We start from the raw sequence: 144025 nt of genomic DNA on the forward strand, positions 1-144025 counted from the left end.
GCATGTACACTCAAGTTTAAATTAAAATACCCAGAAATTTGCATTGTGTTGGCCTTTTTCTTTATCTCCATAGTTCTTGGGTTACAGCAGTAATTGAACTTTGTGATTTCTATCTTTAATTAACTAAGGATCTCTGATACTTTATATTTCTGCATAGCCAGATTTTGTTATGGTTGAGAGAAATCACCACCACTTTTAGTGGAATAATCTAATCTTTCTTAAGGAAAATAAAGCATCAGTGAATGAAAAGGGCTTTTTTTAAAGTTCTCTATTTAATTCTTCAAAGATAGAAAATACATTAAAGCAGGAAAATATGTTAACTTTTGTCCCTAAATGTATAGTTTGTAAATTTTTATATCATCATTTTCAAATAATTGTCTTTTGGTTGTTATTGCATGTTAGATATGCCATTTATCTAAGGAAAGAAAATAATTGAGTGATCAAAAAATGCTTTCATGACTTCTAATACTTGTTTTCTTATGTTTTAAGGCAAAGGGTTCAAATAGTTTACCCCTGCTGAGATCTCTCTTGGATAAATTAAGCGCTAATCAACAGAATATTCTGAAATTCATTGCATGTAATGAAATATTCTTGATGCCTGCTACAGTTTTTATGCTTTTCAGGTAAGAATAAAGATACATTTGTTTTATTTAGGAGGCTGGTGTCTTAGTGAGTATAATAAATGTATCAACTCAAATGTTATGCTGCCTAAATCTGTTGAAGTCAGTCCTGCAGTGTAGAGCTGGGTGAACCTCAGCGGCCACCTTCTCACCTGATGGTCGAGAACTGCCACGCCCGTGCTGCTGCTGTAGCTGCCTGGAGTAAACCCAGGAGCTTGTCGTCGGTCTTGTTCCTTATGAGTTATTTAACATTTTGAAAATTATTTTCCAAGTAACTACTTTTGAAAGAGTCTTAGGCTAATTTAATCCACTGTAACATCACTGAGGTTATTTTTCCCACACTGGAGAAAAACCTGAAGAGTTAAGGTCTGGTATCGATAGTTGCCTGTTGCCCCCTCCTTATTTTGTCTGTTAGTTATGAGAATGCATAAGTAAGGAAAACCTTCATTTTTAAACTAGAACATTAAGATAGTATTGACCTCACTCTCTGTATTCCTGAATTTAAGTTATAAAACTACATTTCCCTCTTGAGGGCGAGGCTGATTTATGTTGTATGGCAGAAACTTAACGCAGCGTGGTTAAGCAGTTATGCTCCAATTAAAAACAAATTAAAAAAATGTAAAAATATGTAAAGGAAAATAGCTAAATAAAACTACATTTTTCCCAGATTATTGCTTTTTCAATATTCAGTTTCTCAGGTAATAGGACATGACAGATAAAAAACTAAAATTTCATTTGACTATGAATACTAGTTGTAATTCTGTCCTCTCCTCCTCAGAGCTAAGGAATTTGATCCGTGTACATACATGTAGTTATCTTAAAGTGCTTACACAGAGGGGGGGAAATGTATGTTGTTATTTGACGGGTGTATTTACGGGCTTTGCTTAGTTTTTTTTATACATCACAAGCGTCAGTCGTGTGCATCTTGCTTTGTTCACTTGTACAGTACGTTTTTGTGAGCTGTTTATTTTGACATTCACAGTTCTGGTTTGTTTTGTTTAATGGCTGTAGAGTATTCCATCATATTATTATGCTACATTTTATTACCCATTGCCCTGTTGATGGTCACTTGTTTTCAGATTTTTACTTTCCCAAATGTTGCTGCAGTAAACATTTTTTTACTTGTCTGCTTATACTTTTGTGTGAATCTATATATACTTGAGTCTAAGTTGGGTACATTTTATATTTAATAGACCATGTACCAAATTGCCCTCTAATAGATCGGTATTACCTGTTTTCCATAATCTCATTAGTTTGTAACAAACATTTTTGTCTATGAAATATTTCATTTTAATGTTCATTGCCTTGATTAACTAGTGAGGTTTTTATATACCAGCAGTTACTCCTTTCCTTAGCAGTGTTTCTTAAAGCTGGTAAGAGAATTTTCTAGATTTCCTCATAAATGCATCTGTACCATTGTAAATAATACTTTCCTCTGAAAATTCCAGGATCACCACATGTTGTTAAGCTGTGGGGTTCCAAACTAGATAATATAATCTAAATAGGCTCCTAGAATGGCACAATGGAAAAACTTCTTACTGAGTGTCAGGGAGCTGGATTCTGGTTGATTTGACCATTAACTAGGCCTTCTGGGCCTTGGTTTTCTACATTTGAAAAACTAATAGTAGTTGAAATTAGTAACTGCCAAAAATCCTTCCAATTGTAACATTCAATGAATGTTAAGTATGGAATTTGATGCAACTGTATTTGTCTATTATTCAACTCTGGAATTTTCACCCTAGAAGTTAGTACATCTTTTTTGTGATCCTCATCATACACTTAAACATTTTAATTGGTGAAGGGAACTTTTTGCCCTCTTACTTTCTTGCTCATTTTTCTGTGTTTTTGGGTCACCTGGTCTTGGGTGTCCCCAGGTTCTGTGATTTGTTTTATGTACCTGAGTGAAAGTTAAAATGTCGCTACCAAAACTAACTCTACTTGTGGAGATAATTGGTGTCTATTCAGGTTAATAAACAGAACAGTTTGTTCTCCTTTCAAGTAAGCTGAAGAGAGTTATTATGAAATGCTGAGATGCCAAGCTCACTTAAACAAAAAACGTCATTATTGGAACTGTAGATAATTTTTTGTTGGCATACCAAGTTTTTCCTATATTGGTATATTAAGTCAGTTGTGGTACTTAGTCCTTTATTTAAACACTTACAATGTACAAATTGATTTTAATTTTTAAGATTACTGTAAAGGAAATGAGAATTTACCAAAATATTTAAATAGAAGAATCATGTTGTTGTTTTAAAAAAGTAAAACTAAGTAATAAAGTATTATTCAATTTCCTAACAAGAGAAGCTATTAAGGGTTCAAGTATGTCACTTTAATATAACACATTATAAAATTAAACATTTCAAGTCATTATTCCTTAAATGCTACCTTTCATGGTAGAAGCACAGTCTTAATATTAGAAGGCCTTGTTATTAAGTTAAATTTGTAGCAATAGTGCATAAAACTGTGTATTTAGAAGTGAACAGTTCATGAGTTTATCCAACACATGTGGTCTGTGAGTTAGTTTATCTTACATAATACACACGCATGTGCAAAGACAGATAAAAGGATGATCATTTTGGGTTTGTTCATTAGTAGAGAGCTTGTTAGTACATGCATAAAATGGAATATTTCAGGTTGTAAACAGAATAAGATAATTTGTGTGTTGTGGTAGAGGATGGTCGCTAAGAAACAATAAATTTTAAATTGGTTGAGAACTGTAGGTAGGGTTTTCCCCATGGATCCTCTCCCCCCTGCCCCTGCCCCCGCCCCCGCGTCCCCGCCCCAGCCCTCCCGGTCCTCACCAGCGCTGAGCTGGGTCTCTGAGCTGAGCGGAGAGCTCCCGCCCGCCGTCTGTCTACACCTGCTGGTGTGCGTGTCAGCGCTGCACTCAGCTTGCTCCATCCTCTTCTCCCCGCCTGTGTTCACACGTCCATTCTCTGCCTTCTCCACTCCTGCCCTGCGAGCAGGTCCATCAGTCCCATTGTTCGAGATTCCGTATGTGTGCGTCAATATGTGATCCTTATTTTTCTCTTTCTGACTTATTCCCTCTGTATGACAGACTCTAGGTACATCCACAGGGTTCCTCATCTTTAAAATAGGAATGATAATATCACTTCCTTCCTAGAGTTAACTGGGTTCAGTGCATTACAGAGTAAGCACTGCGTGTTAGCCATTATATACACTTATTTATGTAAATTTCTTGAAGGATATATTAGAGACTCTGCTGTAATAACTTTGAGGACGGAACTAACTTGGAGATGGAAAATTTGTGTTTCATTGAATATTCTTTTCTCCTTAATGTGTTCTGTAATGCCTCTGTTTTTCAATTTACAGAGTTAAAGTTTTATCACATGATTTATTGGAGAAAGTAGATATATTTAGTTATAAATTTATAATCATGTAAATTTTTATTATGAAAGTAATACAGTTGGGGGGCAGGGAGGCTAAAAAGGAGGATTGCCTGGAGTCTGGTGGTTAGGACCCGGTGCTTCTACTGCAGGGGGCTGGGATTTGATCCCTGCTCAGGGAACTAAGATCCCCAAGCTATGTGGCTCTGCCAGGGGTGAGTGGGGAGGCTAAAAAAATTTAACCTAAAAATCAAACCACATTTAGCATCTTGATGCATTTGTTGTTCTCCAGATTTTTAAAATACAGTTGTAATAATATGTATAGCTTTATATCCTGCTTTCTTCAGAGTTCCTGTATAGTTTTCAGTAGTCAAGATTTTAAGTAATTGCATACTGAATCCATCAAATATACATATCATTTACTTAGCCCTGCTACCCAGCTGGGCTTCCCTGGTGGTCCAGATGGTGAAGAATCTGCCTGCAATGCAGGAGACCCAGGTTCAGTCCTTGGCTGGAGAAGAGCCCCTGGAGAAGGCTGCCCACTCCAGCATTCTTGCCTGGAGACCGTCAGTTTGTTGCCGTGTTTTATTTGTGGTTGTTCTAGTGAACGTCTTAAGATAGTTTTTCCTAGGAAAGGATTCCAGACTTAGAATTTCATGAACATGTATATGACTCTTGGGGTATTATGATTGTGATTTTAACCAAGAAAAATAAATAGTATAGGCTATGTTTAGCCTATACTCAAATTTACTAGTGAGCCTATATGGTTTTATTAATTTTCTTATTTGTTTATACCAAATAAACTACTTTTCATTTTAAATATTTTATAAAAAGTTTTAAAACTTGATTACCAATTGTTAGTGGCAGTTTTTGAAGCATTTATATAACATTCTCTGATTTATTTAGTAGCTTTAAAAAATTTAACAATACCTACATGAATAACTTGGACTTAGATATGATAGATATTATTATGATCATTTGATGAATGTAAACACATACATTGTCCAGTTAAGTTGCCTTTAAATTTTGAGTATACATATGAATCGATAATGTGTATTTATTTCCCTTGTATTTGTTTATTTCAGTGGTCAAGGAAGTTTGTTCCAGCCTTTTATATACTATAGATTCCTTACTCTGCGATACTCCTCTCGAAGAAATCCATATTGTCGGTAAGCTTGTGATTAGTTTAAATCTGTTTTATTTATTAATAGTATTGTGAAATATACCATTTGTAATTTTTAAGACTTGTTTAACTTTTATGTTAGAATTTAGAAGCAAGCAATGTTTTTGCGAATCTAAGTTCTAGGATTGATGAGGAGGTGCTTGCTTTTCAGCCATTAAGACCAAAGTTTTCTTGACCACATCTAAAGCAGTGCTAAAGCGTAAGGAATTTAAAACTGTGGGACAAAAGTCTCCCTCTCCTGGTGCTGTCCTAGTTGAGGAAATACATCGCAAATAAGAAAGGAAACAAGTGCAGATGTGGTATTCACACATTAACCTGTGATGAATTGTCATGGTTATTCTATCAGTACTGTAGTCCACAAGAGGGGAGAGATCCTTGAGCCAGAAGAGAGAAGAGCCCAGGAAAGTTTCACAAAGTATTTTAATTTGTTCTGGAAGGACTAAAGACTTCCAGTAGACAGTGAGAATAAGGAACAGCGATTTAGGTAGAAGAGTAGGAGCACGACTTCAGAGGCCGGAAGATGAAAACAGTTCAAGGGGCGCTTGTGTAGACTTGTCTGACCGCAAGGGGAATTCTGAGTGGTAAGTGGTTAGAGCAGAGATTTAAAAGGTGTATTGGAACCGTATCGTAAACTGCTTGAGCCTCAGGGTAAGAAGTTTGGAACTTAGTACTTTTTAGATGTAAGGAGTGATGGTGGGCTACCATCATGGGGTCACGGAGTCTGACACGACTCAGCAGCTGAATGACAGCAACATTTATAGAGCGTCTTCTGTGTTGCCTCCTTGGAACTTCACTGTGACTCCAGTAAGTACATATTCCCATCTTTCGGATGAGGAAAGCTCTCAGAGGCAGTATGTTCTTTTAAGGAAATGGTAGGAAGGATTGCTCATTATTTTAGATAACTTTCACATTCTTGCTCTCTTTTTTTAGACCTAGTTGAATTTGCCTAAGTCAGATGTGAAGATTATGTGACTCTACCATGAAGGAAATACAAATCATCCCTAATCTCAGTCCTTAGAGAGCCATTTATTAAATCATGAATATTTTCCCTAAAAAAGGACACAGGTGTTGATTTGGGGAGTTTTAATTCTGTATGTTGCCTGAAGTACATCTTGATTATTACTTCTTCAGATTCTTTAGTGGGAAAGTCCTTTATCAGCATTTACTCTTGAATCACATTGCTTTTTCATTGAGTTTCTGAAAGAAAAACTATTTTATGTTGCAGGACCTTGTTTAATGAACTGAGGATTGTTGTTGAACACCTTATAATGAAGCCTGCTTGCCCACTCTTTGTGAGAAGACTCTGTCTCCAGAGCATCGCCTTTATAAGCAGACTGGCACCAACAGTTGCATAGTGTGACGTCTAGCTAAGTTACATATAATACAAATAAGCATTGTTAGCTGCTGGTACTTCTGCTAGGGATGGTTAATTCCAGGTGTAAAACTGACCTCAGTGCAATTTACATAATTTACATAAATGCATCTCAAAAGTAATCATTTTCCTGGCATGTTAAATCAAGCCTTTCGAACACTTGCTGAGAAACTTTATTGTGATGTGTTGTTAATAGTTAAGGAAGTTTGGATCTTGTGATAAATGTATCAAGAATTCTTTAGATGCTCCTGTGCCTTTATCATGAAGTACATTTGTCTGGTAAAAATAGCTCTAAAAGTTCGTTTTCATCTAATTGGTAACCTGAATTTACATCTGGCATGAGTTCATTATGGTAATATTAACATGTAAATTCAGTATACTTTGAGACAGTATTCTTTTGCCATTCAGTAATTTTGGTTGATGGTTGTAGCAAAAACACGTCCCTGTTCCTGTGTTTAATTTCAAAGTGCTTTTATGTAGATTTTGTACTGCTTCATTAGGACACATTTATTTTGGATTTCTTTATGTATCTTATACTATGACCTTCCAAAATTTTATTTTCATATTTACTTCTACTTGGTGGTTTTTTTTTTTCTTAAAGGCCCAACTGAAAGGTCGTTAACCAGCTAGGTAAATACTTGGGGTCACCGGAGCCTTTTACATCAGGGAGCAGTAGTCATAAGTTTTCCTCTCAGAGACGGGTTGAGTAACATTTCTCAGATAATAAATCCTCCTTTCAGGATTGTGGGTGCAATTACTTAGATCAGATTCTTGACTGCCAGTTTTCTCCGTTTCTTAGGCTTGAATTTTCATAGACAGTTGCACCAGTTCAGGTGCCCTTTGAAAGGAATGTCAGTGAAGATTGAGCTATGACTGAACTTTGTATCTATTCTGAAATAATAATGAAGATCATACATACTTAGCCATCAAATTTCATTTAAAAGATTAAATAGGAAGGTTTATAGGTAAGGTTATTGATTGGGAATGGGGCCAGAGGAGTTGTGGGGGAAATAGTGTGCATTTCAGTCTTGTAATGCCTGGATAAATTTAGAGAAATTGGATGTATTATGCAACTGGGATTTGAGTTGTTTAACATGTGAAACACGTTTGTTGAGCTTCCATCAACTCCTTTTAAAATTCATTCTGACCTTTATTTATTATTGCATGATTGGAAATGTTTAAAACATTGCAAAATGTTAATGCAGAGTAATGTAATGGTTTTTGTAACCAGTTTTCTTCTATGTGCATGTAATTTGGATTTCTCAAATATGCTCAGTGACTTAGCAGTAACATCAGTTTTCTTTTTATGCAACTTTTTGATCTATAGAAATGTGATACCTACTTGATAGCTCAACTGTAACCAGCTATTTTTGTAATTTTGTAATATCTACAAAATTAGAGAAGCCTCATAATACACAGTCGATTGTTGGGGGGCACTCTCATTATCACTATGTATGTAATCTGATGGTTTTAAAAACTAAATTTTCTAGAGCAATAAAGTAACTTTAATGTTAAGTAAACAATATATTATTTCTAATGATGTTTTTAAAAATTTGAATTATATCAAGAAATTATGGCAGCTGAAGGCATATTTATATTTTAAGTTACTAAGTTTCTTTGTTTTCTACAATTTTTTTTTTATCTTGAGATAATTTTAGATTTGTAGAGAAGTTGTAAAAAATAGTAGTGTTTCTGTATATCCTTTACTCATCTTCCCCTTGTATTAACAGATTCCATAACTATACAAGATTTATCAGAACTAAGAAATTAACCCTGGGACAATACTATTAACTACTAAGATGTGGAACTTACATTTTACCAGTTTTTCCATTTATTGATTTTCTTTTTGTGTGTTCTCTTTTAACCATGATTGTTTCTTTTAATGATATGTTAAGTGTGCCTCTGTTTTTATTTTTTCTTCTTTATTTTGAAAATTATTATTGATCAAAAAGATTTTCCTAAAGGAAATAATTTAGGTGGGTTTTAACAAAAAGAATTTAACATTAATACTATTAAAATTTAAAACTCTGTGCTTCAGAAGTTGAGGCTTTTATCATATAATGGGATTATACTTCTGATATATTTTTTAAAGAAAAGTTTGGTTTATAAATAAGCTTCCCTGGTGTCTCAGAGGGTAATGAATCTGCCTGCAGTGCAGGAGACCCAAGTTCAATCCCTGGGTCTGGAAGATACCCTAGAGAAGGAAATGGCAACCCACTCCATTGTTCTTGCCTGGAATATTTCATGGACAGAAGGGCCTGGTGGGCTACAGTCCATGAGGCTGCAAAGAGTGGGACACAACTGAGCAACTAACACTTTCACTTTCCTTTCACTAAACTCATGGAAAAGTAAGTCCTACAATTTGAGCATTACCAGATGTTTAGTTTGTGTGAACTTGTAGTTAGGAATTTTGCAGTATGAATATGCACAGTCAGCTCATTTGACATCTGAAAGTACAGTGTAACTTTATCAGGTTAAAATTAAGGAAATACAGGAACTTCCTGGTTATCCAGTGGTTAAGACTCCACCTTTCCAATGCAGAGTGTGCGAGTTCAAGCCCCGGTCAGGGAACTATGACCTCACATGCCGCGAGGTCAAAAAAATAAAATTGTATGTCTTGGATGTCATTTACACAATGCAAAATGTTTAACAAAAAAGGAACTTATTATAATAGAGTATATAGAATGAGTGTACTAGGAAAAGTTACAGCTGCATAGCTGAATTTATTTTTATGTGTTTAAAAAAAGTTGGTTTAACATCTGGAACATCTGATTGTTAGGGGGTTGTATCGTGCTGCTGTCCTAGCCCTTTTAAATATTGAACCTTGGACAGGTGTAGGCCTCATACAGAATCTACTTTATTCTAACAAAGATTCTGTGTTCCTTTTGTATGCTTGATTCCTCATGAATTTTAAATATTTAACATCAGTCCAAAGAGAAATTTCTTAAATAAAGTTTTGAGATCAGAATGAATGAAACTTAATTTTGAGGGATGTGGTAAAGATCCTTATGTAATGCTAACGAATGTGTTTTAATTAACATAGGTCTGAAGCTCCTCGCCACCCACTACCCAAAGCCCTTTTTGATCTGCTAGCTTAATGCTGTCACCCAAATTGAGGCTGATTTTTATTCTGTGATGAAAACCTCAAGGGAGAAAGTAACCAGTTATGCTGATGAGCAGTAGGTGGCACTCTTTCTTCAAGTAGTCCCCAGCTGTTTCTCATGCCATGTTGGAAGGTTAAATGCCACTAAATCCTGAGTCAGCCATAAAACATTATAATAAGGACCTGAATTCCATGCTTCTCTTTAATATGTAATTATTCAGCATTCAGTAAATATTTAGTAGGCATTTACTCTTGAGTACATTTTTAAATACAAAAATGTTCAAAAGCTGGAATAAGCCCCCTGTTAATACCCGCTTCCCAGGTAAATAGCATAGGCCGCAGTTGGTGGTGTCGCTCAGATCATGGGCTCGCTGCTGTTTTTGTTTCCCTAAGTGCCTAAGTTACCTAAACACGTCAGTTATAAAGTTGTTCTTTCACCTTCATTTTCAGGTATATAGGAAATGGTACTTAATGTTTTTCACGGTCATTTCTTAGGTAAACAAGGTACACCCAGTTCCACCTCTTAAAATTAAGACTTCACAGTGATACAAAAGCATGTCAATAATTTTGGATATTAGGAATGCTGCCTAGATTTGTAAATTCAGTTTGAGTTACAGAGATAGCTAATTTCATTTAACACCTCACTGGAATTTCTCTAGAATTAAGAGAATTCTGAGAGGCTATACGATAGCATAGTTCAATGGATTTAGTGTATACCAAAGGCATATATGTTTTGTAAATCCAGGAGTTATTTCCAGAAATTATTTTAATGATCAGTCCTCTTCTAGTATTCTGGGTGGAAAGTTGTAATTGGATCTGGTATTAAGGATAGGAAAGAAGCTGCTCAATGTTTGGGAAGTTTCCTGGTGGTAGTTGTTCTGTGACGTGTATCTTCTAAGCTGGTATTCAGGAGGGTACTTAGAAGGAACACATCTCTGTGTGAGGGATTAATTCTAGAGTAGTCTTTCTGCTCTTAGGGAGTGCACATAGGAAAACCGACCTGCATTGAATATGTGTTGATGTGACCAGAGATAAAGTACAGTATTTTTTTGGTCTATAACAGTTTCTTTTTCTTAGAAAATGATAGAAAAAAAATTGTTGCTAGATATCTTTGCTGGAATCTAAAAATTAGCTTATATTCCAGGAGAAGGAAAGGCCCAAGAATCATTTTACTTTTTCCATCATAGTTTTCTGAAGCTACTTTTTTTAAATACATATATATGCTCAGTACATTTGAACTAACTTTTTTTTCCCTTGGTTCATAACAGTTTAAATTCCAAACTTTGACTATTTTCTTTTGTAATTTTAAGATAAACGCTTTTGACATGGATTTTTGCTTACGTTTTTATTTGTAAGTTGAGACCAAATGGTCAAAGTCTTAGGCAGGCAACATTTGTGATATGTATATATTGGAACAAATGTAAAAGGGCCACAAAGATTAGAGAGTCATAGAAAATTGCTTGATTATAATAAATGCATTGCTTCTGGTGCTCTATATAATGGGATATATTGAACTAAATTTGTATATACAGTATGTCAGCATTTCTTAGTAACTTCTCTTGAATCCATTTTTAATATATTATACAGGTTGGGGAGTTATATACTCTTCAGGCCAATACTATCCAGATTATATAAATTTATAAAATAAATTGAAAAATTCATCATTACTGTGTATTCAAGACCAAAGCACATAAATGCTAATGTAGGGCTCAGAGGGGAAATATACTGCTCCTGAATATTTGAGAAAATGTGAAGTCCTTTCAAGAAAATCTAATAAACATAATAATCATAGCCTGCTGACACTAAGGAAAAAGGACCTCATTCACTATTTTATGCAGTGATTTAGTGGTCCCTACTGATTTCCAAATTGGATCACTGTAGTAAATTATCTATGCTGGTACCTGTGAAAGTAAGCCCTGGGATCCATATTTGTTTTGTGTTCTGCTTAAATCAGCAAGAATGATAAATTTGATGGTGTGAAATTGGAAGTGTCAAGGGCTTTCTCTGGTGATTGAGCAAAATAATGTCTCCACTTATAATTTATTGTGACCCTTTTCCACTGTATGTGCTTTGTGTATCTCATATTTATTTCAATACAAATTAAATTGTTGTTCCTTCATCTGTATTGTTATATCTAAGATTTTATTGATGTAAAAATCAAATTGTGTAATAAAAAAATCTCTGGATTTAAGCTGATTTGATAATGTTATGTTGCAAAAAAACATTTACAATTAGAATTTAGTTTTCTATTGTGCTTCATGGCCTTGTTGTTAGAATAACATGAATGTGAACTCTTCTGTTTTCTTCAGCTCATCACAAATAAGAAGACTGGTATAATTTTGTGATCTAGTATGAAACTGAAAAAAAAATGTGGCCTAGGGTGAGACTGGAAAAAAAAGAAAAATTATATCTCTTAAGCTATTGGCTTGCTCGCTCCCCTGTACTTTTTTATCTAGTGAAATTTATAGGCTAATGGATGAGTTATTTGAGTTATTTGTAACCCTAAAATGATTCACAATTTACAATATATTCAGAGTCATAAGTCAACACAGGATAACATAGAAGAATATATTCAATATTTCCCTTTGAGGGAAGTATTTAGAGTTGGCAGATATTTTCTGTGGCAATTTTAATAACTTACCAGCAAAACTGCAAAGATGAGTTAAATCTTTGTCCACTTAGAGATTATAATCTAAGAGGCATAATGGAATCAGCTGTATAAAGGCAATTTTGATAGGTAAATAATTTTAGGAGAATTGATTTCCTCAAGATTTAGTGATACAAGGTCTCAGAAACTAAAACATTGTTAGTTCATGATGCCCTTTCCCTTAGTATATGGGAATATTTGAAACTGTTTAAGAATTTTGAGCTTTGGGAAGGGAAAGGTCATCTCATTCCTCAAGCTTGGTTGAATGAAGAGACTCCTCAAAGAAATGGTCATCCAAGATCCTTGAGAGTCACCGGTCTAAACAGATGATTTGTCAGCAAGATTTTGTCTTGTTTTTTTTTTAACCTTTTATGGTGCAGTGTTTTTTTGTTCATTCTGGGGAGAGTTTTGTTCTTGCTTCAAGATGCATGGGGATCTTACTTTCCCAACCAGGGATCAACCTGTGCCCCCTGGCAAGGAAGCTTGGAGCCTTAACCAGTGGACCACCAGGGAAGTAAATCCCTGGTGAGTTTTGGACACACATGAAATTAGAACAGTGTGATGAACTTCCATATGATCATCATCCAGCCCTCAGAATCCTCTACCATGGTCGTCCCTGCCTATTTTTACCTCTATTTACTTTTTCTTCTATTTTAAACAACTCACACTATTCTTTTCCACTTAGTAAAAATTGTGTTTCTAAAAGATAAGGATCCTTTTAAAGATCAGTATTAAGTTAACAATAGTTAAATTAACATAGGTCTTTTCCCCTGAGTGACTAGAAATGGTTGACTAACAGTAAGGCCTGGACATGAAAAAGGCTTAACCGTTTTATAACAATAAGCGTAACATGACGGGAAGGGAAAGTTCTAGTGTCTCTCTGTAAAAGGAAGACTTTTACCCCTGAATTGTCCTGAGAAAGACAGAAAGACCACCACGGTTAAGGGAAAGTGGTAAGGAAGATTCTGCTTTCCCACTCCACTTTCTCCCTCCTAAAGGAGACCGTGTATCCAAAGGTTTTTTCCTTGTGGGGCTTTGGTGGGCTTACTGGAAACGGGGGCTAGGTCAGTGCTTCAAGTGAAGAGAGTACTGTTAACATGGAGTTGGGATTAAATTCTTTCAATTTAGAATTCGAATCATTCCTAGACTTACAAGAGTAATAGGCCATTTCATTCAAGTAATAAACCCTGAAGACAAAGAAATGAAATGCATGCATGCTCATTTCTAGATCTCATTCTAGGAATCACATATATACATATGTACATACATAATATGTAATTATATAATTATGATTGTGTGTGTGCTCAGTAGCTCAGCTATGTTTGACTTTTTGCGACCCCGTGGACTGTAGCCCGCCAGGCTCCTCTGTCCATGGGATTTCCCAGGCAAGGATTCTGGAGTGCGTTGCCTTTTCCTTCTCCAGGGGATCTTCCCGACTCAGGGATCGAAACCGGGGATCGTCTCCTGCATCTCCTGCTTTGGCAGGCGGATTCTTTACCACTGAGCCACCTGGAAAGCCCCGAAACCTGTAGTGATCCAGTATAAAATGGTATCTTTTTTTGTCATTAAAAAAATATAGTTGTATTACAGTTGTATATGCAGGTTTCTCTGATCTGAAACAGTTGACCCTGATAGCTGAGAATTATCAAGTTCATGTTTTACAATTCAGTTTAGTAATATCCAAAGTATATAGTTCATCTTTTGAAGTGTTTAGAAATTACCCTTTTTACCACTTTATCTGAAAAACTAAAGTTCCTTTTAGGACTTAAGCGTATTATTGGGCCTATTTTGAACTGATGTTTATAATATGAACTTTATGTTTTCCTTTCTTGAGGACAGTCCTCAATTTAAAAACGAAAGCAGAACATTCCTTACAAAAATATTGGAATAGTTTTTAGAAAAATATTTTAATTTGGGCACTTGGAGGTAGTTTATAACTTTAGTTATACATTATATAATCTATAACTTTAGTTATATAGATATATTGCTGAGTAAAATATTCTTTCAAAGTGAGTAGTTAAACATTTACCCTTATAATTAGAACCCACCAGAGGACTTTCTTTGTTTCTTAACAGAAAAAATACTAACCTCTTAAAGATCTCTATGCTCCATCTCTGTCACAGACCTTGTTCTGGCTCAGATGCCTTTTGTGCAAGAAAATACCTAAGTTTTAACCCCACAGTGCTTCAGTTTTATTCATCCTCTCTTGCCAACAATGTTCAGTTTTTACCAGAGAGAGCAGAGGAAGGGAAAGGAAAGCAGGCATGTCTCAAGGAAAGGGAATCCTCAGGTCCCTGCGGCCTAAGGCTTAGCTGCGTGGTTGCCTGACAACCTTGCCCTCTGCTCTGAGGTGTTGAAAGGCAAGTCTCAAGGTTGACTTGAGAACCAGTCAGCATTAACAAGAGAAGGGTTCCCTTGGTGGTAGTTTCATTCTGAAAAATCTGAAGGACCCAGAGCCTCCATCCCAGACAGATGGGAACTAAAGGATCCTTTATTGCCAATTCAAGATAACAGGAGGCAGAAGACAGGGAAAGACTTGGGAGAAGGGATGAATAGAGGGAAAGAGATGGTGGGGAGGTGGAATCTCTGATACAATAGGATAAAAGACTCCGTGGGAGAAGTAAATAAATGTTTTGCTGTATACTCTGGGCTCTTTTTTATTCAGGATTTCTCTGGTTTTCTTTTTGGTGATGGATTCAGATGATATGCTAGCTCACGTTAAAACATGATCAAGGAGTTTTATACACATAACATCAGGAATCGTGTTAAAAAGTCCATAAACAGTAGTTCCAATCTTTATAGACATTCTTTTAATTTCCTTGGCCCCCAGTTTCCTCATTTGTAGAATGTGGCCAGTTGAGAATTATTTTGAAGATTGTTCAACATATTTGTACACTGTGAAATTTTGTACAGATAGCTACATTTTATATTATACTTCTCATTTTATTGTACCTTAGGAGATTCTGGGGCTCCTAGAAATAAAGAACTTCCTTCAAAATTCTACTTGATGGGTCAGTGATGGTTAAAACTTCTGTTACCATGTTTTAAGTCAACACCTTTCAGGACAAAAAAGATACTTGGGACCCTTTAAAAGAATGTTTTTCTTTTTCCCTTATTAAAGTACAAAGCCTTATGTATGTTGACAGGTGGATTTTATAATTCTTGTAATTCTAGGGACATAAAGGTGCTATTACTTGGCAAAATCAGATCAGCCACTCTAATTGCAAGAGCTCTCTCCAGAAGTACTTCTTCAAAATCAGTAAATGATTGAAAGTCCTCTCCAAAACATGCTCTAACTATCCCAAATGAATTCATAAGAAGGATGCAAAAATAGCCTAAGAAATGCTCAAAACTAAGTTTATCTGCAGTGTACAGAGAATGACACTCAGAATTAACAGTTCTCTCTTGAGGGAGTCTGGCAGAAATTGGGTATGACCTGAGACATGTAGGGAGTAACAGAGACAAGATCACTGGGGGCTTCCCTGATGGTTCAGCGATAAGGAACCCACCTGCTCATGCAGGAGACGTGAGCTCAGTCCCTGGGTTGGGAAGACCCCTGGAGAGGAAATGGCAACCCACTCTAATATTCTTGCCTGGGAAATCCCATGAACGTAGGAGCCTGGCAGGCTACAGTCCATGGGGCCACAAAGAGTCGGACGTGACTTAGCGACTAAACAACCCTAAATAAAGCTAAGCTCTGATTTATTTCCTATAACAACATCAACAAAAAATGTATATTAAAAATTTTTTAAAAGATCATTAGAAGGCAGTAGAACACAGCCAGGTTCTAGGACTCTGAAGTCTAACAGACCTGGCTTCAGTCACTTCTTAGCTGTGTGATCTCTGCTTCTCCCTGTAAAATGGGGATAATAATACCCTATCAATTGTGAAATGATAAAATGAGCTCAAACATATAGAGTATTTAGCATAGTGCTTCACATAAAGGGCTCAAAACATTTTGGCTGTCATCATCTTCATCATCTATAATTTAGAACAATTCTGTGGAGTGCTATATTGAATAAATTGAGTAGTTGTTAACTTAATTTATCAGGTATTTTTATCACAAATAGCCAGACAATAACTGTAATTATTTTTCAGGTACTCTTTAGTAATAATTGATGTTTGTAACAATGACCACCTCCCATTTTCTCCCCTACCCAGGTACTGTAAAATTTAGAATTGTCAAAGAAAGTTTAAATTCTGGAGATTACATGGTATTGTGATATAACAGAGAACAGAATAAGGATCAGAACCAGGTTTCAGTAGTAACTGCTTCATACAGATCTGTGGCCTTGGGTAACCGTTTAACCACTCCTCACATGTATTCCTGTTTTGAAGAATGAAGAGTAATATCGGATCCATGGGTCTTCCCTGGGGGTCCAATGATTAAGAATGTGCCTTCCAAAGCAGGGGATGTGGGTTCAGTCCCTGGTTGGGCAAGTAAGCCTGTGGAGCAACCAGAGAGCCTGTGCACCACAGCTAAAGACAGTCCGAGTGCTGCAAGGAAGGCCCAGCGCAGCCAAACTTTTTTAAGAAAAAGAGTAATTAATATAGGATCCAGATTGCTAATGTATGTATGATGGAATGGGGTTTTCTTCCCTACCACTTCTTCCCATTTTCTAGAATGATGCACTCTAAAAAGCTCCATTAATAGAAGGGTCAGGAGTTTTTTTGTTGTTTTCCTGAATAAAATTCACCATTTCTTCTTCTATAAAAGGGTGTGTTTAAAACAATATTACTTAATACAGTGAAGGAGAAAAAGTATCAGTGCAATGAGGAAAGATCTAATTGCATTAGATATTCTATCTGGGGGTCAGACTCCCATGAGGAGTTTCCCCCCACTGCCTCAAGCATACTCAAGTTTTGAAACCTGCTCACTATCAAAAGTAGAACCAGTCGGAGCAGAGCAAGACTGACAGCGTCCTTTGGAAGCAAGACCCAGGAAGAACAGGCTGAGACTTTCCGGGAAGGAAAGAGTGAGTGTATCAAAAGGATGAAGGGACTGCGTATGTCTATAGGGCAGCAATGTCCAACAGTAACATAATGTAAGGCACACGTCCGATCCACATACGTAATTTAAAATGTTCTGGTAGCTTATTTAAAACAGCAAAAAGAGGGACTTGCCTGTGGTCCAGTGCCTAAGACTCCAAGCTCCCAATGCAGGGGGCCCAGGTTCAATCCCCGGTCATATCCCACACGCCACAACTAAGAGCTCGCACTGTTGTTTAGTCGCTAAGTCGTGTCTGACTCTGCAAACTGTAGCCCGCCAGGCTCCTCTGTCCGTGGGATTCTCCAGGCAAGAATACTGGAATGGGCTGCTATTTCCTCCTCCAGGGGATTTTCCAGGCCCAGGGCTCAAACCCACATCTCCTGCATTGGCAGGCGGGTTCTATACTGCTGAGCTACAGGGAAGCCCCAAGAACCTGAAAGCTTCAAATAAAAAAAGATTCCATAGCCGCAACTAAAAAATCCTGCATCCCGCAAGAAAGACGGAAAATCCTGCGTGCCGCAATAAGATCCAGTGCAGCCAGGTGAATAAACAAATATTTTTTAAAAAGTAAAAAGCAACAGGTGAAGTTAATTTTGGTAACATGTTTTATGTAACCCACTATCAATGGTTATTAACTATTAATAATTTTACATTCTTTTTTATATCAAGCCTTCAGTATATATTTTATTCTTCCAGCACATCTCAGTTCAGACTTGCCATATATCAAATGCTCACTCTTCACATACGGTTAGTGGCTAATGTGTTGAACAACACAGATATGGAAGGTATGAAGGAGACTGTCTTGAGAGTCTCTGGTGACACTGGCATTATCATGCTGTTCCCCCGGAGTCTAGGACTAAGACTCCATGGCTGTGAATAGAGCTTAGAAGCAACTTGAATAGAATAAAATACTCTCCACTGGCTGGTGGACTTGTGGACTTTGTGTGGTTTGGATGACATGGCCTGAAAATGAAGCTGCAATTGAACATTCTTTGCAATTTTGTATGTATATTAAATTGTCTAACATTAAGACTGCTTTATTATGGAGTAAGGGCTTCTCAGGTGGCGCTAGTGGTAAAGAACCTGCCTGCAAATACAGGAGACTTAAGAGACACAGGTTCAATCCCTGGGTCGGGAAGATCCCCTGGAGAAGGAAATGACAACCCACTTCAGTATTCTTGCCTGGAGAATCCTATGGACCGAGGAGCCTGGTGGGCTACAGTCCATGGGGTCACAAAGAGTCGGACACGACTGAGATGACTTATTGCACGTGCTCACTGTATTATAAACCACCTTTCACTTCCATTATATGGTGTATTATTCCGCTCAGGTTGCCATAACAAAATATTGTAAACTGGGTAACTTAAACAACAGGAATTTTATTTTCTCACAGTTCTGGAGGTTGAGAATTCCAAGGTCAAGATGCCAGCAAAGTAGATTTCATTCTGAGGACTCTTGGCTTATAAGTAGTTGCCATCTCACTTTATGGTCAGGTGGCCTTTCTTTGACGTGTGTACCTGGAGAGAGAGAGAGTTCTCTCTTCCTCCTCTTATAAAGCCACCTATTGGCTAGGGCTCTACCCTATGACTTCATGTAACCTTAATTATCTCCCTGTCTCCGCAGTCACAGTAGGGGTAGGACTTTAATATAAAAATTTGAACACAATCCAGTCTAGTTAATTAAGCAGACAAGGACTTGGCTAACAACCATTAGCCTGGCTCAGAACACTTTTCAAAAGGTGGGAACGTTCTGGCGTGGGGGCTCTGGGACGGAGATTGGAGCAGCCTCCTGCTGTCACTCCCGCTGGGACACTCTCCTGGACTCTTGTCCCCCTGCCTCTGAGCTGGTGTATCTAGGCACCACATCTCTTCCCTCGTCAAAATATGTCCCACGAGACGCCTTGCTGTTCCCATTATTTTCTTGCACATTGAGGCCTTTCACGGATTTCTGATGGTTGATTGGAGCTTCTGTCGCATCTATGGGCCCTCACTGGAAAAGAGCCTGAGAAATCAAGAAGGGTCAGTCTTCTACCCTGGGGAGATAAACCCACAAGGTGGGAGATTCTCCAGACACTGGAAGTATTCAAAATATGCCGGGCGGCCCCAAAATACAAATGTCCTTCTCTGGCAGTGAGTTCTACTACTGTTTGAAAAAAAAAATCCAGTTCAGGAGGCATAAATTTAGCTCAAAAACAACTTTGTTTAATCTAGAATTTGTTTCCAAAAGCAACTGTTAAACAGTCTGTCTGCTTTCAAATTTACTTTTCTTTATACCTTACCTTGCATCTAACCTTTTCAGTTGCATCATATTTTTACATCCTGGTAAATAATAGCCAAGATCTACTGGCTGGAGTATGGTTGTGTCAGGGACTTGTAGTCCCTTGGCTGGGAGGTGGAGTGAGTGAACAATGATGCTTCACTTATGGAAAAGGAATAAGGAATAAGTGTGAGCCCATTATCGAAAAAACAGCACGGGTGTAAAATATTAGGCCACCTCGGGGCTTCTCACCTATTCTTTGTGCGCACAGAACTTTCACATACTGTTGTCAGGAGTGTGTATTAGTACAACTACTACTTTGGGAAACTTCTAGCAACAGCTAAAGCTGGAAGTTTGCATGTCCTATAACCAAGTACTTTCAATCCTAGGAATATATCTATCAGAAATGCATACACATGTCCACATAATTTGTAATAGTCCCTAGCTGGAACCCAAGTATTATTCAGCAGTGGAATGCATAAACTATGGATACTCACAGCAGTGGGATACTATATAGTGACAGGAATGAACACAGCAACATGGATGAATCCCACAAACATAATGTTGAGATAAAGAAGCCAGACTCTTGCATACATACCATGAAAAAATCCGTCATATACAATCCATGCATACAGAGTCCCCAAACAGTCAAAATTAACCTATGTTGTAATAAGGCAGGATTACACTTGATAACTTGATTACACTTGATCACACTTGATGGTTGGGAGGATCCTGATGAGAAGAGAGGTCTTCTGGGAAGCCGGTCATGCTGGGTACTGGTTACCGTTTTGCTCACTGCTTAGAATTCTTAGAGCTGTGCCCTCAAGACTGGGGCTGTTTTCTGTGTACTATACTTCCATAGAAAGTTAAATTTTGAAAAACTTAAGGAGAATTTCCTTTGGTATCACCACTTGTGGCTTTGGGGAAGAAATGAACTCTTCATAAAGGCTGCTCTCCCCCAGAACATCTACAGTCCACACGCTTTCGGTCCACGGCTTATTTCTCTCAAGGATACAAGTTAACCACACATTTCATTCTCTTTTGCCCTCCGGAGTATTTGGTTGCTTGACTTTCCCTACGGTAATAACGGTAATCCCAATCTTGTTCACTGACCTCTCAGGAGAGGAGGTGGCGCGGTGGAATGTGTACCCGCCAATTCCACATTTCATTTCCTTCACTTCGGCAGGATGGTTTTGCCAGGACACCCAATACGTCTGTGCTCACCCACACTGCTTCTGACGTTGTTTGTTTGGCAGGTAACGACACCCGTGGTGTGGCCCTTTTCTTTTAGAAGTGCTCAGGCAGGCAAGCTCTCTCCTTCTCTAATCCCACAGAGGAAAAACAACCTAATGCCAACAAATATTGTGATCAAAATTAAATTTGTGTTTTTGGTAAGATAAAACCACCGACTATCCCATAAAAGATTATCTAAGTTAGTTTTCCAAATAAGTAGCCAAGTTTGTCTCATGATCAGAATTACTATTTTCCCAAAGCTAAAGACAGGATGAAACTGAAGAACAGTCAGTTCAACTACAGAGGCAAATTTCTGCAAGATGTGGAACTTCTTCAGAGTTACTGGAAAATGTGGCAGGAGTTGTGGTTAATGGTAATAATCACGACACTTCACCCATTACCTACTTCTATTTCTATCTGTTTGACTTAATATTCCCTGTGTGCGCTTAGTCACTCAGTCATGTCAGACTCTTTGTGACCCCATGGACTGTAGCCTGCCAGGATCGTCTGTCCATGGGGATTCTCCAGGCATGAATACTGGAGTGGGTTGCCATTCCCTTCTCCAGGGGATCTTCCCAACCCAGGGATCGAACCCAAGTCTCCCACATTGCAGGCAGATTCTTTACCATTTGAGCCATAGGAGAAGCCCTAATATTCCCTTTATTTGGGCATTTATTTATATAAAAAATTTTTGAGAATTTCTGGTGGTCCAGTGGTTAAGATTCCATGTTTTCAATCCAAGGGGAGTGGGTTCAATCCCTGGTCAGGGAACTAAAATCCCACAGGCTGAGCAGTGCAGCAAAAAAAAAAAAAAAAAAAAAAATCTCATGAAACAGACAAATTAATATCATGTCGCTCACACAAAATAGTGGGATATAAAATCTGGGGAAATGATCTCTTGACTTACATTTCAGAAAACAGTGGGAAGAAAAGAAAAAAATGAGATAATGATTTTTTAAAAAAGAAAGAAAACAGTGAAAGACCTTATATTTTCTTCCAAAGGACAAAACCCACTGGCTTAGAAAGTGCTTTAGTGGTTGAGATATATCTGTGCCTCAGTTTCTTCATCTATAACTTGCTAAGGTATTATGAATGACATAATGCGCATAGACGCCATGACAATTAGTGTAGATAATCAGTATTATGACTACAACTATCATCATTTGAAATTATATGTGTTTATTTTTGAATTTTCTGTCTCCTCCAATAAAAAATAAGCTCCATGATGCTGGAATCTTACCTGTTTAATACACACAGGCATCTGCTGAATGTGTCTCAGTTTGAGCCATAAAGTAAAGGAAGGGTGAGATTTCTCAGAGAATTTAAGGTCAATGGAATTTTCCCCTAAGAAACTCTAAAACTGACGTTGTGACCCCAAAACCGCGTTTGCTTCTTGGTGAGTGTCCACCCAAGAGATACAACCAAGCCAAAGAGGATGAGAGAGAAGGATTTTTTACCTGCAGCAAGTAAGGAGAACACCAGGGATCATTTCCAAAGCAATGTCTCCCTGAACAGCAAAATTGGGGAATTTTTTTAGCTAATGGCACATGCATATTGGTGAAGGGGCTTGAGCGGAGGAGAATTCAGCATCGAATTGGGGCAAAGGTCCACAGAGTCCAGACTTTAGGTGATTGAAGTTATGAGGGTCAGGAAAGTTCAACATCTTCATTCCATCCTACATCTGGGTGGGGGCCTTTGAGCATGGAGAACTCAGATATGTATTAGGTTGCTATGTATCTCCCTTGAGGGGGAACTAGAATTCTGTTTTATCACTCAACTATTGTTTTTTGATTACTTTTGTTTTGTTTCTGCATTTCTTCAAGATCATTAATTACAGAGACCTGTTCAAGTGAAAGAGGAGAGTAAAAAAGTTGGCTTAAAGCTTAACATTCAAAAAACTAAAATCATGGCATCCGGTCTCATCACTTCATGGGAAATAGATGGGGTGACAGTGAAAACAGTGTCAGACTTTATTTTTTTGGGCTCCAAAATCACTGCAGATGGTGACTGCAGCCATGAAATTAAGAGACGCTTACTCCTTGGAAGCAAAGTTATGACCAACCTAGACAGCATATTAAAAAGCAGAGACATTACTTCGCCAACAAAGGTCCGTCTGGTCAAGGCTTTGGTTTTTCCAGTGATCATGTATGGATGTGAGAGTTGGACAGTGAAGAAAGTTGAGTGCCAAAAATTTGATGGTTCTGAACTATGGTGTTGGAGAAGACTCTTGAGAGTCCCCTGGACTGCAAGGAGATCCAACCAGTCCATCCTAAAGGAGATCAGTCCTGGGTGTTCATTGGAAGGACTGATGTTGAAGCTGAAACTCCAATACTTTGGCCACCTCATGTGAAGAGCTGACTCATTGGAAAAGACCCTGATGCTGGGAGGGATTGGGGGCAGGAGGAGAAGGAGATGACAGAGGATGAGATGGCTGGATGGCATCACCGACTCGGTAGACATGAGTTTGAGTAAACTCTGGGAGTTGGTGATTGGACAGGGAGGCCTGGTGTGCTGCGATTCATGGGGTTGCAAAGAGTCAGACATGACTGAGCGACTGAACTGAACTGAACTGTTCAAGGGCATGCATTGTGGCCAGACTTAGAGCACAAGATGGCTTTAGGCTAAAAATAGCTTATCTTATATCAAGAAAGCCATGCCTGGCTCACTTTCTCTGAGGTGGGGGGTCTACCCTATGTGCTTACAACATTGCTTCAATTTTCAGCACTTGGGGAAATTTTGGAGCACATCCACCCACCAGGACAAATATATGATGACAATATAGGTATAAACACCAAGACAACTGCAGAAGTATTTTAACCCAAGTCCATGGAGAACTTATTATGTGACACAGCATTGTGAGGGTTAAAAAAGACAAAACAGCATGATTTATCTTATTTAAATTTTAGGCAAGTCAAGGCTTTTGTAGGCTTATTAAAATTAATACAGTGTCTAAGTCAATTTATACAGTGCTATGAAGTTTTGACTTTTTAAAAAATTTAATGATGGAAACTTTTTATTTTTTAAAAGAATATTTATTTTTATTTATTTTTGGCTGCGTTGGATGTAAGCATAAGCCATGGCATATGGGATCTTTGTTACAGTGTTTGGGTTCCAGAGCAAATCGGATCTTAGTTACCTGACCAGGGATCTAACACATATCCCTTGCACTTGAAGGCAGGTTCTTAACCACTGGACTTTGACCAGTCTTGATTAAAATGATAGTTGAAACTAGGGGTCAACTTTAAGAATCCAAAGCATTTAAGTTAGCAATATAATAAAGATTCATGAGTATTTACATATAGTTACCAGAAAAATTAGAGTTAAATCTTTAGGTGTTTTAGATCATAAAACTGGATTACTGCTAAAATCTATTTACATGGAAAGGATAAAAAAAACTTTACAGTAATATTCAGATTTCTGAGTAATCTTGAGGTTGTAAATATTTATGGAGCAGCATTTTTTAATGTTCAACCACTTAATGTTTTAATCTATATTTGCCCATAGGAATTTAAATTTGCTTACTATTCTTGTGATAATTTAATCACTATGACCTCACTAATTTGGTTGTACTTTCTCAATTAGCATAAAAGACTGTGTTGATTCTCTTAAAATTGGTAACATACTAATTTATTCCCCCTTGAATTAGTTATGTTGTAGTGAAACTGAGAACACTGTTGGGCCCTTCAGTATTCCCCTTTCTCATTTGTAGGAAAAAGGCTGCAGTGGGCTTAGTCACTCAGTCGTGTCTGTTCTTTGCAACCCCATGGACTGCAGCCCACCAGGCTCCTCTGTCCATGGGGATTCTCCAGGCAAGAATACTGGGTTGGGTTGCCATGCCCTCTCCAAGGGATCTTCCCAACTCAGGAATCGAACACAGTCTCCCACACTGCATGCAGATTCTTTACATTCTGAGCCACCAGAGAAGCCCGGGAAAAAGGCTACAGCCTCTAAAACCTTCCCTGTCCATGGGATTCTCCAGGCAAGATTACTAGAGTGGATTGCCATGGAATGGTTGTCATGCCCTCCTCCAGGGGACCTTCCTCACCCAGGGACTGAACCCGTGTCTCTTATTGTCCTGCATTAACAGGTGGGTTATTTACCAATGGCATCGCCCTGGAAGCCTCAGGATATACATAACAATGTATCTCTTCAGATACAAACGTAACAATAGAGCTCTTTGTTCTTTTACAGGAACTAAGGCCTCCACCAGGTGAAGGACGGTAACTGCAGGCTGGGCACAAGCTTGTGAACCCCGGACTGGTTGGAACTAAAAGGCTGATGATAGAGCTTCAGGGAACATCACACTGTTTCCATCAACCAGTCAGAGAAAGGTCACAACCCTGTAGACTTTTCTCCAAATCTTGCCCATAAAAACTCTTCCTTGAAACCCTCCCGAGAGTTTGAGCTTACTGATCATGAACCACCTGTTGCCCTTGTTTGGCCCGGCAATAAATCTGCTCTGAACGCTAATGTTTTGGTTTGTTAGGACTCACAATGCATCAGGCACATGAACTTGGATTAACAACAGTGGTGACCTCTGAGAGGCAGCGGTGATCAGTGACATGAAGCAAGATCTTAATTCCCTGCCCAGGAATTGAACCTGGGTAGCCTGGATGAAAACACAGGAATCCTAGCCACCAGACCATTAAGGGCTAGAGACTAGAAGCTGTTTTTCACCGGCTCTTACCCCCAGTGAAAAATTCATTTCTCACAGAGGCAAAAACCGTAAATGCAGGTACAAAGTTTATTATTAGACATAGCGTTACAACAAGAGGGAGCGCACACAAACAGACAGTTTGTTTAGTTAAGATAGGAGCACGGCAGAGATGCACACTTGGAAAGAAAGGGTGTGGGCATCCCCCTGAGTGAGGAGGAGGGCAGTAAAGAGGCAGATAAGTCATTTACATAGGATAGTTCTTCTTTGTTTACCTTTGGCTAATTGTCTGGTTTCTTTTTCCACACCTGACATGCCCTAGGACCCTCCCCAACATGCGTGTGCAACTTTCCAAGATGGGTTTCCACCCAGAGGCCTGTGGAATCACATATCCTGGGGCGGTGCCCTCCTTTCTATCCCCCAGGAGGGGAAATACGTGCCCTCTTGATCCTTTACTCAAACGTTTAGCCCCTCTCTGCTCCTGGCATGACTGTTATCCAAAGGTGTCCACAGGAGAAAAAGACTGACTGTTTACCCTGTTTCAGTTGTTACTTCCATTTTGGAGAGCAAACAGGAGGCTGGTTGTAAATATCTAAGCTGGAGCTCACCTATCCCTGCCTCAGAGCACTACAGTCAAATGACTCATTCATTTTAAAACAAACCATCATGTATTCCATTCAACTAATTTGTGTCAGGCACTGTTTTACCCCTGGGAACCAGCAATGGGCAAGACACAAGGACTCCAGCATCATGATTCTTATGTTTCATTCTGAGAGACAGAAAATTATAAAAAATGCATACATAATCTCAAGTATATACAAACATTTTGAAGAAAACCATACACGGCAAAGGGGGTAAAGAATAAACAGGCCTATTATAGCATCAGGGAGGAAGAAATTTTCCTCTACTCTTTGAGAAATAGAATATTTCCTGCCATACCAGTAAACAAAGGATATCACAGACATCAGCGATTGCAGTCACCATCAGTGGTGAGCTGGTGAGCCCTGAGGAATCTCAGCATTCCTCAGGACATACAGGACAGTGTATGAAAATATAGGACACTGGCCCCAGATAGCTGAGGCACATATTGAAGGAATAATTTCAGTGATCACAGACTCTTGCATCTTCCCATACATAGACAGGCGCTAAATGAGGTATCTGGTATCCCTTTAATTGACAATAATCTTCTGATGTTCAAACTACCTGCTCTTTGTCGCAAAACTATATAACCTGATTCCCCCTCACCTCCTCGGAGCAGTTCTCTTCGGGTTACTTGAGATGCTGCTTCCCTGGCTTGAAGTCCTAAAAATTCCTGCCGAATAAAATGTAACTCTCAATATTTTTTAAGTCTACACCTTCTAAGTTCTAGCTGGTCTAAGAGTTAAACTTACATCAGACGGATGAACAGGATAAAATCAAACAAAAGTTCAACAACATGTATACATAGGAAAGATCCAGGAAAACTGAGTAACTCTCCAAAATGACCAACTTGAATACCATCTTCAGTTAAAGAAAAAAAGAAGATGTTAGGGGTGGTAGTTTGCGACTTCCAAGGGGAGGAACGCAACTGAAAAGGAGATAGAACAGCAGATGTTTGGTAAACAGATGTTTGATGGGTGAGCAAACACAATGGGACACAGAGGGGAGTTTTAGCAGACTTTGCTAGGTTCCTCTGCGTCTACACATCTAGTTTGTACTATGGTTATCTATGGTGGTATCATCCTTGGCAGAACACGTCCTCCACATTCTTTTAAGCAGGCAGGGGAAAGGTCAAAGGTAATGAGTCTTTGACCTTAAAAAAAATCAGCCTAAACTAATCCACATGCCAAACAAACTCACTTTGGGTGGCAAATCTTGCTCCCCTACAATAGTTAGGGTGGTCATGGCAGGCGTCGCTTGTTTGAGCTAAGACCTGAGAACATGTCAGATAAACATCACAGCTAATGCTTGGTGAACATTGTTCTGATTGCCTTCTCCCTGGGACCACACTGACTCCTATTTACTTGTCTGCACACCTGCTCTACCCAGATAAACCCTGAGCGTGTAAGTCTTATATTATAGACAGGAGTCTGAGGTTCAGAGCTTAGTAAGGCAAGTTCTGATTCTGTGGGTACTTGCCTTCATGGTCATGGCTACACAGGTGTGTTGTGACATACTGGGGTACAGGATCTGAGAGCACTGAGGACAAATTAGCCTAGTCTTGGGCTTATCCAGTAAGGCTCAGCAGAAGAAGAGGCTCAGAAGGCCACTGTCCTTCCTTCCCACCTTCCATCCTGTTCCAACAGAATGGCCCAGGATCGGAGCCCAGAAAAAAGGAGAGTAGGCAGAGCCCCCCAAAGCTGTCACTTCTCCCAAAGTTTTCACGGGCTGTTAAGAAGCAAATAATTCACGTGTGGACATCCAAGCAAAGTGCCACAATAGAAGTGAGGAAGACAGCCAGTTCAGTTCAGTTGCTCAGTCCTGTCTGACTCTTTGTGACGCCATGGACTGCAGCACACCAGGCCTCCCTGTCCATCACCAACTCTCGGAGCTTACTCAAACTCATGTCCATCAAGTCAGGACACAATTTAAGTGACTGAACCACCACAACCATATTAGTCAGGGATGTTTTCACCCAGAAGTGTAGGCAAAATGTGGCTTCTTGGTTTGAAAGACTTACATAATTAAAAAACATGAGATAATTCAGTCTATTAATGATTCCAGTTCAGTTCAATTGCTCAGAAGTGTCCAACTCTTTGAGACCCCATGGACTGCAGCATGCCAGGCTTCCCTGTTCATCACCAACTCCCAGAGCTTGCTGAAACTCATGTCCAACAAGCTGGTGATGCCATCCAACCATCTCATCCTCTGTCGTCCCCCTCTCCTCCTTCTTGCCTTCAATCTTTCCCAGCATCAGGGTCTTTTCAAATTAGTTCTTCAAATCAGGTGGCCAAAGTGTTAGGGGAAGCACACTGATTGAAACCGCTCACCCTGGCCAGGCACCATAGTAACCATTTGCATGAGTTGTTTTATGACAGGAGATCCTGATAAGCAATACGGAACTAATAAGCCACCACCCGCCAGAAGAGTTCGGGAAAGGCCGAGAGGAGACACTGCCTGTCTGTCCACTTCCCAGAATCCCTCTCGCTAGCATCCATCTTGGCTGAGCCATGCGTGCGCCACCAGGAAAGACTCTGAATTAGAATGATTGGCCAAAGACCACTCGGAAACTAATCCCATCACCATAAAACCCAAGACTGCGAGCCACAGGCAGAGCAGTTCTCCTGGGTTCCCTTACCCTCCTGCTCTCCACCTGGGTGCCCTTTCCCAATAAAATCTCTTGCTTTGTCTGCATGTGTCTCCTCGGACAATTCCTTTCCAAGTGTTAGACAAGAGCCCAGTTTCAGGCCCTGGAAGGGGTCCCCCTTTCTGCAACAAAAGTATTAGAGCTTCAGCTTCAGCATCAGTCCTTCCAAAGAATATTCAGGACTGATTTCCTTTAGGATTGAACGGTTTCATCTGCTTGCATTCCAAGGGACTCTCAAGAGTCTTCGCCAACACCACAGTTCAAAAGCATCAATTTTTCAGCGCTCATCTTTCTTTACAGTCCAACTCTCACATCCATACGTGACTGTTGAAAACACTATAGCTTTGACTAGATGGACCTTTGTTGTCAAAATAATGTCTCTGCTTTTTAATATGCTGTCTAGGTTGCTCATGGTTTTTCCTCCAAGGAGTAAGCGTCTTTTAATTTCATGGCTGTAGTCACCATCTGCAGTGACTTTGGAGCTCCCAAAAATAGTCTATCACTCTTTCCACTGTTTCCCCATCTATTTGCCAGGACATGATGGGACCAGATGTCATGATCTTAGTTTCCTGAATGTTGAGCTTTAAGCCAGCTTTTTCACTCTCCTCTCTCACTTTCATCAAGAGGCTCTTTAGCTAGTCTTCGCTTTCTGCCATGAGTGTGGTGTCATCTGCATATCTGAGGTTATTGATATTTCTCCCGGCAATCTTGATTGCAGCTTGATTCCAGACATCCAAACAGAGCGCCAGGGTAGAAGCGCGGAAGACGGAAGACGCCAAACGTCCTGCGCAGCCACGCCCTCCCCAGCTGGTTAGGGTCTGGCAAGGTCTCGCGATTGGTCCTGCTTGCGCACGCCACTTCCGCTGCCTCCGCAGCCAGGTCTCTAAATGATGTTACCATTTCCGGGTTCGCTGAAGCCGCCTGAGGCGGCGCAGGCGTCGGTGTTCGGTAGTGTCCAGTCTATGGAGTCAGTTGGTGGCGGCGGCGGCGCGGAGGCAGCAGGCGGTGTCCGAGTGGGGGCCTTTGCCCCGCCAGGATGTTACCGGGCTTGGCCGCCGCCGCTGCGGCCCACAGATGTAGCTGGTCTTCCCTGTGCCGGCTCCGTCTGCGCTGCAGGGCGGCGGCCCGCGGCTCCAGCGACCGCCAGGGTGAGTGTCCCGCGCCGACCACTGACTCCGCGGAAGCCGGACTTGAAGACAAGGCCGGGCTCGGAGCCGGGTGCCTCGCCTCGGGCAGTACGCCGCCTGGCCCTTCCCCAACCAAAGAACCTTCTTTTCGGGCCTCCGACTTTGCAGTTCAGGCTACCCACCCAGCGGGGGCCCCTACAGGCCTCCTTGATCTGGTCTCGCGTACAGTTCTAGCACGGCCCCCGCGGGAACTTGGGGCCATTTCGCGGTCCCGGTGGCATCCGTGAACCCGACTGCTTCGTTTCGTGAGCATCTTGGTGCCTGGCGGTGACCGCCCGCCGCCTCCCCCAGTCAGTAGGAAATTGCTGACTCCAGATTCCAGGGTCTTTTCAGCTCACCGCCTTACCTTTATTGAGCACTTGTGACTCAGTAGATTTTCCTACCGTGCAGCTTTTCTCATGCCTAGCTTGTTTTATTAAATTTTCTGAGAGGAAGTTGGGAGTTACTGCTTAACATTTACGAATAATTATTTAATGAGAGACTCTGACAGTCCTGCAATTAATGGATGAACTCAGTTCGGTTGAAAACACTTTTTGGTGAAGAAATGTTTACTGTTTTACTGTTTTCATAATTCTTTTCCAACAATCTTTTCTGACTCAAATTTCAGTTGGCAGTTTACAAAATATCATTGAACTTGCAAGTCTAAGTCAGGCTTACCTCCTTTTTTGCCATACCAATAGTCACTTGCAGACCGAGAGGAACAATGAGGGAGAGACAGAATCAAATCCACCCCTAACCTAATCCCCCAGATTCTTGTGGGTGAAAAGAGAATTTAAAGAAACATTTCCCCAAAGTTTATGTTTGAAAAATCTTGTAGCATGTTTGTGACTTTGCAATAAAAGTTGGAAGTTGAAGTTGTTCAAGTTTATAAGTAACACAAGCTTTAGAAACCCTTTACTGTGCAGTTATTTTAGAATATGGTCCTATTTTTGATTTGTAATAAATGTAGAAACTGGCTCATAAAATTTCAGAAGGGTTCATTTTAACAGAGCTGTTTTGGGAGACTTTTTGGTAGTGATAAAAACGTGTAGCTGTGGAGTTCTCCTGTAATGGGAAATACACCTGATTCTCTTGTAAACAAAATGAATCATCTGGTTGTACCGTACTCCAAAATCCTCAGCTAAGCTTTCTATCATGGTTGCTTCTATTGACCAAGTAGTTTCAGCCTTTTACACTTAAATTAGGTGGAGTGGCTGTTTGTTGTTGTTTGGTTGCTAAGTCATGTCCCACTCTGCAACCCAGTGGACTGTAGCCTAAATTTAGTCTAAACTGCCTTTAAGTTGGTAAAAGGAGGTGAAATAATGTAATTTGCAATTTATTCTCTGTTGAGATTTATGTGCTCTTGTCTTAACCCTCTGTGATAAGAATTGCCTGTCTCACCAGTCAGAATGACTGCAAAGTTGTTTACAGTATTACCAAAAAATTAAAATGTGTTCTCATACTTAAAAATAGTAGATTGAAAAATAAGCTTGTTGGTGAAAATTTAGTTTCAATAATGCCTAAACAGTTTTAAAAAGGGCAACAATAATTGTTATAAAACTTCAAAAGGATTGTTTAGAAAAAGTACTAATTAAGTTGGATTTCTTTCTTAAGAAAGAAATATTGGAAGAACTTTTGGGGAGAAATTTCTAGGAATAAATGTTTTTACTTTGTCAAGAAATAAAGTTTAGTGTGTGCTTCTAAAACTCCTGTGTAAATTTAAAAAGAGTAATAGAGGAAGAATCTTAAGGGAAACAACTGCTGCTTGCTGCTGTTGCTAAGTTGCTTCAGTTGTGACTCTGTGCGACCCCATGGACGGCAGCCCACCAGGCTCCTCTGTCCTTGGGATTCTCCAGGCAAGAACACTGGAGTGGGTTGCCATTTCCTTCTCCAAACTGCTGCTTATGCATGCTCAAAGATGAGAAATGCTGGTGGGTCAAATTAACACTGTAAACATTTAAAGGCAACGAGGAAAACAATATTCGAGGGCAGTGCTGTCTGAAAGAAAGATAATGTGTATCATGTATGTAATTTTGACTTGTCTGATAGCCGTGTTTTAAAAAGTAAAAACAGATGAAATTGATTTTGTTAATATAGTTTACCCAGTATATTCAAAGTATTTCAATATTATGACCAATATAAAAATTACTGAGCTATTTTACTTTATCTTTTTGAACTGTTTCTGGAGTCCAGTGTGTATTTTACACTTACAGCACATGTTCAGACTATCCACATTGAAGGTGCTCAGTGAACAGTGACTACTGTGCTGGACAGTGCAGTCATAGAGTTAGTATTCCTAATTTATAAAAAATTTTTACAAGCCAAAGTACATTCCAGTAGAATAATGGGCAAAGGAAATGAATGCATTCATAAGGGCATTTGAGTGACCAATCAAATGCAAAAATATTCCATACTTACTAATAAGTATAGAAATATAAATCTAAAGGATTAACTGCTAATTGCTTTCATATTAACTTAAGTTTTTCATAGTGATACTCCATATTGAGGGTGCAGGGAAGCAGAAACTCTTACTATTGACTGGGATATATAGATAGTTCGTCAGTGTTTTGAAGGTCAGTTATTCCTTGTACTAAAATGAACCTTTAAGGTCTATGCCTTCTCACCTAGCAGTTCTACTTAAAGGGATGTGCTTTCAAGAAATAACCAGCTACATACTAAAGTGTGCACACAAGTTTATTATTAATAGTAATAAATAGGTAACATTTACAGTTATGAAGAGTATATTACAGTTATGAAAAGTATATGGTATAATATACCATATTATGGTATATTTATTAAGGGCTGGTGATAGATGCAGCCGTTAAAAAAATACAGTTTAGAAGAATATTTAGTGACTTGGGAAAATGTTCTTGATGTATATGTCTCACTTATTTTTCATGTATTTGTGCCTTGCCTCGTTGACAAGGATTTGAGGTGGGGGGATACTCCCTTAAAGACTACAAATCAACAGATACAGGCTTTTGCTGAAATCCAAGATTAATAAAAGTATAGTTTTTACATAAAAAGATAGAAATTAACCTTTGTATTTTTAAATTTCAGTCTGTAACGTGCTGGTACTACTATATGAAAAGTAGAGTGGGGGGTTAATCCCTTAAATAACTAACAGAGACATTGACAGTTGTAAAAGGACCATTTTGGCAGAGTGACAGCAGGATTCTGTGTAGTTCAGGTTAGTGATGAGGTTACCTGTAAAGTGAGGTTAACCACAGTATATGTTTCACGTAAAGGGTTGTTGTGAGTGAGGGTCATTCAGGAAGAGGTATCAGGCATTGTAGTTGCTGATTGCATTGTACTGAACAAGACAGAATTTCCACCTCTTTTGGAAATGAGGAATGAGAAAACATACCTACAGTGGTAGCCTAGAAGCCTGCAGGGGCCATTTTATTAGTTATGCTGGCCTGGGACTCCAGCTTTTGTAAGGAGGTGGTGACTGAGGCAAGTCATGACAGATGAAAATGAGCAAGCCAGGTGAAGATCTGGGGCAAAGAGCAATCCACGCAGAGCAAATAGAAACCCTGAGGACGAGACTTGCCGTATTCAGGAGCAGAAACATGCTGTGGCTGGAGTATGGTTGGAAGGAGACGCATGTGTGAAGTGAAATTTGAGAGGTATTGAGGAGACCCTGGTTTGATTCCTGAGTCAGGAAGATCCGCTGGGGAAGGGATCGGCTACCTACTCCAGTATTCTTGGGCGTCCCTGATGGCTCAGCTGGTAAAAGAATCTGCCTGCAATGCTGGAGACCTGGGTTCAATGCCTGGGTTGGGAAGATCCCCTGGAGAAGGGAAAGGCTACCCACTCCAGTATTCTGGCCTGGAGAATCCCATGGACTATAATCCATGGGGTCTCAAGAGTTGGACACGACTGAGCAACTTTCACTTACATAGCCTTTTGGGCCGTAGGTTTCAGGGGCCAAAAAAGGAAATGTTTTAAAAATATCATTCTGACTACTGTGTAGAGAATGGATTGGAAAGGGGAAAGTGTAAATAAGGAGATCAGTAGGGGGCTGTTAGAGTTAGTCACACAAAGAAGGTTGTAGCTGGGCCGTGGTCCTTAGCAGTGGAGATCAGTTCAGTTCAGTCGCTCAGTTGTGTCTGACTCTTTGCGACCCCATGGCCTGCAGCATGCCAGGCTTTCCTGTTCATCACCAGCTCCTGGGGCTTGCTTAAACTCATGTTCATCAAGTCGGTGATGCTGTCCAACCGTCTTCTTCCTCTGTCGTCCTCTTCTCCTTCCGCCTTCAGTCTTTCCCAGCATCAGGGTCTTTTCCAGTGAGTCAGCTCTTCACATTAGGTGGCCACAGTATTGGAGTTTTAGCTTCAGCATCAGTCCTTCCAGTGAATATCCTGAGAGTCCCATGAGCAGTGTGAAAAGGGACTGGAGATGGAGAGGTGCAGATGATTTGGAGGCGTGCTTTGGGATATAAATTATAGTGTGATAATACAGGTAGAGCATTTAGAACAGTGGCACTTGGTGAATCCTTAATATAGTAAATATTTCTCCCCCCTTTTCTAAGAAAATATTAAGAATTAAGTAAGGAAGTAGAGTTGTATGCCAAGATGCAGTGCAGAAAGTTGCATATTCCTTACATACTCAAAAAAAAAAAAAAAAGATTCCTTGTTGCTTAGTCTGTTCTGGTGAAAAATCACATCAACAGTAGTCCTGAAGGTTGAGCTGCCTGGTGTAAGTCACCAGGCAATCCTTTTGCTTGCCTGATGATTAGGCCTGAAAGGGATTTTCTTGCATTTTTTTTTGCTTGCTGAAAGTATAAAAGTAAGCTAGAGACAGTCAGTGTGCTCCTATTAGCAGAAATAATGTTAGAAGTAATTTAACAGTGGATATATTTTTAATTTAAAATTTTAGGCATTGGGGAAAATACAGAAAAGTATTAAGATACAGAGTAAAAATTACACATAATCCAGATCTGTTACCAGAGTCACCTTTAATAGTTGAAATCAACCTGTACTTTGCTCTTTTTAAAAAATGCAACATCATGGTTTAGTTATACACACGCACATATATTATCAGATTCTTTTCCATTGTATGTTATTACAAGTTATTAAATATAGTTCCCTGTCCTATACGGTAGGTCCTTGTTTATCTATTTTATGTATAAAAAGTTAGTTGCTCAGTCGTGTCCGACTGTTTGTGACCCCATGGACTGTGGCCCACCAGGCTTCTCTGTCTGTGGGAATCTCCATGCAGGATTACTGGAGTGGGTTGTCATTTCCAGGGGATCTTCCTGACCCAGGGATCGAACCTGGGTGGGTCACCTGCTTTGCAGGCAGATTCTTTACTGTCTGAGCCACCAGGTGTGTATGTTAATCCCGAGGTCCTAATTTACCTCTCCTTTGGTAACTAGAGCTTCCCTTGTGGCTCAGCTGGTAAAGAATCCGTCTGCAGTGCGGGAGACCTGGGTTCGATCCCTGGGTTGGGAAGATCCCCTGGAGAAGGGAAAGGATACCCACTCCAGTATTCTGGCCTGGAGAATTCCATGGACTGTATAGCCCATGGGGTCACAAAGAGTCGGATACGACTGAGCGGCTTTCACTTCATTTTGGTAACTACAGGTTTGTTTTCTACATCTGTGAGTCTGTTTCTGCTTTGTAAGTAAGTTTATTTTTGTCATCTTTTTAGATTCCAAACGTAAGTAATATGATATTTGTCTTTTTCTGTTTGACTTCACCCAGTATGATAATGTCTAGGTCCATCCATCTGCAGTGGTCTCAAGTAGAGAGACTGATCTCTGAGAGACTTAGGTACGTGTTTATCTCTTGTCCTTAAACTAGCCTAAAGTGAAACATTTCAAACCATTAAGAAATCTTTTTGTTTGTTTTTTAGTTATTGTTATTGCAGAAGCAACATACATAGTAGACAGAATTGTCAGTTTGCCTGGCAGAGAGTTTTTTGTATTGTTGTAGTCTGAAAAAAAAAGGCCAAATTTCCTCTAAAAGCCAGAGTAAGTGGTAGGTGACAAACCAGATTGAAGAGGACAAGGGGCGATCAGCAGCAATGTCATTAGGAGCTGCAGAGACAGAAACAGTAAAATAAAAGCAGAGAAGAGTGATTGTTGGGTTAGACTGATAAGATACCTAGCTCTGCAGTCCTGATGAAAAAGCAGCCCTTGTGTACACAGCAATGAGCAGTTCCTTGTTCAAGTCCCTAGAGTGGTGAGCACCAAACTAAAGACTCATCTGTAGCTTAACATAGCTTATTTTAGAAGTCACCTTGAAGAGAGGGTATAAATGATGGGTAATATTTTTTTTACTATCTTTTTGCCTCCCAGAATTAATTAACAAATTAAGTAATTTATTCAACAAACAGTTGAGTTTCTACTGCTGTGTTTTAGGTATTCTGTGTATTTTATTGAGTCAAATGTTGTCCTGTATATTCTGCAATTGCCTTGAAGTTTCGGTCTTGTATTCATGCCAAATATGTACTTTCAAAGTTGCTGATATCTGAAATTCCTCTAAAGTTAAAATTTAATAACTTTTTGAAACAGTGAGCAAGGAAGCTAACAAGATTACTAGGGTAGTATCACAAGGACACAGGTGTTGGGAATTCCCTGGTGGTCCAGAGGCTAGGATTATTCACTTTAACTATCGAGAGTGAGGGTCTGATCCCTGGTGAAACTAAGATCCCCATACCTTGGAGCAAGTAAGCCGGTGAGCTCTGGAGCCCGTGTGCCCAACTAGAGAGCCCACGTGTGGCAGTGAAAGACCCTGTGTGATGCAGCCAAGGCCCAACACGGCCAAATAAATAATTAAAACCTCGGTTATGGTTCATTTCGCTCGCTCAGTCTTGTCCGACTCTGCGACCCATGGATTGCAGCATGCCAGGCCCCCCTGTCCATCACCAACTTCCAGAGTTTACCCAAACTCATGTCCAATTAGTCGGTGATGCCATCCAACCGTCTCATCCTCTGTCGTCCCTTCTCTTCCTGCCCCCATCTTTCCCAGCATCAGGGTCTTTTACAGCGAGTCAACTCTTCGCATGAGGTGGCCAAAGTACTGGAGTTTCAGCTTCGGCATCAGTCCTTCCAATGAACACCTAGGACTGATCTCCTTTAGGATGGACTGGTTGGATCTCCTTGCAGTCCAAGGGACTCTCAAGAGTCTTCTCCAACACCACAGTTCAAAAGCATCAATTCTTCAGTGCTCAGCTTTCTTTATAGTCCAACTGTCACATCCATACATGACCACTGGAAAAACCATAGCCTTGACTAGACGGACCTTTGTTGGCATGGTAGTCTCTGCTTTTTAATGTGCTATCTAGGTTGGTCATAACTTTGCTTCCAAGGAGTAAGCATCTTTTAATTTCATGGCTGCAATCACCATCTGCAGTGATTTTGGAGCCCAAAAAAATAAAGTCTGACACTATTTCCACTGTTCCCCGTCTATTTCCCATGAAGTGATGGGACCAGATGCCATGATCTTAGTTTTCTGAATGTTAGGGTTTAAGCAACTTTTTCACTCTCCTCTTTCACTTTCATCAAGAGGCTTTTTAGTTCCTCTTCACTTTCTGCCATAAGGGTGGTGTCATCTGCATATCTGAAGTTATTGATATTTCTCCTGGCAATCTTGATTCCAGCTTGTGCTTCCTCCAGCCCAGTGTTTCTCATGATGTACTCTGCATATAAGTTAAATAAGCAGGGTGACAATATACAGCCTTGACGTACTCCTTTTCCTATTTGTAACCAGTCTGTTGTTCCGTGTCTAGTTCTAACTGTTGCTTCCTGACCTGCATACAGGTTTCTCAGGAGGCAGGTCAGGTGGTCTGTTATTCCCATCTCTTGAAGAATTTTCCACAGTTTATTGTGATCCACACAGTCAAAGGCTTTGGCATATTCAATAAAGCAGAAATAGATGTTTTTCTCGAACTCTCTTGCTTTTTCAGTGATCCAGCGTTAGCTGTGTTTTAAAATGTTCTTATCTTTTAGAATGCATACTGAAATTTTTATGAATGAAATTATTTTATGTCTGAGATTTGCATCAAATTAATATGTAGATGAGATACTGGTGAGGTAGAGATACAACAGAGTTGTCCACAAATTGATAATTGTTGAAGCTAGGTAATAAGTACATGTATGTTTATTGTACTGTTTTTTCTACGTTTGTATATATTTAAAATTTTCTGTAATAAAATATTTTTAAAGTTAAGGAGAACTTTGAACAAGATCAAGGATCAAGTTACGAATATATTGTCATCTTCTGAGGCAAGACTTTTAGACAGTAGTAATCCCTCTTTAAACACAAAACACAATCTCTATAGAAGTGTTTCATCAGTGGGTTAAAAAAATGTTGGTGGTATATTGCTTTTGTTTGGTAATAGTCACAAAAGATACTTTGAGCAGGGCTGACAAGCAAGAACACCAGTGGTGGTGGAGAAGAAGATGCTTTCCTGGAGGGTGGTTTTCCAGGGAGAGTTTGCTTTAGCCTTTGTGTCACTAGTTTTGCTAGTGATGTATTTATTTTCATATGCAAGAAGATACGTTGTTATATTTGCTTTACTCAGCCTTTAATAAGTAGCGGCAAATGACCAAAAATAAAAACCATTCGGAGCCTTCAACAAATATTTGCCAAATGAAAGATTTAAGTTGGCGTCATGAAGTTTTTCAAGAAAACAAGTTTTAAGCCTGAAATTTGAGTGACTACTTAAGGCTGCCTTATGTCTCTCATGCATTTCAGACTACTTTCGGTATTCACAGTAATTGATGTTCCTGATGAATTCTCTGAGTCATTAAAGAAATATTTATTTTCTTTGATTTCAGAAGGCAATCTACACATGCAAATACATGAATTAACGTTTTAGGAAGATCATTATTAAGCAGTTAGAGAAGTTTCAACTGTTAAATGCTTAACTTGACTGTTTCTAATGGTATAATTTCACTGTTTTACCTACATTTTAGAAAATGTATAAATTGCACCTAAACAACGTTTTCAAGTTTCAGTCCTCAGCATAAAAATAACAGGGAGACAGGGTCACACAAGAGTAGAGACAGATTTACTTTTCTACCACTTCGATGCAAATGTGGACTACAGTTTTCTATTTCAGCCCTCCAAAGCCCACAGTCAACCCAGATGCAGCAGCTAAGGTGCTTTGTAGTTAGACTTCTATTCTTCCCTCAATTAGAATTCCCATATACTGAGGAATCTCACCGAATGTTGATTTATTTATCTGATTTTAAGAAATCAGTGACAGTATGAATGACTAATTAATATAATTCACATATCGATTGTGAAATGGAAGAGGACCGAGTTTCAGCTAGCAGAAGGAAGACGCAATGTAATTTTGAGTAGAAAGCCCTCATGACCTTTCTCCTTTCAGAGTTCTTATTCTGACAGGTATATTATGCCATTTTCTTTTAGCATGCAACCAACATACAAAATAGAGAGTACCTTTTATATGCCACAGACCTTTCAGAATAGCTGAATAATATAAATGTTTTATTTGACTTTATGTAACTTAAAAATTTTCTATATAAATTTGCAAATGAGAAAAGAAGGAATATTATCTTTATGTTTCCTTCACAGAATATAGACGCTGTATACCTAAGGGCCGATGAAACACCTGTACGGAAAGGGTGGCTTAACATTGTGCATTTGGGTGTTTATCAGAGTGCAAATTTTACTGTTACTTTGTTCTCTTTCTAATCATAGGTAGGCTTTATTGGGTATAAAAATCCTCATTACTAGTTTGTTTGAAATTTAAATTTTTTTCTTTTAGAATGGCGGAATTTAGTGACTTTTGGAAGCTTTTCAAACAGCGTTCCATGCTGTACACTGAATCAAGTGAAGCTGTATTCCACAAACGCTCAGAAAGAAGGACAGGGGTCACAGACTCAGAAAACGGAGAAAGTGCTTTCGTTAGATGACGCAGGTGTGTATAAATCTTTTAAAATAGTTGGTTTTTTCCCCCCTGTATACGGGAATAGTTTGCATGAGATTGTTCCTTGAATGTTTGATAGAACTTATAAGTAAAACCATCTGAGCTAGTGTGTTTTTCATGAGGAGCTAACTTAATTTCTTTTAATTTTTCTATTTCTTTTTGACTCAATTTTGGTAAGTTCCATTTTTTTTCCCGGGAATTTATCCACTTCAGTTAAACTTAATATATTGATATAAAGTTCATGGTATTCTCTGTGTACATTTTTAAATAGCATATGTACTCTTTTTTTCATTCCTAGTGGTGTTTGTTTACTTCATTAATTTTGCCTGAGCTTTGTCAGTTTTATTATTTTTACTAAGTGATGATTTTTTTACTTTCAATCTTTATGTTGTATTTTTGTTTCCTATTTCATTAATTTCTACTCTTAGCTAATTATATTCTCCTTTCTGCTTCCTTTGTATTTATTGTTATTCATTTTTTAAAAACAGTATTTATTTGGCTGGGCTGGGTCTTGGTTGTGGCATGCCAGATTGCTAGTTGCAGCACGTGTCTTAGTTGTTGCGTGCAGGCTCTTAGTTTGACCTGGGATCAAACCTGGGCCCCTGCATTGGAGCTTGGAGTCTTAGCCACTGACCACCAGGGAAGTCCCCCGTTAATCATTTTTCAATGACCAGTTAGCTGTTTTGCTCATTAATCTTTAATTTTTTAATTGTTTTAGATCCTCATTAGTTATCTAATGTAGTATTATATGTAATACTATATAGTAATCTATATATGTCAATTCCAGTCTTCCAGTTTTCCTGTCCTTTGACTTTAAGTTTTTTTGTCCTAGTTTGATAATTTTTGTCTTTTAATGGAAAGTTTAGCCTGATTACATTTACTACAATCATTGATATATTTGGACATATTTCTGCCATTATATCAGGTGCTTCCCTGTGTGTGTGTGTGTGTGTGTGTGTGTAAGTGTTTAATTACTTTTTTTTGCCTCCTAATAATATCTTATTTTTCTTATTCCCTTATCCCCGTTCCCTCATATACACAAACATACACACACTTGCTTGGGAGGTATATGCTTTATGTATGTGTTAAGTCTAAGGGTAATTGAAAAGTTTACTTTCCTTCTGAAAAGTAGAGTTCAGAATGTTCACTCTGGCCACCCACTCTGAACTTACATGTTATTTGTTGGCTAGTATCTTGTATCTGTTCTACTCTCTTTTCCTTCTCTAAAATTTATATCATTATTTAAATTTTTAATCTAAAATCTTTGTTAACCATCTTTTCTTATGTCTCTGCTTTTCTGTCTGATGTGTCGATACATCCTATAGAAATTTGTTTAGGTGAGACTTTATAACAGTGAAGGCACATTTAATACATAGCTTATTCCATTGTCTTTTGGCCGACACTGTTACTGCTCAGAAGTCAGATATCATGCCTTTGTTTTCATGTCTTTTCTGTTTGCTTTTAAAATTTAACTTTATTTTGAAAGTCTTTTTCTTTGGTGTAAAATTTAGTTTTACCATGAAATGAGTAAAATGAGTACTTTGCCTGAGATTTGTTGGGCTTCCTGGATCTGAGAATTGTCATTTTTCTACAATTCTGGAATTCTGCAGTTCTCTATCACTGCCCCTGGGCTTCCCCAGTGGCTCAGCAGGAAAGAATCTGCCTGCACATTACAAGAGCCGCAGGAGACCTGGGTTCCATTCCTGTGTCAGGACGATCCCCTGGAGGAGGGCGTGGCCGCCCACTCCAGTATTCTTTCCTGGAGAATACTATGGACAGGAGCCTGGCGGGCTACAGTCCTAGGGTTGCAAACAGCCTGACACAGAAGAACTGACTTAGCATGCATCCCTTGAAGTGTGTATTACCACTTCTCAATTCTCTGTTCTCCTTTGGAACTCTGTTCAGAAATCTGAAATATTCACTGCATCATTTTCCATGTCTCTAAACTCTCTGACATGCTTTGTCTTTCTTTATCTTTCTGGCCTGACTTCTGGACTATTTTCTTAGGTCTGTGTAGTTTACTAATTCTCTCTTAGTAGTTGCCTCTAATCTGCTGGTTGGTACCTTGTTGGGTTTTTAGTTTTAATGATTATATTTTTCATTTCTAGAAATTGTGTATTTTTATTTTTCAGCTTGCTTGGTTGGTCTCTTGTGTGTTTTCAAACTTCTCTTTTATTAGACATTAAACATAGCTATTATATATTCTGTGACTGAAAATTCTGCTATCTGAAATCTTTTGGTTTTTGCTGTATTACCTTTTTCTTCCATTTCCTGCTTTCATTCATGACGATCTGCTTTTAAACTGAGAATTGTTCATTTTCCCTTAGTTTAGCATCTTTGAACTGTTTGCTGTCTCTGACTGAGGATGTGCTCCTGCACAGAGTCTGTGTCTGCCTCTCTCCTGCTGGGAGACAGCTGGGCCACATTAGCGGCACGAGTTCAGCCTGGAGATTTGTGAGAGCTGCCTCATCCCTCGGATTTTCAGGGGGGTGTTTTCTTCTCCACCACTTAACACAAAAGTCGGGGCAGGCTTGCTTCTTTGCTGACTCCTTTTCTGTGTGTTTTCTTGTTGATGTGTAATTGCTTAGTTGTGTCTGATTCTTCGCCACCCCGTGGAATGTAGCCTGCCAGCCTCCTCTGTTCATGGGATTTTCCAGGCAAGAACACTGGAGTGGGTTGCCATTTCCTTCTCCAGGGGATCTTCCCAACCAGGGGATCAACCAAACCCTGGGCATCTCCTACTTTGGCAGGCAGATTCTTTACCACTGAGCCGTCAGGGAAGCCCCATGTGTTTTCTCTAGGTCACAGTTATGCCGTGTCTACCTTTGTTTCTGGGTATCTCCTGTTACCAGAATTCTAGAGAATTCTGCTAGAGATGTAGAGCCTAACAGGAGATACCCAGAAACAAAGCTAGACACTTGGCATAACTGTAGAAATAGAACCTCAAAGAGTGTAAGCTTCAACAGAAATCATCAGGGAAACAACTGACCTTGGTGTGCTCTCATTCTGTAGAGGTCCTGCTTTCCCTTCATATTTGCCCCCTTCAGATCACTTTGCTAGCTTAGCAATGCATTTGAAAAGATATTTTTTCAGGATATCTAGTCCACCGTGCAGCATTAAAAAGAAGTCTTTTTATTTATTCATTAATTTATTGAAGTATTTATTGAGCACTTTTTATATGGCAGCACATGAGAATGAGTTTATATTTTTTATTACTGAAACAGAAAATTAAGCAAAAAAAAGTATAGTAAGTACTATGGTGGAAGAAATACTGTGTGCTGGAGGGACACCCGGGTCTTGAGTGGTTGGGGGAGGTTTCCATAAGGAAATGCTATCCAATTAGTGACCTGAAAGTAGGTATTGGTGTGATGAATGGTGGAAAAAAAAGATAATGCTGCAGGTAATTCACTGTGACCAGACTAGTGAGCAGAGCGCCTCATGGTGGGGTTGGTAGTTTTGAAAGGGGTAAAACTCAAGAGATAAACAGTAGTCAGATCAGGGTTTTGTTCAGGAGTTTGGACTGTTTTGTAGGCAGTGGGAATCTGTTGGAATATTTGAGTAGAGGAAGTGCTTAATCATATTTAAGATGTTAGAAAGATAACTCGATGCAGACTGGAAAACAGATTGCAAAGGAAGGAGACTGCAAACTGATGATGAGGCTCTGGACTCGGTTAATGGCAGCGACTTCCTTAAGGGAGTAGGTGAGTGTGAGAAATTTAGGAGCTGAATAACTGACTTCATTGAATTTGGTGGACTGAAGAGAGAGTCAGTAAAGGACAGTGCGTGGTTATTGGATTTGACTGGGCTGTTGTGTTGGTGATGTCATTGACTTCTGAAAGTAGAAATACCAAAGCTGGAATGTATATTACTGAGAAGTTGAGGGTTCAGCCTTGGACATCTGAGTTGTAGGGGCCTCTGGGGCGTTCTAATAGATGACTACTAGTAGGCAGTTGGCTATGCTACTTTTCTGCCGTGAGACATTATCTCTTTGGCTGGATTGCTTCCACTCTCACTTTCTCATCGTATTTCAGCCAAACCATTTTCCTTTTGGTTCTTAGAAAATAAGAAAATGCCAAGCTTGTTCTTGTTATAGGGTGTTTGTTCTAGTTGCTTTAACTTTCCAAGATGCTCTTCTTTATCTGGCTGACCCCTTTTGGTAATTTACATCTTACATGACATGTCAGCTCTGCACACCCAGGCAGTCCTTGATATTACTCTAATTTTAATTCTCTGTGTGGACATCACTTATTACTAACTGATATTTTTAGTGTGTTTTATTTATTTTTTCCCCTTGTATCCGTACCTCATCATAGCAGGAACTTCAGTGCTTAGAGCAGAGGTTTGCATATAGCAGGGGCTTAATAAATTTTGTAAATGAGTTCTAACCTGGGGATAAAGATGTCGGAGTTTTTAGCTGTACCCAGGTAGCACTGAAGTCATGAGTGTGTTTGAGACAGTACAGGGGGAGGGTTTAGATTGGGGAGGTGAGAGCTAGTCCGAAATCCCCAGCGAGTGAGGGGTGGAAGAGGAGAAGCTTGCAAAGAATAGCTGAGGAGCAGCAGCCTGGAGAGGAAGGAGAAGAGCCAAGGAGAGGGTGGTGTTAGGAGAGTGTTAGAAGAATAATAAACATTTCAAGACCATCTTTCCTTTAGTTGGATGTCTTTCACAGGAAAGATTTTACAGATTCCTTGAGAAACCTGTGTTTATGTTTATCTAGGGAAAGAGCAAATTAGCTATGATGGCGGTGGTCAGGCTCTCTTGCCCCCACACCCTCTGGCTCTTGCCCCACGTTTTGTAAATAATGATTATATAACAGCTGAGATCGCTTATACCACTGTGCATGCAGGAGACAAGGTAACCACTTGGCCACGGGCTGCCATGCTCTTGGTTTGTGCGCATGTATATATAAGCTCCACCTGAAAAAGCCCGTGGGGCTGCGTGACGGTTGCATTATGGTGGTGAGGCTGTGTTACAGCGTGTCCGCTGGGTCAGCCACGAGAGGAGAGAATACAGCATGCGTGCTGCTGCTAGGCTGCTGCGCCAGCCCGGGGAGAATACACGTGTCCGCGGTTCCTGCGGCTCTTCTCTTTCCTGCCCCCCTCTTAGCTCGCCCCCCACCTGCCCTGGGCTCAGGGGTCACTGCACAGTGAGAGACTGCAGACAGCTTATCATGCCTGCTTTTCATCCTTTTCCCGAGGCCGCACCCTCTCTTTGCGCTTATTATCCAGTTTTAGTGAGTCTCTTCTCTTTTCCTTGTGGTGATGGAGAACTGCTGGGGTAAATATTGAGAGTTTGATATTAGAGGATGAAGGAATGGACAGTACCATGAGTCCCTAAGTTCCAGAAATAGGCATATTTATTTAGAATGTTGAGATGGGAGAAGAAACAGATCGTAGAATAATGTAAAGGTAAAACATTTATATTGTAATGCTATTGTGAGGTGAACATTGACTCAGGCAAAGATATTTAATGTTGGTTCTACTTTACAGAATGCTTGAAATTGAAATCTGTGACTCAGTTTCTTTTTTCTCTGCTGACTTGTGAAATTAAAATATTAGTATATTCTATTCTATTAGAACTACATTGTTTACTGATGGTTTTATTTTGGGCTCAATTTTTCAGAATTTTCTTAGGCCAAATTACACTTTGTCAGCCATCAGATTGGAGAAGGAAATGGCAACCCAGTCCAGTATTCTTACCTAGAGAATCCCATGGACACAGAAGCCTGGCAGGCTACAGTCCATGGGGTTGCAAGAGTCGGACAGAACTTTGCGACTAAACCACCAGCCATCAGATAGACAGCAAGTAATTGCGTGATTGAAAGATAATTTGTATATTTAAGAGTTTGAGATTGACTTTTGAATAATTCAAATCACATGGTAAAGTCAGAAACAGCTCATTAAGAGGCAGAGACTTGCTAAGGAATCGTTAAGTTTTTAAGGAGCATTCAGATGTTTTAAATTTTAGTAAAATCAGTTTTAATTTTGCTAATGACAGCAGATGTGTGGCAAACAGCCAGGGCTTGAGCTTAAAACAAAATGTCTGGAGATATTCAGGATAGAATGTCTGGTTGCTTATTGAAATCATCAAGATTCTACTCCAGTGATCCAGTGTAAATTTATTAAGATGGTGGTATGTAAAAAAAGTATTCCTACATGTGTTTGAGCCTTTTACTAGCATTTCTTGTTTGTGAGTCTTAACACTATATATTTAGTAATATCTAGACAATTTGTGGTAAGAATATCCAAAAATGTCAGTATTAGAGCACCTCATTTTATGTGATTTGTTTGAATGACTTTGATCATTGTAGAAAGAAGGGCTGTCTGTGAAAATTTAGATAGTACATTTCAGTTCACAAACAAAATGAGTGTTCAGAGCTTAATATTCTACCATCCCATGCCTTCACTTTTGTCTGCGCAGGGCTCTATTCCCCAAAACAAAATTTTAAAGTAATTGATACATAGATTCTATAGATAAAGATGCTTCAGAATTTGTTTGCTGTATAGCCAGACAGAAATAAAACATCAGTCATTTAACTGATCGTGTCAAATGTTGGAAGCCATAGTTGCTAATTAAATAGAAGTGTTTTTAGGCCTCTTTTTTGTTTGTTTTTAACCAGTGTGTCATCATAACTTACTTAGAATCTGATGAAGAGTGAAAATAAAGCATTTTTGGATGTTCTGTACATGTTTTAGTTATGGAAACATACCATGTTAAGTCATTTCCCCAGTGGCTTTCCCCGAAAAATTAATTGAGAAATATACTAAATATTACAGGTAAGATTTTTTTGCTTGTATTTTGAAGAGAGTTTTGTTTTTGTTACTGTGCCTATTCTGTTGATATTTAATTTATACACAAGAGCGTTAAAAGAAGGTAAATCAACGGATTGGCAGAGATTTGGATCAGATAGCAATAACCTTGTTGAAGGAATGCTCTGAGGTAACCATTCAACTTCTCAGTCACTGGTGTGATAGACTGAATATACAAAGTGAAAACTGAGTCCAGAAGTAACTGGACTCAAAAAAGGATGTGTCCAAGAATTGAAACAGAAGATCCTGGCCTCTGGGCTTGTAAGCGGGCACTGGCATCCAGGAGTTTGGCTCATTTGGGGTAATGGGCCTGTCAGTGCCATACATAGCCAGACTCATTGTGTGAATTTACCCATCCACTCTCCCGTAGGAGGCTGAGCTGGCCTCTTCCGTTTGTTATCTGGGGCTCTGTGTTACAGGAGGCTGTCGGGTAGGTGGAGGCAGCAGAAAGAGCAGGAACCTCAACCTTTCTGCTGGCTGGCAGACTAAACTGGAGCGTAGTCATTTCAAACTGGCAGTGTGAGATCTGGTTCAGGACAGAAGGGTTGGATTGAGTTCTGGGCAATAGATCAATGAAGAGGAGAGTGAAACAATATATCCTATCAGAATAAGACTGCAAATTCCAAAGTTTAGAAGTACATGAAGGATCATATTGTAATATATAAATTAATCAAATCAATATATTATACACCTTAACCTTGTCAATTATATCTCAGTAAAAAATACACAAAGAATTCTAGCACAAGAAAGTCAACAAAATCAACAGTCAAATATGAATTAATGCCAGATAATTTTAAACTAACAGCCCAGGAGAGGGAGGTGGGAGGAGGGTTCAGGATGAGGAACACATGTAAATCCATGGCTGATTCATATCAGTGTATGGCAAAAACCACTACAGTATTGTAAAGTAATTAGCCTACAACTAATATAAATAAATGAAAAAAAAAAAAACAGCCCAAATTGCTTTGAATAAGTTTAATATCCTCAAAAGAATAAAGTACTCATAGTTTGAAATACAAACTGGCAGAAATAAAAGCATAACAAGTAGATCTAGAAGAGCCAGTGAGAATGCCTAGAAATGAAAGTTTGATCATTAAAATAAGAATATAATATATTGAGTAGCCATAGTCAAATAGAGAATTAGTAAATTGAAATTCATTCTGGATGTGCATAAGAAAGTAAAAAGATTTTCCAAAAAAAAAGCTTTTGAAAGGCATGAAGCTTTAGCCTATATTTAACAGGCATTTCAGGAGAGAGGATGGAGAAATTATATATAAAGAGATAATGGATGAGAATTTTTCAGAATTTGAGAAAATCAATCTTCAGATCAAAAGTACACTTTTAGTACTAAACAGGATAAATGAAATCCATAGATTTCAAAACTGAGAAAGAAACAACCCAACTTAGCTTCCAAAAAGTCAGGCGGCTGTTAGTGCAATTGTTATTACTCTTTTGAAGTAGACTTTTCATCTGCAACAATATGCAGAAAATAAAGGAGGAATGATTTGAAGTACTGTCTATGAAATGGTCAGAGGAAAAATAAGTGTTCCCTAGAATTTTACATGGTCTAAATACTCATTGGGGTTTTAAAAGGATTATATCACGTAATAAGTACAGTCTCATGAGCTCTTGGGCTCCCCAGGTAGCACTGGGGGTAAAGAATTGGCCTGCCAGTGCAGGAGATGAAGGTTCAGTCCCTGGGTGGGGAAGATCCCCTGGGGAAGGAAACGGCTACCCATTCCAGTACTCTTGCCTGGGGAATTCCACAGATGGAAAAGCCTGGCGCACTGCAGTCCACGGGGTCGCAAAGAGTCGAATGCACCTGAGCACGCAAGTAATCATTTCAGGGGAAAGGCAAAATAACATTTCACATGTAAAAATGACTTATCATTGACTACTAAACTACCCATATTCAAAACAACTGCTCAAATACCTGTTTCTGTAAGATGCAGAGTAAATTCAGGGAAAGAAGAGTTGGGACAGTGAAGAGCAAGAAAGAGTTTAAATGTGTTAGTAAAGTTATTAATGGTAAAAGTAAACTTTAGTAAGAGAAGTTTCAGTGGTTAAAGATATTTTTCTTGTTCAGAGGAAGGTAGAGATGGTGAATAACCTTACAGATGATTAGAAAGATTTAGAGGAAAGCATGTATGTTAAATTTCTAAATGGAATCATGAAAACATTAGAACTTGAATCTTGTAAATTAAAAAACCAGCATGGAGGTGGGGTGAGAGGAGAATATAGAAAATTTTATCACTTTTAACTGATGGCCAGAAAGGCAAAAGGAAGAAGAAAAAAGGATAGTAAACCAAAGACAGACAGTAAGGTGGCAGAAGTCTAAATCAGGTAACCAGGTTAGGTTTCATGGTGTTGCCTATCATATATAGATGCATATTCTAAATATGTAGAAATGATTATTTTCCCTATTTGATTACTTCCTCCTCCATAAAAATAAGATCATCACTCTATTTCTGATCGTGATCCCTTGGCTCCATCCTCTTCTTACTGAGAGCCCAGGCACTGCTTCACCGTCTCGTCTCCTTTCCTCACCTCCGCCTGCTGCTCCCACCACTGCTGTCTGCCGGAACTGCTGTCGTCCAAAGGCTGCCAGTGACCTCCACACTGCTGATCCAGTTTTCACTTCTGTCCTCTTTTCCTGAAAACATACAAGTATCAACTTATAAACCAGTGTTATTTTAAATACAGAGGCATTGTAGGAAAGTTGTTGAAAGAGTAGACTGATAAAATGCCTCGGGTTTTAATCCTGACTGTACTTCCATGTTTAAAATACTAGCTATGTGACCTTGAGGGACGTTCCAAATAAGATGAATAAGATGAAGATAATAATAGTACTTACCTCAGAGCAGCTTTGTGAGGATTAAATGAAATAATGCATATAAAGGACATAGTACTGTATGTGGCACATGGTAAATAGTAAATGTAAGCTATTATTAATAGACTCAAAATGTTATTTTATTATTATTTTTTAAAAGATTTAAGAAATATATTGAATATTTGATACATAAAGAGATAAAAAACATTACCACAATAAGTGCATAATTTCAACAACTTAGTTCAGTTCAGTTATTATTGCATGAGGATATAATAAGGGAAGATATTTTAAGGATGAGGTTTTTATTACAAAATACTTAATACATGTATAAGAATATATGTAATCAACACCTATAATTTACCACCTAACCTTGTAATTTACCACCTAACCTAACCTTGCAATCTTGATCACATTTTTGTTATCCTTAATAACTTCTTTTCATAGTTCCTTTCACCCTTTGTATCCATGTGACTGTCCTGAATTTTGTGTTTCAATCTCTTGAGTAAAAAAAAAAAGGGATAGGTTTAGACAATTGTGTATGTCCTTAATTGTTTAGCTTATTTTTCTACTTTATTGTGATAGTTTATTGCATGTATGCTTTTTTTTTTTTTTTGGGGGTTTTGTCATGCATTGATATGAATCAGCCATAGATTTACACGTATTCCCCATCCCGATCCCCCCTCCCACTTCCCTCTCCACCGGATGTATGTATGCTTCTGTGATTTACTTTTTCATTAAAATTTTTGCCATGATTTATCTTAATTGTATATGTGTCTAGTTCATTAATTTTCATTGAGATAGTTACAGCATGTACTTTTGGGGGCTGTTGTGTGAATTAAATAAGTTGATGCACATTAAGTGCTTAAATAGTGCTTGCAGTTACCTTAATAGTAAAGGTGCAAAGAAAAATAGCCATTATGATGTTCTTTCTTCTTTACTGATGTACAGAATGCTGCTGCATGAATGTAACATGGCTTCTTTGTTCTCATGCCTGTGGACATTCGGGTTGTTTGCAGTTTGAAACAACAGAATGCAGTACTGCTTCGAATGTTCATCTTTTTATACCCTTGTACAAGTTTCTATGTGCCAAGTATGTTGACCTAGAAGTAGAATTGCTAAGTTGTAGGTTACACGCGTGTTCAGCTACATTAGATAATGCTAGTTTGTTTATCAAGATTATTGTGCCTGTTTGTATTTCAGCCAGTAGTGTATGCGTTACCATTGCTCCATACCCTTGCCACCCCTAGGTGTTATCATGTCTCATGCTTCATAATCCCATGGTTGCTAAATGGCATCTTGTGATTTCATTTGGATTCTGTTAATAACGAGGCTGTCATCTCTTCATATGTTTATTGGTTATTTGTATTTCCTTTCCTGTGCAAGTCTGTTCTTGTATTTTGCCCTTTTCTGTTTTTCTAACGGGTTGTCTTTTTCTTAACACATTTGGAGGAATTCTTATATATTCTTCATACTTATCCTTTGTTGATTGTATTTGTTGGAAATACAGTCGCCCAGTTTGAAGCTTTCTTTTCTGTATATTGTTGCCTATTAATCTTGCGTGAGTGCTAAGTTACCTCAGTTGTGTCCTACTCTTTGCAACCCTGTGGACTGTAGCCCACCAGGCTCTTCTGTCCATGGGATTTCCCAGGCAAGAATACTGGAGTGGGTTGCCATTTCCTCCTCCAGGGGATCTTCCCAACCCAGAAATTGAACCTTCATCCCTTGTGTCTCCAGCATTGGCAGTTGGGTTCTTTACCACTAGTGCCAATGAATCACATAAATGCCTTAGTCTTTAATCATTCATTTTCCTGTAATTGATTGTTTATGGTATGGGTAGATTACAGTTTCATTTTATTAAACATTTTTTGAAGTGGGGGAGAGTTGTATCATTTTCCAATAACCATTTAATAGTCATCCTTCATTGAATAGCATCTCTAGAACAGTTTGGGGGTTGAAAAATCAACATGTGTTTGGTTCCTTGTTTTAAACTATGGTATTTGCTACAGGTTTGCTTTACCCTGTAAGGTATTAAAAGGAATTCCTTTTGTCCTAATTTTTCTTAAAAAGGTTTGAAACTTGCATGGTGCTGAATTTTATTAAGTGCTTTTTGGTTAGCTCCTGAAATGATCCTATAGTTATTTTCCTTCAGTCTGTTAATAAGAGGAATTAATAGATTTTCTAATGTTTAACTGGGCTTCCCTGGGAGCTCAGTGGTTAAGAACCCTCCCTGCTAATGCAGGAGATGCAGGTTCAATCCCTGGGTCAGGAAGACCCTCAGGCGAAGGAAATGGCAATCTGCTCCAGAATTCTTGCCTGGGAGATCCCATGGACAGAGGAGCCTGGCGGGCTACAGTCCATGGGGTTGCAGAAGAGTCGGACGTGACTTAGCAACTAAACAACAACAACAATGTTTAACTACTCTTTCATCCTGAGGTACATCCTAGGATTTGTCTTGGTCTGTGATATATTATCTTTCTTTTACATTGCCAGATTGTTTTAGCAAATGTTCATTAAGTTTATAGGGTTTATATGAAAACAACTACTTAAAATAACTTTTAATCTTCACAGCAGAAAATATGGGTGCAGAACTGAAAGCTCCAATTATTAAGCAAGAACCTCTCCAAGTAAGAGGTAAATATATTTTATTCTATTTTTTATTATAATGGTGTTTTGAATTAAATATATAAAATTAGTTTGTATAGATATCTTTATAGTTATAAAGGTATATTCATTTTTACTTTTTAAAAAATATATTGACCATAAGGATTTATTCTATTTATAACTAATTTTCTACTGAAATTTGCATTCTGGTCATAAATTTTATGGTAATTGTTATTTCAAAAGCCCAAAGAAAGGAATAAAGGCAAATAAAAATTGTTTTATCATTTTTAGAAAAGTAATTCTGTACATTTTAGAAAAGTAAAGAACTAGAAGCTAATACCATATTGAAATCAAGATAGTTTGGACATTCTTGATTTCCATTTCTAGGAGTGATTAAGTAATGGAGGAATTCTTGTTTGCACTTCTCGTCTTTATAATTGGGCTATGGGCTCCCATGTCCAAAGTAGCATATTTCATGGAGGTATTAATTCTGTGAGTAGGATCACCATGGCTTTGGCATCAGACAAAAGTAAATTCAGTTTGTAGCTTTAGCATGTGCCAGCTTTATGGCTTTGGGCAGTTTCCTTGATTTTTCTGAGTCATAGTTTTCTCCTCTCTGGTGGTGCTGAGAATGGGACTTCTTTGTAGGGTAACTGTGGAGATGATACATACTGTACAGTCACAGTTAAGATTACTTAATGTTGTGTTACCATCAGTAATCTGGGCCGGGATAGACCAACAGGGATTTCTAGAGACTTAGATGAAATTATTAAAAAGTAATTTAAAAAAACTAATCTTTTTGAAGAGAGATGTATTTCTCCTCTCTGAGAAGCTTATTTGAATTTAATATTTTAGGATTATTTAAAATAAGGTAGTTTACAGACTTAAACTTATGCAAAAGGAAACCTGAACTTCCTTATATTCTTTTTTCAAATAAAGTTTTGATTTTTACATTGAACTTTATTTTTGAAATGTTCTTATTAACTGTGATTTGTGAATTTTGACTTTCACAGTTTATGTTTTAAGAGTCTTTTTACCTTCTTCAGTGGTGAATAATTTAGTCTTAATTTATTCTTTCAATCTGCAAGTACAACAGAAGACTTAGTGGTTACTAGAAAGGAGAATAGAATGTGCAGTAACTTGGCAACAATTTGAAACAGAACACATGAGTTCCTGCTGTTTTTCTCCTGCTTTTCCAAGATATGCCTATGTTATTCATCTATATCATGTGACTGAAAGTCTAACTTTATAAAAATGAACAAACCAGTGTTGGCTGTAATTTTTAATCCACAGAGTGTAACTGATGCCAAGTTGGTATTTTGTTATTGATGTCTAATTTTTTATGAATAGTTTGATACTTGATAATAGGGGAATAATTTAATAGAAGGCAGTGTTTTGCCTATAATCTGTAATTAACTTCCTATAACTTTTAACTGATAAAAATGTCCCTTATATTTATTTCAACTTTGTTACTTTATGTGAAATCGTTCAGTGAATTTCAGACTTTTTTGACTGCAACCCACATAGGAAGTACTAATGATTTAGTATATATATAGATTATTATATGTAACTGAAACAAGTCTTCACAAAAAGTGCTGATTCTTCGTTATATGCAATACTCTCTGATTACTTTCTGTTTTGTTTTTTTTTTTTAATGCTGGTTTCACCAGTGTTTGTAAAACACTGAACCAGCATGTAATTTTTTAAATGAAACTTCAGTTCATTTTCACTTAGACTTTCCAGGCAATTTAAATTGTACTAGTATGATTTAACAGACCAGCAATACCTTTGCAAGGTGTCCTTAGATAAAGAATTGATCTTTGACATCAGTCGGGAAGATCCCCTGGAGGAGAGCATGGCTACCCACTCTAGTGTTCTTGTCTGAAGAATCCCATGGACAGAGGAATCTGGTGGGCTACAGTTCATAGGGTCACAAAGAGTCGGACATGACTGAAGAGACTTAGCATGCAAGCATGCACTGATGACTCTGGAGTGAAAAGCTGGGTGGTTGCAAGTTTAATTCTGTCCTATCCTGTACTTGAAGTAGACTATATTTTCCCCGATGCCCTCCAGTGCATCAGGGGAAACCTGTTTTCTGTGGAACTCACTAGTGACCCCACTTAAAAATTAGCACATGTTCATCTTCAAATGTGACTTCCAGTGTGCATATTTAGTATGCTTTCCTTTTTTTTTTTTTTTGGTTTTAGTCAAAGCAGTTCTTAAAAAGAGGGAATATGGACCAAAGTATACTCAGAATAATTTCATCACTGGAGTCAGAGCAATGAATGAGTTCTGCCTCAAATCCAGGTACGGTAATTTTTTTTAAAATGTAGTGGTTTGTTCTATCTAATCTAAATAACCACTTACTTCCTAGAATTTGTTAACAGCTACCACCCATGTGGAAACTTTACTATGGTTCCTTCCTAAATTGAAGAAATATTTTTATTCAGTTAAGAATATTTTTTAAAAATGTTAAAATTGTTAGCTTATTAAACCGAAGACTGCTCCAGCTTGAGCAATTCAGTCTTTCTTGGCTCCTTTAACTCAAAAAAGCAGGTTCTTCAAAAATCTATGTGTCATATAAGAACCTTAGGAGTTCTGTTGTTAATATGTAGCAGATTAGCAATAAGAGTATTTGTATGTTAGTATAGCTTTAACGTTTGGGGGTTTTTGGTAGAGCAGTTTCATTATGTCTGTGTTCACATTTCAGCTGTGGTTTGTGTTGAGTGTAAATTATTTTGCTTCTTTCTGGTATCTTATTTTCTTCTAACTGAAGAGATTTATTGAGATATTTTTTACAGATTTAAATGTTTTCCCCACTTTTGTGTGTTTATCTAGGAAAGCTATATGTTTAAGGGGAAGATTTCTTGGCAGTTTAGACACAGATGATCTAGGCTCTCCCTCCACCACCCCCACCATGGCACACCTTCTAGAGTATAAAGTTAGAGTCCCTCAGTCGTGTCTGACTCTCTGCGATCCCACGGACTATACAGTCCATGGAATTCTCCAGGCCAGAATACTGGAGTGGGTAGCATATGGTATAATATCAATAAATAGGGTTCCTATAATCAGTTTTACATCTTCTGTAAGTATTGAAACAACAACCAATTATAATAATGATATAAAACTATACTTTGTTTCCCATACAAAAACTTCGTGAGTAAAGTAGGTTAGGTATAGCTATCTCCATATTATAGGCCAGGAAATATGGAAAGATGTTAGCAATGACCTGGTTTATTTAGTGAGTCAGTGACAGAGCCGGAACCAGAATACGTATCTTTTGCTACCTGATCTAGACTTTTATTTTTTTATTTTTTGGCTGCAGCACATGGCTTACAACATTTTAGTTCCCTGGCATTGATCCTAGGCCACAGCAAGAAAGCTGGGATCCTAACCACTAGGCCACTAGGGAATTCCTAAAATTTTTGTTCATAGGTCTTTTGTTGCTATTACAAAATTTCCTTAGGAAGACCAATGATCAAATTTAGAAAGACTTTAGCAGAGTGACTTGATGCATGTATCAACCTTTCAGAATTTAAGAGAAAGGAAAATAATTAAATAGCATGAAATTGACATATACTCTTTATAAATTGATACCTATGAATGATATTACCACTTAGTATTAGTCTGGACATGAGTTTGAGCAAACTCAGGGAGATAGTGAAGGACAGGGAAGCCTGGCATGCTGCAGTTCATGGGCTTGCAAAGAGTTGGATACGACTTAGTGGCTGAACAATGACAATTAATCTGGATGTAAACAAATGACTGTAAATATTAAGTTTACATTCTCAAATAGAGGAGTAATACTCTAATCTCTGTTCTTTCTACTTTTTTTTTCTTCATACATCAGATATTGCAGTGGTGTATCCATAGCAGATAAAGGACAAGCACTCATAAAGGATTTGACTCACTGCATACTATATTATGGTATCTATATTGAGTCAAGAGCAATTCTTAGTTTTTCAACTCTTTCTAAACCACTTTTATGTACAAAATGTCATCTTTAAATTGATTTTTACAGGCTGTCCAGCTTTAGCTATTAAAATAAGGCTTAGTTAGTGGTTTTTATCTGCCCTTAATAATCCTGAACTATATGAACCTTCTCTGAATAAATTCAACATATTTCTTTCTTCAGTGATCTGGAACAACTACGAAAAATCAGACGACGAAGTCCTCATGAAGATACCGAGTCCTTTACTGTATACTTGAGATCAGATGTGGAGGCAAAGTAAGAACATAGTTCTTTTAGGATAAAATATAAGCTGAATTTGGAATTAATAGAAACCCATCTAGACAGACTCAGAATTTTTAAAATGATATGTTTTAAAAGCAGAATATATACATATTTTTTAAAGTATTTACTTTTACTTATTTATTTGGCCGCACCAGGTCTTAATTGTGACACGTAGGATCTTTGATTTGCTTTGCGACATGCGGGATCTTTAGTTGTAGCATCCAGAATCTTTAGTTGCAGCATCCAGAATCTTTAGTTGCAGCATGCGAACTCTTTAGTTGTGGCATATGAGCTCTTTGTTGCAGCTTGAGGGATCTAGTTTCCCAACCAGGGGTCAAACCTAGGCCGCCTGCATTGGGAGCACACGGAGTCTTAGCTACTGGACCACCAGGAAAATCCAAAAGCAGAATATTTTTACATTTGCAGATTTGTTTGAGAGTTACTAGTATGTATTAATTAGCAAAGAAAATATCAGTTTTTTTTTAGAAAATTTGCTGTTGAATTTATTCTTATTGTGTAGATTTAATTTAGAAAAGTTTCTTAAGTGCTTTATATTTTTCCTAAAGGACCTATGGTTTGTTAAATTTTCATATAGTTTTAGTTATCTAGATTTAAATATGATTTTCATGAAGTCATTAATATTGTATTATTGAATGGTGGCCATGTGTGTGTATATAGATCTTTGGAAGTTTGGGGAAGCCCTGAAGCTCTTGCCAGAGAGAAAAAACTTCGTAAGGAAGCAGAAATAGAATATAGAGAAAGTAAGTATATTCAGTTTAAAGCTGAGTTAACTGAAAAGCAACTTGTAAATGAGATCTGTGTCTATAATAACGATATCCTCGCCTAGTGGTTGCCTATCTCTTGTGTTTGGCTTTGTTGGTTCTAGCAAATGCCAGTTTTCGTTTTGGGGTTTAATTATTTTATAAGAACGGTATCTATTTGTTTTCCTCTCTATAGCTTTTTAAAGATCGTGAGAGCAAGCAAAGCTAATTTGTCATTTCTGTAAGACATATGAATATTAAAACAGGGTCTGATTTGAAGGTTGTACCTGTTCTAAAAGTGAACCCTAGTTTCTAAGGGGTTTTGGCCTCTCAGAAGAAGCAAACAGCTGTTTAATATCTTTATATTCACAGATAAGCTAAAGAGACCTGCACTTAAATCTACAAGAATGAAATGTTTACTTTCTTTTTTTTTTTTATTTACTTTTTACTGAGGTCACATTGGTTTACATAACATTATATGTTCTATTTCTGTTTACCCTACAGCTTGATCACCACCAAAAATTTAGTTTCCGTCTGGTACCACACAGTTGATCCATTTCACTCATTTTTCCCTCAACCCTGCTCCTTCCCCTCCAGTAACCACTACCCTGCCCCAGATTAGTAATCAGCATTTATAGTAGGAGCCCCTTTTCCTCTTAACAGGAAATAAAATTTAGAGACCTGTGGGCATTAGGGGTACTCAATTTTTTTTAATAGGTTGATATATTTTTGAGGTATTTTCAGTGGACAGAGTTAGGAAATACTTTTTGTTTCTTAAGAGAAAATATGTAGGTTATTTTGATAAGCTTACTCCCCCCCCCCCCCCGCCTTTTTTCCTTTTGTATCTCTTACTCTGAAAATCTTATTTCTTAATTCATTAACATCATTAATTACATTTTTTATTTGTTCTTATATGTATGTACACACACTTATAGAGAGAATACAGTGTTGTCTCAAACTATCAGTCTCAGTATTCCTGCTAGTAAGGTGATTTAAGATTTCTGTTTTTCTTTTTGTCTTTACTGACTATCTCACTGGGGATATACAGTCAAATGCCTACGTTTTAAAGTCACTTGTAATTTCTCACTGTATGGATAAACCATCTACTAGATATAAAAATAGGTTCGTTTGTTTCGTTTTGCTTCTGATTTTAAGAAATTTGATTTATTTTTATTTTATAGTTTTGTAAAACATTTATATGGTTCCAAAGTCACCTCAAATACTTTAAACACAAAGTACTTTAGAGAAGTTTAGCTTCCATCCCTGTCTTCCCCACCCTTCTCCCTCCCTCTAGCATAGGTAATTGTTTAAAAAATTAGTTTGAGTGTTATTTTTACTAAAGTAGCATATATACTGGTAATTTAGACCCTCCTTTTCATAAATAAGGCATAGTCTATGTACTGTCTGTGCTTGTTTTTTTTAGCTTGATTATATGTCCCAGAGAACATTCCATAGCAGGAAATGGAGAGGTTTCTTCATTTCTTTTACAATACTCCATTTTGGTGGGTGCACCATAGTTTATTCAGTCATTTTCACCTAGGTCATTTCCAGTCTTTTACTGTTAAAATAATAATGCTGTGAATAGCCTTGTACATATATTAGAGGACATACTTAAAGTACAGAATTTGAGAAGGCACACTAATAAAATATTTTTTCCTTATTTTTAAACTTTGAGCTAAAGGTGGAGAGTTGGTTCTTTTATCAGGCTTAAATAACTCATCTTGCTGCCCTGAAACTGTACTTGTCGGACAGTTCTCCTGTCCCTCTAGCCCCTGGTAACTGCTCTTCTTTCTGTTTCTGTGAATCTACCTCCTGTAGATACCACATTTAAATGGAGTCATACAGTGTTTGTCTTTTTGACTGAGTTACCTCACTTAGCATAATGTCCTCAAGGTTCATCCGTGTGACAGGATTTCCATTGTATTTATATACCGCATTGTTCAGCATTTATTTGTCCATGGACGTTGTGGTTGCTTTCACTTGCCCATTGTGAATGGTGCTGCTATAAATTAGGGTGTGAAAATAACCTCTTTGAGACAGTGCCTTCATTTTTTTTTTGGATATATACCCAGAAGTGGTATTACTAAATCATATGATAGTTTTTAATTTTTTGAGGAACTTCTATATTATTTTCCATAGCATTTGCAATATTTTATAATCCTACCAGTATAGTCAAGATCTCCAATTTTTCTGCATTCCTTGCTTACACTTGTTATTTTCTTTTTCTCTTTGTTTTTGTTTTGTGGTAGTAGCCATTCTAATGGCTGTGAAGTGATACCTCATTGTGGTTTTGATTTGCATTTCTCTGATGATTAGTGATCTGAGCATCTTTTCATATGCTTATTGGCCAGCTGTATATCATCTTTGGAGAAAAGTCTATCCACGTCCTTAGCCCATTTTTTAATCAAGTTGCAAATTCAGATTTCTTACCATCACCTGATATTTTTGTTTGTATCTGGGAGAAGACTGTTTAACATAGTCTTAGAATAATTGTGTTAATCTAAAATGTGAAAGGATAAGAATATGTATGAGCTAAATGTATTGCATAATTCTTTTTTTATAGGGCTATTTAGAAACCAAAAAATACTGAGAGAATATAGAGACTTTCTGGGAAATACTAAGGTAAGAATATTTTTCTTTTAATGTTATGTTGAGTATGTGTTTCACAGAAAATCCTAGTATCTGTCCATGATGAAAATCTAGCATGTCTGTGATCCTATTCCAAGGTAGATCTAATCTGCTAAAAAAAATACCTTATCTTTGCATCACCAAATTTACTACCTTATCTTCAAGTGTGCCAGAATACTCTTATTTTCCTTCCTAACAGAAGGAAATTAATATTGGGATCAGTACAGGAAGCGTACCTTTACTGTCCACTTCTTATTTTCTCCTAAGTCCTTCATCGGACTTGGATTCCCAAGAGCTCTTATCAAAGCCACCGACACTTCCACGATGCCACGTAGTCATGTTCAGAGTCCGCCTTGCATTTAAATTGAGCTGGAGGTGTCTCCTGTCAAGAAGTGAGCACCATACCTGGAGAAAGGGCTAGCTTTGCAAATTGTCTCTTTTCTTCTGACTTAAATTTGAGTCTCTTGCTTCCTTCTTGGAAAATTTAGAAATTAGCAATGATGACAACTCTAGTCATATCTTATTTGATGTTCTTTTCTTTCCCAGTCATCTTATTCAAAGCCTCTTAATTTCCATTTCCCTTGTGAGCCCTGCGTTTCTGGCACCCTAGTGCTGCACTGAAGACCTGGATTCTCTTCAGTGGTAGGGCTTTTGTATGTCGTGTGAGTCACTTCTATGCCTTGACAGCCTCTGCCCTGCCTCTTGCTATGGAGTAATTTAGGCTGGTGAGGTCTGCCTCCTGGGAAGACTTCCTGCTAGCTTTACACCTTTTTTGCATGGAGGATCATCAGCACCGGATTTTTGAATAGCAGCTGTTGACTTCTGAAATCTGTGTCATGTAGAGCCCTTTTGAAGATTAATACTCATCAGCCTTGAAATGTTACAGATTTTGTATAAAATTTCTAAATTTCTATTATACCTTCTTTAAAAATAGTAATAGAATAAGACTTTAGTATTTAATTTCCTACTGTTTCCATATTCCTCCTAGGAACACTCACTGTCTCACTAAAGATGGCTGGTTTCCTTCTCTAAAACATAACGGGATTATTCGTGTCTCCTGGAGTAAAAATACCTTCTTTACTTTTTTTTTTTTGGTCTTTTTATTATTTATTTATGAGTATGATTGCTTCTCAATGTGTCAGCTTCTGCTGTACATCAGTGAATCAGCCATATGTATAAACGTGTCCCCTCCCTCTTGAACCTCCTTCTCACCCACCTACTTTGGATCCTTGTTTCTCTCTGATCCAGACACTTCTTTCTCCATTATATTCTTCATTTTATGGGAGCTCCAATAGTGAAATATATGAACTCACTATATTTTAGGTTTGGCACAAGCACTCTCTCAATGCTCAGTGTTCTAATTGATACCATTTCTTATCCCTTTAATACATTTTCCCTTTAATAATATTGCTACTTTTTTGTGCCTTTCCTTCTAATCCTAATTCTCTGAATTTCTTGGGATAGTCTTTCAGCATACTGGAGTGGGTGGCCACTTCCTATTCCAGGGGATCTTCCCGAGCTAGGGATCGAACCCAAGTTTCTTGCATCTCCTGCAAGGCAAGTGAACTCTTTACCACTTGTACCACCTGGGATTGAAATGATAGTGTCAGTTTGAAATCACCTGTAGCCCTTTGAATATTTTATGCTGATTTTCCTCCTAGTCCTCTGAAATCTATCCATCTGCCTACTATGGACCTGTTGCTTTTTGAGATTTTGCTTCTCTTGCTTATAGATTTCCTTGGACCTTGTCGCTATTTCTGACCTAATTTTACCAACAGATTTTCACCTTTTCTACAACTTTCTTTCTCTCTCTCTTTTTTTTTTTTTTTTGGCTGTGCCATGAGGCTTACATAATCTTAGTTCTCCAGGACTCCAGCAGTGGAAGAGCCCAGTCCTAACCATTGAACTGTCAGGGAATTCTATCTGCAACCTTCTTTCAGAGCAATTTGAGCTCAGTGAATCTCTTTTTCCTTGTTAAAACATTCTGTTATGGTTTAAAAATCGCATTTTCCTTCCCTGTCTGTCTTGTTTATTCCATAAATTTTCAAGACTTTCTTCTAAAGAAATCTTTCTCACCTTCTACCTTAAGTAGCATGTTTTCATATTCTACTGTTCCTATAACAATTTCATTTTTTTCTTTTTCCTGTACTAACCAAAGGATATGGTATATTCTCATTGTAGTAAAATGCACACACACTGGTTTTTGTTTATCAGTGAGTGGCATTACTCAGAAATCTGGAACCATGGTCAGACTTGATAGATGTATCACTTTAGAGCTTGCAGCTCCCTCTTTTGCTCTGCTGTCCACAGGAGCTTAGTAGGTGCTTTTTAAACCCTAACCTGCAGACCTGACTGCAAAGCATTATCAGAGTGCAAAATAAAAGGAAAAGCATTTTGCTCCCCTAATGCCACATCAGCCTTGTTTTTATCCTTTCTTCACACAAAACTGACTTCCCTCAGAATGTTTGAATGCGCTGTGTGCTCCGCCGAAAACTCTCCCCCAGATTTTCCCTGGCTGCTTCCTCCCATCGCGGAACTCCTTTCCCTAGTGCTGTAGCCAAGCAGCCCTCCCGTCTCGCCCCAGCGCTGCTCTCTCCGTCTCTTATTTTCTGGATGGTATCCACCACTCTCAGGTGTGACGGGTCTCTTCCCCCCTTGCTGTGCTAGACAGGGAGGTCTGAGGAGGCAGGGAGTGCTGCTTCCTCCGGTGCTCCAGCACCTAGAACTCTGCCAGGTACGTAGTGCGTGCACAGTAAATACTTCGTGAGTAAATTACGTAAGGCAGAATGCATGACTTGCTTTAGTGGAAAGGTGAACTACAACAGCAAGTGTGGAGCAGCGTGAGTATTCTCTGGGGATCAAGGAAGGCTTCACATAGAAGGGTAGCCCTCAGCCAGATGGGGAAGGAGATGGGTACAGCTTAGAGAGGTTACGGTGACATGTGATAGCATACGGGAGAGGAAAGAGCAGGAAAAGAAACAGGGAAAGTATAAATTCAAGGAGTAGCCAAAGGGTATTTAACCCGAAGGAAAATATTCTCCTGAATACTTCTCTCCCTGTTTGATTTCCCTTTGTTTTGTTCAATTCTGGAACTAAATAAACACAGTGTTACCATTTGAGGGCTTCAGTCTTTAGAGAATAGTCAGGAGTTAAATGAGGGTAACAGGCTTACTAGCTTTGGCTGTTCTTGTTTTAAAAGTTAAGTTACTCAACAAATGCAAAATTTTAGGTTATTTCAGTTCAGTATATTTTTATCACTATTTCTGTTTTTTAATGTAACCAACTCAGAATTTTTCTGGGAGTAGACAGTAAATGAATTACAAGGAAATAAATAAACAACAAGGAAATAAATAAACAACATTCTGGAAAAGGATCTACATGCACTTTCAATTTCCATCTTCACACAATTTAAAGAGGAAAGTCTAGAGAAAAAGAAATAAGTAAATCCAGTAGTGAAGAGGCATTGATAGAGAAGATATTTTCTGGTGTGTCAGAGTCGTATATATATCGTCATAGTGCCTTTTTGGGAAATGTTAAGAGTTTTTTTTCTTTTTGTTTGGTTTTTATAGCCACGTTCTAGAACGGCATCAATTTTTTTAAAGGGGCCAGGCAAAGTGGTGATGGTTGCCATTTGCATGTAAGTACTGAAAAATAAACCTTTAAAAATAGAATTTTTAAAAAATAATTAAATAATTAAAATTTAATTCTAAATTTTTAGAATTTAATTATGTTTTTAATGTATATATATGAATGTATACATTTATTACTTCGTATCTAGATAAAGGTGCTATCTGAAAATTTTTCTTCTATTTTCATTGGTGTTTATAGAAATCTTTTTAAAAACTTGAGTTGGCCAAAGTTACATTCAGAGTAAACCAGGCTGCACTGTGGCTACTGAAGAGCATCTGCCCTCTTTATTTTTCTCCCATTTAGCCCTGTTAGAGCATAACTGATGCCTTTGCCTCTTTTCTCCTCTGTCTTCTTGATCTCTATTATTTTGCCTACCTTTTAATCTATTGTACTGAGTAATCTATTTTAGGATGATTATTTAAGAGCATTAATTTGTAGTTCATTAGTTTGTGCTTTTATTTCTAAAATACACATACTACCTGTGTCTGGAATTTTGATGTAGTCTGGAAACATAAAGGTAAAATAGGTAATTCTCATCGTCAAGGACTGGAGGGGCCCTAGACTTAAAGTCGTTTATGATAATACAGCACAGATAGTGGTAATAGGGATGGAGAGACCTGGCTAGGTTCAGAAAGCATTGAGGAGCACTGGTCAGTGACGGCGCCCAGGCTTCTGACTTGGACGCTTGGGTAGATGCTGTACTGTCGCTGAGGAAAAAGGAGCACTGGGAGGAAGAGTCAGGGCGGGAGCGAAGAAAGTAACGGGTTCCTTTTTGAGTCTGAGGTATTTATAGGGCGCCCAAGTAGAGCTGGTCAACAGAAATAATTGTTTTTGTCTGTAAAGTGGGATTAGCAGCTAAAGCTTTTTATATTGGAGGAAAGTGATGTAGGGTATGTATACTGCTTAGCATCGTTTCTGTTACATAATATGCACTTGATGATTATTATTTTTAATATATATTGGTTTGAAGCTCAGGAAGATCTGAATTAGAGATAAAGAATAGAGAGTTATTAGTATATAGGTAATAATTAAAGCCATAGGAATACTTTGGATCACCTGGAGAATGTTTGTGTATATGCATTATAATGTATGAGGAAGGAAAAGCACTCCTGAATAAGCCTTGAAGAATGCTCACATTTAAGAAATTGGTAGAAGAAAAAAAAAAGCCTGCAAAAGAGACTGAGGAAGAGTAACGAGAAAGGTAGGAAGAAAACCAGGAGGCTGGTAGAAATCAAGAAGGACAGTGTTATAAGAAGATAGTGGCAAATGCTTCTGTAAGATTAAAGAAAATATTAAAAATGTTTTCAGGAATTTAATAGCAAGAAACAGTATATGGTTAAGAACAATCTTATGAGGTGTTGGTGGCAGAAGCCATTGTTTAGTGGATTGAAGACCAAATACAGAATGAGGAAAACTGAGACAGCAAGAGCAGATACAATTCTTTCAAGAAATTATATGAAGAGGAGAGGAGTAAAGGGTAGCTGGAAGGGGATGTATAGATCCTCATTTATTTTTATTTATTTACTTGAAAATTATTTATTTATTTATTTGGCTGCACTGGATCTTAGTTGCAGCTGTGGGACCTTTTAGTCGCAGCATGCAAACTCTTAGTTGCTGCATATAGGAGTCCCTGACCAGGGGTCAAAGCCAGGTCTCCTGCATTGGGAGTGCAGAGTCTCAGCCACTGGAGCACCGGGGAACCCCCTGCCCCCGTTTGCTCATTTATAAAATGAGGGTGTTATTACATATTAGTATTTGTATAATAGTTACAGTAAAACATAATAAGTGGCTTAGTGTCTGAGATAAATGATACTAGTTGTTATTGTTAGAATCTGAGCACAGCTAGCTTCCTCAGGAGATAGCCAGGTTTGTTTTCGCATGTGTGATCTTCCAGTATGACCCAGACTGCTTGGTCTGGCTTTGTTCTCACCTTTCGCATCTGCCTGATTAAATAACCTGACCTTCAGCAGCGTCGTGTCTTTGACAGTGACCTGCTGAACAACATCACGTGCGATCCTCTTTCACTTACCTAAGACACAGCTTCCTTTCTAAGTCCATTTTGTCCAAATGTAGAACACCCTCTTTTCTCATCAGTTCTTAAAATGTACTTAAGTAATTTGTTTGCACATATCATGCCCCTTTCATTTAAATATTTAGTGAAACCATAATCTATATTCTTCAAATTTATACTCTTGCCTAAAGCATAGTAAACTAGAAATCTGTTTTAATTTACTTTGAACAAAATCTTGTGTGTGTGTATGTATAAATAAGCTTTTGGTGGGAGTTTTTATCTAAACCTGTGCTAAATTATCTTTTCTTTCTCTCCTAGCAATGGATTAAACTGCTTCTTCAAATTTCTTGCTTGGATTTATACGGGTTCAGCAAGCATGTTTTCAGAAGCGATACACTCTTTATCTGATACTTGTAACCAGGTGAGGGGTAAAAGCTTTCTTATTAATTTAAAGTAATATTTTTTGAGATTTTAGTCTAAAAGTTGACATTTTAAAAACTGAATGATTCCTACAGTTGGGTTGTAAAAGAAAATGAAAGGTGTTTTACTTTTGAATGATGACATACAAAGAAGTATGATCATAGTCTTTGAAAACTGATTGTTATGCTTTAAAAGCTTTTAACAATGAAGTATAAGATCATCAGATACTAGATGTTTGGGCAGAGGCTTTTGCAAAAGTGATTCTTACATTAAATAGAAATTTGATTTAAGAATATGAGTTCTTATAAGAGCCAGTGGATATGTTTGAGTAAACATATAAAATAGTCACATGTGATTGATGAATTAAAATGATCTTCACAATAAACTAGTATTTTGATTTTTTTCCTTGAATTTACAAATGAAAAATAATTTTTATAAAATTAAAATAACTTCTTAGACTCCCTTTAATTCAAATTTTGAGTACTACAAATCTAAGCCTTTTTTTAAGAATACAACATTCCTACTTGTATATCATTTCACATTTTAAAAAATGTGGCCTGTTAAAACCTTTTTAGTTTTTATTTGTTTATCCTCCCGTTATATAAGAATGATTTGGGAGAACTTATAACAAAAGACACAGATACATACAGTAAGAATATTTAAGACAAAGTTGAAATTAATAATAAAATGGTAAGGAGCAGGGAGAGCAATTTTAATAGAAATTAAATCTGAGAACTCATGTAACTCACTGTCAGATAGATGAGAACCTTTTGTAAAAGTAAAGAAAAAATTAGGGACTTTCCTGGTGGTCCAGTAGCTAAGACTCCACACTCTCAATGCATGGGGCTCAGGTTCAATCCCTAGTCAGGAAAGCAGATCCCACTTGCCACAACTAAGAGTTATCACATTGCAGCTAAAGATCCCACATGCCGCAGAGAAGATCAAGGATCCCATGAGTGGCACCCAAGACCTGGTGCAGCCAAATAAATAAATATTTTAAAAAAATTTTTTTAACATAAGGAAAAAGTACAGACACTTGGTATTAGTACTAACAATCATTTTCTTAAATTTTTATACTCAGTAATTCATAACTACTATTTATATAATATTTTGCCTGTTGAGTGGGGGGGAGGTAGGTGAGAGAGAAATATATAACACACAGTACCTCTTTTGTTTTCAGTTTGTGTGAACATAAGAAAATTAAAATGTAAAAATGGTACATATTAACTTTAGTATTAGTTGCTACTTAAAACATTGAAGACAATTTTTAAGTGTCCATACTCTGAAATACTATTTAAGGGTTTAAAAGCATGTGGTAGGGGGACTTGCATTGCATTCCAGTGGTTAAAACTCCATGCTTTCACTGCAAGGGTCACGGATTTGATCCCTGGTTGGGGAACCAAGATCCCACATGCCAAGTGGCACAGCCAATGGATAAATAAAAGCATGTGGTAGATAGCTATGTATTGATCTGGAATAATAACCATATGACTGAAAAATCAAGTTGCAGAACATATGTACATAGCTTATGTTTCCAGCCATGAAGGACACATGGGGACTAGACTTAGTCTTTTGGTATAAACAGCTAAAAAACTATACAAAGTATATTTAACAATATTTTAAAACATTGGACATTCGCAGTGCAAGACTGTGATCCCTGAGGAAGGGGAACAGGTGAATTAAACTCTATGATCTCACTGATTTTTTGCTTGGAGGCACTTTTGGGATAATGGAGCAGGGTGGGTTACCCGTCATTGAGTTGAGAAGGTAGAAATTAGGGTTCAGTGAGTCTGAGGTGGCTAGAAATTACAAGGCAGATTACACAGATGAGGGAGCCATGCAGACAAAAAGCTGCAGGAGTCTACGTAGGGTTTTCCTTGAGTTGAATCTTGGCTGAGGTTTTGTTGCACGTGTATCAGGTAAAGCACCATGAGACTAGGCAAAGAGCCAGCAGGGAACATTAACCTGAGTAATCCCTAGAGTTCACAAAGGGCTTGGATTAAGTGCTGACATTCTAAGGTTGAAAGTTCTGACTGATTACCCAGGCCAACAGAAGGCTTAGACTTTGGTAGTAGGGCTAAATTATCTTAGTTGTAAAGTTTTAGAACCTTTCTGCCACCAAACCAGCTCTTCAACAAATGCTAAAGGATCTTCTCTAGATAGGAAATGCAGAAAGGTTGTATAAACGTGAACCCAAAACAACAAAGTAAATGGCAACGGGACCACACCTATCAATAATCACCTTAAATGTAAATGGGTTGAACGCCCCAACCAAAAGACAAAGATTGGCTGAATGGATAACAAAAACAAGACCCCTATATATGCTGTCTACAAGAGACCCACCTCAAAACAAGGGACACATACAGACTAAAAGTGAAGGGCTGGAAAAAAATATTTCACGCAAACAGAGACCAAAAGAAAGCAGGAGTCGCAATACTCATATCAGATAAAATAGACTTTCAAATAAAGGATGTGAAAAGAGACAAAGAAGGACACTACATAATGATCAAAGGATTAATGCAAGAAGAAGATATAACAATTATAAATATATATGCACCCAACATAGGAGCACTGCAATATGTACGGCAAACGCTAATGAGTATGAAAGAGGAAATTAATAGTAACACGATAGTAGTGGGAGACTTTAATACCCCACTCACAACTATGGATAGATCAACTAAACAGAAAATTAACAAGGAAACACAAACCTTGAATGACACAATGGACCAGCTAGACCTAATTGATATCTATAGGACATTTCACCCCAAAACAATCAACTTCACCTTTTTCTCAAGTGCACACGGAACCTTCTCCAGAATAGATCACATCCTGGGCCATAAATCTGGTCTTGGAAAATTCAGAAAAATTGAAATCATTCCAGTCATCTTTTCTGACCACAGTGCAGTAAGATTAGATCTCAATTACAGGAAAAAAATTGTTAAAAATTCAAACATATGGAGGCTAAATAACACGCTTCTGAATAACCAACAAATCATAGAAGAAATCAAAAAAGAAATCAAAATATGCATAGAAATGAATGAAAATGAAAACACAACAACCCAAAACCTATGGGACACTGTAAAAGCAGTGCTAAGGGGAAGGTTCATAGCATTACAGGCTTACATCAAGAAACAAGAAAAAAGCCAAATAAATAACCTAACTCTACACCTAAAGCAATTAGAGAAGGAAGAAATGAAGAACCCCAGGGTTAGCAGAAGGAAAGAAATCTTAAATATTAGGGCAGAAATAAATGCAAAAGAAACTAAAGAGACCATAGCAAAAATCAACAAAGCTAAAAGCTGGTTTTTTGAAAAAATAAACAAAATTGACAAACCGTTAGCAAGACTCATTAAGAAGCAAAGAGAGAAGAACCAAATTAACAAAATTAGAAATGAAAATGGAGAGGTCACAAGAGATAACACTGAAATACAAAGGATCATAAGAGACTACTGCCAGCAGCTCTATGCCAATAAAATGGACAACTTGGATGAAATGGACAAATTCTTAGAAAAGTATAACCTTCCAAAACTGAACCAGGAAGAAATAGAAGATCTTAACAGACCCATCACAAGCAAGGAAATCGAAACTGTAATCAGAAATCTTCCAGCAAACAACAGCCCAGGACCAGATGGCTTCACAGCTGAATTCTACCAAAAATTTAGAGAAGAGCTAACACCTATCTTACTCATACTCTTCCAGAAAATTGCAGAAGAAGGTAAACTTCCAAACTCATTCTATGAGGCCACCATCACCCTAATTCCAAAACCAGACAAAGATGCCACAAAAAAAGAAAACTACAGGCCAATATCACTGATGAACATAGATGCAAAACTCCTTAACAAAATTCTAGCAAACAGAATCCAACAACATATTAAAAAAATCATACACCACGACCAAGTGGGCTTTATCCCAGGAATGCAAGGATTCTTTAATATCCGCAAATCAATCAGTGTAATACACCACATTAACAAATTGAAAGATAAAAACCATATGATTATCTCAATAGATGCAGAGAAAGCCTTTGACAAAATTCAACACCCATTCATGATTAAAACTCTCCAGAAAGCAGGAATAGAAGGAACATACCTCAACATAATAAAAGCTATATATGACAAACCCACAGCAAGTATCACCCTCAATGGTGAAAAATTGAAAGCATTTCCCCTGAAATCAGGAACAAGACAAGGATGCCCACTCTCACCACTACTATTCAACATAGTGTTGGAAGTTTTGGCCACCGCAATCAGAGCTGAAAAAGAAGTAAAAGGAATCCAGATAGGAAAAGAAGAAGTGAAACTCTCGCTGTTTGCAGATGACATGATCCTCTACATAGAAAACCCTAAAGACTCTTCCAGAAAATTACTAGAGCTAATCAATGAATATAGTAAAGTTGCAGGATATAAAATTAACACACAAAAATCCCTTGCATTCCTATATACTGACAATGAAAAAACAGAAAGAGAAATTAAGGAAACAATACCATTCACCATTGCAACTAAAAGAATAAAATACTTAGGAGTATATCTACCTAAAGAAACAAAAGACCTATACATAGAAAACTATAAAACACTGATGAAAGAAATCAAAGAGGACACAAACAGATGGAGAAACATACCATGCTCATGGATTGGAAGAATCAATATTGTCAAAATGGCTATTCTACCCAAAGCAATCTATAGATTCAATGCAATCCCTATCAAGCTACCAACAGTATTTTTCACAGAACTAGAACAAATAATTTCACAATTTGTATGGAAATACAAAAAACCTGGAATAGCCAAAGTAATCTTGAGAAAGAAGAATGGAACTGGAGGAATCAACCTGCCTGACTTCAGACTCTACTACAAAGCCACAGTCATCAAGACAGTATGGTACTGGCACAAAGACAGAAATATAGATCAATGGAACAGAATAGAAAGCCCAGAGATAAATCCATGAACTTATGGACACCTTATCTTTGACAAAGGAGGCAAGGATATACAATGGAAAAAAGACAACCTCTTTAACAAGTGGTGCTGGGAAAGCTGGTCAACCACTTGTAAAAGAATGAAACTAGAACACTTTCTAACACCATACACAAAAATAAACTCAAAATGGATTAAAGATCTAAATGTAAGACCAGAAACTATAAAACTCCTAGAGGAGAACATAGGCAAAACACTCTCCGACATGAATCACAGCAGGATCCTCTATGACCCACCTCCCAGAATATTGGAAATAAAAGCAAAAATAAACAAATGGGACCTAATGAAACTTAAAATCTTTTGCACAACAAAGGAAACTATAAGTAAGGTGAAAAGACAGCCCTCAGATTGGGAGAAAATAATAGCAAATGAAGAAACAGACAAAGGATTAATCTCAAAAATATACAAGCAACTCTTGAAGCTCAATTCCAGAAAAATAAATGACCCAATCAAAAAATGGGCCAAAGAACTAAACAGACATTTCTCCAAAGAAGACATACAGATGGCTAACAAACACATGAAAAGATGCTCAACATCACTCATTATCAGAGAAATGCAAATCAAAACCACAATGAGGTACCATTACACACCAGTCAGGATGGCTGCTATCCAAAAGTCTACAAGCAATAAATGCTGGAGAGGGTGTGGAGAAAAGGGAACCCTCTTACACTGTTGGTGGAAATGCAAACTAGTACAGCCGCTATGGAGAACAGTGTGGAGATTTCTTAAAAAAACTGGAAATAGAACTGCCATATGACCCAGCAATCCCACTTCTGGGCATACACAGAGGAAACCAGATCTGAAAGAGACACGTGCACCCCAGTGTTCATCACAGCACTGTTTATAATAGCCAGGACGTGGAAGCAACCTAGATGCCCATCCGCAGACGAATGGATAAGGAAGCTGTGGTACATATACACCATGGAATATTACTCAGCCGTTAAAAAGAATTCATTTGAATCAGTCCTAATGAGATGGATGAAACTGGAGCCCATTATACAGAGTGAAGTAAGCCAGAAAGATAAGGAACATTACAGCATACTAACACATATATATGGAATTTAGAAAGATGGTAACGACAACCCTTTATGCAAAACAGAAAAAGAGACACAGAAGTACAGAACAGACTTTTGAACTCTGTGGGAGAAGGTGAGGGTGGGATATTGTGAAAGAACAGCATGTATATTATCTATGGTGAAACAGGTCACCAGCCCAGGTGGGATGCATGAGACAAGTGCTCGGGCCTGGTGCACTGGGAAGACGCAGAGGAATCGGGTGGAGAGGGAGGTGGGAGGGGGGATCGGGATGGGGAATACGTGTAAATCTATTGCTGATTCATGTCAATGTATGACAAAACCCACTGAAAAAATAATAAATAAATTTTAAAAAATAAAAATAAAAAATAAAGTTTTAGAACCTTTCTAACAAAGCTCTAGAGGATCATGCTGATTTGCAAGTAACTTAATTACCTGCCAGAACGAAGCCCTACACTTATTAAAAGGAAGACAACAAATTCCAGACATGCAGTATAATGTTCATGGTGTTCAGCACCTAATAAAAAAAATTTGTATTTGACAACCAGGAAGCAAAAAATTTGATATTCAACCAGGAGAAAAATTAGTCAATAGAAACAGACTCAATTGACATATGCTAGAATTAGCACACAAGGATAAATGGCTATTAAAGATACATTCATATTATGTATCAAAAAGAAAATATGAATATGGTAGATGCCCAATATGCTATGAGATGGCTGGATGGCATCACTGACTCGATGGACTTGGGTTTGAGTGAACTCCAGGAGTTGGTGATTGACAGCGAGGCCTGGTGTGCTGTGATTCATGGGATTGCAAAGAGTGGGACACGACTGAGCGACTGAACGGAACTGAATGGAAAGAGAAATGGAAGACAGAAAGAAGAACCAGATGGAAATTTTAGAGCTGAAAAATATATCTGATGTGAAAAATCCAATGCATAGAATTAAGAGCAGATTAGACTTTGTGGAAAGCATGACCAATAAACTCAAGTAAACATATGACTGTAGAAAGCATTCATACTAACACTAGCATGAAAAAAGACTTTAAAAAAAATGAAGGGAGCCTTAGACATGTGGGACGTTATCAAGAGAATTATATCAAACATGTAAGGAAGAAATAATAACCAGTAGTATACAGACTTTCAAATATAGAGGAGAAGGAAACACTTTTCATTCCCTCTAATAAGGCTAGCGTAACCCTGATTGTTGTTTAATTGCTAAGTTGTATCTGACTATCTTGCAACCCCAAGGACTGTGGCCTGCCAGGTTCCTCTGTCGTGGGATTTTCCAGGCAAGAATACTGGAATGGGTTGCCCTTTCCTTCTGTAGGAGATCTTCCTGACCCAGGGTCCAATCTCCTGCATTGGCAGGTGAATTCTTTACTACTAGGCCACTAGGGAAGACCACCTTAACCCTGATGTAAAACCTTAAAGATACTGCAAGAAAAAAATATGGACCCATATCTCTCATTAACATGGATGTAGATATCCTTTAGATATAATCAAATTGAATCTAGCAATATACAAAAATTATAATACATCATGATCAAGTGAGTAGTCTAGGAATGCAAAGTTAGTTTAATATTCAAAATCAGTAGAAGATTAATATACAAAAATCTATTGCATTTCTACTATCAGCAAACGGAGAAGGAGATTTTTAGTAAATTCCATTTATAATATTAAATACATAGGAGTAAATTTAGCAAAAGATGTGTAAGATTTTAACACTGAAAACTTAAAATATAACTGGAGGAAGTTAAGACCTAAGGAAATGGATAGAGATACTATGATCATGGATTGGGTTACTGCATTAACATGTCTGATTGCCCTAAATTAATTTACAGATTTAATATCCAGCAGACTTTTTTTTTTTTTGGTGGAAATTGACAAACTGATTAAATTCTAAAATTTATATGCAAATGTAAAGAACCTGGACTATTCAAAGCAATCTAAAAAAATTTTTGGAGGATTTTAAGACTTATTTCAGAGCACAATAATTAAGACAGTAGGGAATTCCCTGGTGGCTCAGACCGTAAGAATCTGCCTGCAGTCAGGAGAGAGAGGTTCCATCCCTAGGTCGAGAAGGTCCCCTGGAGAAGGAAATGGCTACCCACTCCAGAATTCTTGCCTGGAGAATTCCATGGGCAGAGGAGCCTGGCAGGCTACAGTCCATGGAATCACAGAGTTGGACACGACTGAAGAACTAACACTTTGAAAGTCTTGGCATGAGGACTGACAGATCAGGAGAACAGAGGAGAGGGTCCAGCAGTTACATCGTCAGTTGATTTTTGACAAAGGCACCAAAGCTGAAGAAAAGAAACTCTTCAACAAATGGTATATGGGGGAAATGGATATTCACATGGGTAAAAAACAGAGGACCTTGGCTTATACAATGCCTTCATGCTTTATACAAATTTAAGGTGGACCCAAAAGTACCAGCTAAAACTATGAAAGTACTAGAAGAAAACCTAGGAGAATATCTTCTAGACCTTTGGATAAGCAGAGATTTCTTAAACAGGACACAGAAGTAGAACCATAAGATAAGAAAAACTTCATCAGAGTTAAAAACTCTTACTAAGGACGCTCTTAAGACAATAAATAGGCAAGTTGCAGATAGGGAGAAAATACTGGTGAAGCTTATAATCTGACAGAAGACTGGCATCCAGGATAATTAAAGAACTTCTGTCTTGTTGTTCAGTTGCTAAGTCACATGTGACTTTGTGACCCCATGGACTGTAGCACACCAGGCTTCCCTGTCCTTCACCAGCTCCCGGAGTTGCTAACATTCACGTTCATTGAGTCAGTGATGCCATCCAACCATCTCATCCGCTGCTGCCCTCTTTTGCCTTTACTCTTTCCCAGCATCAGGGGCTTTTCCAATGAGTCAGCTCTTCACATCAGGTGACCAAAGTATTGGAGCTTCAGCTGTAAGTCAGTATTAAAAAGAGAATCTGATTTTTTTTAAAAGGCTGAAGATTTGAAAGGTACTTCACAAAGATACATGCATGTAGTTAATGGACACAAGGAGGTGTTCAGCGCCATTCATCATCAGGAAATGGATACTGACACCCAGACAGGACCTCTCTACACATCCACTGTAATGATTAAAATTTAAACGCCTGACAGTCACATGTTGGGTTAAGATGTAGAGCACCCAAACCTTTTAGATACTGCTAGTGGAGCGCAAAATGTTATACAGATACAAACCGCACAGTTGTGTCTGACTCTTTGTGACCCCGTGGACTGTAGCCCACCAGACTCCTCTTTGTGACCCCGTGGACTGTAGCCCACCAGACTCCTCCGTCCATGGGATTCTCCAGGCAAGAATACTGGAGTGGGGTGCCATTTCCTTCTCCAGGGGATCTTCCCAACCCAGGGATCGAACCCAGGTCTCCCACATTGCAGGCAGACGCTTTAACCTCTAAGCCACCAGGGAAGCCCGTAAAATGTTACAACCACTCTTAAATTAGTCAGATTCTTGTAAACATATGTCTGTTGTTGGACGCAGCAATTCCCCTCCTAAATATTTAACCAGGAGAAATGGGAACAAAGGTCCACAGAGACTTGTGTAAGAATGTTTATAGCACTGTAAAGGTGATGTAGTGGACAGAAAATTGGGATCAGCACGAATGTTCATCAACAGTGGAATAAACAAGTTGTGGTATACTCATACAATGGAATATTATCTAGCAATAAAAAGAGAAATGAAATTCTTATCTGTAACAGCATATATGCATCGCCAACAGTATGTTAAATAAAAGATGGCAAATACAAAAGAGTAGTAATTGCATGATTCCATTTACATTAAGTTCTAGAACTTTGACTTTAATTTTTGGAGAACAGGATTAGTGATATCTTATTTTTATAAGAATAAATATGGCCCATATTAAATTTATAGAACTTTTGATATCTCACAATTCATTGCACAGCCAACCTGAACATTAAGTGTTTTAAAAATGATTGAACACTCATTCTCTTTTGTAAACATTATAAACACGCACATATATAGTGTGAATTGATAATGAGTATTCAATTTTAGTATACCAGTTTTTAAATTATATATTCTTAATTTACTCTCATTTCTCTTAGTTTAATTTATTGAAAAGCCATCATCTGTTTTAAGTAGTTTAACCCTCTTTTCCTTTCAAATCAAGTAGAAAAAAAATTTGTAATATTCTTTGTTTTTAGGATAGAATTTCCAATATCAAAACTTAAATCTGGTATTTATTTGTTTTAGTCATTTTCAGGGTGGTAAAATCTCCATATATTTTACAAAAGAAAATGTTTCTATTAAATGCATGGTAACCTACAGAGAAACCTCAACTGTGAAGAATTTGGTTATCTTGAAAGTTTACCTGTTTAATACCATGCTGAAAAAATGAAAAACCCCCCAGCTTAGTCGAATAAAATTACATATTCACTCAGAGGCTTTGTATTTTTATTAGATAAATAATTTTAATAAGGTAATCTTCTTCAGATTTCTAAATTTACATCAGATTAATAGAAAAGATACTTAGTGCAAACATAATACTGAGCAGTTCCAGTGAATCAGTCTTTTTTAACAAAAGATATGATCAAAAAAAAAGATATGATCAAATATATCAAATAAAGGAAGAAAAGATGAAGGCAAGGGAGGAAGGAGAGAAAGATGGTAGCCAGTATAAAAGACATTTTTGTCATGCAAAATTTTGTCATGACTTTTTTTCCCTAAAGAAATAAAATTTTTGTTGTAATTAGTCTTCCATCTTTATTTCCTCCTTCCGTACTCCAGATAGTCACTGCAGTATATACATTGATATCTGTACTTCATGCACATAGTTTTGGAGCTTTACTAAAAATGTAAATGTGTCATAGAATAGAGTCATGTCTGATTCTTTGCGAACCCATATCTGTAGCCTGCCAGGCTCATCTGCCCATGGAATTCTCCAGGCAAGAAAATGAGTGGGTAGCCTTCCCTTCTCCAGGGGATCTTCTCAACCCAGAGATCAAACCCAGGTCTCCTACATTGCAAGCAGATTCTTTACCTTCCAAGCCACCAGGGAAGCCCAAATGTATCATGTGTATACACAAATTGTGCTCTTTAAATCTTTTATTCGTTCAGCTTATACGTTATTCTTCCTGTAAAACATTAGGTATTACAGGCTACCCTAATCCTACTTTCCTCCTCAGAGGTTAAACATGAGTACTTTCAGGCTTTTCCCTATGCTTTACATTATATGTTGTTTACAAACAACTGCAAAGCACAAGTTCTTTTGTATTGTACATTCCGTTTCTAAACTTGCTTTTTTCCCTTTCACTGAATATTACGTGTTAGAGCTTTCAGCATGTCAGCATAGAGAGCTCTATCCCAACGCTATTCTTTTACACTGAGGTGGAGGAAATCTACTCTTCGGTTGTACCATGATTTATTTTGCCATTCCTCATTGAAGAAGTTTTAGGTTGCTCTCTTATTTCTCATCTTTATAAGCAGTGTTTTGTTTGTTTTTTTTTTCCGGTGTCAAACTTTTATTTTTTAAATTTTTTTCCATTTATTTTTATTAGTTGGAGGCTCATTACAATATTGTAGTGGTTTTTGCCATACGTTGACATAAGTAGTGTTTTTTAAACCCCTTTCTGTTCATCTTTATGGCTCAGTGGTAGGTACTAGAAACCAGAATTGCTGGGTTATGGGACATGCATGTGTTAAGTGTTTCTTTGTTGTTCTCAGCTTGTGCCCTCTAGACGGGCTTTACCTCCTTACACTCCCTATCTTGCTAATGATTATTTACTTTTTTTTCTTCCATAGGCCTTACTTGCATTGGGCATCAGTAAGTCTGTTCAGACACCAGATCCTACTCATCCGTAAGGACTCTTGTCTTTATTATGTTTTCATTTGTTTTGCCAGTAAGTCATTGAATTATAGATAATGTCCTGAAGTTTTATATACCTGCAGCTTTGTGTTAAAGATTTGGTCCTTCTGCTGTAGTATCTAAATTGCAGGATTCAGCTGTTGTGTCAAAGTAAATTCAAGATCTAATTTGAAAATGGAGTTCAAATTATTTTTGTTCTTTGTAATATAACAAAGATCTTGTCCTCTTTGTATTTGATAATTAATAACAAAGCACATATTTTGATCTTGGAGTTGTTTTATTTGGTCAAAGGAAATACGTATATTTCACATTTGGACTAATAGGCCACTCTTAAATTTTGGTGATAATTTCTATTAAATTCATGCTTAATGTATTTTAATCCCCTTATTGTCATTTGGAGGTAGTATTGTTAATGTTTCAAAATGACTTATTTTTAAAAGAAATGTGCTCTAGCACATATTGTTTTGAATTATATTAGTTATTTGATACAAAGACTTGCTACTGCTTCTACTAATGTAACCAGTTAAAATTTTTGGATTCTACGTGTATTTTTTTCTTTTTTTAATAAGCTTCAGTAATAGAATTTGAGAAATCAAATTTGCCTTAAGGCAAAAGAAGTACACTTTTATTTCTGTATAGGAATCTGCCTCTGTGCTTTATACATATTGAAATCCAGACACTCCTGTTTTCTTATAAATAATAGCATATTTTGAATATCCTGTAACTGTAGTAAGGTTGTATAGGGAACAGCTAGCTTTCGAGTCTGCTAATTACACATGATTACATGATTACAGCATTTTACTATGTCAAAAAAAATTTTTCTGACCAGTTTTATATACCAAAAATTGTAAAACAGGGTGAAATTGAAAATTTTTAGGTGTGTAGATTTCATAAGATATTTTCAACAATCTACTTTAGTGCTGCCTGATAAAATTTTCTATAATAATAGGAATAGTTATGCACATCTATTCAATATGCTCATCACTAGCTACAAGGGGCTGTTGAGCACTGGAAATGTGGCAGGTGCAGTTGAAGAATTATGTTAAAATTTTATTTAGTTTTACTTAATTTACATTTAAATAGTCTTATGTAGCTAGTGACATACTGGATAGTGCAGATAATTAAAAATTTCAGTAAGAATATACAAATTCCTTGAAAACACATAAAATGAAAGTAATGCTATTTATTTTAGATCTTAAATTATCTTAAATATTTATAGTCTATGTGGGGAAAACTTTAGAAGAATGTTAATTTTTCTAAATCAAGCTTACAGAACACTGTCACATCTATAAACTGATACTTTCCTATGGTAAGATTACATATTTGCAAAAGGAATTAAATAAAAACAATTTTAATTAAGATTCCAAGCAAGAATACTGGAGTGGGTTACCATATCCTACTCCAGAGGATCTTCCCAACCCAGGTGTTGAACCTGTGTCTCTTGCATCTCCTGTATTGACAAGCAGATCCTTTACCACTGCATCACCTGGGAAACCGTTTTAAATTAAGAACTCTTGTTTAAATTTGCATCTACTCTAGGGGTACCATGTTTGAATTTGGGGGTAAATTTCCCAGAAACTTCTGTTACCAATGAGTGATTCTTTCCCTCTTACATTATCTCATATTTTTAAATTTATTACTCATTATTGTATTGGTAGATACAATAATAACAAAGTAATGCACATGTTGACCAAAGACTCTTAAAAAAATAATTGATATTTAACAAAAAAATTGTCATCAAACATCGAGAAAACTGAAGCTCTTAGTCTCTTAATAATAGTAGTGAGTTACTGTGTGTTAAATTCTACAGAATTGGCAAAAAGTATCTAGCATCAAATTATAGGTAATATAAATTATGTAAGACAGTATTGAATTAGAAACTTCATTACAAGGAAGTTGAAATGTTATCCTCTTCATTAAACATCTGAATACATTTTAAAGATAAATTTTATCTGTGTTTGTGGTATTTAAAATTGCTGTAGTAAATCAAAGCAAATTATAAGAAAGAGGGATTAGTAAATACCTGAATTAAATCATATTCACTTTATTTTTATATAGTTTCAAAGATCATGCAGTTTTTTCCACTTTATATTTTACTTTCTGATTAGATTTGAGTTTAGCACTTAACTTTTACTTAACTATAAAATCATAACATCTTGATATCATAAGTTTTTCTTCATTGAACTATTAAACATTTTGGATGGAAATCATTTATATTTCTTGTAAACTATTTTTTTTTTATTTTTCAGGTATGGATTTTCAAATATGCGCTATATTGCTTCACTAATTAGTGGTGTTGGTATTTTCATGATGGGTGCAGGATTATCTTGGTACCATGGAATCATGGGATTGCTCAATCCTCAACCAATAGAATCTCTTCTATGGGTAATTTTCTCCTTCCCTCCCCCCTCAGTTTTAAAGTAGTATAAACTAACAAGTACAGTAGAATACCTTTGTTATATTAATGTTAAATATTGGAACTAAATATACCTTCTTGACTGTAATATAGGATTGTGTACCTGTATGTGTTATTTAGGATGTGACTGAACCTGACTTCTAAATCCATATGATTCAATGATGTTGAGCAAGAGTATCTCTTTAGGTACAGTCGTTAAGCGCTACATCCTTGGTTAAAATTTTGGACAGTTCTATTAATTTCTTCCGTTACTAAAAGCAGAAAGACCAGAAGACCTCTGTTCCGTTTTAGTACTGAGATTAATCTGTCAGTAGTTAAAATATCCATTCCCTTGTAACAGTCACATGTGAGAATTTTTCCTAGAGCGTCTTCTTCCCCACATTCTGGTGGAGCCTCCATTGGGGGAGTGGGCGTGTGGCTGCCTTCTATATGTTTGCCCCTAAGGGCTTCGGTTCCTCTCTCCTGCCCCCCGGGCGCCTCTGGCAGCACTGAAGGTGGAGAAGGGCACAGAGAAGCACTGCTTTACGGACACTGGCTTCATCTTGCACTGGCATCTGCTGGCCTTTGCAGAGACCTATGGCTGGCTGTTTTCTTCTCATGGGAACTTCTTGGAGGTTACCCTGCTTGGCAGCTGAGACCATAGCTCCCTCGACAAGTGCAAATTGGTCCTGTGGCACCCCTGTCGGCTTTTGTATCTCACGGTGTAGCTCCAGACTATTTCTGCTGATGTTGCCAGTAAGATTCAGTGGAAGGCGCCTAAAATTGAGATAGGAAAACCTGTATTCTAGTTCTTATTCCAATATTCTTTCCATATACGCAAGCAAATCACATAGCTTTGGGAAATCTTACTTTCCTTAACAGAATGAGGAGAATGTTGAAGGGGGTTCAAAATTTTTAAACCTCTATTTCAGGGAAGGCTGGGGTTCCAAAAGTTCTATATTTGAATTTTTAAATTTCATATAAATTTTTCATTTGAATTTCATACAAAACTTTTAAAAAATCTGTCTTATGTTTTTCTGTATGTCTTGGACTAAAGCACAAAGCTGTTCTTGATAGTTCAGTTCAGTCGCTCAGTTGTGTCTGACTCTTTGCCACCCCATGAACCACAGAACACCAGGCCTCCCTGTCCATCACCAACTCCCGGAGTCCACCCAAACCCATGTCCATTGAGTCGGTGATGCCATCCAGTCATCTCATCCTCTATCGTCCCTTTCTCCTCCTGCCCTCAATCTTTCCCAGCATCAGGGTCTTTTCAAATCAGTCAGCTCTTCACATGAGGTGGCCAGAGTATTGGAGTTTCGGCTTCAACATCAGTCCTTCCAATATGAACACCCAGGACTGATCTCTAGGATGGACTGGTTGGATCTCCTTGCAGTCCAAGGGACTCTCAAGAGTCTTCTCCAGCACCACAGTGCAAAAGCATGAATTCCTCAGCGCTCAGCTTTCTTTATAGTCCAACTCTCACATCCATACATGACTACTGGAAAAACCATAGCCTTGACTAGACAGACCTTTGTTGGCAAGGTAATGTCTCTGCTTTTTAATATGCTGCCTAGGTTGGTCATAACTTTCCTTCCAAGGAGTAAAGCGTCTTTTAATTTCATGGCTGCGGTTACCATCTGCAGGGATTTTGGAGCCCAAAAATGTCTGCCACTGTTTCCCCATCTATTTGCCATGAAGTGATGGGACCAGATGCCATGATCTTAGTTTTCTGAATGTTGAGCTTTAAGCCAACTTTTTCACTCTCCTCCTTCACTTTCATCAAGAAGCTCTTTAGTTCTTCTTCACTTTCTGCCATAAGGGTGGTGTCATCTGCATATCTGAGGTTATTGATAGTTCTCCTGGCAATCTTGATTGCAGCCCAGCGTTTCTCATGATGTACTCTGCATATAAGTTAAATGAACAGAGTGACAATATACAGCCTTGACGTACTCCTTTTCCTATTTGGAACCAGTCTGTTGTTCCATGCCCAGTTCTAACTTGCTTCCTGACCTGCATACAGATTTCTCAAAAGGTTGGTCAGGTGGTCTGGTATTCCCATCTCTTGAAGAATTTTCCACAATTTATTGGGATCCACATAGTCAGAGGCTTTGGCATAGTCAATAAAGCAGAAATAGATGTTTTTCTGGAACTCTCTTGCTTTTTCGATGATCCAGCAGATGTTGGCAATTTGATCTCTGGTTCCTCTGCCTTTTCTAAAACCAGCTTGAAGATCTGGACGTTCACGGTTCACATATTGCTGAAGCCTGGCTTGGAGAATTTTGAGCATTACTTTACTAGCATGTGAGATGAATGCAATTGTGTGGTAGTTTGAGCATTCTTTGGCATTGCCTTTCTTTGGGATTGGAATGAAAACTGACCTTTTCCAGTCCTGTGGCCACTGCTGAGTTTTCCAAATATGCTGGCATATTGAGTGTAGCACTTGCACAGCATCATCTTTTAGGGTTTGAAATAGGTCAACTGGAATTCTGTCACCTCCACTAACTTTGGTTCGTAGTGATGCTTCTTGATATCTTTATCTAATTCAAGAGTGTCTGGGATTGTAAGGAAAATGGTATTATTTTCCTCCCCCAAATTGATTACTGTATATAACTGCTGATGCATCTGAATCAGGACTGAGAAAGAATTCTCTTGATACTGGGCGTCCAAACAAAATTGAGAATTAACTGGGTATGGTTGGGGATCTTACTGTATCCACAACCCTAGATTTCAAATGTTTGTGTTCATTTTGAAGTTAAAAACTTTTTTTACCAATTAAGTAATAATTCTTTTATATCATGAATTAACTTAGGTCATGGTATAACAGTCTACTCTGTGTGTATTACTCTTCCAGGTATTAAAAAGTGACATGGTCATCAAATTTTAACTCTTGTTTCTTCTTATGAGACACCGTGTATCTCATTGTCCTCATTTGAACTATTTCCCATCAAAATCCTTATCTGATTGGGATTGAATTGATGTTTCCATCCATTAAGCTTATTATGCATGGACTGTTATAAGTCTTTAGTGAAATATTAACTTATGCTTTATTTTAATATTTATTTCCTAGGCATACTGTATTTTAGCGGGATCATTAGTATCTGAAGGAGGTATGTACTATCCCAGAATTTTGTTATTCTTAATAATCTATAGTCCATTTTTATAGTTTGCTATTAATAATACGTTCTCTTGGTTAAAGAAAACTGTAGAAATAGGAATAAAGTTTTGTCTCCTTTGAGGGAGGAAATTCTTTGTATAATGTACTATGTTGATTCCTATAATGGATGAGGCCAAATTTGGAAAAGCTTTTTTTGTTCTTGTTCTTAAGTATCATATCATAATGCTCAGAACATTTGAAATGGAGTATAAAAACATAACTATATACTGAGTTTTTAAGAATCAGGCTTTAGTAATGTTAACCAGGGAAGACTGTCCCTTTTTGTGGTACAAATATTTTTAAGCTTTTGAAAGTTTGAGCTATAGCAGTAATGTGACAGAGAAGTGCTAATACCATGCATGAAACTGCCTAATCTGCTGCTCTACTTATAGTATGTTTACTTCTGAAACATTGTCATTTTCTCTGCATTATCCCTTCATCTTTGACATTCTTGTAAAATGTTGATAATAACACCTGCCTCAAAAGGTTGGGAGTCTCAAAAGTGATTGTGCTTAGCGTGGTACCTGACAACTAACCCCATGGACAGTAGCCTGCACCAGGCTCCTCCATCCATGGGATTTTCCAGGCAAGAGTTCTAGAGCGGGTTGCCATTTCCTTCTCCAGGGAATCTTCCCGACCCAGGGATCGAACCCAGGTCTCCCGCATTGTGGACAGACACTTTACCGTCTGAGCCACCAGGGAAGTCCTAATAAATTAAGGCTGTTGTGACAGTAATGATATTTAAATTATGTAGCTGAAAATATGGGATTCATTTTATTATAATGATTAACTGGGATTCTTGCTAATGGCTAGTTTAATATAGAACTTTTCCTTATTGACAGCTCTTAGATGGCATTAAAGCATGGTGCCTATTTATTTATCTTTTGAGATGCCATCTTTAAAGTTTGGAGGCATGAAGTTTCTTCCATCTGATATGAGTGCTTTTCTTTCAGCAACACTTCTTGTTGCTGTAAATGAGCTTCGTAGGAGTGCTCGGGCCAAAGGAACGTCATTTTACAAGTATGGTATGTACTTTAGAAATGTAGGTGTATTATATCATCATCTTTATTTGCCTAAAATCACCAAGTACTACTGCTTTGTTCCACATAGATGTGTACAAAATATGTCTCAGTGTCTTCCCTATATGGCTCATACTTATATATTAGCTCTTTTAAAAAGAAAAATGTAGTGTAATTTGAATAGGAGTGCTTTATATTTGGTTTTAACTTATGTGGACTACAGTATTTCTGTGTATGCTTATGTAACTTGAGAAAGTAATTTGACTCTAAATATCAGTTATTGTTAACATTTAAATCAAGTAATTATGTTTATATTGAACAGTTTTAAAAGTCAGGATCTCATGCATTTTTAATTTTATTTTTTTATGGCCATTGTGCACAACTTGTGGGATTTCAGTTCCCCAGCAAGGGATTTAACCTGGGCCATAGCAGTGAAAGCCTATAATCCTAACTGCTAAGCCACTAAGGAACTCCCTTTTAATTCAGATTAAATTAAGTTAAATTAATGGACATTTTATGTTGCCTGATAATATCAAATTAAAATTTCAAAAGTTTCTTTTCTTGTCTCTACCCCAATGATTAAGTAATGGAAAGTCGTGATCCCAGTACCAATGTTATATTACTGGAGGATACTGCGGCAGTGTTGGGAGTGACAATAGCAGCCACTTGTATGGGCCTTACCTCCATAACAGGTGAATATTTCTCGGATTACGGGTGATTTATTTGTACTGCTTAAATAATCCTTTAATATGTGGGAATTTTCCTTTATATCGTTGAAAAAGTTTAATAGATGGTTAAATGTGAATTTCATACTAACCGTTTGTTTTTATAAGACAAATAAGACAGTAAAAGTATTCAGATTTCTGAGTTAGAAATTTCCCTTAGAAATAAAGAAAACTGCTAATAGAGCATTTCTATAATGCTCTAAACCTTTTTAGCTGTGACTTAGTAAATTACACAACTATTTAGAGCTTTAAGTTCTTTATGTGTAGAGATATTGGTGATCCTTGTCCTGGTGACCTTACAGGTTTGAGACAATATATGAGAGAGAACTTTAATGAACTCTAAAGTTTAAAATAAATGTACATTGTGGCTTACCCATTTGTCTTTTTCCGCTATTAGTGCCAATAATAACTGCTCTTGCTTTGCGCTGTCCTTGATTCTTTAGTTGCTTCCATCCTCACTCTGGCAGCTAGTTGCACGTTCTGAAGGCCAGTGCAGCACAGGTGGATAAGAAGACAGAAAAACCATTTTATTTTTATTTTCTAAAATAAACGAACCAATTATTATGAAGAAACTCAATTTCTGAGGTTGGAATTCTCTTGGAACGGTATTTCCAGTCTTACCTGTTTGTCCTAGCATATTTAAAATAATTTTAGGTGATGAGCTTCCACCGTTCTGCAGTGTTAACATAGTCTGAAGTATGAAGAGATTTTTCTCACTTTGAATGTGCATATTGAGACTAAACCATCATTTTATGATGTTCACTATGATCCAAAATATTCCTAAATGTTTTGATTGTTTTTCTAGTTGACCTTACCATTTTAGACACTTTTTAGACATAAATAATTTCTTAGCAAAATGTAAGGCTTAAGGAAAGTATGACTTGGTGAATAGGTCAACTTTTAATAGAGGAGTAGGATGGGATCAGGGGTGGGAGGGAGGTTCATGAGGGAGGGCACATATACTTACGGCTGATTCATGTTGTTGTATGGCAGAAACCAGTACAATATTGTAAAGCAATTTTCCTCCAGTTAAAAATAAATTTAAAAAATCAAGATAAAGAAAAATCTCTTTCTACCAAGTATGTTTTATTATATCCTTCATTAAAAAGTTTCACAGTAATTTTTATTTAATTACTTAAGTCATTTACATTAAATGACATGCCCGTAAATAAAATATTTTCCAGCTAATAATTCTGTTTATTATTATTGTCATTCAGTTATTAATACTGTGTATTTGAAAATAAAAATAATTAAGTTTAGATTTCTAAAGAAGAGCAGTATTTAATTTGAAACTCTGTAATTACAAACTTCCTAATGGATTATGTTTTACAAATGGATCATATTTGTATACTTTAGTAGTACAAAATAAGTCATACCTTTTTAGTGTTGTTTTTTGACTACATGTTAATAAAGCTAATGTAAATTGAGGTTTTTTTTTTTTTAGTAAAACATGTATATTTTATCAAGCATTAAGGTAGTTAAATTTAATACTGACATTTGATCTATGGAATAAAAGGCTTAATTTATAAAAACCTTGCATGTAAAATTTATTATAAAGATTTAAAGTATAATATTTATTGACGTCTGTTAATAAATATTAACCTATACATTCAAAGATAATAAGTCAACTCTTATTGGTTCTGGAAGAGAATAAAGTCCTAATAACCTAGTGCAAACTTTACAATCAGAATCATCTGCAGGGATTGGGAACGCATAGAATGCTAGACCTCTGCTCCAGAGTTCTGATTTAGAAGGTCTTGAGCGAGACCTGAGAATTTGCATTACTGCCAGGTTATCTAGTGATGCTGATGCTACTACTTAGCATCAGCTAAGGTCTTAGGACTGCATTTTGAGAACCGCTGCTTTAAGGTAGCCAGTAGATGCAAATGAACTTCCATTTTCTTTCTGCTTTCTTTTTGTGTATCTAAGAATGTTACTACCTATGTATCATTCTTGGTTGAAAGAGATAAAAGTGCCTCATGCATATTTTTTTATATGGCTTAAATCTTTCACAGAACCTTTGTAAGACAAAACACAAAAATTTTTTTTTAGCTGTTGGTCCTACAATTATTTTGTCAACTAGTAAAAGTGCTACTGACATACCAAAAAAGAAATGGACTCTTTATTACTTTAGTATATATATCATGTCTCTAATTTGAAAATGCTCTGAACGCTAACCCATGTGACGTGGTGCAAGGAATGGATCATAAGTAATTAAACTGCATAATACTCTTTTATGTAATATGCGGCAAGTTGTAGCATTCTTCTTTTGTAGAATAGTAAAACTATTAGGAGAAAGTCATTAAAGGAATTAGGAATGAATTTCAAGTCCCTTGGTTTACTAATTTAGGTTCTTTGCTCCCTAAAGCTCATTGAAATAGAACATGTTAATTTACTGACTTCTTATGTGCTTTTCTTTAGGCAACCCAGTGTATGACAGCCTAGGCTCCTTGGGTGTGGGCACCCTGCTGGGCGTGGTCTCAGCGTTCCTCATCTACACCAACACGGAGGCGCTCCTGGGGAGATCCATCCAGCCAGAACAAGTGCAGCGGCTTACTGAACTCCTGGAGAACGATCCGTCAGTAAGGTCAGCTTATTCCAGTGATGCTGTTAAAGTTTAGAGAAATATATGAAGAAATAGAAATGCTTGCTTTATAAATTCTTCCAAAAGAGAAGAATTGCATCCCTAGCTTTCAGAACTTTTTAACCTACTAATTTGCAGCATTGCGACCTTCCAAGAAAGCAAGTGAAGCATTTAGCAAACTCCCTGAGTTTGCTTTAAATTTTATCTCTAATTTTTCTAATAAGGGACAGTTAGATGATGTCATGGGAACAGAAGTTTGCAAAGTATTTGACTTATATGAAATCTTCATATTTATATTTGCCTTATATTTGTATTATAATTACAAATCGAATATGTATTTTTAAAAACTTATTTGACTGCACTGGGTCTTAGCTACAGCATGTGAGGTCTAGTTCCCAGACCAGGACTGCATTGGGAGCTTGGAGTCTTAGCCGCTGGACCACAGGGAAGTCCCGGCAAATTGAATATACTGAACTTAAAAGATTTTTATTCATTGGGATATGACTACCAAATTGAATATAATTTATTCTTTTTTTTAGTATGTAGACATCTTGTTTTAGCTTATTTTAAGTGTTTTTCCTTATAATCTTTATCTTTGAATGATAAAGAGTTGAAGATTTAAGAGATAATCAGAAGAGATAAAGTGTTTTAATAGACCTTAGTGAACTTAAGCAGTAGTATAGTTTCAGAGTGAAGGGGAAGGAACAATCCTTTAAAATTCTAATTTTCTACTACTTACCTATGTGTGTGTATATATATATATATATATATATATATATTTAACTTTAAGAATGTGTTTTTCTTGTGTTATAATTAAAATCTTTAAGTTCAGTCTTTAAAGAATGACCTCTATATCTGCATCACTAAAACAAATGAGTATGTGATTATTATATTTATATTCTATGCCCTACATGTTTATTCTTAAAAAGTAGTTACCTACTAGATCAAGATTAGAAGTTGAGCGTTTTTAGAATCAATACTAGGCTTAGTGACTTCATGTGAGATTCTCCATATTAATGTCCTTTTCTTGTGGTGTCTTTTGTCTACTTTTAGTATCATGGTAATAGTGACTTTATAAAATGAGTTGGGAAGTGTTTCCTCTTCTCTTCTAATCTTTTTTAGTGAGTTTGTAAAACAAATTGCTCTGATTTCTTCTTTAAACGTTTGGTGCAGGTCAGCAGAGATGCCATCTGGGGACGGGCTTTCTGCGTGGTCCCTCTTGATTACTTGCTCTGTCTCTGGTTCCACGTTTATTTGGATTGTCTCTTTTGTCTTGTGTCAGTTTCAGCAGTTTGTGTCTTTCTAGAAATTTGTCCATTATTTCTAAGTTATCTAATGTGTTGGTACAGCTGTTCATGGCTTTCCTTTGTATTTCTTTTTATTTCTTTAGGATTGGTAGTAATGTCTCCTCTTTCATTTCTGATTCTGGTAATTTAACTGTTGTTTATTTTTTTTCTTGGTCAGTCCAGCTAAAGATTTATCAATTTTGTTGATCTTTTCAGAGGACTGACTTTTGGTTTAATTGATTTTCTATAGTTTTTTCTATTTCTTGAATCCTGCTCTAATCTATATTATTTCCTTCCTTCTGCTTGATTTACATTTAGTATTGATTTAGGTTTGCTCTTTTTTCAATGTCTTAAGAGGGTACATTAAGTTTTTTATGTGATATCCATCTTCTTTTTTTAATATAGGCTTTTACACTTATAAATTTCCTTCTAAGTACTGCTTTCACTTCATCCTATAAATTTTATTATATTGTGTCTTCATTTGCGTCAAACTATTTTCTGATTTCACTTTAGATTTCTTCTTTAACCATCGGTTGGTTAGCAATGTGTGGTTTAATTTCTCAAATGTCTTTGTTACTTCTTATTTCATTCCATTGTGGTTGTCAAGCACTTTTTATTATTTCTGCCCTTTTAAATTTACTGAGCTTTATTTTATAGCCAACATATGATCGATCTTGGATAATGTTCCATGTGTGCTTGAGGATGTTTATTCTGCTATTGTAAGGAGTGTTGTGTAGATGTCTGTTAGATTGGGTTGGTTTGTAGTGCTCAAGCTTTCTGTTTCCCTGTTGATCCTCCTGCCTCATTGTTCTCTCCATTATTGAAAGTAGGATATTGAAGTCGCCTATTATTATTGTTGAATTGCCTATTTCTCCTTTCATTTCTGTCAGTTTTTACTTCATGTATTTTGGCACACATTTGTTAGGAATAATGTGTTTATAATTTGCATATGTTGTTTATAATCAAAGTCTACAAAAGAACTGTAAATGGAAAGATTGTGACAAATCTGAAATTTCCTGAAATAGTGAAGATCTGTAGATTAAATTGTTGGAAAAATAAATGTTAGTATTTCAGAAAGTTTATACAGTTTTTAAGCAGTGTATTAGTTACCTATATTGCTCTGTGACAAATTACCCCAAGTCTTTGTGATTTAATACACCGTTTACTGCCTCACAGCTTCTCTGGGTCAGGAATCTGAACACAGTTTACCTGGGTTTCTACTCCAGGATTTCTCACATATTGCAGTTAAGGTGTTGACTGAGACTTAGTCATCTCTGGGGAGGGATCAGCTTCTAAGCTTACTGCCACGGTTATCAACAGAACTCAGTTCCCTTGCCCTGTGGAGCTCTCCCACATGGCGGTTTGCTTAATCAGAGTATGCAAATGGAGAAGACAACAGATGTTGAGTGTGGACAAGGTAAAAGTCACAGATCAGTCATCTGATCTTGAAATGACACCTCATCATCTTGCCATATTCTTTTGGTTAGGAGCAAATACTAGGGGTAGCCTGCATTGAAAGAGAGAGGGTTGCCCAAGGGCCTGAACACAAGAGGAGAGGTTCGCTGGAACCATGGTAAACACTGCCTATCACAGTTTTCTATCTGCAGTTAGTCATGTGTAAGAATATAAGTGAAAAGTATATCAGAATATTTTTATTAACTGCTGTTTAATATTAGTCAAGCCATGAGTATTTTAAATCGTTTGTTAAGACTGAGTTAGATACGCTTTTCTAAAATGAATAAATTGTATCAGTTCAGTTCAGTCGCTCAGTCGCATCCGACTCTTTGCGACCCCATGAATCGCAGCACGCCAGGCCTCCCTGTCCATCACCAGCTCCCGAAGTTTACTCAAACTCATGCCCATCGAGTCAGTGATGCCATCCAGCCATCTCATCCTCTGTCGTCCCCTTCTCCCCCTGCCCCCAATCCCTCCCATCATCAGGGTCTTTTCCAATGAGTCAACTCTTCGCATGAGGTGACCAAAGTACTGGAGTTTCAGCTTCAGCATCAGTCCTTCCAATGAACACCCAGGACTGATCTCCTTGAGGACGGACTGGTTGGATCTCCTTGCAGTCCAAGGGACTCTCAAGAGTCTGCTCCAACACCTCCAATTCCAACAGTTGAAAAGCATTAATTCTTCAGCGCTCAGCTTTCTTTATAGTCCAACTCTCACATCCATACATAACCACTGGAAAAACCATAGCCTTGACGAGACAGACCTTTGTTGGCAAAGTAATATCTCTGCTTTTTAATCTGCTGTCTAGGTTTGTCATAACTTTGCTTCCAAGGAGTAAGCGTCTTTAAATTTCATGACTGCAATCACCATCTGCAGTGGTTTTGGAGCCCGAAAAAAAAAAGTCTGACACTGTTTCCACTGTCTCCCCATCTATTTCCCATGAAGTGATGGGACCAGATGCCATGATCTTAGTTTTCTGAATGTTGAGCTTTAAGCCAACTTTTTCACTCTCCTCTTTCACTTTCATCAAGAGGCTCTTTAGTTCTTCTTCACTTTCTGCCATAAGGGTGGTGTCATCTGCATATCTGAGGTTATTGATATTTCTCCCGGCAATCTTGATTCCAGCTTGTGCTTCTTCCAGCCCAATGTTTCTCATGATGTACTCTGCATATAAGTTAAATAAGCAGGGTGACAATATACAGCCTTGACGTACTCCTTTTCCTATTTGTAACCAGTCTGTTGTTCCATGTCCAGTTCTAACTGTTGCTTCCTGACCTGCATACAGGTTTCTCAAGAGGCAGATCAGGTGGTCTGTTATTCCCATCTCTTGAAGAATTTTCCACAGTTTATTGTGATCCACATAGTCAGAGGCTTTGGCATAGTCAATAAAGCAGAAGTAGATGTGTTTCTGGAACTCTCTTGCTTTTTCGATGATCCAGAGGATATTGACAATTTGATCTCTGGTTCCTCTGCCTTTTCTAAAACCAGCTTGAAGATCTGGAAGTTCACAGTTCACGTATTGCTGAAGCCTGGCTTGGAGAATTTTGAGCATTACTTTGCTAGCGTGTGAGATGAGTGCAATTGTCCATTAGTTTGAGCATTCTTTGGCATTGCCTTTCTTTGGGATTGGAATGAAAAACGACCTTTTCCTGTCCTGGGGCCACTGCTGAGATTTCCAAATTTGCTGGCATATTGAGTGCAGCACTTTCACACCATCATCTTTCAGGATTTGAAATAGTTCAACTGGAATTCCATCACCTCCACTAGCTTTGTTCATAAAGATGCTTTCTAAGGCCCACTTGACTTCACATTCCAGGATGTCTGGCTCTATGTGATCACACCATCGTGATTATCTGGGTCGTGAAGATCTTTTTTGTACAGTTCTTCTGTTTATTCTTGCCACCTCTTCTTAATATCTTCTGCTTCTGTTAGGTCCATACCATTTCTGTCCTTTATATTGTGCTCATCTTTGCGTGAGATGTTCCCTTGGTATCTCTAATTTTCTAGAAGAGATCTCTAGTCTTTCCCACTCTGTTGTTTTCCTCTATTTCTTTGCATTGATTGCTGACGAAGGCCTTCTTATGTCTCCTTGCTATTCTTTGGAACTCTGCATTCAAATGGGAATATCTTTCCTTTTCGCTTATCATCTTTTCACAGCTATTTGTAAGGCCTCCTCAGACAGCCATTTTGCTTTTTTGCATTTCTTTTTCTTGGGGATGGTCTTGATCCCTGTCTTGTACAACGTCATGAACCTCAGTCCATAGTTTATCAGGCACTCTGTCTATCAGATCTAGTCCCTTAAATCTATTTCTCACTTCCACTGTATAATCATAAGGGATTTGATTTAGGTCATACCTGAATGGTCTAGTGGTTTTCCCCACTTTCTTCAATTTAAGTCTGATTTTGGCAATAAGGAGTTCATGATCTGAGCCACAGTCAGCTCCTTGTCTTGTTTTTGCTGACTGTATAGAGCTTCTCTATTTTTGGCTGCAAAGAATATAATCAATCTGATTTCAGTGTTGGCCATCTGGTGTTGTCCATGTGTAGAGTCTTCTTTTGTGTTGTTGCAAGAGGGTGTTTGCTATGACCAGTGCGTTCTCTTGGCAAAACTCTATAATCCATCGTGTTAGGTAGTTATTAACCTCATTCTAATACAGTACTTCTCAGCATCGTGTGAAGAAGGAGCTATTGAAAAAAAGAGTATGATTTAAAATGACAGTATTGTAAATAGCAGTTTAGAGTTGATTTTTTAATCCACAAACTATGTGATTAATGTATATAAAAATTACCATAAAATAGTATTGTTTGCACCTTTGTATGGCATTATTTTTTGGGCTCCAGAATCACTGCAGATGGTGACTGCAGCCATGAAATTAAAAGACGCTTACTCCTTGGAAGGAAAGTTAGGGCTAACCTGATAGCATATTAAAAAGCAGAGACATTACTTTGCCAACAAAGGTCCGTCTGGTCTAGGTTATGGTTTTTCCAGTGGTCATGTATGGATGTGAGGGTTGGACGATGAAGAAAGCTGAGTGCCAAAAAATTGATGCTTTTGAGTGTGGAGTTCAAAACTGTGGAGAAGACTCTTGAGGGTCCCTTGGACTGCAAGGAGATCCAAGCAGTCCATCCTCAAGAAGATCAGTCCTGGGTGTTCATTGGAAGGACTGATGTTGAAGCTGAAACTCCAATACTTTGGCCACTTCATGCGAAGAGTTGACTTGTTGGAAAAAACTCTGATGCTGGGAGGGATTGGGGGCAGGAGGAGAAGGGGACGACAGAGGATGAGATAGCTGGATGGCATCACCGACTTGACCGGCATGAGTTTGAGCAAACTCCGGGAGTTGGTGATGGACAAGGAGGCCTGGCGTGCTGCGGTTCATGGGGTTGCAAAAAGTCGGACACAACTGAGCAACTGAACTGAACTGATGGCATTACACACACACAAAAAAAAGCTAAATGAGCAATTTGTTGGAAAACGGTAGGTGGTGCCTAATGGTGAACACTCTGGAAGCTATCTTAGTCCATTTTCATCACTGGTGGAAAAAAATAAGAATTGTAGACTTTTCCCACTAAAACGTATGTGTGTGTGTATAAATTTGTACGCATTGTTGTTGATTGCAGGGCGATTCATGATGTTAAAGCCACAGACCTGGGCTTAGGGAAAGTGAGATTTAAGGCAGAAGTAGATTTTGATGGGCGAGTTGTTACGAGATCATATTTGGAAAAACAAGATTTCGACCAAATGCTACAAGTAAGTTTATGTTATTTATTGATTTTTTTTCTTACATAGCCAAGGGTGTAAGAGTTACTTCCTGAGTAAATAAAATAAAAGCTTTTCTTTGTAAGTCTTAAAGTCACTTCAGGTTTCAGCTTCTTAGGGCTCTAAAATTTGACGAAGACCTTTTTATTTACTGTAAGAGTGATTCAAAGGAGACAGCAGAAAAGGTAATTTATTACTAAAGTGATTGTTAGTGCCAGACATTGTATATATGTTATTTTATTTACTCTCAACAACCTGTGAGGTGAAGAAATAATGTTTTCGTTTTTATTTTATTTTGTTTGTTTTTAATAATAATTTATTTAATTTTGGCTGTGCTGGGTCTTCGTTCTCCGCGGGCTCTCCTCTCGCTGCAGCGTCAGGGTCTCCGCCCTCGTTGTGGGGGGCTTCTTGTTGAGGTGGCTTCTCTCGCGGAGCACGGGCTCTAAGGCGTGTGGTCTCCGGCTGTTGCAGCACGTGGCTCAGCCATTGCAGCTCCTGGGCTCCAAAGCACAGGCTTAATAGCTGTGGCCCCAGGGCCTGATTGTCCCATGTCACGTGGGACCCTCCTGGACCAGGGGTCAAACCCACGTCTCCTGCTTTGGCAGGCAGGCTCTTTGCCACTGAGCCACAAAGGAAGCCCTTTAATTTTTATATACAGGCAAATTCAGACACAGAAGGATTAGATCATTTGCCTGAATTTCAGAGCCATGATATGGAATCAAATATTAATTTAGATTTCTGTAACTCCAGAATCCATGCGTTTTTATTAAGAGTTTTTTAAAAGAAGATGTACGGAGGAGAGTGTAACGACTGGAGCAGAGGGTCCCACTTGCCTTTGTCTAACATTGACATTTACCGTGCTGTATTTGCTTAAGATCTCAAAAAATGAAAAGAAATCATTACAAAAATAGTTATAACCCTTGTTTCTCCTTCTAGAGCCCATTCTCTTTTTTCCACCCGAAGAAGTAACAATTATCTTGAATTTAGTATTTGTCATTTCCATTCAGATTTTTATACTTTTCAACACATTTTTCTTAGTACAAGATATAATACTTTAGGTGTTTAAAAATTGTTATAAATTATACAATATGGTTTTCTCTGTAATTTGTTTAGCAGTGTGTTTTATGTTAATATATACCCTAATTAATTTACTTTTACTTGGTATATAATATTTCATCTTATGAATGAACATACTGCAGTTTGTTTATCCAGTCCCCATTTGATGAACAGTGTTAAACTATTGGAAACAACACCACGATGGCATTTTTATACATGTTTCCTTGTTTGCATGTGCAAAAATTTATGGCACGTGTGCAAGAAATTTACGGCATTATTACATAGCTCGGTTTAAAATAGCTTAGCCACTGGCTGAACATATCTTCAGCTTCCTTAGATGTTGACAAATCATTCTCCCAAGTATGTCAGTTTAACTTCCATCATCAATGTGTCAAAGTTTCTATCGCTTCACATTTTCACTAGACTGTATTGACAGAGTTTTAAAAATTTTGTCATTATGATAGATATAAAATAGTATGCTGTTGATTCAGTTGATATTTCCCTGATAGTAGTAAGGATAATAAGCATAGAAATTTATTGACCATTGGCATTTCCTCTACTTACTTCTTTGTTCATTTGCTTTCTCTTATTTATTTTGACAGATTTGTAAATGTTCTATTTTTAATATGCTGAGTACTAATCCTTCCTCAGTTACATATATGCAGATAACTTCCTAGTTAGTAATTTATCATTCCACTTTGTTGTTTTACAGAAGATTTAATGCAGTTTTTAATTTTATGTCAAATTTGAAATGCTTTTTATTATCTTGATTAAGAAACCCTTCTGTATCCCATTATCATAAAATATTCTTTTTTTTTCTTCTAAAAATTTTATGGTTTACTTTTATACCTTTGGTTTTCAGTCCACTTGGAATTATTTGTTTATTAGTCTAAGGTAGGGATTTAGTTTTTTTTTCTTATTAAAAAATAATTTTCTCAGCACTGCTTACTGATTTGTCCATTCTTTTCCCACTGATTTTGCGATACTACCTCTGTGGGGCGTTATACTCAGTTTTTTCTGAAATTGCTTTTTTTTTTTTTAGAAAATAGGTGGTCCATTGCTTATGACTTGGAAGTTTTCCATATTTCATAAAACTCAATGGTATTTGTTATAATTTTTTAAAGAAATTATCAATGTACGACTATGATTTTTTTTAAGAATTTATTTATTTTTTATGCTATCATTTTCTTTTATAGGAAATTCAAGAAGTGAAGACTCCTGAAGATCTAGAGACCTTTATGCTTAAACATGGAGAAAATATTATTGATACTTTAGGAGCTGAAGTAGACAGACTTGAGAAGGAACTGAAAGTAAGATATAATAATAACATGCTGACAGTGTCACCTGTTTTTTGAATATTTATCTGTGTCAGACACTCTGCTAATTGCATTACTTGTCTGCTTTTACCTTCTCGGTAATCTCATAATGTATCGGTAGTTAACGATCAGCAAGAGGACCAGGTTAGAGAAGTTAGGTAGTAATACACTCAGGGAAACAGGGGGCTTGGGCTTTGAGCCTTTATTATTTAATTTAAGATTCAGTATTTTTAACCCCTGTTCTATACTGTTTGCTTAGTTTCTAAAATAGTCAGAGGTTTGTTTGTCTTTAAGTAAGATGTGGTCTCTAGTATTTCTAGAGAAAGGTAAAGGGGAAACCTTAGATTCTGTTCAAAAGTAAAAAAAAAAAAAAAAAAAAAAAGACCTTGCAGGGGTCCAGCCCCAGCTTTTATACCCTAAGTTGGTACTTAGGTTTTATACCCTAAGTTGGTACATTTCTAAGGGGAGATAAGCACACAGACTTTGTTTAACAACATCAGCTTGTCCTTCACGAAACCACAACATCAGCTTGTCCTTCACGAAACCACAACGTCAGCTTGTCCTTCACGAAACCAGGTGTGCTCTGTATACTTTTGTTTATGAGAGTCTTTTTCCATAGATTTTTTGTACATTATCTTTTGGCCTTGAGCTTAGCAGAAAGCAGAAAAGTGGCAGTCTCATGGTACAGCAGGTTGCAACATAGTAGAAACACAATCCTGTTAACACAAAGGTCAGTCCTTTTGCAGAAGTTACCAGCTAAATGTATCTAAAAAGTTTAGCACACAAAGACTCCCAGGCTCTGGTGAGGCAGCCTCTGTTTTAGCACTCTTGGTTAAAATTAACAATGATCTTAAAAAAAAAAAAAAAGAACAATGATCTTATTGTTTTTACACTAGGGCTAAACTCTTATTTTTCTAAAGCCTTAACTATAACCACTTTTAGAAGAATATTTTTGTGTCTCTAATAGGGCTTCCTCACCCCCCAAGGGCTCTGTGCCTACTAGGGCCTTTTTTATGGTTAATCTCTGTGTATGATATCTTTTGCCCGTCAGGCCTGTTGACATTTTATGGCTTGCACCTGGTGTAACTTTAAGCAACTTCAGTAGGGGACCTTGTCTTTCTTGTGGTTAATCTATTTTTTTTCTATTAGGCGTCATCTCCATGGGAACTAGATAGGACTGCATTTTTGTAGAACAGAAATGCGAAGGATTGCAAAAACAGCAGATACAGCACAAAACAGGCTCTTAGTCTAAAAGTTAACTACCTGCAAGAAGTCACCAGCTAATCTCTATTTAAAGTATTTTCTATTAGGCACATTTGTGGCTATTTTATTTGTGGAGCCTTTCTCACCCCGCGGAGGGACCTATGCTTAATGGTTTCTTCTGTTAGCGTACTGTGGATGCTTAGAACAATCATGAGCATTCTTTGCAATAGGAGCACACATAATGCCAGACAAGCCAGAGTGCCAGCAAAAGGGTTTGAATTGAAGCAGTCCCTTCATCCCTGGCCCCTTCATAGGGTACCAGCGTCTAGGAGGTTTATTAATTAGGGTTTTAAGTTGGTCCTCATTCAGTGAAAGAGGAGCAGGAGAGCTCTCGGCAGGCAACACAAGAATCTGCAGCAGGGCGAACAAGAACAGCAGAAAAGGGGGGAGGATGCAGGGTGGGGTGGAGGCCGAGGCCAACCTGGAGGGTCCCTTGTGTCCTGAACGGCCTTGCCTGTCAGGTCTTCTTATGACCTCATCATGGGTGGGATCTCCCACAGCAGCTGCCGGCAAGACTGTAAATATATACATCTTTCTTTAATCTGTCTGACATTAATTTATATTTTCTGGTCATTTGGATAGCATTACAACCTATTGTTTTTACTAAAATATTACATAACCAGACTGCCTTTAAATACCTCTGTGTTCTCAAATTGTCGTTTGTTGATACTTGAGTTCTAATCGTTTGCAGTGAAGAAAACTTGTAAATGATTTTTAACATCTATAGCTTGTTGAAGGCAGTGAATTTTCTTTAGTTGATGTTGATCAAACTTTAGTATTGTTAAAAATTGATGAGAAATGACAAATTGAAGGGAAAGATTTCTGTCACTATTTTACTATCTTTTAGAATCTACGTATGTGGTCAGATTAATAGAAGCACTTCAAAAAAAGATGATTTTGTTAATGTGTTTGTTTTAATTTTGATGATTTTGTTAATATTATAGTTCATGCGCTTTATCAGTCATGATTTTCAGAGCTTCTAGATGAGTAATTGTCACATATTTTGATATTAGGATTCTACAGTCTTAAATATTGAGGACTCGAGCCTTTTTTGGTGGGTTATATTTATTGATACTTATCAAATTATAAATTACAATTGAGAAATTTAAGAATATTTATTCATTTAAAAGCTAACTTGTTATATTCTCTTAATATTACATAAAAGCCTGGCAGTTGGTAACCTCTTAAAGCTTAGTTGTGATGCGGAATGTGAAACCGTTCAGTGAACTTTCCATACAGTGTCTGAAGTCAGAGGGCGCAGTCCACAAGACCATCTTCATTTGTGACACCAGTTGCAAAGTTCAGGGAGTTGTAAGACTATCCTCAGGTTTGATAATTCACTAGGAGGACTCCCAGAACTCACTGAATGGTTTGTTACAGTGAAAGGATACAGATTAAAGCTAGCCAAAGGAAGAGGTGTAGAGAGCCGAGTTCTGAACCTGGAGTTTCACTGTCCTCTCCCTGTGGAGTCACGGACAGTGTTATGTTCATGGTAATGAGGTGTGACAGTTTGCGTGGAGTGCTGCCAACCAGAGACGCTCAGCTGAGCCTTGGTTTCCAGGAGTTTTCTTGGGGCCCTGTAGTTGGCTGCTTGAGTAGCCGTTCTCATCTCCAGCCCCTCTAAGGAAGAGCTGACACCTTTAGTCTCCACCTCTTTCTGGAGATAGAGCAGCCACCGTGTGGCCAAAGATAAACAAAAACATAATTATCAGGCAGGATTTCCAAGGGCCTGAAGATTACCTCCCAGTAGCCAAGAGCAACTGTCAGACCTCTCTTTGGGTACAGTAAGTTCTCTCCTATACACTATCATATTAAAATCTGTTAGCCTATCTTTGTTCTCTGTCTGATGGGATCTTTTAACCCATGCATGATTCTTTAGTATTATGAATTGGTCATTTGGAAAATACTGGCTCATTGAATTTATGCACATCATTCAAATGTTGATACATTTCTAAATATTGGGAAGCTGTCAGACTCATCGTGGTGGATATGAGTTTTTCAACATCCTAATTTTGACCTGAAAGCTTGCATTTTATTATTAGCAACAAAATGCTATTAGCTGTTTTTCTTGAAGTAGCCTCATTTTGTTTATTTCATAAGAGGGCACCTACCAAATAACCAGATCTGAATAACCATGGTTTGTTAGTTAATCGTCCAAGTAAATGGTATTCAGCTAAAAAGCATCTGATTGAGCTCGTAATTCAGGCAGTCACGGGGGTTCCTTTCCTTGTGATGTCAGACTTCAGTGTGGAACATGAGGGCTTTAAACATACTTCCCATTTTGTCACAAAACATTTTTTAAAAATTGTATTCAAGGAATTCAGTTGAATAAATCAGTACTTTTTACTGCTTCATGAAGGACATTTCAAAGTGAAACTGGCTTTAGGAAAAAAAATGGGGTGGCAGTAAAGAAGCAAAATGAATGTCAGTGTAGTTTGGTGTCAGTTGTCCTGAGTTGTGTGCAAGTCCCAGCAGTTTTATCACCATTGCTTTTATGCCACTGGAGGGAATGTCAGCGTAGTACAAAAGGCAAAAGCGTTTTACTGTAAAATTAGGAAAGTGGTTTGACCTTGGAGTCACCCCTGAAAATATCTCAGTAACCCAGTAATCCTTGGACCAAACTTTGAAAACCATTGTTCTTAATAAAATGTGAGATGATTGTTTTTATGCCGGGTAATTGGTGAATGAATATATGTTACATTTCCATTCTGTTTTTATTTCCCTGTCAAGGGAAATAATGGACTTTTAAAACTAACTCTTTATTTTGGCTTTACTATTATTAGAAACAAACATCACAGTACCGACTGGAGAATAATTAACAAGTTGGCCATTCTTAAGTGTATTTATTCTTATCATAATCAAATAAGCTTATTACTTTTTAAGCTTATTTTGTGCTTTAATTGGGACATCCCAGGTGGCTCAGGGGTAAAGAATCCGCCCACCAGCGCAGGAGATGCAGTTTTAATCCCTGTGTCAGGAGGACCCCCGGAGGAGGAAATGACAGCCGCTCCAGTATTCTTGCCTGGAACACTGCATGGACAGAGGACCCTGCTGGGCTGCAGTCTATGGGGGTCACAAAGAGTCGGATGCAACTGACCATGCACGTGGTTTAATTAGAAGCCATTAAATTATTGATTATATTCTTTGCAGCCAAAGATGGAGAAGCTCTGTACAGTCAGGAAAAACAAGACTGGGAGCTGACTGTGGCTCAGATCGTGAACTCCTTATTGCCAAATTTGGACTTAAATTGAAGAAAGTAGGGAAAACCAATAGACTGTTCGGGCATGACGTAAATAAAATCCCTTACAATTATACAGCAGAAGTGACAAATAGACTCAAGGGATTAGATCTCATAGACAGAGGGCCTGAAAAACTGTGGGTGGAGGTTCATGACATTGTACAGGAGGCGGTGATCAAGACCATCCCCAAGAAAAAGAAATGCAAGAAGGCAAAATGGTTGTCTGAGGAGGCTTTCCAAATAGCTGAGAAAAGAAGAGAAGCTGAAGGCAAAGCAGAATCTGAATGCAGAGTTCCAAAGAATAGCAAGGAGAGATAAGAAAGCCTTCCTCAGTGATGAATGCAAAAAATAGAGGGAAACAATAGAATGGGAAAGACTAGAGATCTCTTCAAGAAAATCAGAGATTACCAAGGGAACATTTCATGCAAAGATGGGCACAATAAGGAAGAAACGGTGTGGACCTAACAGAAGCAGAAGATGTTAAGAAGAGGTGGCAAAAATACACAGAAGACCTGTACAAAAAAGATTTCATGACCTAGATAACCACAATGGTGTGATCACTCACCTAGAGCCAGACATCCTGGAATGTGAAGTCAAGTGAGCCTTAGGAAGTATCACTACGAACAAAGCTAGTGGAGGTGATGGAATTCCAGTTAAGCTATTTCAAACCCTCAAAGATGATGTTGTGAAAATGCCGAACTTAATATGCCAGCAATTTGGAAAACTCAGCAGTGGCTACAGGACTGGAAAAGGTCTGTTTTTCATTCTAGTCCCAAAGAAAGGCAATGCTAAAGAATGCTCAAACTAACAGACGATTGCACTCATCTCACACACCAGTAAAGTAATGCTCAAAATTCTCCAAGCCAGGCTTCAACAGTATGTGAACCGAGAAACTTCCAGATGTTCAAGCTAGATTTAGAAAAGGCAGAGGAACCAGAGATCAAATTGCCAGCATCTGCTAGATCATCAAAAAAGCAAGAAGAGTTCCAGAAAAACATCTTCTTCTGCTTTATTGACTACACCAAAGCCTTTGACTGTGTGGATCACAACAAATTGTGGAAAATTCTTCAAGAGATGGGAATACCAGACCACCTGACCTGCCTCCTTAGAAATCTGTATGCAGGTCAGGAAGCAACAGTTAGAACTGCACATGGAACAAGAGACTGGTTCCAAATTGGGAAAGGAGTACGTCAAAGGTGTATATTGTCACCCTGCTTATTTAACTTATATGCAGAGTACATCATGCAAAATGCAGGACTGGATGAAACACAAGCTGGAATCAAGATTGCCGGGAGAAATATCTATAACCTCAGATATGCAGGTGACAACCACTCTTATGGCAGAAAGTGAAGAAGAACTAAAGAGCCTTTTGTTGAAAGTGAAAGAGGAGAATCAAAAAGTTGGCTTGAAACTCAACATTCAGAAAACTAAGATCATGGCATCTGGTCCCATCACTTCATGGCAGATAGATGGGGAAACAATGGAAACAGTATCAGACTTTATTTTGGGGGGCTCCAAAATCACTGTAGATGGTGACTACAACCATGAAATTAAAAGACCCTTGCTCCTTGGAGGAAAAACTATCACCAACCTAGACAGCATATTAAAAAGCAGAGACATAGCTTTGCTGACAAGGTCTGTCTAGTCAAAGCTATGGTTTTTCCAATAGTCAGGTATGGATGTGAAAGTTGGACTATAGAGAAAGCTGAGTGCCAAAGAATTGATACTTTTGAACTATGGTGTTGGAGAAGACTCTTGAAAGTCCTTTGGAATGCAAGGAGATCAAACCAGTCAATCCTGAAAGGAATCAGTCCTGAATATTCTTTGGAAGGACTGATGCTGAAGCTGCAACTCGAATGCTTTGGCCACCTGATGTGAAGAACTGACTCATTTGAAAAGACCCTGATGCTGGGAAAGATTGAAGGCAGGAGGAGAAGGGGACGACAGAGGATAAGATGGTTGGATGGCATCACCAGCACAATGGACAGGAGTTTGAGCAAGCTCCAGGAGTTGGTGATGAACAAGGAAGCCTGGCATGCTGCAGTCCATGGGGTCTCAAAGAGTTGGACACTCTGAGCGACTGAACTGAACTGAAATCATCAGTAGACTGAATTATCTCATGTTTCTGAGTTATATAAGTCTTTCAAACCAAGAAGCCACATTTTGCCTACACTTTAGGTGAAAACATCCCTGACTAATGTGGTTGTGGTGGTTTAGTCACTTAAATTGTATCTTACTCTTGCCAACTCATGGACTGTAGCGTCCTAGGCACCTTTGTTCATGGGATTCTCCAGGCAAGAATACTGGAGTGGGTTGCCATTTCCTTCTCCAGGGGATCTTCCCGACCCAGAAACCGAACCCAGGTCTCCTGCAGTGCAGGCAGATTCTTTACAGACTGAGCTATGAGGGGAGCATAGCTAAGCTGGTTATCAGTTCAGTTCAGTCGCTCAGTCGTGTCCAACTCTTTGTGACCCCATGGACTGCAGCACGCCAGGCCTCCCTGTCCATCATCAACTCCTGGAGTTTACTCAAAGTCATGTCCATTGAGTTGGTGGTGCCATCCAGCCATCTCATCCTCTGTCGTCCCCTTCTCCTCCTACAGGAGGAGAGGAGGAGAAGGTGGCCATAAGGTACAGTTAATCTCAAGTCAAAGGAAAGTTCTTGTGTTGTGTACCGTATCCGTAGTGGGAAAATCCTCCCAAATCTTAACTTGCTCTGCAGTAGCGTACATTACAATGTCTGCTTACTCAGTATGTGTTTCCTCACTGAAGATAAGTTCTTCCAGGTCAAGTGCTATTTGTTTCTTGTTCATTGTTGTATACTTCAGTGCTTGCTACAGTCTAGGCATATAATAATTTTTGTTGTTGAAATTTCTTTAGATTTTTCTACAGTCTGACTTCTGCTTATCTTTCCAGCCTTATCACTAACCCTCCCTTTTTGCAGTTTCTGTGCTGATTATACCATATTGCCAGTGCATACGTCACAGGCTGTCTGACTTTGCTCATGTTCTTTCTTCTCTCTAGACCCTTTTCCTTCTCTGTCTGGAAAATTCACTGTATTCAAACCTTGGTTAGATATTATATGCTCAGTGAATTCTTTGTGGATCTCATGAACGAAAGTAATAGATCTCATGGTATTGTAACCAGAATCATTATTTAGTACATAAAAATAGTTAGGAGATTTGGGGTCTGGAGTCAGGCCTGGAATCTGTCTTGGCTCCATCAGTTACTAGCTGTGTGATTTTGGATGGTTAGTTAATTTCTTTAACCTTCAGTTTTCCCATATGTAAAATGGAAGTAATTGGGTTATGATGACAGTTTTAAAGCACACACTATTCTGTGAAGCCTCTTACACAGTGTTTGACACGAGTCACTGCTCATTAAATGTTAACTGATTATTGTTATTAGTCATAATGCTTTAACTCATCAAGGTTATTCATATACTTGCCTCTGACTAAACCGAGTCCCTCAGGGTCAGAAGCAGAGTCTTATTTAATAACCATAGCTCTACTTTCTAGAACAGTCTTAGATCAAGACTATATGGACTGTAACTGGAATATGTAAAATAAGTTAATATCAACTTAGTTCTGATTATTATTGTTCTGCAGTGATTTTCACCACAAATGAGAATATTTGCACTGCTTTGCAATACTTTGCACATACTAGATTGGTCATTATCTATTGGTCATTATTGATCTTGTGTTTTTCCCTATGTAAATATTTCTCCTGATACTATGCTACAGTGAAATAGTTTGACCAAATCTTTTCATGGGAGCAAAAGAAATAAAAAGAGCAGCTCTCCTGGTGGTCCAGTGGTTCAGACTCTGAGCTTCCAGTGCTGGAGGCACATGGGTATGATCCCTGGTCAGGGAACTAAGATCCCACGGCATACAGTGCAGCTCAGTAAATAAAGTAAAATTGATAAAAAGGAATAAAGGAAATGGAATAAAGGGGAAAAAAGGAATAAAGAAAATTTTGCTATTAATACTGTAATGGTGATTTTTTTCCTTCCAGAAACGAAATCCTGAAGTTCGACATGTAGATTTAGAGATATTGTAGACTTGATGGGATGAATCACCTTGGAGGGAGCCTTGGAACCAAGTTTACGAAGACTACTTTCCCACACTGAGGGAGTCAATGCCATTCAGAAGCCGTTTATTTGAAGATGGAGGAAGTATTTATATGAAAAGGGCAATGCAACAGTCCGTAGAACTAAAATAGCTTCTTCTAAGAGACATATTACAAGTTGAATCAATTTGGAAATCATGTTTTTATGTTTCAGTGGGAAACGTTTTAGTTACTTAAATTGTCATAATTTCTTGTTTTAGCCTGTCAGTGTGTATTGTACCCACAATCATGTTCCTTCCTTCACGTGGGTAAAAATAAGCAGTGTCCATAAGATTATGGTTCTTTATTTTGCTGCCAGTGAAGATTTCACTCCATCAAAACCTGTCAATCTTGAACATTCTGGCTAAATCTTGTATTCTGGTTTTTGAAACAGCCACTCCGTTTTCAGAGTCTGTCTTTCCTTATAGAATGTAGAAATTATTTCGACATGGCTTGTATTTTTGCCCTGAGCACTATGGGGAACACTGTGCTAATAACTTGGTTATCCATAAATGTCCATTCCAGTAGGACTTTGTTCCTCAATTGAAGGAGGATAACTTCAGTACACTCTTTTAGGTCATGCTAATTGCTGTTGTGTAAAATTTCTTTTCTCTCCTTTGTTTTTTTTTCTTATTTAGTTTAATTTTTCTAATGGTAGGAAATATAAAATAACCCTAGAGGTTTCCATGGGCCAGTGTGATGACTGGTTTTTAGTTTTTGTTTTTTTAACTGGCTCCAATGCTGCCATGTGTATTTACTAGGAGATAATGCATTTATAAGCATTTTAACATTCTGTAAAGTGGACTAGAAATATTTATGATTTTACAGACACCACAGCATTTTATTTTTAATTTATTTTAAAAGAGGCACTACTTATGTAAATCTGAACTGTGATATTTCTTGCTTTAAGAGATAGAGACGTAAACCTCCCTTATACAGAGACTTGTGACCATGACTTTGTTTAATATCATAGTCAATAGTATAACATGAGTTTCTTGCAGTTACAAATGGGCATTTAGCATAAAGTATGATTATAACATTATGTAAGTAGCTTTCTAATGATCATAAAGTATCAAGGTGAAAAAACATGCAATTCAGTAATTGAAAACTTAGTGCAAAACTACAGCTGTCTCTCCATCTGTCAAACCCGTTCACATGCACTTTAAATTGTTCGGGTTCGGGTGAGCGTTGTCCATGCAAGCGTGATGCTGCGTGAGTAAGCTCTTTGCTGGAAGAGGGGGTGTTTAAGGACCTAGGTCAGTGTCTATAAACTTCGATTGAAGTTTATCAATTATATCAAATTGTAATGCCAGAAACAAAAAAATAAACATTTGATTAAAGGGTTTGTAGTGGTAATTTTTTGACCCAGAACTGTCATTTACTGCAAAACTGTGAAAATCTAGTTTGGTGTACATTTTTTACCATTACAAAGCATTTTGCTTGCTGTACATTTTAAATGAAATAACATTCCAATTTTATTTTTTAAGATATAAAACTCTTTTATACATATACCTGTATACACCCATAATTTGTTCTTATGGTTTCAAATTCTTCACCCTTTTTAAGAAACATTTTTTACCCATTATAATTCACTCTATATTTTCTATATCTTCCTCCCTCCCCTTTCCCAACTGCCATTTTGTTATTCCATGTCAGTGTCATATGGGAAGATACCAAATTATATCCAATTTCCTCCTAGTAAAATTACTCTGAAAAATATTACCTGGCTAGACAAGAATATTAACGTATTAAAAAAAAAAAATCTCAAGTTGATGTGCAATAGTTATTCCAAATGGTACATTTTGTTTAAAGGACTCCCTGACAGAAGCCAATTCCTGATACTTCTTTGACTTTTCTAATCTGATTTTGATTGAAGTAATACCTATTCTTAAATCATAATTGAAGGTTATGTTTCTGTCCTTTCTTCCTGGTCTTGTCCTGCACTGATACTTTAAGTGAAATTTGACATAAAGAAGTACAGCCTATCTAGGAATTTAATGTATAACAACCCTGGTCCTTTTTTTCTTTTTTTTTTAAATGAGAGTCAAATTTGAATTTTGAAATCAGGGAATTTGATCCCCTTTCTTTAAGATAATATCTAATGTTGGACAGAGACAAGGTCAGTTAAGGCCATTACTTCTCTTTGTATCAAGCTGAAATCTGGAGACTAGCAAAGGTGAAATATACTTGTTTTCAGCCCTGGCTGTAAGGAACAGGCCCCAGACTATGGAAGGTGGCATGCCTCTCAGACCACAGCAGAGGATGAGGAGTAGAGATGTATTTTTAAGTGGACTATGTTAGTGGCCAGTAATACTCAATTCCAAAGAGGGAGATTCCTGAGCATATACTTAGGAAACTGTAAGAGAGAATCAGATTGGAAAACCTTCACGTTTTTTAAAAAATAAACTTATATCTGCATACATCCTCCTACACACCAGATAACCCAGAACAACAAAATGGCATTAGATTTGAATTTTGGGTATATGACTTGAGTGTGTTACCTTAATTATCCTGTACTTTGGGTAATGCTTTTTGGTAAAATTACACTGTATAAAGGAAATGGCGTAAGTTTTAAATCTGATAACTTTTTGAGAATGCTGGAAACTACAGAAAATTGCACAGGCATTTGGAATTTATACTATTTTTCTTAGATTGCATTTGTCAAGCTTTGGCATTTCTTTTAAATGTGATGACCCCCAATTTGCCAAACTGTCAGAAGTCAGTGAAGCAAAGAACTGAAGGTAAAATGTTGATTCAAAGATTGTCCCCCCTAAATCCCTCATCTTTGTCTCTGAAATGGAACTTTGGAAAGCGTTTATATAGAAGATTGGTCTGGCAGCCTTTATATTTGCATTTAAGTTTACTAGCATCTCTAGACTTGGTTTTATGGAAAAGAGAAAATTTTTGTTTCTGTTACATTGTATTTCATCTGTTTGATCTCTGTGGCAGGTTAGATTTCCCTGGTCCCTCAGGATGCATTCTTCCTTAATAATTGTTGTATGTAAATAAGAATGTTTTACTTCTTAGTTTGGGATTTTTTTCCCCCCTGATAAATAAATGTTTGTTAAACAAATACTACTTTACCTCATGTGCTAACCTTAAATATCATGCCTTTGTTTCCAAACAATTTATAATTTCTTGAGCATAGTTGTTAATTTGTGGGTGTCCTCAGTTTTACAAAACTAAGATATAAAAACCCTTAATTGTTTTATAATCCATTTTCAACATAAAGAGAACTATTACTAATATACTGTTAGGATATCATGTGCTTGATAAAGTGAAAATTAAACAGTGTATATTCCTTAGTGACACGTACTGTACTATATCACTACATTTTGACAAAATAAGATTATTGGAACATGTTAGTTGGGTTATGTCTTTTGAGATATACCTATATAGTGTATTTAGGGGGAAAAAAGTACAAAAATTAAAGCAACGAAAGGTTGAGCCTAGAGCCAGCCTGCAGTGGGGTCCAGGCTGAATTCTGGACTAACCCTGCAGGAAGCCGGCTGTGTTTCCTTTTTCACAAGAAGCTGAGCCACGTTCGTTACTCAGAGTAATCCGGTATTTTGAGAGGGCCTATCTCCCTCCTCCAAATCAAAACATATTGAAAATAAAAGCAGTACAGTTTAGAATTTGTGAAGCAAAGTACAAAATATGTGTGTGTCTTTAAGAGCTTGTAGAAGTTTTAAAATAGACAAAAGTAAAAAAAAAAAAAAATCCGTTATATATAATGGCTATCAACAGGATAATTTGAGCTGTTTATGCCAAGTACCATTTTTTATGTACACGCATCCCTCAGAGAGAGTGCAGGTTCTGTCCCAGACCGCTGCGGTGAAGCAAACGTTAGAGCAAGTCATACCAACTCTCTGGCCTCCCACTGCATATAGAAGTTAAATTGGACTCCCTGGTGGTTCAGGGGCTGACTCCATGCTCCCGGTGCCGGGGGCCTGGGTTTGATTATTCAGGGAGCTCGATCCCACACGCCACAACTTAAAGAGTTTGCATGCTGCAACTAAAGTTCACCAATGCCGCAGCTAAAAAAAAATTTTAAAAAAGATCGCACATGCCAAAAATGAAGACCTGGCACAGCCAAGTAAATGTTCAGAGTCACGTTTGGCGTCTTCTGTAGTCTGTGAGCGTGCAATAGCGTTGTGCCTAAGAGCACGATGTAAACACCTTAATGTAAAAGTGCTTTATTGCCAAAAATTGCTAACCATCATCTGGGCCTTTTGAGAGGCTTCTTGCTGACGGAGAGTCTTGTCTTCACGTTGATGGCTGCTGGCTGACCAGGGTGCTGGCGGTTGCTGAAGGTTGAGTTGCTGTGGCAATCTCCTAAGATAATGAAGTTTCCCTGCGTCGTTGGACTTGCTTTCTTGAACAGTTTCTCTGTAGCATGCTGTCATTTGATAGCATTTTACCCACAGCAGAGCTTTGTAGATTCTCCTCCAATGTTCTATGCAGTAGAAAATTGAAGTTAATCCTCCCAAACCCTGCCCTGCTTTATAAAGTAAATTTACATTATATTTTCAGTACTTTGTTGTCATTTCAGTATTCTTCACAGCATCTTCACCAGAAGTCAGTCCACCCCAAGAAACCACTTTCTTTGCTTATTCATAAAAAGCAACTTCTCATCTATTCCAATTTTATCATGGGATTGAAGTAATTCAGTCACATCTTTAGGCTCCACTTCAAATTCCAGTTTCCTTGCTATTTCCACCACATCTGCAGTTACTCCCTCCACTGAAGTTCAAAGTCATCTATGAGGGTTGTAAGCAACATCTTCCAACCTGCTGTTAATGTTGATAATTTGTCCTCTTTCTGTGAACCACTTCTGTTCTTAATGACATCTACAATGGTGAATCCTTTCCAGGTTTTTAATCGACTTTACCCAGATCCATCAGAGGAATAACTATAGCTTTATGAGGTACATTTCTTAAATAATTAGATTTGAAAGCCTTGGTCCATGGGCTCCAGAATGGATGTTGTATTAGCAAGCATGAAAACATTAGTTTTGTGGTACATCTCCATCAGAGCTCTGGGGTGACCAGGCACATTGTCAGTAGTGGAGAAGCTCCATACAGTCCGCAAAAATAAGGCCTGTATCTGACTGTGGCTCAGATCATGAGCTCATTGCGATATTCAGAGTTAAACTGAAGAAAGTAGGGGAAACTACTAGGCCATGCAGGTATGACCTAAATCAAATCCCTTAACGATTATACAGTGGAAGTGACAAATAGATTCAAGGGACTAGGTCTGATAGAGTGCCTGGAGAACTATGGACGGAGGTTTGTAACGTACAGGAGGAGGTAACCAAAATCATCCCAAAGATGAGGAAATGCAGGAAGGCAAAATGGTTGTCTGAGGAGGTCTTACAAATAGCTGAGAGAAGAGAAGCGAAAGGCAAAGGAGAAAGGGAAAGATACGTAGTGTTCCAAAGAATAGCAAGGAGAGATAAGAAAGCCTTCTTAAGTGAACGATGCAAAGACAGAGAAAAACAATAGGCAAGACCAGAGGTCTCTTAAAGAAAATTAGAGATACCAAGGAAACACTTCATGTAAAGATGGGCACAACAAAGGACAGAAACCCTAAGAACCTAACAGAAGCAGAAGAGATTAAGATGAGGTGGCAAAATTATACAGAACTGTATATTAATGACCCAGATGTTAATGACCCCGATGACCACAATGGTGTGATCACTCACCTAGATCCAGACACTGGAGTGTGAAGTCAGGTGGGCCTTCGGAAGTATTACTTCGAACAAAGCTAACGGAGGTGATGGAATTCCAACTGAGCTATTTCAAATCGTAAAAACAGTGCTGTTAAAATGCTGCGTTCAACATGCCAGCAAGTTTGGAAGACTCAGCAGTGGCCCCAGGACTGGAAAAAGTCAGTTTTCATTCCATTCGCAAAGAAAGGCAATGCCGAAGAATGCTCAAACTACTGCACACTTGTGCTCATTTCATATGCTAGAAAAGTAATGGTCAAAATCCTTCAGACTAGGAGTCAGCAATACATGAACTGAGAACTTCCAGATGTAAAAGCTGGATTTAGAAAAGGCGGAGGAACCAGAGATCAAATTGCCAACATCCATTGGATCCCAGAGCAAGAGCAATATTTTGAAAGGAATTTTTTTTTTTTTTTTTTTTTGAGCTGTGAGTTTCAACAGTTGTCTTAAAACATTCAGTAAACCTTGTGGACAGATACATTGTCTCCTGAAGGCTTTGTTCCTCCACTCAGTGCACAGGTGGAGTAGATTGAGCCTAGCTTGTAAGGGCCCTAGGATTTTTGGAATGGTAAAAGCATTGGCTTCGTCATCAGCCACCTTAGCCCCTAACAAGAGTCAGTCTGCCCCTTGAAGCTTTGAAGCCAGGCATTGACTTCTCTTTAGCTGTGAAAGTCCTAGAGGGCATCTTCCAATATAAGGCTGTTTTGTCAACATTGAAAATCTGTTACACGGTGTAGCCACCTTCATTTATTATCTGAGCTAGATCTTCTAGATAACTTGTGTCAGCTTCTCTATTAGCACTTGCAGCTTCTGCATTACCCTTGCTAATGTAAAGTTCTGTATTAGCACTTTTATATTATGGAAATGGCTTCTTACCTTAAACTTCATGAAGCAACCTTTGCTAGCTTCAAACTTTTATTCGGCAGCCGCCTCATCTCTCTCAGCCTTCACAGAGTTGGAGAGAGGTAGGGCTTTGCACTGGAGTAGGCTTAAGGAATGTTGTGGCTTGTTTGTCTGCCAGACTACTAAAACTTTCTCCAGATAAGCAATAAGACTTTTGTGTCCTTATCATTCATCTGTTCATTGAAGTAGCACTTCAGACTTCCTTGAAGAACTTTTCCTTTGCATTCACAACCTGGCTAGTCGGTGCAAACTTTTGGCCAGTCTTGCGAAGTTTGACAATGTGTGAAATCTTCACCAAATTTCTGGATTTTTATCAATATGCTCTTATTTCTCCCATCATAGAAAATGACCTAAAACAAACATCAGTCACACACACACTTATGAATTCCTAGAAACAAAAAAAAAAAACCTTCAACTACTTTCCCAATTTTCTGTTTCCCTTTACAGGAAAAAAAAGCTCAAAGGAGTCATCTCTATTTGCTGCTCTTCTTTTTTCCCATTTTCATTCTCTCTCTGCTAACCCCGTCCTTGACCTCCATACTACTAAATACGATGGTCAATCTTAAATGATCATTTGACTCGACCTACCAGCAACATGTGACGCTCAATCTTTGGCTTTCTGAACCCCACTCTCTTGAGTTCTCCTCCTACCTTGGTGGCCTCTCTTCTCTTCTCTTCTGCAAGTTATTCCTCATTTCCCTCACCTCCAAGAATTGGCGTGTCCCAGGGTCACATCTCTTCTCCAGCCACACTCATTCACTGGGTGACTCAATTTTATGCCTTCAAAAACCACTATTTATTGAAATCTATATTTTCTATCTTGAACCCTAGGTTCATACACCTAGTTGCCAACTTGACATTCCACTTGGGTAAATTAGGTGATTGGTTCTGATTAGACACTGCCCTTATGAAAGAACATTACCCGTCCCTGTTGAATAATTATCCCATTGCCATAAGACTGCAGTACTTCCCATTAATATCAGGCTTTGTCATGCAACAGGCTTTGGCCAATATATTGTGAGCAGGAGTGGTATATGCCATGTCTGAGCAGACGTCTTGTCTATTTCTTAAAATTGAAGTATAGTTGATTTACAGTGTTGTGTTAATCGAGCAGATATTTTAAGAGCTATTGCATGATTCTACCATAGCTGTTTTCCCTCTTTTCTTGAGAATGGCATGTTCCAGGTAGGGGCTGTTTTATTTTAATGTGGTTTCCTGAATAAAAAAGGCACATGGAACAGAAAGACAACCAACCCATAACCATTGCAATGTGAGCTTTACTGAGATTTGGGAGATAACTAATATCTCAAACTCAACGTATCAAAAAAGAAAACTCCCGGTTTCTCGTCTCACCTTCAAAACAATTCACTTGCAGTCTTTCCCTCCTCATTAAATGACATCTTCATCCTTTCAGTTGCCCTAAACTTTGCTTTATGCCTGGCTCCTCTTTATTTTTCATACAATGAACATTCAACCCCTTAGCAAGATCTATGGGCTCTAGCTCCAAAATATACTTAGAATCCACTTCTCAGCATCTCAGTTATTATCTTCATGTCAGCCATCATCATATCTGGCTTGAATTTTCAAAATAGACTCTTCAGTGATTTCCTTCTAATCCTAGCCCTCACATTGCTTCAACACAGCAGCTTGTGGTTTTTTGAAAATATATTAGATGGTGTCACTGCCCGAAGCACTCCCTGTAGCTTCTCATCTCATACAGACCAACAGAGTCTGCTCGGACGAAGCTTACAAGTCCTCCACGATGAGTTTCTCCACCATCTTTCAGGCCCCATTTTCTACTCTTTTCTCCCTCCCTCTTCCAGCTAGACTGGCCTCCTTTCTGCTTTTCATACATCCTAAGTATGCTCTCCACCTGGGCCTTTGTACTGCCTGAAATACTCTTTCCACCACGTGCTTGCACAGCTTGCTGCTTTGCTTCTTCAAATATCTGTTCAAAGGCTACCTTATCAGGGACGTCCCTGGTATCCACTGGCTAAGACGCCATGCTCCCAATGTAGGGGCCTGGGTTCAATCCCTGGTCAGGGAACTAGACCCCACATGCCACAACTAAGAGTTTGCACATGCTGCAACAGAGATCAAAGATTCCACAATGGCGAATAAGACCTGGCGCAGCCAAATAAATAAATAGTAATTTTTTAAAAAGCATCGATTAAAGTATACTTTATCAGTGAGGCCTTTCCTCACCACCCTTTATAAAGGAGCAAACCCTCTCCATTTCTCTCCCCACACCTCTAATTTTTCCTTGTTTTATTTTTGACAATAGCATTTATTACCTGCATACTATAATTTTATTTTGTTTATTGTCCACCTCTACTAACATGTAACATCCATGGGAGCTGGATCTCCAGAAACTAGATTGGCATCTAGATTGGCATAGTAGGCTCAATAAATATATGTTGACAAGTGAATGTTTCATGCATGATGCTATCTCTAGAGGTATAAAGATTTTTTAAAAATAGACTCACAGTCTAGTTAAATGACTGGCGCAGTGCAGCTGCATGGCGCTGGAGTGACTGTGAGGGGATCCCCCAGTCCAAGGGCAAAGGAGAAGCCCCAGAAAGAGGGTGGGGGGGAGACTGTGTTTAGAATCAAAGCCCACTCCCGCCAGAAACGCTCAGAGGGCTCAAATACACCATGTGTGCACCAGGACCTGGGGGCCCCCAGAGACTGAGACAGAACTGTGTCTGAGCGTCTCCTGCGGAGGTCCAGGTCGGCAGTGGTCTGCTGCAGGGACAGGGGCTCTGGGTGCAGCAGACTTGGGTATGGCACAGGCCCTCTTGGAGGACGTCGCCATTAACCCCACCACAGAGCTGCCAGAACTTACACAGGGCTGGGAAATAGACTCTTGGGGGGCACAGACAGAACCTTGTGCACCAGGACCCAGGAGAAAGGAGCAGTGACCCCTCAAGCCACTGACCCAGACTTGCCGTGAGTGTCCGGGGGTCTCCGGCAGAGGCGTGGGTTCGCAGTGGCCTGCTGCAGGGTTGGGGGCACTGAGTGTAGCAGTGCATGCATGGGACCTTTGGAAGGAGGTGACATTATCTTCATCACCTCCACCATGGTTTGGCCTCAGGCCAAATAACAGGAAGCCCCACCCATCAACAGAAAATTGGATTAAAGATTTACTGAGCATGGCCCCGCCCATCAGAACAAGACCCAGTTTCCCCCTCTGTCAGTCTCCCCCATCAGGAAGCTTCTATAAGCCTCTTATCCTTCTCCATCAGAGGGCAGACAGACTGAAAACCACAATCACAGGAAACTAACCAATCTGATTACATGTACCACAGCCTTGTCTAACTCAATGAAACTATGAGCCATGCCCTGTGGGGCCACCCAAGACGGACGGGTCATGGTGGAGATTTCTAACCAAATGTGGTCCACTGGAGAAGGGAATGGCAAACCACTTCAGTATTCTTGCCTTGAGAACCCCATGAACAGTATGAAAAGGCAAAAACATAGGACACTGAAAGATGAACTCCCCAGGTTGGTAGGTGCCCAATATACTACTGGAGGTCAGTGGAAAAATAACTCCAGAAAGAATGAAGGGATGAAGCCAAAGCAAAAACAACACCCAGTTGTGGATGTGACTGGTAATGGAAGCAAAGTCTGATGTTGTAAAGAGCAATATTGCATAGGAACCTGGAATATTAGGTCCATGAATCAAAGCAAATTGGAAGTGGTTCAACAGGAGATGGCAAGAGTGAACATCGACATTTTAGGAATCAGCGAACTAAAATGGACTTGAATGGGTGAATTTAACTCAGATGACCATTATATCTACTACTGTGGGCAAAAATCCCTTAGAAGAAATGGAGTAGTGATCATAGTCAACAAAAGAGTCTGAAATGCAGTACTTGGATGCAATCTCAAAAATTACAGAATGATCTCTGTTCGCTTCCAAGGCAAACCGTTACTCAATATCATGACAATACAACTCTATGCCCCAACCAGTAATGCTGAAGAAGCTGAAGTTGAATGGTTCTATGAAGACCAAAAGACCTTCTAGAACTAACACCCCCAAAAGATGTCCTTTTTATTAAAGGGTACTGGAATGCCAAAGTAGGAAGTCAAGAAATACCTGGAGTAACAGGCAAATTTGGCCTTGGAGTACAGAATGAAGCAGGACAAAGGCTAATAGAGTTTGGCCAAGAGAACGAACAGGTCATAGCAAACACCCTCTTCCAACAACACAAGAGAAGATTCTACACATGGACATCACCAGATGGTCAATACCGAAATCAGGTTGATTATATTCTCTGCAGCCAAACATGGAGAAGCTTTATACAGTCAGCAAAAACAAGACTGGGAGCTGACTGTGGCTCAGATCATAAAATCCTTATTACCGAATTCAGACATAAATTGAAGAAAGTAGGGAAAACCACTAGACCATTCCGGTATGACCTAAATCAAATCCTTTATGACTATACAGTAGAAGTGACAAATAGATTCAAGGGATTAGATCTAATAGAAAGAGTGCCTGAAGAACTATGGACAGAGGTTATGACTTTGTACAGGAGACAGGGATCAAGAACATCCCCAAGAAAAAGAAATGTAAAAAGGCAAAATGGTTGTCTGAGGAGGCCTTATAAACAGCTATGAAAAGAAGAGATGTGAAAAGCAAAGGAGAAAAGAAAAGATATACCCATTTGAATGCAGAGTTCCAAGGAATAGCAAGGAGAGATAAGAAAGCCTTCCTCAGTGATCAATGCAAAGAAATAGAGGAAAACAACAGAATGGGAAAGACTAGAGATCTCTTCAAGAAAATTAGAGATACCAAGGGAAATTTTCATGCCAAGATGGGTACAATAAAGGACAAAAATAGTATGGACCTAACTGAAGCAGAATATATTAAGAGGAGGTGGGGCAAAAATACACAGAAGGACTATACAAAAAAGATCTTCATGACCCAGATAATTATGATGGTGTGATCATTCACCTAGAGCTAGACATCCTGGAATGTGAAGTTAAGTGGGCCTTAGGAAGCATCACTAGGAACAAAGCTAGTGCAGGTGATGGAATTCCAATTGAGCTATTTCAAATCCTAAAAGATGATGAGTGAAAGTGCTGCACTCAATATGCTAGCATATTTTGAAAACTCAGCAGTGGCCACAGGACTGGAAAAGGTCAGTTTTCATTCCAATCCCAAAGAAAGGCAATGCCAAAGAATGCTCAAACTACTGTACAATTGCATTCACCTCACACGCCAGCAAAATAATGCTCAAAAGTCTCCAAGCCAGGCTTCAACTGTACGTGAACCAAGAAACTTCCAGATCTTCAAGCTGAACTTAGAAAAGACAGAGGAACCAGAGATCAAATTGCCAACATCTGCTGGATCATCGAAAAAGCAAGAGAGTTCCAGAAAAACATCTACTTCTGCTTTATTGACTATGCCAAAGCCTTTGACTGTGTGGATCACAATAAATTGTGGAAAGTTCTGAAAGAGATGGGAATACCAGACCACCTGACCTGCCTCTTGAGAAACCTGTATGCAGGTCAGGAAGCAACAGTTAGAACTGGACATGGAACAACAGACTGGTTCCACATAGGAAAAGGAGTATGTCAAGGCTGTATATTGTCACCCTGCTTATATAACTTATATGCAGAGTACATCATGAGAAATGCTGGGCTGGAAGAAGCACAAGCTGGAATCAAGATTGCCGGGAGAAATATCAATAGCCTCAGATATGCAGATGACACCACCCTTATGGCAGAAAGTGAAGAAGAACTAAAGAGCCTCTTGTTGAAAGTGAAAAAGGAGAGTGAAAAAGTTGGCTTAAAGCTGAACATTCAGAAAACTAAGATCATGGCATCTGGTCCCATCTCCTCATGGCAAATAGATGGGGAAACAGTGGAAACAGTGGCTGACTTTATTTTTCGGGGCTCCAAAATCACTGCAGATGGTGACTGCAGCCATGAAATTAAAAGACGCTTACTCCTTGGAAGGAAAGTTATGACCAACCTAGACAGCATATTAAAATGCAGAGACATTACTTTGTCAACAAAGGTCCGTCTGGTCAAGGCTATGGTTTTTCCAGTGGTCATGTATGGATGTGAGTTGGACTGTGAAGACAGCTGAGCGCTGAAGAATTGACGCTTTTGAACTGTGGTGTTGGAGAAGACTCTTGAGAGTCCCTTGGACTGCAAGGAGATCCAACCAGTCCATCCTAAAGGAGACCAGTCCTGGGTGTTCTTTGGAAGGACTGATGCTGAAACTGAAACTCCAATAATTTGGCCACCTGATGCGAAGAGCTGACTCATTTGAAAAGACCCTGATGCTGGGAGGGATTGAAGGTGGGAGGAGAGGGGGACAACGGAGGATGAGATGGCTGGATGGCATCACTGACTCAATGGACATGAGTTTGGGTAAGACTCCGAGAATTGGTGATGGACAGGGAGGCCTAGCGTGCTGCAGTTCTTGGGGTCGCAAAGAGTCGGACACGACTGAGCAACTGAACTGAACTGAACTGAAGTGAACATGAGGCACCCACTTAAAGAGCTCTTTCACCTTTCTAATTTGCTTCAAATACCAAACGACCGTAACATGGTCGATGTTGAGTTCTTGGGCAACTTCTCATGTAAGTGGATCAGCTTCAATGATGGCTCTTGATTGGTCGTTGTCAACTTCCAGTGGCTGGCCACTGAGCTCCTCATCTTCAAGGTTCTAATCTCGTTTTCAAAACATCTTGAACCACCACTGCACTATACATTCATTAGCGGTTCCTGGGTCAAATGAGTTGTTGATGTTGTGAGTTGTCTCTGCTGCTTTATGACCCATTTTGAACTGGAATAAGAATATTGCTCAAGTTTGCTTCTGTCTAGCATCGTTTCCATAACTAACACAACATGTAAAATAAATAGCAAGTAATGATTCACTGGCAGAAAACATAAAGCAAGAAATGTGCATTAAAATGTTGTATAACATAACCACATTTATTTAAGAATGTATTCCAATATCAAATGGCAAATTTCAACAATGCAAAACTTGCACCAACCTAATACATATACTAAGCAGTAACAATGTTCAATATGACTTTTCTCTTTTTTTTTTGTCACTTAGAGATTTCTAGTGATGAGCGTGTCTTTTATTGGGTTGATCAAAAAGCTTGTTCAGGTTTTTCCATAAGATGTTATAGAATAGAACAAAAAGATAATTGAAAAGGACTGACAACTCTTCAACTGTCCTGATATAATTGAAAACATTATAAGAGTATCATAAAACTAAGATGTGAGAATTTCTGAATTAGAATTCTAACTTTAATACTCCCTTTCAAAAGGAAGTTAAGAACCAAAAATTTTAAAGGGAAAAGGCTGAAGATAAGCTGGTTTCTTTCAATTATCTTTTTTTTTTTTTTTCAATTATCTTTTAACTTGAGTTTAATACCATTAGAGTTCAACTTTCCCATAGGGACTTCCAGCCCTAATAAGAGCGGTATACGGTGCTATATAACACAGGATGTCCAGCCTGGGGCTTTCTGATGACCTAGAGGGTGAGATGGGTAGGTGGGAGGGAGACTCAAGAGGGAGGGAGCATAAATATAGTTATGACTGATTTGCATTGTTGTATAGCACAAAGCAACACCACATTGTAAAGCAATCATCCTCCAATTTAAAAATAAATTGAAAAAAAAAACAGTTGTATTTCGAACTCAACATGGCCGCATGCTTAATTCTTCATTTATATAATCTGTCATGCTCTTGGACCTCACTATGGGTTATTGTAAAAACAGATACTTCTCTGTCAGGGAAGCCTAGAGAAATTGTCTTATAAAATTGGTAAACTGAAAGAGAAATTTAAAAAACTGAGCCTTCAATTACTGCATTCACTCAACAGATATTTTGTGAGCACCCTGTGTCACTAGGCACTGTAGTACCTCATTCCTACCTAGGCAGTAGGGATAGGAAAGCCTCCTCCAGGCTGTGACCTTTGAGGTCAGAGATGGAGAGAAAGGGGTGGTGTGTTTCAGGAAAGAGGAAAGGAATGTGTACAAAAATATGGTATTGATCTTCAATTGGTAGCTCTGTCTAATTAGGCTCATGCAACCTCATTCTAACGGGAATATCAGAGTGCATTTTCATTCCTGAGACCCTGTTCCTTGAGTGTTCAGGCAGATTGTCTCTGGCCGTCAATACTGAGTGAATTCCACTCTGCTACATCTCTGCTGGGTCTGGAGAGGCATAAAGGATGAGAGCCTCATGCTTATTTTGAAATGGTAGATAGAGTGTCTCTGGTGGTTCCGTAGATTTAACTTGTTTCCTCACAAGTGTAGCTTCAAGGTATTGTTTCTTGCTGGAGTTCTGAATTGTGATTTATTTGTTCTCAGTAGAAATGTTGAATAAATCTGCGAGAACTCTAAAACCCATTTCTATTGTAATTTTTCCTATTGAATTCTAGGTGTAGCTTTAAGATGATTTAGTAAGAGGGGGAGGGAGAGGGGGCTGTTAAACTCAGATTGAAGCCATTTGAAATTTTACAGGCAGTTGTGTTTGGTATAAAATTTCTCAGCTTATTCTAAATGGGGAAAAGTTTGGACCTCCAGAAGGGATGAAATAGATGTCACAGCTCTTTCCTTCATTGCCTGGGACTTCTTTTCTGCCCAGCCTGCAAGGCTCCTTCTAGGTCTCTTAGCTCCACCTTCACATCGCTGAAACCCAAGGCCTTGCTGTATCCTGAAGATGGGCTTAGTGTTGCAGTAGGACCACCCCTCCCAGCTTGGCCATGTGTTCAGATGAAGAGGCTTCAAATTTCTTATGAGTTATTTACTTACTTAATTTTATTGAGGTATAACTGACATATTACATTATATAAGTTTCAGAAACACAGCATTATGAGCCACTATTTGTATGCATTGTAAAATGATCACCACAAGTTAACATCCATCACCAGTCATAGCTACAAAGTTTTTTTCTTGTAAGGAGAACTTTTAAGAACTACTCTTAGTAATTTTCAAACAGGCAGTATAGCATTGTTAACCAGTGCATGGGTGGATCAGTAGTAGAATTCTTGCCTGCCACGAAGGAGGCACAGATTTGATCCCCGGCCCATGCAGCCACAATGTCCCCTCTGGGGCTTCCCTGGTGGCTCAGACGTTAAAAAATCTGCCTGCAATGCAGGAGACCAGGGTGCGATCCCTGGGTCAGAAAGATCCCCTGGAAAAGGGCATGGCAACCCACTCCAGTATTCCTGGGCTTCCCTAGTGGCTTGTGGCTCAGACGGTAAAGAATCTGCCTGCAATGTGGGAGACCTGGGTTCAATGCCTGGGTTGGGAAGATCCCCTGGAGAAAGGAAGGGCAACCCCCTCCAGTATTCTTGCCTGGAGAATCCCATGGACAGAGGAGCCTGGCGGGTACAGTCCATGGGGTCACAAAGAGTCGGACATGACTGAGCGACTAACACTTTTCTTTCTGCTATAGTCACCGTGCTGCAAGTTACATCCTCGGGACTTTTTTTTATAACTGGAAGGATTGTACTTATCGACTCCCTTCACCAATTTCATGCATTTCACAGCCCGTCCACCAATCTGTTCTCTGTTTCTGTAAGTTTTTTTTTTAGACTCCATGTAGAAGTGATAGCATATGGTATTTGTGTTTCTCCGTCTGACTTACTCTACCGAGCATAATGCCTGTAAACATGGTTCGTACATGTTGCTGCAAACGGCAGGATTTCCTTTCTTATGGCAGAATCAGTTCACTTCAGTCGCTCAGTCGTGTCCGACTCCTTGCAACCCCACTAATCGCAGAATGCCAGGCCTCCCTGTCCATCACCAACTCCCAGAGTCCACCCAAACCCATGTCCACTGAGTTGGTGATGCCATCCAACCATTTCATCCTCTGTTGTCCCCTTCTCCTCCTGTCCTCAATCTTTCCCAGCGTCAGGGTCTTTTCAAATGAATCAGCTCTTGGCATCAGGTGGCCAAAGTATTGGAGTTTCAGCTTCATCAGTCCTTCCAATGAACACCCAGGACTGATCTCCTCCAGGATGGACTGGTTGGATCTCCTTGCTGTTCAAGGCACTCAAGAATCTTCTCCAACACCACAGTTCAAAAGCATCAATTCTTTGGCACTCAGCTTTCTTTATAGTCCAACTCTCACATCCATATATGACCACTGGAAAAACCATAGTCTTTTTTTTTTTTTTTCATTTATTTTTATTAGTTGGAGGCTAATTACTTTACAATATTGTAGTGGGTTTTGTCATACATTGATATGAATCAGCCATGGAGTTACATGTATTCCCCATCCCGATCCCCCCTCCCACCTCCCTCTCCACCCGATTCCTCTGGGTCTTCCCAGCGCACCAGGCCCGAGCACTTGTCTCATGCATCCCACCTGGGCTGGTGATCTGTTTCACTATAGATAATATACATGCTGTTCTCTTGAAACATCCCACCCTCACCTTCTCCCACAGAGTCCAAAAGTCTGTTCTGTACTTCTGTGTCTCTTTTTCTGTTTTGCATATAGGGTTATCATTACCATCTTTCTAAATTCCATATATATGTGTTAGTATGCTGTAATGTTCCTTATCTTTCTGGCTTACTTCACTCTGTATAATGGGCTCCAGTTTCATCCATCTCATTAGAACTGATTCAAATGAATTCTTTTTAATGGCTGTGTAATATTCCATGGTGTATATGTACCACAGCTTCCTTACCCATTTGTCTGCGGATGGGCATCTAGGTTGCTTCCATGTCCTGGCTATTATAAACAGTGCTGCGATGAACATTGGGGTGCACGTGTCTCTTTCAGACCTGGTTTCCTCAGTGTGTATGCCCAGAAGTGGTATTGCTGGGTCATACAGCAGTTCTATTTCCAGTTTTTTAAGAAATCTCCACACTGTTCTCCATAGTGGCTGTACTAGTTTGCATTCCCACCAACAGTGTAAGAGGGTTCCCTTTTCTCCACACCCTCTCCGGCATTTATTGCTTATAGACTTTTGGATAGCAGCCATCCTGACTGGCATGTAATGGTACCTCATTGTGGTTTTGATTTGCATTTCTCTAATAATGAGTGATGTTGAGCATCTTTTCATGTGTTTGTTAGCCATCTGTATGTCTTCTTTGGAGAAATGTCTGTTTAGTTCTTTGGCCCATTTTTTGATTGGGTCATTTATTTTTCTGGAATTGAGCTGCAGGAATTGCTTGTATATTTTTGAGATTAATCCTTTGTTGCTTCATTTGCTATTATTTTCTCCCAATCTGAGGGTTGTCTTTTCACCTTGCTTATAGTTTCCTTTGTTGTGCAAAAGATTTTAAGTTTAATTAGGTCCCATTTGTTTATTTTTGCTTTTATTTCCAATATTCTGGGAGGTGGGTCATAGAGGATCCTGCTGTGATTCATGTCGGAGAGTGTTTTGCCTATGTTCTCCTCCAGGAGTTTTATAGTTTCTGGTCTTACATTTAGATCTTTAATCCATTTTGAGTTTATTTTTGTGTATGGTGTTAGAAAGTGTTCTAGTTTCATTCTTTTACAAGTGGTTGACCAACTTTCCCAGCACCACTTGTTAAACAGGTTGTCTTTTTTCCATTGTATATCCTTGCCTCCTTTGTTGAAGATAAGGTGTCCATAGGTTTGTGGATTTATCTCTGGGCTTTCTATTCTGTTCCATTGATCTATATTTCTGTCTTTGTGCCAGTACCATACTGTCTTGATGACTGTGGCTTTGTAGTAGAGTCTGAAGTCAGGCAGGTTGATTCCTCCAGTTCCATTCTTCTTTCTCAAGATTACTTTGGCTATTCAAGGTTTTTTGTATTTCCATACAAACTTGCGGGGAGCCGGCCTGGCTGCTCAGGCCCCTTCTCGGCCCTGAGAGAGATCTAAGAGGTCCCTCTCTGTCCCGCCACCCCTGATTTATTAAAGTGCAAATTGGCCTTTCTCACCTCCCTCAAGGAAATCGCTGCAGCCACCATTTGCCCATTTTCCTGACTCTGATAAGATTATCGGGCTCCTGTGAATGGTTTATGTCTAGGCAGTCTTTAACTGATTGTAAGACGCTGGTGCCATGCTCTGCTGGAGTTAAGATAAAACTCCTGAGCTAAAACTAGTGTCTGCAGTTCTGCACGTATGCAAGTCTTTGATCTAAAATTTGATGAATCCTGTTAGCATATATATGTATGTTACCCCTCAATAAAGTCGTCAGAATCAGTCACAAGCTGACTCCGTCCCTCTCAACCCCATCTTTCCGAGTCTTTTATTTCTCAGGTGCTCTGGTGATTGCGTCCTCGACCTGTTCGTTTTGCCGGCAGGTCCGGCACAAACTGTGAAATTATTTGTTCTAGTTCTGTGAAAAATACCGTTGGTAGCTTGATAGGGATTGCATTGAATCTATAGATTGTTTTGGGTAGTATAGCCATTTTGACAATATTGATTCTTCCAATCCATGAACATGGTATGTTTCTCCATCTGTTTGTGTCCTCTTTGATTTCTTTCATCAGTGTTTTATAGTTTTCTATGTATAGGTCTTTTGTTTCTTTAGGTAGATATACTCCTAAGTATTTTATTCTTTTAGTTGCAATGGTGAATTGTATTGTTTCCTTAATTTCTCTTTCTGTTTTCTCATTGTTAGTGTATAGGAATGCAAGGAATTTCTGTGTGTTAATTTTATATCCTGCAACTTTACTATATTCGTTGATTAGCTCTAGTAATTTTCTGGAAGAGTCTTTAGGGTTTTCTATGTAGAGGATCATGTCATCTGCAAACAGCGAGAGTTTCACTTCTTCTTTTCCTATCTGGATTCCTTTTACTTCTTTTTCTGCTCTGATTGCTGTGGCCAAAACTTCCAAAACTACGTTGAATAGTAGTGGTGAGAGTGGGCATCCTTGTCTTGTTCCTGATTTCAGGGGAAATGCTTTCTATTTTTTACCATTGAGGGTAATGCTTGCTGTGAGTTTGTCATATATATAGCTTTTATTATGTTGAGGTATGTTCCTTCTATTCCTGCTTTCTGGAGAGTTTTAATCATAAATGGATGTTGAATTTTGTCAAAGGCTTTCTCTGCATCTATTGAGATAATCATATGGTTTTTATCTTTCAATTTGTTAATGTGGTGTATTACACTGATTGATTTGCGGATATTAAAGAATCCTTGCATTCCTGGGATAAAGCCCACTTGGTCGTGGTGTATGATTTTTTTAATATGTTGTTGGATTCTGTTTGCTAGAATTTTGTTAAGGAGTTTTGCATCTATGTTCATCAGTGATATTGGCCTGTAGTTTTCTTTTTTTGTGGCATCTTTGTCTGGTTTTGGAATTAGGGTGATGGTGGCCTCATAGAATGAGTTTGGAAGTTTACCTTCTTCTGCAATTTTCTGGAAGAGTATGAGTAAGATAGGTGTTAGCTCTTCTCTAAATTTTTGGTAGAATTCAGCTGTGAAGCCATCTGGTCCTGGGCTGTTGTTTGCTGGAAGATTTCTGATTACAGTTTCGATTTCCTTGCTTGTGATGGGTCTGTTAAGATCTTCTATTTCTTCCTGGTTCAGTTTTGGAAAGTTATACTTTTCTAAGAATTTGTCCATTTCATCCAAGTTGTCCATTTTATTGGCATAGAGCTGCTGGCAGTAGTCTCTTATGATCCTTTGTATTTCAGTGTTGTCTGTTGTGATCTCTCCATTTTCATTTCTAATTTTGTTAATTTGGTTCTTCTCCCTTTGTTTCTTAATGAGTCTTGCTAACAGTTTCTCAATTTTGTTTATTTTTTCAAAAAACCAGCTTTTAGCTTTGTTGATTTTTGCTATGGTCTCTTTAGTTTCTTTTGCATTTATTTCTGCCCTGATTTTTTTTTTTTTTAATTTTTTTATTAGTTGGAGGCTAATTACTTCACAACATTTCAGTGGGTTTTGTCATACATTGATATGAATCAGCCATAGATTTACATTTATTCCCCATCCCGATCCCCCCTCCCATCTCCCTCTCCACCCGATTCCTCTGGGTCTTCCCAGTGTACCAGGCCCGAGCACTTGTCTCATGCATCCCACCTGGGCTGGTGATCTGTTTCACCATAGATAGTATACATGCTGTTCTTTTGAAACATCCCACCCTCACCTTCTCCCACAGAGTTCAAAAGTCTGTTCTGTATTTCTGTGTCTCTTTTTCTGTTTTGCATATAGGGTTATCGTTACCATCTTTCTAAATTCCATATATATGTGTTAGTATGCTGTAATGTTCTTTATCTTTCTGGCTTACTTCACTCTGTATAAGGGGCTCCAGTTTCATCCATCTCATTAGGACTGGTTCAAATGAATTCTTTTTGACGGCTGAGTAAAATTCCATGGTGTATATGTACCACAGCTTCCTTATCCATTCATCTGCTGATGGGCATCTAGGTTGCTTCCATGTCCTGGCTATTATAAACAGTGCTGCGATGAACATTGGGGTGCATGTGTCTCTTTCAGATCTGGTTTCCTCAGTGTGTATGCCCAGAAGTGGTATTGCTGGGTCATATGGCAGTTCTATTTCCAGTTTTTTAAGGAATCTCCACACTGTTTTCCATAGTCTGCCCTGATTTTTAAGATTTCTTTCCTTCTGCTAACCCTGGGGTTCTTCATTTCTTCCTTCTCTAATTGCTTTAGGTGTAGAGTTAGGTTATTTATTTGGCTTTTTTCTTGTTTCTTGATGTAAGCCTGTAATGCTATGAACCTTCCCCTTAGCACTGCTTTTACAGTGTCCCATAGGTTTTGGGTTGTTGTGTTTTCATTTTCATTCATTTCTATGCATATTTTGATTTCTTTTTTGATTTCTTCTATGATTTGTTGGTTATTCAGAAATGTGTTATTTAGCCTCCATATGTTTGAGTTTTTAACAATTTTTTTTCCTGTAATTGAGATCTAATCTTACTGTACTGTGGTCAGAAAAGATGACTGGAATGATTTCAATTTTTTTGAATTTTCCAAGACCAGATTTATGGCCCAGGATGTGATCTATTCTGGAGAAGGTTCCGTGTGCACTTGAGAAAAAGGTGAAGTTGATTGTTTTGGGGTGAAATGTCCTATAGATATTAATTAGGTCTAGCTGGTCCATTGTGTCATTTAAACTTTGTGTTTCCTTGTTAATATTCTGTTTAGTTGATCTATCCATAATTGTGAGTGGGGTATTAAAGTCTCCCACTATTATTGTGTTACTGTTAATTTCCTCTTTCATACTCATTAGTGTTTGCCTTACATATTGTGGTGCTCCTATGTTGGGTGCATATATATTTATAATTGTTATATCTTCTTCTTGGATTGATCCTTTGATCATTATGTAGTGTCCTTCTCTGTCTCTTTTCACAGCCTTTATTTCAAAGTCTATTTTATCTGATATGAGTATTGCAACTCCTGCTTTCTTTTGGTCTCCGTTTGTGTGAAATATTTTTTTCCAGCCCTTCACTTTTAGTCTGTATGTGTCTCTTGTTTTGAGGTGGGTCTCTTGTAGACAGCATATATAGGGGTCTTGTTTTTGTATCCATTCAGCCAGTCTTTGTCTTTTGGTTGGGGCATTCAAACCATTTACATTTAAGGTAATTATTGATAGGTGTGGTCCCGTTGCCATTTACTTTGTTGTTTTGGGTTCACGTTTATACAACCTTTCTGCATTTCCTGTCTAGAGAAGATCCTTTAGCATTTGTTGAAGAGCTGGTTTGGTGGTGCTGAATTCTCTCAGCTTTTGCTTGTCTGTAAAGCTTTTGAATTCTCCTTCATATCTGAATGAGATCCTTGCTGGGTACAGTAATCTAGGCTGTAGGTTATTCTCTTTCATTACTTTAAGTATGTCCTGTCATTCCCTTCTGGCCTGGAGGGTTTCTATTGATAGATCAGCTGTTATCCTTATGGGAATCCCTCTGTGTGTTATTTGTTGTTTCTCCCTTGCTGCTTTTGATATTTGTTCTTTGTGTTTGATCTTTGTTAATTTGATTAATATGTGTCTTGGGGTGTTTTGCCTTGGGTTTATCCTGTTTGGGACTCTCTGGGTTTCTTGGACTTGGGTGGCTATTTCCTTCCCCATTTTAGGGAAGTTTTCAGCTATTATCTCCTCGAGTATCTTCTCATGGCCTTTCTTTTTGTCTTCTTCTTCTGGGACTCCTATGATTCGAATGTTGGGGCGTTTCACAGTGTCCCAGAGGTCCCTGAGGTTGTCCTCATTTCTTTTGATCCTTTTTTCTTTTTTCCTCTCTGCTTCATTTATTTCCACCATTTTGTCTTCTACCTCACTTATCCTATCTTCTGTCTCCATTATTCTACTCTTGGTTCCCTCCAGAGTGTTTTTTATCTCATTTATTGCATTATTCATTTTTAATTGACTCTTTTTTATTTCTTCTAGGTCTTTATTAAACATTTCTTGCATCTTCTCAATCTTTGTCTCCAGGCTATTTATCTGTAACTTCATTTTGTTTTCAAGATTTTGGATCATTTTTATTACCATTATTCTAAATTCTTTTTCAGGTAGATTCTCCATCTCCTTCTCTTTTGTTTGACTTGGTGGGCATTTTTCATGTTCCTTTACCTGTTGAGTATTTCTCTGCCTTTTCATCTTGTTTAGATTGCTGTGTCTGGAGTGGGCTTTCTGTATTCTGGAGGTCTGTGGTTCCTTTTTATTGTGGAGGTTTTACCCAGTGGGTGGGGTTGGACGATTGGCTTGTCAAGGTTTCCTGGTTAGGGAAGCTTGCGTTGATGTTCTGGTGCGTGGAACTGGATTTCTTCTCTCTGGAGTGCAATGGAGTGCCCAGCAATGAGTTTTGAGATGGGTCTATATGTTAGGTGTGACTTTGGGCAGCCTGCATGTTGACGCTCAGGGCTATGTTCCTGCGTTGCTGGAGAATTTGCGTGGTATGTCTTGCTCTGAAACTTACTGGCTCTTGGGTGGTGGTTGGTTTCAGTGTAGGTATGGAGGCTTTTGGATGGTCTCTTATTACTTAATATTCCGTGTAGTCAGGAGTTTTCTGGTGTTCTCAGGTTTTGGGCTTAAGTCTCCTGCCTCTGGATTTCAGTTTTATTCTTCCAGTAATCTCAAGACTTCTCCAACTATACAGCACTGATAATAAAACTTCTAGGTTAATGGTGAAAAGATTCTCCCCCATGAGGGACACCCAGAGAGGTTCACAGAGTTACATGAAGAAGAGGAGAGGAGGAGGGAGATAGAGATGAGCAGGAGGAGAAAAAGGGGGACTCAAGAGGAGAGAGACAGCTCTATGCAGTTCTCTGTTCCCAAAGTGCTCTCCATAGCCCAGACACCCACAGAGATTCACAGAATTGGATTGGGAAGAGAAGGGGAAAGGAGGAAATAGAGGTGATCTGGGGGAGAAAACGGAGAGTCAAAAGTGGGAGAGAGTAATCAACACACTCCTGAATAAAAATGGGAACTGAATATTGGATTCTTAAATGTCCAAAATTTATATCACATACTGAAAAACAAAGATTAAAAATCTAGAGTAGAGGTTAGACTCTTAAAAATACAATATTAAAAACAAAAACAAAAGCACAAAAAATTTTAGAAATATATATGAAGTTCAGTTTAAAAATAGGGCTTGTCTTTTTTTTTTTTTTTTTTTTGCGAGGTTATAGTGAAATGAAAATGAAAATTAAGGAGTAGTAGAGAACTAATAGAGGACTTTAAAAGGAAATAAGAGAAAAAGAAAAGAAAGAGAAAAAAGAAAAGGAAAAAAAAAAGAAAAAAAAATTTTTCCTAATTAAAAAAATCGTAAAAATCTTTGAAAATGAAAGTTAAGGAGTAATGGGGAAGTAATAGGGAATTTTAGAAGAAAAAGAGAAAAAAGAAAAAAGAAAAAAAATTTTTTAATTAAAAAAAAAGTAAAAATATATCTAGGAATTTCTCTGGCGCTGTTGCGGTCAGTGTGGGTTTGGCTCAGTTTCAGATAGCTCCCCGTTCCAGCTTACACTTCTCGATATCTACAGGCCCCTTCCGGCGTAGTCGGTGTTTTCTACAGGGATTTTAATCTGTTGCACCGGTCCCTTCTGAAGCGGTTCCCTTTGTTTATTTGGCTTTTGTTTGCCGGTCTCTTCAGTGCCTCATTTCCGCCCTGACACAGGCGGGCAGAGGTGGTCTCTTGTTCAAGTAGCTAGTTCTGTCGCGCTACTGGGAGGGGCTGGCGCTGCGGGGAGGGGCTGGCGCTGCCGGGAGAGGCTGGCGCTGCTTTCTCGGTCTGCGCTGCTCAGGATCCCGGCTGCTCTATATGGAGCGGGCCCTGCGTTGCGTGCAGTTCCAGTTTTCGGGTGTTCCACAAAAGCGCGGACTCGGCTGCGCCTGCGTTTTGTGCCTTCCCGCCCGAGCAGCTCAGGCAGCCAGGGGCTTGACGGGCGCACTCTCCCCGGGTGCGGCGCGCCTTCTGCCCTCCACGTCCCCAGCCCCAGTCCCCGCCCGTGCCAGTCGGGTGCGTGTGCCCTGTGTCTCGCCGCGACCCCCCCGGCGGATGTAGACCATCCAGAGTCTCAGGAGGTCTTTGGTTAGAAACTGGAGGCCTGTTTGCAGTGCGGCAGGGGATGCGGTCCTTGGGGCCGAGCCTGCCCCTTCCCCTCCCCCCTGCCTCCTGCCTCCGGCGGGGATGGGCCGGTCCGCAGCCGGCTAGCTCCTCTGGACTTGCTCGGTCCCTTTGTTCTGTGAACGGCCGGTAGTGTGTTCGGGCCGGTTAATTATCTCTCTGTCTCTTGCTATCCCACAGTTTAAGTTGGCAACTCACAAAAGCTCCCTCTGATTGTCCTCAGGGCACTCAGGCCCAGTCCTTACCCTGAGCAATGCCGCCCGCTCCTCTCCGTTCCGCCCCCACTTGCTTGTGGCGGATGCGGGCATCTGGGGCACTTTTCTGCTGGGACTTGCTTTTAGGCTTGTAATCTGTGGGTTTTATTTATTTTTCCCCTCCCAGTCAGGTTGCCCTCCGAGATTCAAAACCTTCCCCCAGACCCGCCAGTGCGAGGGTTTCCTGGTATTTGCAAACTCCCTCTATTAAGACTCCCTTCCTGGGATGGATCTCCGTCCCTAGTTCTTTTGTCTCTCTTTTTATCTTTTATATTTTGTCCTACCTCCTTTCGAAGACAATGGGCTGCTTTTCTGGGCGCCTGATGACCTCAGCTGGCGATCAGAAGTTGTTTTGTGAAGTTTGCTCTGCGTTCAATTGTTCTTTCGATGAATTTGTAGGAGAGAAAGCGGTCTCCCCGTCCTACTCCTCTGCCATCTTGGCTCCTCCCCCAAAACCACAGCCTTGACTAGACAGACCTTTGTTGACAAAGTAATGTCTGCTTTTTAATATGCTGTCTAGGTTGGTCATAACTTTCCTTCCAAGGAGTAAGCGTCTTTTAATTTCATGACTGCAATCACCATCTGCAGTGATTTTGGAGCCTCAAAAAATAAAGTCTGTCACTGTTTCCACTGTTTCCCCATCTATTTGCCATGAGGTGATGGGCCCAGATGCTATGATCTTCGTTTTCTGAATGTTGAGCGTTAAGCCAACTTTTTCACTCTCCTCTTTCACTTGCATCAAGAGGCTCTTTAGTTCCTCTTCACTTTCTGCCATACGGGTGGTGTCATCTGCATATCTGAAGTTATTGATATTTCTCCCAGCAATCTTGATTCCAGCTTGTGCTTCTTCCAGCCCAACGTTTCTCATGATGTACTCTGCATAGAAGTTATATAAGCAGGGTGACAATCTACAGCCTTGACGTACTCCTTTTCCTATTTGGAACCAGTCTGTTGTTCCATGTCCAGTTCTAATTGTTGCTTCCTGACCTGCATACAGGTTTCTCAAGAGGCAGGTTACGTGGTCTGGTATTCCCATCTCTTTCAGAATTTCCCACAGTTTGTTGTGATCCACACAGTCAAAGGCTTTGGCATAGTCAATAAAGCAGAAATAGATGTTTTTCTGGAACTCTCTTGCTTTTTCGATGATCCAGTGGATGTTGACAATTTGATTTCTGGTTCCTTTGCCTTTTCTAAAACCAGCTTGAAGATCTGGAAGTTCACAGTTCACATATAGCCTGGCTTGGAGAATTTTAAGCATTATGTTACTAGCGTGTGAGATGAGTGCAATTTTGTGGTAGTTTGAGCATTCTTTGGCATTGCCTTTCTTTGGGGTTGGAATGAAAATGGACCTTTTCCAGTCCTGTGGCCACTGCTGAGTTTTCCAAATTTGTTGGCATATTGAGTGCAGCACTTTCATAGCATCATCTTTCAGGGTTTAAATAGCTCAACTGGAATTCCATCTCCTCCACTAGCTTTGTTCATAGTGCTGCTTCCTAAGGCCCACCTGACTTCACATTCCAGGATGTCTGGCTCTAGGTGAGTGATCGCACCATTGTGATTATCTAGGTCATGAAGATCTTTTTTGTATAGTTCTGTTTATTCTTGCCACCTCTTCTTAATATCTTCTGCTTCTGTTAGGTCCCTACCATTTCTGTCCTTTATTGAGCCCATCTTTGCATGAAATGTTCCCTTGGTATCTCTAATTTTGTTGAAGAGATCTCTAGTCTTTCCCATTCTGTTGTTTTCCTCTATTTCTTTGCATTGATCACTGAGGAAGGCTTTCTTATCTCTCCTTGGTATTCTTTGGAACTCTTACATATGCATTCTTACATAATTCTTACATAATTAATACATATGCATTATTACATAATTAATTATTGGGAGTAAATCTGGAATTGTATTCAAAGTATGATCTTAAAATAATATCAACATATTTTCAATAAACATTAAAGTGCAAGTAAATGTTCCTTTAAAAATAGTCCCTGTGAGACTCTTGTCTTATTCTAACAATGCTGCCATCTTTAGGATATGTTTGGAACACCTGCTTGGGAGTTAACTATGGTATTTGTAATTTGTTTGTAAAACTAGGCTGATGAAGTGATAGATATCTTCACCTTTTGAGGATAAATGGAATTTGGGGTGAAGCAGTGAAAACCACTTGGATCTAAGACTTATGCATGTGGATGGTAAGCTAGCTATCATTATTTGAGGTTAATAAATAAGGAGCACTATAGTGAAATCTATTTTGTGTTTGTGGCTCATCATTTCATTCTGTAGGAGGAGCCCCAGAAACAACATGAATATTGTTATCATATACTGAGTTCAAGTCCTTTCAAGGTAATTATTGATTTGAAGAATAATGTTTCCCTGAAGATATAAATTCCGGTTTCTTGGTTAAAGAAATCAGCCTCATTATCTAACAGAGTTTCAAAATATGTCAGGCAAGAACTGATAGAACTGGAAGAGAAATAGATAAATCCACACAATGCTCCTCTCACAATAATCAACAGACACAGTCTGAAAGTCTTCTATATAAGTATGTAGAAGATGTGAACAACACTATACTCTAACTTGATCTATTTGACATTTGTAGTACATTCCATCCTGAAACAGAAATACACATTCTTTAGAAGTTCACTCAGATTATTTACCAATAAAGACCTTATGCTTCACCATAAAACACGTGTTGATAAAATTAAAAGGACTTCAATCATGCAAAGTATATTCTTTGACCAAAGTGGAATTGAGTTTCAAAACCCATAAAATTAGAATTAAAATATTTGGCAAAAAATAAAAAAATAAAATATATGGCAGCAGTAGCACAACAGGTCAGAACAGAGAAATGGAAGAATCTCTCACTGTTAACGAACAGTTCTGCTTACATTTCAAGGCGGCCCGAGCAAGGCTAAAGGACACTGTTTTAGCAATGCTGAAACAATCCAAAATAAAACCTCACACAAAGAGGTACAGCTAATAGGCCAACAGTGGAGATAAAATGGAATCATAATAAATATTCAGTAAATCCTAAACGAGGGATAAAGAAAAGATGAGACAAAAATCAAATAGTAAGATGTTAACTTCAATTCTTCTGTTAGTTCAAAGCGGTAGGTGTTTTACAGATAAGGAACCTTTGACTTTGCTTTCAATAACTTGCCCACAGTGACACAGCCAGGATGTCCTGGGGCTGGGATTTCCATCGGGCCCCCTGTCCTCCGAGGTCTCTGCCCTGTATTTGACGCCAGGTACTGTGGCAGCAGCAGCTGGGTGTGTGCGCGTGCGTCTCTGTGTACACATCCTAGCCACTGCTGCTACTGTGAGGCTGCTCATTCGTGTCCAGCTCTTTGCAGCCCTGTGGACTGTATGGAGCGTGCTAGCTCCCCTGTCCCTGGACTTTTCCAGGTCAGAGTACTGGAGCAGGTGGCCTTTTCCTTCCCCAGGGGATCTTCTCGACCCAGGGATCAACCCCCCCATCTCTTGCGTCTCCTGCATTGGCCGGCGGGCTCTTCACCACTGTGCCCCCTGCAAATCCCCTCTAGCTGCTGCGTGTACAGAATAGTTTGGACAACTAAACCTGCGTCTTCCAACATTTGTGAAGATGATGGACATTTACATTTCTGCAAGCCTATGTAACTAACATATATTCTCACTTTTCAAATTACAGCGACGATATACAGAATTATTTCTTGGGGGTTTCCTATCTGTCTTCACTCTCCACCGCAGCTCAGGATACGCCTAGGTTCTCTACAACTGAGGGAGTGGAATGAGATGGTGTCACTGATGTCTGGCCCTGCTTCACTGACCACGGTGAGGACGACCTAAGTCTCCTCTCACAAACCTCTTCAAATCTTTATGAACTTCTTGCTGTGTTCATCATCTATGTACAATATACACCTATGAGCATAGAACACTAACACGTTAAACATGTTTTGGCACTCCAGACAGTATGTAAGATTCTGTGACAGGCAAAATGTATTAAAAGATGAACAAATCCTGACATTATAGAATTAGAAGTCTGATGAGGCATGCAAACTTTATACAGAGAATCACACAAGTATACACAATAATGTCATAAACGATATGAGAGCAACAGGTTATCATGATAGATAATAGGATGACCTATTTGCAGGGTCATCAATGGAATAGACATTTTCTTCTTTTACAAATACATTGAAGATTTTGATTACAAATACTAGTAGTATTTGTAATACTACTACTATACTAATACAATCCTAGCCACCAAGCTAGAAGGAAGATAATTTATTAATAAAAAAATTATTTCAACTTCAGCATCCTTGGAGCCATGTGATATATTTCTAACAGAATATATTTCTATTCTCTTGAAGACGAAGCGCTGTCACTTGCAATTATTTTGAAAGTTATTCAGCCTTTTCTTTCCAATCTGCTAAAAAAAAATTATGGTTTTTTAAGAGTAAAGATTTAACTAGGAGTTTTTCATTACAATGCAGGCTTTAATTACAGGACTTCAGAGTAAAACTCTTCACGTCCAGCAATGCATTTAAAAAATGGCTGTGGATGCTTTTAAACGAGCAGTAAAATCAGCCGTAGCTGGTAGAGTGTAAGGGGCTCACCTGGACCCTGCCGTGTTGATTCTGAGCTGTGTTCTGGGGGAAGCTGAGCAGGCACGATTCTGGGAGTAGCCCACTTCCTCGTCTCAACAAGACTAGGTCGCACTGGGGCTATTTCTGATTCTCTCCACCAGAGCCCACCGGTTGGAGCCCAGAGAACCGCTGCGGTCGGTGTGAAAGCCGCACCATGTCACTCTGCAAAGACCACAAGATTCTTTCCTTCAGATCCCATCTTCCCCTGGTGATAGGGAATCGGAGACCCAAGGACAGGCCCAGGACCACCCACTTGCACAGTGCCTACACATACTGAAGGCTCAATAAATGCTTAAGAAAGAAAAAATAAAACAAAAGTGAGTGTTTGTGTCAGATAGCTCAAAAGGAAGATGGAAATAAAACCAGTTCTTGTTAGTTGTTGGAAAAGAACTGGAGGAGGAAGAGACAAAAAATAATATGACACAACAATCCCAGTCCTGGGCATATATACCGAGAAAACCAGAATTCAAAAGACATACGTACCTCAGTGTTCACTGTGGTGCTATCTCCAGTAACCAGGACATGGAAGTAACCTAGATGTCCACCGACAGATAAATGGATAAAGAAGAGGTGGTCCATATACACAATGGAATATTACTCAGCCATGCAAAGGAATGAAATTGTGTCATTCATAGTGAGGTGGATGAGCCTAGAGTCTGCCATACAGAGTGAAGTGAGAAAGAGAAAAATGACGTATATTAATGCATGTGTATGGAATCTAGAAAAGTGGTATAGGGGAATGTATTTGCAGTCCAGGAGCAGAGATGCAGATGCATCGAACAGACGTGTGAACACAGGGGGCAGAGGAGGGCGGCATGCACCGGGAGAGTGGCCCTGATACATATTCACCATCACATGTGACGGAGCTGGCTTGTGGGGCTCAGCTCTAGAGCCCGGGCAGCTCAGCTTGGCGGGCTCTGATGACCTAGAAGGGTGCTGTGAGGGGTGGGAGGGAGCTTCAAGAGCGAGGGGATATTTGTAAACATACAGCCCATCCACTTCATCGTACAGCAGAAAATAACACAGCCCTGCAAAGCAATTATACTCCGATAAAAAAAGTAAAAAAAAAAAAAAAACAACTATGATTTTAAAGTCATTTTACAAAAACACTGGATCATTGTCTGATGACTTGTATGTAAAAATTGCTTTACTTTGGGGACAAATTTAAGTGACCAGATTTTAAACATTCTCCCCAAGTATTTTCCTGGTTAGACACTTGGCACCTAGGCAATAGGAACATCTGCTCGCTGAACAGATATCGCGGTGTAGAGTAAAGGCACTCAAACAACTGCATTTGCTTTTCTGATTAGAGTGAGGGGAGGAAGGGACGCAGGAGCAAGCGGGAATAATGTGGGTGACTGAGTCTGCAGCGCCTGCCTGCCTGCAATATAAATGGGCAGGCTTGTCTGCTTAGCAAAGCGGGAGGGATTGTTTCTAGCACAGAAGAACCATCCTTAGGAAATGTTTTCTAATAAATATTTTTATTAGTATACCATAAAGTTCTTAGTATTAATATTGAAGAACCCACCAGATTAAGGCTGGGCGTCATTTTGAGAAGGTATATGCATTCTATTTTAGGGTATTTGGGGAGCAAAGCTGCTTTGCTTCAACAAGGATTGCAGCACAATGTTTTTTAAAAAAAAATGTTTGCTCATTTTGTGCAGGTGATGTTTATTATCGATTAATTAATTAATACTAATATTTCTGGCTGGGCCAGGCCTTCTCTGCTGCACGCGGCCGTTCCCTAGTTGCGGCGAGTGGGGCGGCTCCTCACTGTGGCTCAGGCTTCCGGCTGCGGGGGCTTCTCTCGCTCCGCACCATGGCCTCCAGGTGCGTGGGCTTCAGTAGCCGCCGCACTGCGCTGGGAAGTCCCAGCACAATGCTTCCTTAAAAGTGGGATTTCAACTTTGGAACAGGTTCGTCCATTTGTCTTTCTGATATAGCCTCTTTCTAGCCTAGTCATTTGGGCATACTACTTTTAATACAACATATGTGACTGCAAAGTCTTTCAATGTAGCCAACAACTGCTAAGAGGAAAAAAAAAACAGCTGCAGGATCAGCTGCCAGGGAAAAAGTGATTCAGAGCTGAGGAGAAGGTGCTAGATTAGTAGGAGTTCCTAACATGGGGACCACGGACAAAACTTAGCGTAAGAATCCCTTGGAATTTCCTGGGAAATTCTCAGTGTATCCAGGGAGAGTTCCAAGTTTTCATAAGATTTTCAGAGTGGTCTTTGCCCTAACAGTTAAACTCTTTTAGTGTGTGTGTGAGTCCAGATAGACTAAGTTATGCCGCAGTAACAAGGTAACTTTGAGACCTTGGTAGCTTAAAACCACCGCTTCTCACTCCCTAAGTTACTTCTACTTCCCACTTGTGTCGGACAACAGGTCCTTGTTCAGAGGGGGTTCTGCTCAACGTCTCCTGACTGACTAGGGTCCCAGAGAGAGAGGGAGCAGGTACCCTGGACATCACATGTCATCACCTCTGGACAAGTTCCTCATTTTTCCTTATCGCCAGATTCAATTTGAATTATTGAAGTTTAGTTAATTTAAAAGTTGTATTAGTTTCCACTGTACACCAAAGCAAGTCAGTTGCACATATACATATATCCACGCTTTTTTAGATTCTTTCCCGTACGGGGTGTTGGAGTATTGAGGCGCGTTCCCTGTGGTCTACAGTAGGTCCTTGCTGGTTCTTTTTTAGATTCTTTTCCCGTACAGGGCGTTGGGGTATTGAGGCGCGTTCCCTGTGGTCTGCAGTAGGTCCTTGCTGGTTTTCTATTTTATGTACTGGGTGTGTTTATGTCCATCTCAGCCTCCCAATTTACCCCTCCCTCCCTTCTTCTCCCTGATAACCGTGAGTTTGCTTTCTACACCTGTGACTCTATTTCTGTTTTGTAAATAAGTTCATCTGTAACCACTTTTTTTTTTTTAAGATTTCATATATAAAAGGTATCATATGATATTTGTCTTTCTCCGTCATCCACCAGATTCTTATCCTCATTGCAGGCAAAGAGGGGAGAGAATCCTGGCAGGGAAGTGACCACAAGGGTTGAGAAGACAGATTCCGGACAGGTAAGTTGGGACAAGTAGTCTGAATTGTTTTTGTTAGAGTTGGGGAGGGGTGGATGGGGTAGGTGGCAGAAAGAGGTGCCTTTCTGGGGATTAGCTTTTGAAGGTGACAATATATATTCTGGGAAGCATTTTAATATACTTATCCTCCATACTTCCTCTATTTCCAGGTAAAAATAGCTCATAATAATAAAGCACTGTTAAAATAAACTTTCAAAGATGAATGCAAAGATGAGAATAGAAAATGATGGCCAGAGGTGGTGGTTGAGAATAAGCAGACTGGAAAATGTGAGCTAAGGGAAGCTGCAGCTGGGCTATAACTTAACATTGGGCTTCCTGGCGGCCAAGGGAAAAAAGGGAAGAACCAACAAGAAAGGTGGACAAGTAGCTGTAAAAACTTTTGTGGTTCCAGGGCCCTAGAGTTTTGATATTCATGCAGGCAGTGCTAGCAAACAGCCACATGAACTTGAACAGGTTACTAGAATGTTCTGGGCCTCACTTTTCTACAAGTGATAGTAATTGCCTGCTGAATTAGACAGTATCTAAATTTGTTTTATTCATAACTTCTCAATTATTAATGACACTTCAAAGAAATGTCTTCCTTTATGCATTTCATCAGGGTTACTCACTTCTTCATTAAACATATGTTTATAGTTCACAGTAGATTCATGAGATTTTCCTCATTAAGCATCCTTAAAGAGAAATGTGACAGAATAATCTAACCTTTACTAATTTTAAAGCTAACATATATTTCACATGTCACGTGCCTAGTTTTTACTTTGACATTCTTCTGCAGTCACAGAAAAAAAAAAATACCCAAAATTACTTAAGAAATGAAAGGGTAATTATTTAGTACAATGTGTTAGTAGAAAACATAACAAGTCACAATCAAACACAATTATTATGTTTTAAAAATTGAATTGAAAATGCTTCTGCGTTGCCAGGAAGGAGAAAGCAATCATTGTCATTGGGACCAAGAAAGAGACAGACTAGAACACATTTCCCTACCCCAGTTCCTCACATCTTGCCAGGGCCTGCGTTTCTTTCTAGAATCTCGCAGATACTGAAGAATGTTTTAAATCTCACTTACTGCTGGGAAGTGGACCTTAGCCTTTAAAAACGGCCTATATTTACACATTTTCTGGTCTCTGTGTGTGTGTCCAACCACACAGTTTATTGTTCACGGTATTTCATTAGTGATATTCTTATATATACTGTGCCTTGACAAATTTTTAGTTTCTAGTAGTAAAGAAGTTAAAAAAAAAAAATCAAAACTAATCTGGTCCATGACATTTTTTTTTTTTGGCCATGTCATGCAACTTGTAGGATCTTGGTTTCCTGACCAAGGCTCAAACTCAGACCTTTGACAGTCAAAGCCTGGAATCATAACCACTGTGGTCCATAACATTTTTGTTAGGTGAGAATGAAAGTTGTATTTCAAGCCCACGTTTTAACCTAATTGATTAAAATTTGACAATGGATCAGAACAAGTTCAAGAGAGTCTATTTTGATGTTTCTCACTCTACCTTACCTATTGTGATCAATCATCTATTCACTCATTTATTTATAGAAGCAAACATGTGTTTTAAACATCAGGATCAGTGAATACAGAGGACTACTGATACAGGCATTAAGACTGCGTCTCTACGGATCTTCAGGACTGAATCAGAAACAAGACTCACCTGGGACCCAGGAATTGCACCAATATTCATTGGGGCATTTTTTGTTTTTAGGATTTTGAGCAGTTTTCTCAGGCCATATGAACAGGTGAATTATAACTTGATCAAAGCTGGGTAGACTTAAGAGGTAGTTGCGGGCTTCCCACGTGGCCCAGCTGGTAAAGAATCTGCTTGCAATGTGGGAGACCTGGGTTCGGTCCTTGGGTTGGGAAGATCCCCTGGAGAAGGGAAAGGCAACCCACTCCAGCATTCTGGGCTGGAGAATTCCATGGACCGCATGGTCCACGTGGTCGCAGAGTCAGACACGACTGAGTGACTTCCATGCCAGTTTTATCAGCGTTATTGTTGCAATTCTTTTTTCAGCCTCGAAGGTCTTCAGAGACCAGTTTTACTGGCATGGGTGAGGCCTGGGCTCCTCACCTGGAGCTGGATGCCTGGATGAGCATCTTGCCTTCAGCACGCCACCACCACCAGCTGCGACCCTGGGTCCATGTCGCTAAGCATTAGTTCCCTCATCTGCTGAACAAGGGATCCTATCGAGTTTTCCTCACAGGCCGTAAGAAGATGCACCGCGACAATGGTAGCAGAGCATTAAACTACTGGCTTGAGATGTTAACTCTTCAAATTATTAAGAACTAAAATGTCATTTCTGTAAAGAAGTCAACTCTCAGGATTTCAGTGAAGGGGGCCCAAACAGACCCTCTGGATTCTCCAACTCGTCCCTTATCAGCTGTGACTCACTTCTTCCCTTGACCCCGTCTCCACCTTTGCTCTGAGTCCCGGGGGGCTGACCTGTAAGGGCTTCCGTTCCGCTGCCCTTTGCTTTCCAGGCGCTTTGGGCCACAGGCGCGCCAGGAGACAGAGAGAGGGAGGTGAGCGTGCTGACTCTCCTGGCTCCTTCCTGCAGGCTTTGCGGAGTCCAGCCGTATCTCCTCTCATGGAGACCACATTTCCTAGCAGGGACTCCTGATTCCAGGGCCCCCACTGCTCACCTCTTCAGGCTGACGGCACCCTGCCAACGCAAGGTCTAGATACCACTCCCCACTGTAGTTTCAGGCTAACCTGCTCACGCCCTTGGACTGTGTTCTTATCAAATTCTTCTCAAATCGACTGTGCCCTCTATTTCCTGACAGACTGGCTGAAACACCAGGTCTGTATCACTAAGATGGTGTCTTATGTGAGGCCTGAAAGACAGCTTTAAGTGGAGCGGGGAATTACAAGAAAGAGAATGAATCAACCAGGGTTTGGGAGCACATCAAATTATACATGAATAATTCCCTGAACTGTGCTGGGAGCCAACACACGAGACCCTACCCACGACAAGGCCATGACGGAGAAAACCTGACGGGCAAGGCGGATCAAGTTTTCAGGGGTTTCGAAAAGGCCAGCTCACTGAGATCCCACCCATGACAAGGTCACGAGGAGAAAGCCTGAAGGCAAGGCAGATCAGGTTTTCAGGGATTCCGAAAGGCTGCCCCTGGCGCTCACCTTAAAGATGATATGTCTTTCTGATGCCTGCCTCAATAGACTACTCCATAATTTCTGTGACACAGGCAGAAGGCCTTCCCCGATCTCTTCCCAAATAAGAATCAATTTAAAACTTTAATCAATGTTTCCCAGGTGGTGGTATTTTATGAGATTATCCAGGGTGAAAGGAGTGTTTTAATTTAAACTCCTTTGCTGGTAGTTTGTTAGCCAAATGCATTTACGCCCTTGGTACTAATATGCATGACTGCTCATAATACCCTAATCATAAAACAGCATAAAGAACCTGATCATATAAAGGCCCTAATAGACATAGAGCCTTTTTGGGGGGTGAAGGAGTCCTATTAGAAAACGTAAGAAAATTTATTCTAAAGGTGGTGATTGGGTTAACATTTGCTTGCTGTGTTTTTGCTCTTAATGTGCTAAGGTTGTGTTATAGAAACCATTGTTAATATAGTTAAAGATCTAGAGAAATAAGAGCTTAGCCCTACTGTGGTAACAATGAGATGGTTGTTAATTGTCAGCCAGGAGTGCTAGGCAGAAGCTGCCTCACCAAAGTCGCAGAGTCAGTGTGGGGTAAACTTCTTAGATAAACGCAACTGACAACTTCTGCAGAAGGATTAGTTTTTATGTTAACAAGGTTATACTCTACTCTGTACTGTTGCCCTATGAGACTGCTACCTTTCGGTTAAGGTCACCATAGAAATGGAAAATAGGTCTACATTCACCTGACCTGCATAAAATGTTAATAGCCCCAAGGCCAGAAGATCATGTGCTAAGAATTACTATAGAATTAGAAAGCAAAAAACATCCTGCTTTTCCTAAAACACAAAATGATGTAATACTAATCCTGTGTAATCATGAGTAAGCATCTTGTACCTTGAAAACGTTCTGAGAAAGGGTATAAAACCTGTTGTCAAAAACTAAAACACAGACTTGGCCCTATCAAGGCTGGTCTCACATGTCTTCTCTCTCTCGCCGACGCCGTTCACCCTGAGGGTACCCCCTGGATCCTGCCGAGACTGGACCCCGACAGAACTGGCATGTACTTTGGCTGAGATGTTCAGATTGAATTATCTTTGTATGACAGAGACAGACATGTATTTTCTCTTTTTATGACTGATGCAGTTTTTAAAAAATATATTGGGAGAACGAGTTGCTCAGTGGAACTTGGAATTTTCTCGTAATAGGTGTTGGTCCTTTTTCTGCTAATAAGTTACTTAGCCATCAGCTAAGTATTATTCCATTCTTGGGACACAGTACCTGATATGGTGCCAGGCGATCAGGCTCTCAGTAAATATATTGCATGAACGTATAATCAACTTAAAAGGGTTCATCCATGTAGTATGTATTTCATTCCTTTTTGATAACTGAACATTCCATTTTGTAGATGTATCACATTCTATTTGTCCATTTATCACCTGATGGATGTCAACTGACTTCACTTTTCGGTATCGTAAAGAAAGCTCTTATGAATATTTATGTACACGCTTTTGTGTAGACATATGTTTTCAATTCTCTTGGGTATATATGGAATTGATGTGGAATTGATGGGTCAAACTACGTTTAACTTTTTAAGGAACTGCCAAATTGTTTTTCAAAGTGACTAACACCATTTTACATTCTTACCAGCAGTGTATGGGTATTTCATCTTTCCATACCCCATCTGATACATTATCACATTACCTTTTCCACTGCAATTTCACTGTGGCTTAGTTTGCATTTTCCTAAATGACAAGTGGTGTTAACCATCTTTTCACGTGCTTACTGGCCATTTGTATGTATCTTCACTGGAGATATGTATATTCAGAACCCTTGCCCACTTTTAAGTAGGTTATTTGTGCTTTAATTAACTAGGTTGTCTTTATTATTGAGTTGTAAAAGATCTATATATTCTGGCTACAACTCTTTTATCAGATGTATAATTTGCAAGTATTTCCTATCATTCTGTGGGCTTTTTGTTGCTTTTGGAAACATAAGTTTTTAACTGATGAAGAAGTACAATTTATCTTTATCAGTTATACTTTCCAGTGTCATATTTAAAAAAACTATTGTTTAACCCAAGATTTACTCCTGTTTTCTTCCAAGAGTTTTGTAGTTTTAGCTCTTCCATTTATTTTGAATTACCTTTTGCACATGGTATAAAAGTGTGGGTCCAACTTCTTTCTTTTGGATGTGGATATCCTAGTGACTCAGAATAATTTGTCAAAAAGGCTATTCTTTCCTTATTATCTTAGCACCCTTGTTAAAAAGCAACTGACCACAAATATAAGCATTGTTTGCATTTCTATGAGAACTTTAGGATAAGGTTGTCAATTTCTGCAGAGGTCACCTGAGATTTGGTTAGGAATTGCAATGGACTCGTAGATCAATCTGGGAAGTATTGCCATCTTAACAACATTGATTCCTCCACTTCATTATCATGGAGTATCTATCTTCCCAGTTATTTAGTAGAACTTTTAAAATTTCTTCCACTAATGTATTGTAGTCTGCCGAGTACAAGTCTGGCACTTAGTTTTTAAAATTTATTCCTAAGGGTTTGTTTCTGATATGATTGAAAATAAAATTGTTTAAGTTTCAGAGTGTTGCTAGTGTGTAGAGTTGATTTTCATATACTGATCTTGTTTCCTGCAACCTTGCTGAATTTGTTCCTAACATTTGTTTGATTTGTAGCTTTTACTGTGTGACCTGCTACAAAATATTAAAAACCCAAGTTACTTAATCCTGTTTCAATGCTTTAGAATAGTAAAATAATTTAAATTTCATTTTAATTGATATCCCAATTCAAACTCAAATTATTTGGACTAAATTTCTTTTGCATCCCAAACTACTGTTTAGGACACTCACCTTGTAGTGCAAAAATAAAATTTTCCCTAAATGAAAAAATGTATTAGTTTTTACTTGGTCTAA

At 38.6% G+C, this 144025-nt stretch overlaps 2 protein-coding genes across 3 annotated transcripts in view; both read left to right on the top strand.

Annotated features, from left to right (window-relative positions):
- TMEM33 (transmembrane protein 33) overlaps positions 1-11816 on the top strand; it is a 19433-nt gene extending 7617 nt beyond the window's left edge. Inside the window, exons 5-7 of the mRNA XM_043871067.1 lie at positions 490-623; positions 5053-5136; positions 6376-11816. Of these exons, the coding sequence (XP_043727002.1) occupies positions 490-623; positions 5053-5136; positions 6376-6505 (348 nt within the window). The 3' untranslated portion in view covers positions 6506-11816. The remainder of the gene's footprint in view (positions 1-489; positions 624-5052; positions 5137-6375) is intronic.
- Positions 11817-29599: 17783 nt separating this feature from the next.
- Positions 29600-107968, top strand: SLC30A9 (solute carrier family 30 member 9). Of its 2 annotated transcripts, none has more exons than XM_043871018.1 (18): positions 29600-29839; positions 39602-39754; positions 51971-52033; positions 54211-54310; positions 56139-56231; positions 56916-56998; positions 59562-59620; positions 63196-63263; positions 65586-65688; positions 77472-77527; positions 79785-79920; positions 83001-83040; positions 84041-84112; positions 84691-84798; positions 87253-87418; positions 93778-93907; positions 96169-96282; positions 104803-107968. In XM_043871018.1, exons 1-18 carry the CDS (start codon positions 29728-29730, stop codon positions 104845-104847), a joined length of 1701 nt encoding a protein of 566 aa, XP_043726953.1. In that variant the 5' UTR covers positions 29600-29727; the 3' UTR covers positions 104848-107968. The 2 variants fall into 2 exon arrangements, with proteins under 2 accessions (XP_043726953.1, XP_043726954.1); XM_043871019.1 differs by having other exon boundaries at positions 51974-52033.
- The last annotated feature ends 36057 nt before the right edge of the window (positions 107969-144025 follow it).

This window comes from Cervus elaphus, chromosome 17, assembly GCF_910594005.1.
Source record: "Cervus elaphus chromosome 17, mCerEla1.1, whole genome shotgun sequence".
Taxonomy (NCBI): Eukaryota; Metazoa; Chordata; class Mammalia; order Artiodactyla; family Cervidae; genus Cervus; species Cervus elaphus.

Excerpts from the sequence above, each read along its gene's own strand:
- SLC30A9 (XM_043871018.1), top strand. The coding sequence starts at position 29,728 with ATGTTACCGGGCTTGGCCGCCGCCGCTGCGGCCCACAGATGTAGCTGG. Across the intron at positions 39,755-51,970 it reads GCTTTCGTTAGATGACGCAG|CAGAAAATATGGGTGCAGAA; the intron begins GTGTGTATAAAT and ends TAATCTTCACAG. Across the intron at positions 96,283-104,802 it reads GACTTGAGAAGGAACTGAAA|AAACGAAATCCTGAAGTTCG; the intron begins GTAAGATATAAT and ends TTTTCCTTCCAG.